This window comes from Periophthalmus magnuspinnatus, chromosome 15 (genome assembly GCF_009829125.3).
Source record: "Periophthalmus magnuspinnatus isolate fPerMag1 chromosome 15, fPerMag1.2.pri, whole genome shotgun sequence".
NCBI lineage: Eukaryota > Metazoa > Chordata > Actinopteri > Gobiiformes > Gobiidae > Periophthalmus > Periophthalmus magnuspinnatus.
This window is the reverse complement of record NC_047140.1, coordinates 8,691,728-8,835,906: the sequence shown is the minus strand read 5'-3', so window position 1 is coordinate 8,835,906 and position 144,179 is coordinate 8,691,728. Positions and strand designations below refer to the sequence as shown.

The following is a 144,179-nucleotide window of genomic DNA, read 5'->3' as shown; positions in this document are numbered from 1 at the left end:
ACAAGCTTACTTTGCCAAGTGGGAAAACCTGCATTGGCCAGGAATCAAACCGAGGTTACCTGCTTGGGTAGGAGCCAACCACTACACCACCAACATACTTAAGACTGCTACTTAAAGATCAAAAACAGTTAGCAAAAGTACTACTAAGTGCTTACACTCCATCAGTCTATGATCAATCAAACAAGAACAAGTCACATACGTCTGTTTGGCAGAGAGAACCTGAAACAGCCTGAACAGTTCAGTTGGTAGCCGTTCAGTCCCAAGTTTTGTTACATGTGCATAAAGGATATTTATCTTCATTTACTCCTCACTGTATTAGAGGAATGTAGGGAGAAAACTGTATGCAGCTATTGAACCCAGGACGATATCAGTTTAAGGCAAGTTTAACAGGTAAAAGATTGAATTGAATAATTATTATATAACAAAAAAAAAACATATGCCTACATTGGTTTCACTGGGGATTGAACCCAGGACCTTCTGCGTGTAAAGCAGACGTGATGACCACTACACTATGAAACCTTTGAGACTCACACTCTGTCCTACACGACTTCTGCCTTTTCCTTCAGCTTTCCCAGCAAACCTGATTTCCCATTGACACCCTCCAGCTGTTTCCGCAGGTAAGTAGAGTGGTTCCATGGTGTAATGGTTAGCACTCTGGACTTTGAATCCAGAAATCCGAGTTCAAGTCTCGGTGGAACCTTGGCAACCTTTTGCAGCTATGATTATAAACTTTGAAGGAGAACGTTGTAAACTCCACTGTGAACGTGCGGGACCAGTCTCAAAGTTCACCAACTTTTCCTAAAAGGCAGATTAATTTTTTAAGAATTTCAGAGCCTGGATAGCTCAGTCGGTAGAGCATCAGACTTTTAATCTGAGGGTCCAGGGTTCAAGTCCCTGTTCAGGTGGCTCTCCTGTTATGTGATCAGATGATCTGTATTCAGTCTTGAAACAGCTTGGACAAATTGGTTTTCAATGGATTTTGAAGCTGGCTCTTGAGGTATAGCTCCACATGTCCAGTGAACACTGCATGTGCTCACTTTACAGTTCAATTCAATAAAGTGCCAAAAATGGGCATACTAAATCATATGAGATTTATTCCCAGCCTTAGCCAAGGCAACCCGGCAAATAGTGCCCAAATGTTTTGCCTTGCTTCTAGCAAATGTCATACACTTGATTTGCATAATTTGAACTGTGTTCAAGACATTAACACAGTCACTTTTATTCCCAAAATAGCCTGAAGATCTGAAGGTCCCTGTATGTGGGGGACCAGAGCGTTTGTCTGCTTTAAGTTTTAGTTTTACTCAAGAGACCCACTTTGTCCCACTCAAGATTTAGAAGCAAGGAAGCAATTTGAGCAAAAATCATTAGAAACACCACCTCAAAAAATACTTGGAGTTGTGTTTTGTTTCATTCACACAGTCTGTCTACATCGCCAAAGCTCAAAATGCAAACACAGTCAAAAGGTTTTAAAATAGTCTGAAAAAGATATATAAATACTAAATAAATTTAAATAAAATAAGCATTCATGGTGACTAACTGAAAAACAGTTGGCTAATGCTAGCTAGCTTGTGGCTGTAATGTTGTTTGTTGTCTGTTCCACCTTGTGATGTCACGAAGTAGTAGTTTTCAAGTCAACAGCTACCTTTTACTTTTTTTTCATTAAAGATCGACAAATGTGGGCTGAAATGATCCAAATGATTCGAGTGAAGGTGTATGGAGTTCAAAAACACACTGGAGCACTTCCTGTATTACCACATGACATCACAAAGTGGAACAGAGTGTTTTCAGTTTGAGAGAAGAACTCAGCCTAAATCTGCAGGGTTTGTGTGTTAAACATGTGTGAATGAAACAAAACACAACTCCTGGTCTGTTTGTGATGAGGAAACATTATAACAGAGATCAGAAAATAGCATAATATGAGCCCTTTTTGCAAGTTAAACCCATTAAAAGCCGGAGTAATGCACAATTCTTTACTAGTGCTTTTTAGCGTAGTCCTGGTCACAACAAAAGAAAGAATGCAGAGGACTGGAGCTGGTCTGGTCCATGTGTTGCGTTGATTTGTCAGTACCTGTTGGCTGGGCTGCAGACACATACCTGCTCTGTGAGGCGTGTTGTGCAAACAGTGGTACAGAGGGATGCTCCGTCCCCACATACCTCCAACATACCTTCATACAATTATGTCACAGGCACCTACTGTACACAGGCTCGTACACGCACCTGCTCACATGCAAGCTCTGCTGTCAGCTGGAACGAATGGACCGGGAAGATCACTGTCACCCTCATATGAGTGGAAAGGTTTTTAAAAAGAAGATATACTGTTTTTGTCTTCTGTGTAGTTATAATCTATGACACCTGTGAGCACTGACTTATTTTTGGGAAATTTTAAAGGGCCCGTATTACGCTAGTTTCTGATCTGTGTTATAATTTCACAAACTGACCTGGAGTTGTGTTTTGTTTAATTCACACATGCATGACACAAAAATCTTGCTAATTTATTCTGTTCCACCTTGTGATGTCACGTGGTAATACAGGAAGTGCTCCACTGTGTTTTATAGCTCCACACACCTTCACTAGAATCATTTGGATCATTTAAACCAATCTTTACCAATCTTTACTGAACTAAAGGTAAAAGGAGCTGTTAATTTGAAAACTACCACTTCATGACATCACAAGGTGGAACAGAGCATTTTGAGATTTGGAGATGTAGATGGACAAATAATAAAGAGTTACTCAAACATGTGTGAATGAAACAAAACACAACTCCAGGTCTGTTTTTGAGGAGGTAACAACATTATAACACGACTTAAAGCTCACAAGAGTCAGCTTTGCATCATAGAGGACCTTTAAATAGCAATATTAATCTAAAATGACTTAAAGTGGAGCTAAACAAAAAATCAACTTTTTTGCTACTAAACTGTGTATATTGTGTTTGAATAGCATTATCTACTGTCCCTAGTCACGTTTTGGCAACTTTAGTGCAAATTAGGTACGTTTGGAGCTTATTTTGTGTGCTGCCTTCAGTGGCCTCTGCAATTTCAAGTATCTGGTGACATCACACAAGACTGCCCTGTTTACAGCCAGGTGTTTGAAGCGCATATACCTGTTAGACCAATCACACTATTCCTTATACTAGAAGACCCCGCCCCTCCTCCCCCGTCACTATTTTCTTTAGTCCTCTAGACCCCACCCTCCTCCTCATTCTCTCTTTTCGTCCTCCAGACTTCAGTTCACAGGTACTACCATGTTTAGCAGCTTTATTTGAAATATGGTTGTGGGCGGGATGTTGCAGAGCCCAGTAGGAGCCAATAGCCCCCTTTACAGAACAACACTGCAAACGTCATCACAACAAAGCCCCGTGTGCTGTGGGCCCCTCCTGTGCAGAGCTGTAGATCACGCTAACGAGTAGGAGATAGCTCTTTTCATTTGAATCCTACTAGTGTCACTGATTAAGAAAATAGAATTGGAGAACGCAGTAAACACAGAGCAGTGGGCGTGTCCCGGGGCCGTGAAAACAGGGGCATATTGGAGCAATGACAGGAAAATAAAATGTTTTACTGTCAATAAATAATGAGAAGGAAAAGCACATAGACATGGTAGCTGGTGTGTTTTTCTATTTTGCCAGATGCCCTCTTTGACGCAAGCAGGAACATCACTGGTACTGCAGGGAATATGGCAGAAATGGTGTTTAGTGGGGGGAATTCCCAGACTTGTGCGCTGCTGTAAAAGAGCACTTTGATCGTTTCACTGCTTTTCCAAATGAAAGGACTTAGTACCTACAAAAAGTTTCTTGAATACGTAATAGAGTTCACATGAATCTGTGCTTGTAACAGGACCATGAACTGTAGGACAAACTCGCTCGTTGTTGTCATTTGAGTTGAATACATGGCTTTAGGGCTTTAGGGGCTCCACTGATTCACGCATAAAAACATACAACTTTTATAATGAAGAAAAAATAATATATGTATTTATAAATTGACATGTCTACCCTGTTGGCACTGTGGTCCAAATAGAAAGTGATCACAGGCTTCCAGCTCCATCGACTCTGGCTCCAATTCACTTTACACTGAAAAACTGTCTTCCCTCTCTCTGTAACACACTCATCATTTTGGTCTTAAAATGTTCGTATTAACCCGCTCTACATGATCTGGTGTTTTTATTTGGCTATTTTGTCTGCAAATCAAGATATGAACATTAATAACAGACAAATCAGGTGCCTTCTTTCCCCGAGGCTGTTCCCGGTAGCTTTAGCAACAGGTTGATTGACAGTGTTGCTAAGCGTCTGCTCCCTGCTAAACCAGTGGTGCGGGCAAGAGGCTTTACCTTCAACAGCCTCACTCTAGATTGGCTCTTTGGTTGTACAAAGCCATATCTGCCATCTACTTAATTCTTTAATTGTTTCTTTATTTTATTCATAAAATATAAAAAGACATCAACAGTGCTGTAAAATTAAACAAAAAAGCAGCAGAACAAACAGTAAATTTATGTTATCTGCCCCCTTTTCCAGACAATACTTAAACACTGTCCACAATATATCAAATCACAATCACAATATTTCACTTACATTTAAATTCTTACCTGGCAACTTGGATGAAACAGACCGTCTGAAGGAATAGAGCAGACGCACATGTTTGTAAAAGAGAATACAGGTTTACAAATGACAACACCCTTGACTGAATAAATGCTGCACTGATTGGTTTTATGGTGTAGTGTGATGGTGTTATCCGTGGCTGGTGTTCCCGGTTCATTCTTGCCCTGGGTGGATGCCGATCGCCCACACACTTGTAATTTAGTGAACGTGATGAAACCAAAGTATTCACTATGAGTCACTGCAGTCAGCAGGTCACAGCCCATAGTTATGTGAGGAGCGCACCAAGGTCATGCCCTCTGACGGAGAGGTTTCCCAGTCTGTTACCCGCACCGCAGCAGCTTAAGGGGGTTGTATTCACCATATTACGTAATTTGAACATTTCCGATGGAGGGCGGGGGCTTGTATGAGTCCATGAGGGATTGACAGTCTTTCAGAAAAAAAAGTTAAACCATATATATATATTTTTATATATATTTTTATATACTGGATTTTTTTCTCGATGTATTTGGGCAATGTGTCCTGCCTCTGTACAGATATATTGTATAAGCAGCTTTTAAGGTCAAAATAAGTCTGCTGTGTACTGTCTCCTTTTAATTGTCGTTAGTATTACGGTGATACGGTAACTACACCCGCGTTGGCATCTGAAAGTTGAGAAAAAACGCTAATAAACTCATTGTCGTGAATAATTAGGATGCTTGGAATGTATAAGGTAAGTAAGGAATAACTTTGAACCTTGGCCTTTACGTCCACTTTTAAAACTACACTGGAATATTTCTTTCACCTATTTTTTCCTGTGGGAGATGGCACAGAAATTCCAGAAACATTCACCATAAACCAGGATAAATCAGCTGAAGTCAAGATCTAGCTAAGAACCCTGACCTGGCCTTCACTTCTGTTAAACTTTGAGCCCTTAACCACGTCTCTTGATGTCACGTGAACACAATTATCCGTGTTTAGACCTCCTGATACTCTGGCAAGTGTGTAGGTTCTGAAGGCGCTCGCTTGGATCTTCCTGGGCTTAGACAGGCTTTCATGTGCTGGAGAAGCAGACACCTCCACCCGCGTCTGCTGTTGCGACTTGTTGGTGTAATTGTCTGTAACGCACGCAGCTCCAGAAAACCCCTGGCTCTGCTTTACTGTGGCGAGGAGTGCTCTGGGAGGAGGTTAGCTTATGAACGTAATTGTTATAGATAATTTGTAGCTGATGTCATCAACATTCCCTGGGGGTGTGATGCTAACTGTAGGCACTGCTCTGTCTGAAGCTCTGTGACTCAAGTTAGACTTTAATCTAAGCTTTGTTTTAACACAGTCTGACCTGAAAGAGCTGACTTACTTGGAACTACAACAGGTGAGCAGATGTGTGCTGTTAAACAAGTCCCTCTCAAGTAACATTACAGTCACAAGCTAGCTAGCATTAGCCAACTGTTTTTCAGTTAGTCACCATGAACGCTTATTTTGCTTAAATCTATTTAGTATTTATATAGCTTTTTCAGACTATATTAAAACCTTTTGACTGTGTTTGCTAATGTGTGCATTATGTCACCATGGTAAATGCTGAACATTCCACCATAGATGTACACGTAGAACACCCCCAGCATGCTGTCACTGTACAGTATCAATAGACATCACATCACAACATATGACCCCCAAAACTGATTTGCAGACCTGGTTTATGGTTAAAGGATATGTTGCCCTGTATTTTGCTACAGCACAGATATATTACATAAGCAGCAGCCCTTGAGGTCAAAATAAGTCAGTTGTGTCTGCATCTGTGCCCTGTTGGCATGCTAGTTGTCGTTACCTTTACCGGGACTCTGCAAAACTCTGTTCTGGGGTCTGAAAGTTGTGCTTATAAACTCATCGCAGTGAATAATCAGGATGTTTGTAATACATAAGGTAAGGAATAAGTGCAGGTTTAACACAGATTTTAGTCATAATTTTCTCATTTGGGTTGTCAGTATCAGTGCTGGAATCCAGTTTGTTTAAACATATAAGGACTTTGATCACTCTGATCTGAATGGTCACTACTTAAACCCCAGCACCTGCAGCCAGTGCTAGTGCAGCCTCTGCAGCTCAGTGAGAGAATCCTGGAGCTTCTGAGCATCACATGAAACCTGTCCATAAACTATATGCATAGAATGAGACAAACACGCATGTGTCCTCCATCTACAGGTGCAGGCTTTGGTGGTTTATGCAATTTAAAGGGCCCATATTACACTATTTTCTGATTTCTGATTTAATGTTGTTTCCTCATCAAAAACAGACCTGGAGTTGTGTTTCATTCACACATGTTTAACACACAAATCCTGCAAATTTAGACTGAGTGCTTCTCTCAAACAGAAAACATTCTGTTCTACCTTGTGATGTCATGTGGTAATACAGGAAGTGCTCCACTGTGTTTTTAAACTCCATACACCTTCACTAGAATCATTTTTAATCACTTTTATGGCATCCAAATATTCTGGATCTGTTCATGTCAAAGAACTATTCTAAGAACTATTTTATATTTATTTATATGACAGAAGGCAGTGTGAGAACTCATTTTAACAACAAACCAATCACAGAGAGAAATTACTTGGGCTGAGAAATGGTTCAACTTGAGAATGGGAGTGAGTTTACCGTTTGAAATAATGCAGAATTTAAATAAAACTTTGCACTACAATAATAACCAACTTGTGGCGCTCAGGCCTAAATAAAAAACAATGCCAAATATGTTTTTTCTGCATAAATGTCATGATGCCTGTATTTTCTGTCTCCGTGTGCTCTCCCCCTCCCCTCACCTGTCTGAGCCTGGAACTGGGCGGAGTTCCTGGCTCCTCCCGCGCGCACCTGGAGCGCATCAGCGCAATTACCTCCACCTGCTGCGGAGCATAAGTGGAGCCAGGACCAGACACTCAGTGTGAGATCGTCTGCTTTTCTACATCCTGTTCGGTGCTGGTTCATCTGTGTATCATCATCCACATCCTGTCTCCTGCACTGCTCCAGCTCCCGCACTCCCAGCTCCGCTCCCGCCTGGCTTCCCAACCTGGTATGGCACTGTTTCACCTTGTCTCCTGCATACTACGCCCCTGGACCTCGCCCTGCACTCTGCTCCTTTCCCTGGCTCTGGTCTACTGGTCTTTGCCTCTGGTCCTCTCAACCCCACCGGTTACGACAATAAAGCTCTCACTCATGTGTCTTGCTCTGCTTCTGTGCTGATTCTTGTGGTTCAGCATTAATCAGTGTAAAAATCATATACAGCCTATGGTAAAAATGAGAGAAAAAGATTTGCTTCTTTGAGAGATCCGGTTCCAAAAGGGCCCACTCGTTCATGAGCGTCACATCACTAGTCTGCTGATAATATTACATTCCATAATGATCTTTATATTTAGTTGCAGAGTGAGTCCTGAGAGCGTCAGTGTGCAGGCGTTCCCATCAGCACCTTATCATGAGCGGCCTTTATTTGCGTCTGGGATTACAAGAGAACAAAGGTCACCGTAAGACTTTGGGAAAAGCCTCCTCACAGCCTGAGCCCAGCCCTGGTCCCGGCCTGTGTCGCACTGTTAGCTCCGCCCCCTGCCCCGCCCCCTGCGCCTCTTTTGTGGCGGCCCTCAGGAGGCCGTGTGCAGACCCGGGGTGCACCATAGCCGTCAGCACCCGCCCAGCGTGTAATTAGTGTAGGGGTCAAGGGTCACTGCGGGATTTAAGATGGAGATCCACTGGTCAGTCAACAAGAGTGGGGGCCCGTCTCCCCTTGAGGTGAGACGGAGACCCCGCTGCTGATAGATCCGTGCCCACACAGACGCAGTGGGGCTGGGGCTATATCTAACGCCGACTCAGGTACAAACACAACACAGCACAAACGTAAACATACATGCTGTCTGTCCACAGAGCAAGAAGACGACTGCAGTGAACTGAGGCGACATCTGCCATTCACCAAGCAGCTCCACAGCCCCTTATCCATCCACAGATCCCTCACAAAAATGTACTCTTGTGAGCTTTAAGCCATGTTAGAATGTTGTTTCCTCCTCAAAATCATACCCGGAGTCGTGTTTTGTTTCATTCACACATGTTTGAGTAACCCTGGATTATTAGCCTGTTTATATCTCCAAAGCTCAAAATGCTCCACCTTCTGATGTCATGTACAGTGGTCCCTGGTTTATCATGGGGGTTATGTTAAAAAAATAACCGCAATAGGCGAAATCCGCTAAATAGTCAGCTTTATTTTTTACAATTATTATGTATGTTTTGCAGCTGTAAAACCCCTCACCACACACTTTATACACTTTTCCCACACAGGCGTTAACATTTTCTCACATTTCTCTCTTGTTTAAATTCTCTCAAAGTTCAAACCTTTGTAGAATTAAAAAAATAAGTGCAGTATTATAGGTGCTTTTATCGATGCAGAATGTTTCATCGACATTGTGGGTTTTGTCGGGGAGAAACAAAAGAGCCACTCCATAAGAGAATGTACCAACTCAGTCACAAAAGCAACTCAGGACCCCAGTCTGCTGTACATCTCCATCTCAAAGGCACTAATCACTCCTTTGAAGATAGTGAGGTTCAGATCTTAAAACACAGTGGAGCACTTCCTGTATCACCACATGACATCACAAGATGGAACGGTGCTTTCAGTTTGAGAGAAGAACTCAGCCTAAATATGCAGAGTCTATGTGTTAAGCATGTGTGAATGAAACAAAACACAACTTCAAAACACAACTTCAGATCTGTTTGTGATGAGGAAACATTATAACATAGATCAGAAAATAGTGTAATGTGGACAACAATTGTGTCAGACAACAAAATAATTCAAAGCACTCTGTCTGTTTAGAAACACTTACAATTGCATTTCAGCTAACACGGCCTTCATCAGGTCAGCACAAACCCAGGTCAGAGGTGAGCACTCAGTTAAATAGGGCGAGGCCTCCATGGAACGACCACCAACATGAACACGCCAGAGCAGGACTTTATGTGCACCACCATTATATTTACACAGTTTGCAAGATTATAAAAATATTTATATACATAACATTATCCCTAATCACATAATCACAGCAAGAAGGTCTTGGGCTTTTTCTGTGTTCCTCGTTGTCTGAAACACTGGAGGAACCAATGTTTAATTCCGCATTTTCATACCTGTCTTCTTAAGTGTTGCTAACTGTTGTGCACTCTGTTCAGGTTGCTATTTTTGGTATGCGTTAGTGATATTGATCTTATTCTGCACCTCCAACCTTTGCCATAATTGCTACTAAGGCACGTTTTCTTTGTACTTTTGGGTAACTGGGAGTCTCATTCATTTCAATGGAGAATTTGGGAAAAGTTTCATGGCCAAAATCTGAGCTAAATCTGCTAAAATGTGTCAAATGTTCATGTGCACTGTGGTGTCCGAGTGCTGCTTCTGGCACATTACCCCAGCAGCACTGAACAATGGATCAAATGCAGAGGACGCACTGTTTATTCACTTTCTACACTTAATGGCGGCATCACACTGCTTTAGCCGCAGCTGCACTGTGGCGTTCTGAGGGAGACGTGGCTGTCTAAAGCATCTTCAGCCATCACCGATCACTCAGTCCTAACTCTTCACACTTCACCCACATTTGCTCTGTATAAATGTGGTGTGTTGGTGATGATCAGAGAGGCCAACGGCACAGATTGGCAGCCTGGCTTCAGTCAGTCTACACCAGGGCAGCTGTGGCATCAGAAACAGAGGGTTATCGAGTATCTACAATTGCGTTCCAAGACGTGGATAAGGCACATTTTCCTTGCGATGAGAGATTGTGTCCACGAGAACGAGACAAGACAAGAGTTTGGCATGAGATATAATAAATCAGTTGTGCCGTTCAGCTCACAAGTTTGACATCACAATTTTTGATTTATCTTTTTGTTTTCGTTCAGCCTCTGTGTTCATTGTGTGATGGAGAGCGTACTGGGAGAGGGGGTCTGTGGCTCTGGTATGTGCATAACTCCATTTTAATGTACAAGTTTAAGGCGGGATATTGGCGGCAGGATAACAATGAGATATGATTATTTTAGGCTTGTATAAAAGGGAATTATGGAAAACAATTTTATCAGTACCAGGTTAGATTAAACAGGTCTATTTTTTCTGATAAAGATGAACAGTTAGCCCACTTAAGAGCAAACATGTAAAATGTAGCTAACTCCACTTCAATAGCAAATCCTTATCTGCTTCCAAGTGCTGATTCTGCCAAGATTTTGACATAATCTAAAATAAATCAGTTGTGCCATTCAGGTCACAAGTTTGGCATCGCGATTTTTGATTTATCTTTTTGTTCTCGCTGTTGATTTGCTGGAACTATATTTTCTTTAGAGGTGTAACCCATTTTTTAAATTGTAATTTATATGTAAACGCATGGGGAGAAAAGTCTTCGGACATATTTTTTCTTTATCTCATAAGATCTTGTGACATGACATGTGATGAAATAAAAGTCAAGATGTAATGTAAAGTCAAACAGCCTCTACCTGATTTGTTTCCATGTGTTTGAGCAAAATGTGTCTTGCCCCAGTACAGATATATTATATAAGCAGCTCTTGAGGTCAAAATATGTCTGCTGTGTGCTGTCTGCATCTAATTAGAAAGCATTACATCGTCTGATAACCAGGAAGTGTGTTTTAGCATGCTAGTTATTGTATGTAGTGGTTGATATAAATAAAATTGTGAAAAAAGCGTGTAACATTGTCCATTCTCAACTCACTTGTGGGTCTGTATATAATCTGAGAGACTGTTTACCTGCTCATTTTCAAGTGTGGTTTCCTGTATTTTATCTATGCAAATGACAACATATCTCCCTCTTTACTGTTGCTGGGGATCAAATTGGTCAAAAATAGGGACACATGGGAAATTTCTTGTATAAAATTTGGATAAATTTGCTGAGACAGGGGACACAGGGCTCAAAATTTCAACTGTCATGGCAAAACTCCACTCTGTTCTCTGAAAGTTGTGAAAAGCACTTATAAACTCATCGCAGTAAATAATTAGAATGCTCTGAATACATAAGGTAAGTGAGGAATAACTTTGGAGCACTGCAAACTGTTTAAAATGAACTAGGTCAGGTTTTCACATTTTTAAGACTGTAAAAAACGGGTACAGCGTCTTTTATTATCCAACCTGCATGGAAATGAAAGCCCTCTCATTCATTCCATTTTAAACATTCATGATCTGTATTCTGTGATTCATCATTCGTCACTGGATTCTGCCGTAGCATATAAATCTGCTTCTTCCAATAACTTCACAATCTTCATTATATCATTTGGAAGTGTGACGCGTTTTCCAAATAAATCACCCAAATAAATCTTGTGTTGTGTCTGACAGACGCAGTAACACGAGCAATCATCAACACGTCCCATTGCTCTGTACTCCCTGGCGTTGGCAGAGCTTTATATTGCAAATTCACTTATTGCAAAATTCCATTCGTGCCCAGGCAGTCTACTATGAACTGTCTGGCCTGTGTGAAACAATACAGTGTTGGGTGTGACGTCGGTTAGCTTCTATTTTGATTGTGTGGTGGAGAGCGCACTAGGAGAAGGTGTCCGAGGCTCTGGTATGTGCTTAAGTCTGTTTTAATGTGTAAACTTTGGTGGCACGATAACAACAACAGAGAGTTTGACAAGATTATTTTAGGCTTTTTGTGTCAAACACCATTATGGAAAACACATTTATCATTATCAGATTAAATTAAACAGCTCTTCATTTCCTGACAAAGATGAACAGTTATCCTACTTGAAAGCAGTCATTACCAACCTAGGGATCATGGCCCAAATATGGGTCCCCAAAGACTCTCAGGAGGTCCCCAGGGGCTCTTAAAAACAGGTCCCATTTTATGAATATTACGCAACCTCAGAAGAACCTCCTCCTGTTAGGCCCCATCATGGAGCTCTGCGTTAGACCTTGTTCTGCACCTCAGATGAGGAGCATACACACCTGCTGCTAACCTGCTCATCTTTTTTTCATTTTCACACTGTCACTAGTTAGGTCGACATAAAAGAGCTTTTCATCTGAGAGCGGTGCACTTGGGTCAGTGTGAACCTCGTACTCTGGAGCAGGGCGAGCGTGGTGTAAAAGCATCGAACTTGGGCTGACCTACTTTCTTTACGTGGTCCATGGTGAAAATAAAAGTACTTGGGTTATAGGTTGTAATGTATAGGAGCTGCAGAGCTGTCCATTTACAACCTGGGAAAACTGGATCAAGTTAAATCAACGATACTTCTGTCTCTGTCTTGATCTGTCTGTGCCACCCCAGCACACACAGTCTTAGCCACAGGCCAAAGAAAAGACCACCCCAAAGCACCAGTGAACTGGACATGTTCATATTCATGGCTCTGTTGCTTGAAGCCTGTTGTCATGGAAATACTCTCTTGATCAGCTGATGCTCTCTGGCTCATGGTGTTTGGGGTGAATGAAGAGCGATGAAAATAACCTTAACCACCACTCCACATTCAGATTACAACATCTGATAGATAATGGTCCTAGAGGCCCTAGATACTGTTCACCTGCCCACGCGATCCAGACATGAGTTTGTGACATCTTAATGATTGGTGGCAGAGTGACTGCGGGTGGTTTGTACACGTGTGCACAGGCCACAGCCTCCTGCCCCCCGGAATTGCCCCCCAGTACTGCCCCCCAGAGCAGCCTGTCCTGCTCCATCAGCCTTTGGTGAAAAGTGTGGTGGCACTGCAAACCAGAGTCCATCATTAAGACTGTTTACATAACAGGACAACACCCATTATTATAAGAGCCACTTCCTGGGCCTGTGTCATTATGGAGACAGGCGTATTAAAGGGCAGAGCTATTTGGACATACAGAAGAATTTATAAATGAGTAAATGTCCTATATCATGCAAAAGCTGGTACATCATGACTTCCATCCTCTCAGATACTTCCTCCAGTTCTGGAGGGGGGTCCTGTGGTGTTCCCAGGCCCAAAGAGCTCCCTTCCTGTGGGACAAGCTTGGGGCACCTTCCCAGAAAGGTGTCCAGGAGCCATCCAGAAGGGAGTTATGTGGGTTTGACCGCTTGTATCCAGGTCATGTCCATTTTATAAGTTTCAGTTTCGTTTTTGGCGTCTTGAGTCTGCCCTCCCTTTGCTTTCCTAGCTAACTTCAGAGTGCTGTCACAACACAATCAGTCGCATCTCACTAATGAATCTACTGCACATCACATCAGGTTTGTCAAGTTATCGCCGTGTACAGTTTTGTATCATGTTTTTGTATTTTTATGGAGAATTGTCAATGTGGGAGCACAGGTGATGTAGGTTTGTGGGCGGAATTTTGTACAGAGTCTTACAGTTAACCGTAAGGAGGCTATGAACAGGACACGGGAGAAATCGCTAGATTATTCAAACATACATGGACAACATCTAAAACCTCTTCAGGCATGTTTGATGAGGGGACAATATAACATGGTAGAAAGCTAAAAAAAAAACAACTTTAAATAAAAAATAAACATTAGAGCAATATGTAAAGGAAGCTCATTCTTTGCACTATCATTCTTCTATTGTGTTTTCAAAAGAATTCCCAAAAATCCAATCTACAATGATGACGATGATCCATTCAACCGAGGCACTAAATCTGCGTAACACCACTCATTCTGCCTTTCCTCTGACCTGTTAGCCATGCTCCCGTGCATTTCCTGTTTACTCCGAGCCCACTTCCTGTTGTGGCATAAACACGTGTGGATACTGTCTTGTCTCTTCTCTCTGTCGCCGGCTCTGGACCCCTCCACGCTCCTATTGGCCGAGCTTCCGTAGGTCCATTCTTCTGAGGGGCACCACTAGCACTCGTCTGTTGGGCTCTCCGCTCCGGGCTCCGCATCCCTCTGTTTTTCTCTCCGGTGCTGGTTGGGCCGTTGCGGGGTGAGTGGCAGGTCAGCCCTATTAGCCTTTTTCACTGCTCGCGATCCGCTAAACAAAACATTTCATTCACAGAGTAGAGACGCATGCACACACTCGCACACAAGGCCGGCCGGCACGAATGACCACGCCAAGGCACCGACGCGTCTCACATCCGCTTTCATTAATTTAAGCATTTTTTTTAACTAAATCTTCTTTTTTTTGCTTTAAAACCCTGTACATAATGTTTTAATAGTATTGTCTACTGTTCCTAGTAAAGTAGCTCTCTAGTCAAAACGCTTAAATCTAAACCTGCACTTTCAAGTAGCTAGTGACATCACATATGACTACCCTGAATACATCCAGGTGTTTGAAGTGTGGATACCTTTTAGACCACTCACACTGTTCCCTCCTCCCCCCTCACTCTCTTCTTTAGTCCTCCAGTTATTGCCCAGTTTAGCTGCTCTATTTGAAATGTGGTTGTGGGCGGAGTTTAGGCGTTTAGTCCGACTTTAAAGTAGTGCTGTGTAACTTTTCTAACAGAGGCCACAATATGTCTCCACGGATGTGTTATTGCTTTGTCTAGAATAAGGCATAAATCATACTGTATCTATTGCCATGGAGACAAGCAGGTGATGCAGCAACGCAAAGCTACAGCTCAGATCTACGGAGAGGGTTACTTGTTTACAGTGGGAATAAGTAAATTTTTTCCCCATAAAAACATCTTCAATTTAATAAACGCTATATAGGTTTAATGAATGAAGATTTGACTGGAATTGAACCCGGTACCATTTTTACGAGAATGCTGGGCTTTTCTGTAGTTACAACAATCATTATTAGATATACAATGACATGTTTAAAAAGTGGGTATTTTGCTTCTTGGGGCCATTTACTTCATATTCTGATGTTACCCTTTTTTGATTATAAGGTGACGGTTTAAAAAAATGGTTGAAATGGAAACTCATCCATGAAAATAGTTACCTTGACTCTTCATCCTGTCAGAATGTGTATCACTGTCAGCCAATCACAGCTTATTGACGTTTACGACGATACAAGCTCCCGTTTGGCCCTTTGGACAAGTCGTTTTAGATAAATATTGCTATCTAAAATGTCCAAATTATAACATAATGATCCACAGGTGTCATAGATTATAAGTGTATTGCAGACACAAGCACAATATGTCGTCTTTAAGCTGTTCCTTCTAAGTGTGTGGTCCATTTATAATCACCGGACAGTGGCGCGACACGACCCTGGTGCTCTGAGCAAGAAGGGAAGAGGCACTGCTGATCGAATGGACGGTCAAATGAGCAAAATCATCACTAAATATAAGTAATTCTGTGGCTAAATAAGGTAAATAATGATACTCAGACCACTATGCACTGCTACGTTTTTAGCTAATAACTAAATATTTTATGTATCAAAAATGTGGAAGGAAGAGCTGCATGCTACATAACTCTTTGGCATGAGAGTGCACTGGCTGTGTAAATGTGGGCCACCCTGCTTCATTTCGTTTATGTGAATACAAGCGCTGTGCCAAGAGGTTTGGGGGAGCTAGAACTCATTTGAGCCGCGGGTAACGGTTGATCTCTCCTTTGATCTGGTGCCATTACTTTAAAAATGACGTATGATACATTTTTGTTTCTTTAATTGACTTTATGTAGCCTTCACGTGACATGGAGAAGATCCTTTGCACTGAAGTGGTAATTATGAGTGTTTTCTTCAAGTGCGTTTGTGGTCACAGCTAAATGAAATCTGTCAAAAACACACTTTATCTTGACAAATATGGACAAAAATATTTTTTTCATTTAAGCTGCTGTCAAAGGTTATTTTCACCATAGCAACTTGGGTATGAAAATCCAGGAGAAAATGCTCTCGGTGGACGTGCAGTATTTAGCATAACTCCAACAGCACATAAAGGCAGTGTAAAAATTTAGGCCATCTTGGCATTAGTATTTAATGTTTTCTAACTTAAAATAATGTCTGCATTCTGAAAACACACTTTAAAAACTACACTTCTGTTTCCAGTGGAGTATTTAGACATTTGAGTGCCCTCTGTTGTCAGTAGAACCTGTGCATTTGACCCAACTCTTCAGGTGAGTCTCGGTCTGCTTGTTTGGGTCATATCAGAGTTTACTTGTCTTTATTCATATCACACCTGAAATAAAGTCTGGACGTACCGGGAAGTCCAACTCTAGTCTGTTTCAATCGGAGTAAAACCTGTAAATGTCAGTACGTCGTTAGATTGAGGCGTTTTTGCCCAGAAAGCTGCTAAGTTACCTAGTTTACACTAAAGTTGCTTTAAATGACTAGGAACTGTAGATAATGCTATTAAAACACTATATACACAGTTTAGTAATGGAAATAAATACATGTGGTGTTTAATGTGCATTTTAATTACTCCAGTTACTACAGCTTTAGCAGATATTTAACAAAGAGTGAGACGACCACCTGCTGTCCCTGTCTGGGTTAGGTGACAGGAAGCCTCCAGGACTGATGGAGAAGATTACGATTAGGTTCGACTGCTCAGTTGGTAGAGTGTTCGTCCACTGATCTGAAGGTTAGCGGTTCGAATTCTGCTCTTGACATAATAAACATAGTAAACATCATTGGTTGAGCGGTCAGATTCACTGACTCACAGGTTGGAGGTGCAATTTCAGTTCCCAACAACGAATGCTGTCATTGTGGGCAAGACACTTAACCCACCTCACCCCCAGTGTCTGCCTACACTGGGTGGGAGGTTCACTGATGTAAAGTGCTTTGACTGCCTAGAAGGTGGAGAAGTGCTATATAAAAATATGACCATTTACCAGGTACCATTTAGGTCGTCTGTTATGATTTTTATAAACAACCAAAACATGCACGCAAGCCACTAAGGCCACTAGGAACAGCTTAAGTCTGCAGTGTCAGACTGCTGCAAGGATTGGGACAATGCTAAGGTCATAGACACAGAGAGCGGCAAGTACCATTGCTGAATCAGGGAGGCCATAGAGATACGGAAACGTGTTCTCCGGACTATAAATCGGGATGAGGGAGCGTACCAACTCTCTCACACCTGGGATACGGTTCTGAAGAAGTCAGACTGGAGATGGTGCAGTTGTGCTGTCATCCTAGCATCTGTATTTGCTTAAAACAGCCGACAGACACGTCACCATAACAGGCAGGAGAGTGCAGACAAAACTATCAAAGTATGAAACAAATAGAGGTCTGCACATATGAATCTAAAGTATAAGTATGATGGAGAATATGTTGTTATGTTTCTCTTCACCTTTTCCTACACCAGCTCCAGCCTCCCATGCGCACTGCTCTGGCCTTAACCAAACTCGTGCTTGCTAATGATTACCAGGGTTTGGCTGGAACTCGTCTCTTTTCACTAACTCCTACAATGCTATGAATGAATAAAGTAAGTGGGGAATAAGTTTGGACCACTGCAAACCTGTTTAAAATAGACTAGGTCTATTTTCATGTTATTAAGACAATGAAAATCGGGCACAATGGAGTGAGGTATAATATAATTATCCTGTAAAGTGATAGTGAAAGCAAAGCATGATTTGAATTAGATCCTAACTTCCCTGTGAAAACAACTACATACATACAACACCTACATAGTTTCCTTAATTGTTCCATACCAATGCATACAGCGTCACTAATTGTCTAATTGTCTACATCCATCGGTAAAACTCATTAAAGCCTGATGCATTGGGGCCTGACCTGGGCTGTTCTAGTGCACGTTAGCTAAAAGGCTAGATGACTGTTGTGGTGTTTTCTTGGAAAGACATTGATGAAGCTTTTGTGTATCCCAGAGAGCTTACATAACCCAACAACCCCAAAAGGACACGCAGAGTTCAGCTGAGCAGTGGTCTGATCAGGCCAGCTTCCATGCAGGCCAAGCCAAGCCAGGAACATCCACAGAGAAGCAGGTTTCCAGGGTTTGTTGTGGTTTACAGAGCCAACACAATGGACTGCGGCCAAACAGAGAAACACTGTCATTTCATCATAGGTGAGGAGAAGGACAGCAGACAAGAGAGAAGACCTAGTACCTCCTCCGTGAGGCACGGGTTTGCTGAAAAGATAAGTCAATTTTCCATGGACGCCCCAGCGGTCTAGAGCAGTTTTCAGGTCATTAGACATGTGTTGTTGCATGAACCCACATGCCAACGTTAGTGTAACAGTCTGCAAGTAACTGCTGTACATGCTGAACCCGACCTACAGAGGTCAGTGGTTTGATCCCAGCTAGGACCGGTACATACTGTTCTTCTTGCTCATGTATGAATGTGGCATGTCCCTCATGTGGACTGATCAATGTAGTTTCATAAATACCATCACCATATGCACATATGCAGACGCATAGGCAGTGCAGAAACAGTGTACATACATACTCTGAAAACATGTGTAAACATGAGGCTAGTCTTTTTGCACTGGTCTGGTATAACATGTGTATAACAGTATCTCGTTTATGTCCATAGATTAGATAAATGTGCCAGAGCCATGTTTGGGCACAGAAAGAGCATGTTGTTCTGATGTTGTTCTGATGTGAAGCCGAGCGAGAACAGGCTTGCAACTCTTTATGTGCTGTACATTAGCAGATGGGTTTTGGCTGGAGCCCATACCACAGCTCTCCGGGTGTGCAACTATAGTGATTTGAAGTTTGGGGAAACGCCAGGCCTGATTAGGCCATGTCCCGCTGCTGTCATTAGCACACAGTGGACACACTGGACTTAATGGGAGAGACACATTGCAGCTAATTGCCTCAATTTGGATGAAGCCCTGTGACAGCTCGCTGGTGAGGAAGGGCACACACAAGGTCAATTGTCCTGCGCCTGAATGCTAAACTCATCTCTGATGTGTTATGATTGAGCGAGTAGACACTAATGAACAAGGAGGGCTCATTATTTCAGGGTTCAGAGAGGACAGAAAGCACAAGGAGAATGCTTTTTGCTTCAGTGCGCCAGACTCTATGTGCAAAATCATATCACTTCAACTATGGCCATTCCAGTGTCAGCCCATGTCATTTGGAAAATGGTCTGTTGATAAAGCGATTCATGGAGCTTTCTGACGTAAAACCGTATGGAACTACCATTGTGAGAGAAGACGGATTTGGTTTTCCTCACAGTTAATGCAAACGCTAAGCAAATGTAACAATAATGTATACTGTGTAATTACTTTTAAAGTATTATTTTCATGGATAGTAAATTGATTAAAAGTTGTTTAGAACAGCAAAAAGAACCCCAAGGAATGAAAGAGAAACTTATAAACATTGTTCTGGTGTATGTGGGACTGAACCAGGGCCATACTGTCTGCAGCTCTGTTTATGACAGCACCATAGGACTGTTGGCTTTATGGGACCAGGAAACTTCCCTTCCTGGACAAAAGAAGTCTAAAGTGTTTTCTCCGTGGAGGTGGTACGAAGCAAAGCCGCCCACGTGAGATACTACCTCTCCAGGTTTACACTTCTTCCCATGACTTTTTTGAGCTACAACGGAAATATTTTTTTCTGACTTGCTACATGAATGTACTCAGATGAAATGTATCAGGTGAAACGGTCAGTGGAAAAATGACTGAAAGGACATTTCATGTTTTATAAAACATAGGAGGCTCCTTCTTCACTATACAGAGCAGTTAGCCATAAGGACAGTAAGGAAAGGAGCATAGGGAGTATAGGATATTACTGACCTCACAAGGCAGATCTCTACGCAAGTTAAGAATTACTTAATAATGTAAAACTTTATTTTGTAAAACATTTGTGCATAAACTTTAGAGACAGTAGCTTTAGAGACTCAATGTCGGGCCTTTGACTCTGTGGATTAGGTGATGCACTTTGAGAGGAGATGCCCTGTGGGTTTGGTGAAGGACTTTGACAGGAGGTGCTCTGTACATAGCTGCAGAGCTGCAGGCGTGTGAGGCGGGTTGGGAGCAGAGCTGCGTGTCTCTGTCCCAGACTCTGTGGAGACACTTGAACAAAGAGCGAGGAGAGCTCATGCAAACACTACACTAATGAAGAGTGTGAGACTGCAGCCCTCACAGTGTGAGCGGACACTCAAGCACAGACTTTATATTAGGCTCAATCATACTTTTACACAAATATACAAATATAGTATAATTTTTTCTTTTACTACAGAAGCTCATATGAAGTGAGTGGGTGAGGTCTCATGGTGGGTATACAATTTTTGAAACATGAAACAAAAGTCACTTCCTCTTTTAGCCAAATTATCACAGGTGCTGGACATGATATGTTTTAAAATTCAATCTGCCATATTATGTATTGTTAAGTGCAGAATGTTTTTTCTATCTAACATTTATTTATGTGTATTTACTGTTCATTATTTAAATCAATGCCTAGTATTACCCATGGCTTTACTGATAAATAAGAAGCAGTTGTAAATAAATGAAGGCCACAGTCCTCTGACATAAGTGGCCCAGAGTAGAGGTTTGGCCGTGGCCGAAACGTGCTCTCTCGTCCCCGTGCCCTGTGCCCTTTTCCACCCTGAACACCACTGGTGGCACACACAAGCGCTGAAGCTGCGAGCCAATAGCCTCTTCTCGTCTGCCCTGTCACCCTGCATCAGTGGGGTTAGAGGTCGTTGTGCCTCCCAATTAACGAGCTTCCCCTCTCCCCAAACTCCCACAATGTGCCGGGGCAGAGGAACGGCCCAGAGCACAGAGCCTGTGCGTATCCTTCCACCTGAGCTCTGGCTCTAGCTGTGGCTCTGCTTCTTATCCCAGTCTGTGTCCAGATGCCTGTTTGACCAGGTTAGGACCGGAGTTTAGTACATGTGTGTTGTGTTGTTGAACTTGTGTGTGCCGGCTCATTCCTGGTGCTAACTGTTCACCCTTGTAATCAGATCATGCCTGCTGAAGGGTCAGGAACAAAGCAATGCAAATAGTCATTAAATGTGCAGCGCTGGGACAGGCGGTGTTTGGGGCAGAGGTCTTTCATGGCCTCTAATCGCTCCTGACAGCCTCTTCCAACAGATTCTGTGACAAACTTCTTGATTCAACTGAAGGGGATTTTTGAACTTTACTTGCTCCTGCGGCCTTGGCTCCCGCTCTGTCAAACAATCCAAATCAATGACCCAATTGACCAGTGTCCCTTGCTGATAACCTCAATGAGCTCTATGTTGCTGCTCTTTGTGTCAGAGGGCTAAATGCAGATTCTACTGTATGGTAATTAAACCCTCGTTTGCTTCATGGCTGTGAACACAAACAGAACAGGGAGGAGGGGGCACATGCAGGTGCGGCCGAAGGGGCACTGCTGCTGAACTTTCCCACCACATGGCCCTGCGCCACCACACACTCATTAGCTCATTACAATAAGAAAAGCATTTTTTTGTTTTATTAAAAATCTCATTAATCTCCCACAAAAGGCACTTACTGACCTGATTGGTGCCCCTGTTATCTGAACATGCCTTTATAGAATGGAGCGTCTAATTGCGGCTGGGTGCCTAGGAGCTCTCCCTGTGGCTGAACCCCTCTGTTTGTGAGCTAAAGAGCTCTGGCCTCTGGCATCACTGACCTAATGGGAGCACTGCAGTGAGGAGCCCACAGGTGGGGCACGGCTCTGCTGGGCAGAGCATTCATGCAACACTTTTTTTAAAATAGCATTCTGTACACAGCTGACTGATACATAAACAGAAACCATCACCAGTGATGTGCCCAAGGAGCTGTGAGAGTTAGGAATTATAAATACCAATTTCCTTCTTTCTCAGTTTGAACATCAGGGACCCCAGCTTTAATATGTCAAAGGTACTTAAGTGAGGCCTTAGTTCTGGTGGTATAATGGCCACACTGGCTGGTCGAGGCTTGATCTCGGTAGATCTCAGAAGCTAAAAAAGGCCAGCTCTGATTAGTACTTGGATGAGAGACCACAAGGAATATCAGGTGAGGGCCAGTGGCAAAACTGCCATTGTGTCCAGAATGACGCACTGTAAAGCACTGGGGGTCTTGAAAGGTGCTGTATAAATGCAGTGCATTATTTGAGTGACTGTGTGATTGCATCACTATATGTGCTTCTATTTCCCCCTCTGCTCCTGTTTTTTGGCACATTCCTTAAGATTTTGGTCAAAAATGACCCTTGATACCTCTTCACAATCACTATATTTTTCTGTTTCCTGCTATTGTTTTCACATATGTCACCCTTATAGTGTTTGAATCATTAATTTAAATAGATTTAGATTTTCTATTAACCTCAACTCGATAGGGCTCCAAATGGATACTTTACCAAGCACCTCTGCAGTGTGTAGAGTTAACCACAAGATGGAGCCCGAGTGTCCCTTACTAACACTTGTACAGGACATGGCTGTCCTGTGTGACTGTGACAGGGCCACACGCCTCCTGCTGTGGGTCCCCAGGGCCCTTCATCCGCCACATCCACAGGAAGAGGGCCAGACCTCCAATGTACCTCCAACATGCCTCCAACACACATCCAACACATCCACATCATTTCCCGCTGTTTCACTGCTACGACTAACTGCAGAGCTTACACATGTTTACATTGTTAGCAAAGTGGGTTTAGCTCGTGCGTAGTATTAAATACAGTCAAAACAAGTGTAATGTCGCCAAAAACAATGTATTACCATGTTTTATAAGTTTCATTTTTATTTTTGATGCTCTGAGTCCCCCCTCTCTTTGTTCTCCGTGCCAAGTCACTCCCCCTTCAGAGCACTATCAACATAACGAGCGTGCATGCCACTGATCAACCACTGCACATCACATCAAGTTTGTCAAGTTGCTGTGTACAGTTTTGTATCATGTTTTTGTATATTTATAGAGAATAGTCGTGTGGGCGCACAGGTGAGGTAGGATTGTGGGCGGAGCATTGGACAGAATCTGTATGAGAGATCTTTAAACACAGCATGGAAGACTTTTAAAATCTTGGGTGATGGAGCAACAAAACATGATAAGCTAAAAAAGCTAAAAAAATATCGTCGCTTTAAATACATATTATTAGATTGAATAACTGACACACAAACACACAGTTCATTTGTCAAGATATTTATTTACACATTTAACTAGTGGCCATTATATGAAACAAAATCTTTACACTATTTACATTCACCTGTAAGGCATCATGAAAGAGCTGTACAATGACATCTAACACAAACAGAAGAGAAGCTATTGCCATGTACATTATAGAGGGTCCTACTGAGACCGGCCACAATCTGGAGTGCGCTAAGCATTGTGGGTAACGGGCCGGGGGTAGTAGAGAGCAGGTATTGCACTTGAGGAGTGATAGTGAGACATTCGGATGTATATTTAGCATCACTTATGTACAGAGGTGGGTAGTACAACTTTTTAATATACTTTTTGCAGTAGATTTCAGACATATTTTTACTCCAACTTGAGTATTGCACAGTGTAACAGTACTCGGCTGATGATTTCCTGCACTGCTCCTTCAGATATGATTTAGTTTGGCTCAGTTTTGTGTCTATCCTTTCAAAATACCAGATTTTGTGCATTAATGTTTCATCCTTCACATTACATTCACTTCAAATTATAAATCAACACATCAACACTTTTACTTGTGCGGTAGTTTACCAAATACTTTACTCTTTCTTGGACCACTACGTTGTACTTCTACTTGAGTAACACGGGTACAACTGTATAAAAACTACACCTTAATTAACCTTAATGTGTTTCTTTAGGCGAATATGTCATCTGCGTAATTCCATAGAAACAGAAAGTTAAAACCACACTTCGGAACATTCTCGGCACGTTTAATGCCATACTGTGGAAGATTATAGCCAAAGGAACAACATGGAGACGAGCAGTAGGCAACTAAATAAGAGTCAGGTCTGTGGAGATGCAAGCCCGGTCGTATTAAGGACGCAATAAACACAACTAAAATGAAAAGCCAAACCAAAGCACGTGCTTCTATTTTTGTCTAAAAAGTTACATAGTGTGGCTTTAATTCTTAGTTTATTAATGCTTAGTAACTACTTAATTAAGAGGTTGGAGTAGTAGTATAAAGTAGTTACTAAGCCTGAATCATTCTTAATAAAATATTCAGTCATTGTTCATGTTGTTTAACTGTAGTTACTATGAAGTGGTGCCGGTGATATTACTACTACTATTACTACTAATATTACTTTGTAGTACTGTTACTGTTACTGTTACTTAAGTACATTTGTGGCTCCTCTACCCACCTCTGCAGTTTAGAGAAGCAGAGAGCTGAAATAGTGCCATGACAGGAGGACTGGGTTAACACTGCAGGAGAGAGCTCAAACAACAGAATTCACATATTTTGTTAATACGTTACGCCATACGTTTGTCATGTGTTCAACGCTTCACAGGGACGGGACGAGATTATCAAATTATCACGAGACTGCGAGAACTCGGGGGAAACCGAACTCGCGAGATTTTATCCTCCGTGTTTACAGCTGGGTACGGGTAAGAAAGGGTTACGCTTCACTCAAACCCGGAAAAGTTACCTATGTCTGAGCAGCTGTAGCTAAATGACTCCTTCACATAGAGACTTGTAGTTCACATATTCAGACAGAGGATACTTTAAACTCTGGTTCAGTTTTTATTTCGTAGTGATGGGGCCAATACTGACGCAGATAAGCAGTGTTAAAGTTGGTCAAAAAACACGGCGTATGCTCTGTTTTCCACACTTAGACATAGAGATATTTAGGCCTTCTTCATCCATAACTTAGTTTAAAGTATGAAAGTCTGTCTGTGTGTGTATAGAGCAGCAGCGGAGGAGAGGGGGAGGAGCCAGAGCGACAGACAGAACAGAGTAGCAGATCCAGTTCAGTCTAATCTTTTAAATATTGCGTATATTGTAATAATCTGTAGTGTTGGGACTTCACAATACACAATATATATTCAAAATTAAACCAATTCAAAATCCCCTGATCAAAATTGTGAAGTGATTATTATTTCAAAAACCTCGTCTCGTTCTCGTGCACTCCATCTCGCATCTCGTCTCGTGAAACTTGGGTCTCGTCCCAGCCCTAATGCTTTACAGTGTGAGTACGACAATGTAAAAACCTTTGTAAATGCTTCAAATGTTATGGCACTTTTAAAAAGAGTAGTTTTTTTGGTATGAAATTTCACAAAAAAGTTTTAAAAATGAAAATAAAAAACTTCAAATTCTGCATAATATAAAAGTATAATTAAAAGATGGTACGAGTAGACCCTTTGAGGTTAGTTATTAAATAAAGTATTTGTCGCTTCAGTTCAAATTGTTATTAATATGTGCTCATCCTAACTGAGGTTCTAGTACGTTTAAAGGGCTCATAGTACTCCATTTTCTCATCTGTTATAATGTTGTTTCCTCATCACAAACAGATCAGGAGTTGTGTTTTGTTTCATTCACACATGTTTAACACACAAACCCTGCATATTTAGGCTGAGTTCTTTTCTCAAACTGAAAACATTCTGTTCCACCTTGTGATGTCATGTGGTGATACAGGAAATAATCCAGTGGGTTTTAGACTCCACACACCTTTACTAGAATCATTTAGATAATTTCATCCCTGAAATTGCCGATCTCTTCTGAACAAAAGGTAAAAGACAGCTATTAACTTGAAGACTACCATTTCATGACATCACGAGGTGGAACAGAGCTTTCTGAGTTTTGGACATGTAAACAGACAGGTGATAAAAAGTTACTCAAACATGTGTGAATGAAACAAAACACAACTCCAGGTTTGTTTTTGAGGAGATAACTTTATAACATGGCCTAAACCTCACAAGAGCCAATTTTGCGTAATATAGGATCTTTAAAAATAATAATTCAGTAATTTAATTTAAATTTTTATAATTATTTCCGTATCTGTATCAGCAGCACTTGTTTCGTTTGTGCGGATGTGGTTTGCCAGTGTTGCCATGTGCGGAGTAGTTTGCCCTTAACATGGAGTTTGGCACGTAGCAATAATTAAATAATAAAAGCCCAAAGGTTTTAGATTATTAGATTATTTTTGTAGAGCAAATGACTTGTTTTAAAGCTGCATTATGTAACTTTTCTCGTGGAGGACATGTCACCTGCTTGTTTCCATGGAGATGTTATTGCTTTACCTGGAATGTTCCACAGTATTCAGAGGTTACATTTACTTGAGTAACTTTTTTAAAATAAATTGTACTTTTCAGAGTACTCTTCTAGCAGCATACTTTTACTCCTACTTGAGTAATATTTAATTGAAGTAACAGTACTTTTACTTGAGTAAAAGCTGTGGACTTACTCACAGTTTGAAAAGTAACCACAAGTGACTTGAGCTTTATGTCGACAATATGAAATGATCTGAACATTTGTTTCTTGCAGCTCCTTCAGATGTGATTTAGTTTGGCTCATTTTTGTGGCTGTTTGAAAACAAAAGATTTTGCACATTATTTCATATTTTGTCCTTCATATTAAATTCACTCCAAATCATAAATCAGATATTATTTCCCGACACTTACTCTTACTTGAGTAGTACTTTTCTGAAATACTTTTTTACTCTTACTTCAGTCATTTTTTGGATAATTACTTTGTACTTCTACATGAGTAATAATATTGTGAAGTAACGTTAACCTCACTTGATTAAAATCTTTGGCTACTGTTCCTTCCTCTGACAGTACAGAGGGAGGCAGAACGAGCACGTGACACTATCAGGCCAAGTTAAGATCAGATCTGTGGAGAGGCGAGCCCACTCACAGTAATAATGCAGGTTTTTTGTACAAACAAAACCCACCTGTAATTAAATACGTGATGAAGATCGGTTTAAAGCCATACTGTGGAACATTCCAGGCAAAGCAATAACATTTCCATGGAGACAAGCCAGACAAACCCTCTACCAGAGAAATTACATAATGAAATTTTAAGTAGTGAACTTAAAATATACATTTTTAGGTTGCAATGAGATGTTGCAATAAATTTAAAGTTTAAAAGTTAGTGTTGATTAAATAGTTTTGTATTGATTTCCAATAGTTTGTCATTAAAGGCCCATATGAGGCTATTTTCTGATCTATGTTAATGTTTCCTCATCACAAACAGATCTGGAGTTGTGTTTTGTTTCATTCACACATGTTTAACACACACACCTTGCATATTTAGTCTGAGTTTTTTTCTCAAACAGAAAACACTCTGTTCCACCTTGTGATGTCATGTGGTGATACAGGAAGTGCTCCACTGTGTTTATAAACTCCATACACCTTCACTAGAATCATTTTGATAATTTGCAGTCCTGAATCTCCAGTTTGAAGCTACAGAGAGTTTTAACCTTATTAAAATGACATTGCCTCTTGATGTGTCAACAGATACTGTCGTTATTCAACTGAACAGCAATTTTTTTATTTTTTTTTTAAAGGCAACAACTTAAGGTGAATCAATTCAACTGAGACTAAAATTATCTGTTAGCCTTAAAACTACCACTGACATCACAAGGTGGAACAGAGCATTTTGAGCTTGGGAGATACAGACAGACTAATAATAAAGAGTTACTCAAACATGTGTGAATGAAACAAAACACAACTCCAGGTCTGTTTTTGATGAGGTAACAGCATTATAACATGACTTAAAGCTCATAAGAGTCAGTTTTGCGTAATATAGGACCTTATAGGACCTTTAACAGTTAAATAGATGCTGTTGAAAATATGACAGTTGCCGTGGTGAACAAAGTGTATGGAGTTTGCACTTTTTGGATAAGTAGTTCATGAATCAAAAATACAACCTAAAATCTAAATGTGAACTAAAAACAGTTGTAACAGATGAAAATGTGTTAAATTTCACCACAAATTAAACAGTTTTGCAGTTTAAAGAGGGAGTATTTTACATTTATGGGGTATTACCTGCTAACACATAATATATTTAGATCACCAAGTTACCTTTTATCGTTTTGAAATACTATAATCAGCTAAACCAACACATTGGCTTCTTTTCAGATTCTTTTTTGACGCTTTGAGTCCCTTCCCCCCTTCCTTTCCTCTTCATGCTAAGTCACTCCCCCTTCAGAGCACTATCACAACACAATCAGCGTTCATCCCACTAATGAAACTACTGCACATCACATCGGGTTTGTCAAGTTGCTGTGTACAGTTTTGTATCATGTTTTTGTGTATTTATGGAGAATTGTCGTGTGGGAGCATGGGTAACGTAGGCTTGTGGGCGGAGCCTTGCACAGAATCTTACAACTCACTGTGAGGAGGGTACGAATAAGGCCCAGGAGAGATCACCAAAATACTCAAACATGCGTGGATCACATCTAAAACGTCTTCAAGCATGTTTTTAACAAAGGAACAAAAAAGATATATATTTTGCATAATACCCCCTCTTTAAACATACTGGAATGAATCAATGTCAAATGATTTAGCAGCTGTATTACCATAAAACATTGTAGATAGCAGAAAGTAAAGTTGAAATTTGAGACCACTTCTTCACCAAAGGCAAAACAACACTGCCCTCTGGTGGTTGCATTGAAAGTTGTACGTTTTAAAAAGAGGTTAAAGTTTGATTAAATTGTTAATATTAATAACCATAATGCATTGCCTTATTATAGAAAAATCTACTATGTTTCTTTTTTTTAAATTCTAAAAGTAGTAAAAGTCATGCTCCTCTGTTTTCTGCCCATAAAGTGCTCTGGAAAATGGACTCCAAAATACTGACAGTTTGAAATTGTGTTCCTGTCAAAGGCTGGGTACCATTCAAAAGTGTTTATTTACAATACTACTGCCATTTTAAAGTATTGCTTATTTCATAGTAATTTTAAATATCTAGACTGAAGCGTCCAATATATTATACAAACTAATGTGTTTAAAGGTGCATTGTGTCACCTCCTTGTATCCATGGAGCTTTGTCTAGAATATTGCGCAGAATGACACAGTGAATAAATGAATAAATTTATAATCTCTCTGAAGTAGGTTACACCACCAGTCCAAGTTACTGGTCAAATCTGTGGAGAGGCAATCCCGCTCAAAGTTATCAGATATGTTTTTCTATGTATTTTTGAGCAATAAAAACAACTGTAATAATTAGTGTTAGGGTTAGAGGTCAGTAGTTACCAAACCCAAATTAGGATTGTTAAAAGTATTGAAAATCAGATACTTATCGATACTAAATAACATCTCAACTAGATAATATCAAAACTAGTTACTCATTTGAACAGGTATCAATACTGCCAAAAAAAACTGACATTTGACTTTTCCTGACAGGTTTTAGTGTGATTTTTGTCTCAGGATCTCATGGAAACAAAGAACATGCTATTATTGTGTGTATAAATATTACATTCTATTGCAAAAAAAAGTGTGTTTTTTATCTTCATCGTGGTATTATAATCAGTATCGAGTACGGAGTTAATTCCTTAGTATCGAAATAGAGCTCAGGATTTTAGTTTCGTGACAACACCAGCCATTATTGGCAAGTATTATGAAGTGTTACCAATTACGTAACATTTTTATTTAGTTTAATAAAATACCAATTAAAGAAACATATGTAGTATAATTTCTGAACTCGTCTCGTAAACCAGGTATTTCAAATTTGAATGGTACCCAGCCGTAGGTCAGATTCAGTTCTTATGTTTGCAAACTTGGACAGAAATAGTTGAGAAGTAGTTGGTCTTAAACACTAGTTCTACTGTAAGTCCAGCAGTGTGATTTTGAAATGTGTTTTTAAATGAGTCTTAAGTATTTTTGTTAAAAAAGTTTCCAAGCTGCAGTCACAGTTTTGTTGTACTTCATTATGGGATTAGTAATACTACTTTGTACAAAATGGTGTTCTATAGAAGTTCATGGGTTTTTGCTGCAGATTACATTCTCTGCTTTCGTTTCAATACATTTACATGCACTTGAGCGGCAGAGTTAGACGACTGGATGGGTTGGCGGTTCAAATCTTGCTCTTTCTCTCATATTGTTTTAGTGTCCTTGGGCAAGACACTACAAGGACTATAATGGAAGCATCAAATTTAGCAAAACTTTTCACGCTTCAGGTATCAAAAAAGTTAATGTATTTCTCTCAACACTATATTTTGAATTAAAATCTAAAACTTTAAATTTGTTTATGTTTATCAAAATCACAAATGCTGCACTATGCAACTTTTCTGTAACTTTTTTGCTTATCTTTATGGAAATGTTATTGCTCTGTCTTGAATGTTCCACAGTATGGCATTAAACGTGTGTCTTCAAGTGACACCAACACCACGCCAAGTTACAGGTCAGATCTGTGGAAAGGCGAAAACACTCACAAGAATCCATGTTTAAAAAATTGCAATAAAAAGCCGTAATTTAATAAATGCATGCTACATTTATTTTTAATGCCATACAGTGGGACATTCAAGGAAAAGCAATATGATGGGGCACCTTCCATCAGAAAAGTTGCATAATGTAGCTTTAAGACGTGTGATTCCTTGTGTTAGCTTAGGAATTCATAGTTCAGTCTTCACTCAAGGGTTAGTGCTCTTGGACATTGCTAAAACAAAAAACAAAAAACCAAAACCAAAAAACCAAAAAAACAATTTGATAATATGATGATTTTTCCCAACCCCTCTCAAGTGCATGTAAACACGTCACGATCAACACAACATGGAGTCCCACGCACAGTTCATTCACTTTGACACAGCGTGAGGGATCAGGCCAAACCTGTCTGCTCAAACCAGAACAAGAGGCCATTTTGACTTGGGTCTGCGGGGCTTTAGTGGAATGAGACGCCTCCTCTGGACTTTGGACAGCAGAGCATCACCCAGGAGACCCACTTTCAGTTCACCACTCAGGGGGGCGTCGGAGCTAGGCTAGCATACAGAGCTAGCATTAGCTTTAGCCAGCATTAGTGTTAGCCGCTGTTAGCTTCTCATCGCGGGGCTGCCGTTTCTGTCTGTTTCTTTACCTCCGTCTTTCATTAACGCGGAGAACACCTAAAGACAGGAAAACACAAGATTCAAACGTTCAAAAATTAAGAATGAAAAATAGTAAATATGCTAAATAATATTAAAAAAAGAATAAAAAGGCTTTACTAAATGTGAATACAATTTTATATTAATGGGTTTCAGGAAAATTATTCCTTCATGATTTAAAGACTTTTGTAAAAAACATTCCGACATTCAAAAGATATAATAATTTTAATTAAATTGAGTTATTGCTATAAGAACAGAGGACAGCTGCCAAATCCTTCAAACAGAGAAGGAATCCTTATGTCTGAAACCCAAAGAAATCAGCCACTCAGTAATCAGAGGGACTTGAACAACAGATGTCATCACAAGATGGAGTGAAAAGTGTCTTTCGGTGAACCTCTAATTGCATCGATTCTTTTTGGAGGATGCTCAAGTGTCCTGTCCCAACATGGTGGCCGTTCTATTAGAGCCACAGACTGTGTAACAGGAGAGGACAAAGTGTGACACAGTGTTCGGCTGTAACCAAATGAAGCTCACTGGGGCTAGCTGTTATAGCGGCTAATCTGCAACCAGGGACCAAATATGGAATTCTGAGTGCAAAATCAAAGAGCCAGTCAAGAGCGAGGTTGTTGAAGGTGCACACCCATTCCCGCCCGCAACAATGATTTGGCAGTTGGTCTATCAAACTTGTAGCTAACATTAGCTGGAGCGACTTTGGGGAAAGTAAGCACCGGACTGGTCTGTTATTAATGTTCTTATCTTGATTTAGGGACAAATTGTGAAATAAAAATCATGTAGAGCAGTTTAATACAAACATTTTAAGACCAAAATGACGAGCCTGACTGCAGCAGTTACAGAGAGAGGGGCCACGTTTTTTCATTAGAAGTCAATTGCAAGCTTGAAGGAACCATTTTGCACCTATTCGGAACATGGTGGCTAGCGTGTTAGCTATATCCATTTATATATACAGTCTATGGTTGTAACGTGCTCCATAGGCTTATAACACTGGTGCGGCTTTTTTCGAAATTTTTCTTCATAAACTGTCACTTAACTGAGGAAAAACTATGATGAATATTGACCACTGTTACCATCTCACCAAACCAAGTCAGAATAAGAAAAACATGAAAACCTGTTATATGCATTTTAAACTTCTTGCATCTTTTCCCAGTGTGGCGTTCTACAGCACAAATCCAAACACGGTCCCATACCTGTGTCCATCGGCGGTTGCGGCTGAGCATGTGCGTGTTGGCCATGGCGTGGAAGAGCGTGTGTGCCTGCAGGTCTTCGGGGAGCCTTGTGAGGAACTGTGCGATGTGGATGAAGTCCATCTGCAGCAGGATGTCCTGGTACAGACGCAGTATGCCCAGCCCCGTCCTGAACAGGCTCTCCTCCCCGTCCCGGCAGAACACGTCCCACACGCGACACGCCACGTCCAGAGGGAGGGACTTACTGTAGAGGGTGAAGATCCTACACAGACACAGGGTTATGAGGATAAATGAAAATACAACTAGGTCCTAAAGAGTAGAATTGTAGTCGTTAAATGTGCCAAAAAAAATCTAGCTAATTGGTAAATAGTCACATTTTTACATAGTGTTTTCTACCTTAAAGTCACTCAAGGCACTTTACAACAAGGAAGCACTCGCCCATTCACACACGCATTCATACACCAGTGTATGAAGTTCCAGGGCGAGGTGGATGAAGTGTCTTGCCCAAGGACACAACGACAGCATTCATCTGCGGGAGCTGGAATCGCACAACCAACCTTCCAATCAGTAGACAAACACTCCAACTGAGCTACTGTTGCCCTATTAATTTTAAATGGTTTGCAGTGGTCCAAGGTTCAAAGTTATTTCTCATTTACCTCTTGCATTCTGAGCATCCTAATTATTCACCACAATGAGTCTATGAGCACTTTTCACAAGTCCCAGAGACCAGAGTGGAGCTGTGGCGGTAACGCTAACAACACTTAGCATGCTAAGAATGCACTTCTTGATTATCAAACAATAAAGTGTATTTAAATTAGATGCAGACATTACGCAGTGGACCTCAAGAGCTGCTTATATAATATATCTGTTCTGGGGCAAGTCATATTTTGCTCAAATACATGGGTAAAATCAGATACAGGCCCTTTAATGGTGAAAATGTTCATGGGTTTCGGCTTCCTGTAATATGCAACATTTATAGGACCTTTTCTCAATCAACAGGTATCATAATTTGTTTTCAGTTGTTAGTTGCTATGCCAACAGTCCTAATTTTTTCATCATTCTGAAACTCATTTCTTCTCAAGCGCTCACAGCTTGAAATTGAGGTGGTGGGCAGGTCAGAATGCTAAGACAGAATTTGCTTATAAATTCTAAAAGTTTAACGTGGTTTATAGTTTTATTTATAAATAAAACCACTAAAACACCTAAAACAGCTGTGATATTATATTTTCTACATTCTGGCCAACAATCTATGGCCATTAACGATGGTCCAAAACTAAACGTACTAACAAAAACTAACTTTATAGTTAGAAGTCAAACTCATTTTTTTCTTTGTCCTGTTGCACTCAATTATAAAAAAATTATAATTACTGCTCAAATAGATTTCCCATTATAATTACATAATGAATACAAAGAGTTAATTAAATGCTTCTATACTGTAACATTTTCAAATCAATTATTTTCCCTTATGTTCACCAGAGAACAATGTATTTCATAATTCAGATCATTTTAGTTGAATAAGCTTTAATTAGATGGGCTGGGCTTTTTTTTTCCCTGGCTGAGAAGGCAAGCAATCCACTGTTGAGCTATAACTTTAGTTTAACTTCAATCCTACTTATGACGTACATCAGTATGTTTAAGTATCTTCATTGATCTGAATCTGTACAATCTCACTATTCAGATATATAATATATTAAGTCTCTTTTCCACTGGCACAGGTTCAAGTTTGTGGCGCTGTGAGACGTGGCTAAAGGTAGTGTAAACGCTACTTCCGGTTTACGGTCAGTTTTTCCTGCTTTTATTTGACTTCTCTGAGCCTCTACACTGTGTTTAACCTCTCTTAATGCATTAGGTTTGGCTCATGTAAGATGTATTATGACCTGGAACTAACAATGTTTTGAACTTTGCGCGAGTGGTGTGGACCGATAAACAGGAAACAGCTGCTGCAAACGTGCTAGCTTTGTTTTGTTACCAAGTTGCCATCACTGGAAATACAGCGGTTTGTCACAAGTCAGCGTTTAGCAAGAGATTATTATTTTATGCTTTGCTGTCTTGAGTCTGTGTTCTCTCTTGTCCAATCAACTCCTTTCCATAGTCACACCTAAGCTCAAGTGTTCTGTACCGCACTAGCCTCCTCCAGACGAAAAGGTCCGCCCCAAAATGAACCAATGGAAACGAGGCTTTAGTTTGTTCATAATCTTAAGTGTTGGTTTAAGTGTGCGTGCGAGCGTACCAGTCGATAAGATAGAGGTCAGGCGTCAGGTTGTTGCTCTGGAAGTGGTTAAAAAGACGAGGCAGGTTCTCCTCAAAGAACACCTCGAACGCGGCAAAGTACTTCAGCATCTGACAACACACAAACACACAAGTATTCAGTTGATATTTATATGTACGTATTCTTATTGTCATTATTGTTTGAAAATGTTGAAACTACATTATTGCATTACTTGAAAACTTCCTTTACTTATAAATGTCTTTATACTGTATGTTTGGAAGTACATTTTAGCACAAAACTGCAAAATTATGATCTGACTTTTGATGATAATAATAAAATCTCAACACCCTAAAAGAGTGAATTAAACCTCAAGTCCTTCCTCCTCATTTCTACTGGTCATGTCGGTATCTCTCAGCCAATTACAGCCTCCTATTTTTAACTTTTCAACCAATCACCTCTCAGGACTTTCATATGAACAAACTGGGTCTTCATACTTCCCCTAAGAAAGTGCCTCCTGGTTGAATGCACAGTGAGAGCAGTGGACTACAGCGGGTGTGGACTTACCAGCTCGTGGTCCACCCTGAAGAAGGCCATCTGACAGGGTTTGTTGAGCAGGTTGGCGAAGGTGATGAACGCGTCTGCCTCCTCCAGGTTGAGGATGAGAACTGCAGCGATGAAGGACATTCCCTGTACCTGAGAATAACACAGGTCTGTTAGTGATTTATTAGAAAATGAGATGTAATATTAATATGTCGGGGAAGTTTAATTTTGACATTACTAATTCTCACCCAAATTCAATGATATTTAAAGAAGACCTACTGTGCTTGTGTATAATCTATGACACTTGTGGATCATGATGTTATGATTTCCAAAGTTTGCACTGCAATATTCATCCAAAACGACTTAATAGAAGAAACAAGTCCGCTGACTTCTGCATGAGAAAACTGCGGTGCCCGACGGGAGCTGCCATGAATGTCATCACAACAAAGAGCCGAGCAACTGTCGGCCCCTCCAATGAACAGCTAGCGAGTAGCGAATTTAAAAATTTTTTTACCAAAATGACTACACGACAAGGCCGACTCCTACGCATATCATCGATTAAGAGAACTGAAGAACGAAGTAAGTACAGAGAAGTGGGCTTGTACCGGTGGAGGCGAACCGTGGGTTGATTGGCAATACGGCATCTTGAAAATAAGCAATTAAAGATTGTTCAGACATGCACAAATCACTCCAAAAGTAACTTCGGGAGGGTAAATGACAACGGGAAATAACTACAACATGGTTAACACGGTTGGTGCTGTTGTACAAAATGACGGCTGTGAGGTGTGGTTAACTGAGAGAGCTAGATGGACTCAATAAATGTTTCCAATCTTTTGGATAGCAAATAAACATACAGCCAAATGTATCGATGTCTCAGTCGTCCAGGTCTAAAAGCCAAAGGTAAAAGGCAGCTACTTTTGGCTTTTACTATTTGGTCAAATGTATTATTAACATTGCATTTGTACTGTTTCATACGTATTTGAAATAAAGTAAGACGGTTATGAGTTACCCAATAACTTAATGAAATACTTACAAGTGTATTGTTTTGTATCATGCTCTTATATATTTATGGATAATATAACGGCTCGTGCTGATAGCCATAAGGAGGGCTCGAATAGGAGAGATCACTAGATTACTCAAATGACATAAAACTACTTCAGGCATGTTTTTGATGAGGGAACAATATTATAATGCAGATTTTACATAATAATCCCACTTGAATATTTATTCTGATTTTTAACAAAAAAATCTCCACTCATTGATGAACTCCACATTAAAAAAACAATGCATTTTTTCCCCTGAATGGCTTTGAAACCAACTTTTTGTTCTGTACACTGTTTCGTTGCACTGAATGCTAACGGTCTTAAACTCACATAGCCAATGTCAGGTCTGTAGCAGGTGTAGGCCCCCAGCACACTGTGGAGGAGGTCATGGTAAGGGCCGCCCTGCAGGAAACAAGATGGAGAGGGATATTAACCAATGATTCCCAGACAGACAGCTGGTAATAAACACACTATGAACTTTTACAGTGAGGTGAACAGACGTGTCAATCAAATATCTGTTCAATACCTTTTGGAAAATGAAGAGAGAAGGAAAGGTTCTGGAGATGTCAAGTTTGATGAGGTCTAGGCTGGATTCCCTGTCTGCCAAAGATGCTCCCTCTGCTGGCGACAAACAAAAGGAGAACATCTTAAACAAAGACTTTACACTATTTTATGAATCTGAAGCCCCTTGTTCTGACACTCACCGCTCTCACTGTCATTTACGGAGCTGGTCTCGCTGTAGCTCCTCCACTTCTCCTTGGCTCTGGACAGGAATATCTCATACAGCTCTGCACAAACAAACAGGTATAAACATGCTTTATGTGTGTTTACTATGTATATGTATATTATGTCTATCTATTATTTAAATTAAAGATCCTATATTACACAAAAGTGACTCTTTTGAGCATTAAGTCATGTTATAATGCCGTTACCTCATCAAAAACATATCTGGAGTTGTGTTTTGTTTTATTCATACATGTTTGAGTAACACTTTATTATTAGTCTGTCTACATCTCCAAAGCTCAAAATGCTCTGTTCACCTGTTCACTTAATGACAACAGCTACCTTCTACCTTAAGTTCGGTAGAGATTTCCAATTTCAGGGCTGAAATCATCCAATGATTCAATTGAAGGTGTGTGGAGTTAAAAAACACAGTGGAGCACTTCCTGTATTACCACATGACATCACAAGGTGGAGCAGTGTTTTCAGTTTGAGAAAAGAACTCAGCCTAAATATGCAGTGTCTATGTGGTAAACGTGTGCATGAAACAAAACACAACTCCAGGTCTGTTTGTGATGAGGAAACATTATAACAGAGATCAGAAAATAGTGTAATACAGGCCCTTTAACAGTACAGCCGTTATCAGTAAGGTCAGGCTAAAGGCTCCTTTAGATTTGAACACATACATATAAATACGGGCACAGATAGTATGATCCTGGAAATGTGCTAAAATGTGTCAGCAAGTTTCTGTGTTAAGGTTCAAGTATCGTACACAAGTGAATGAAACATAAAATTGACCACAAAAGTGCAGAAATATCACTTTACAGCCTTGTTTGAAAGAGGAGAAGTGGAGCTCTTCCACTCCAGACGCCTCCCACGCAGTTAAGCCCATAAACCATCTCCGGACTCATTTTGTGGTCAAATTGTGTTCACAACAAACACATGGCTCTATTAGCGAAGCATTCACAGGGATAAAGACTTGAACTGTTTATTTTCCCATTGTTCATTCCTGTTGTGGACAGTATTTTCAAAATGCAGACATGATTTAGTTAGAAAATGTGAAATACTTATCCCAGGGTAATCAAAAAGCATGTTTAAAATAAAGTCACAAGAATGCACCATATGTGTTCTATAAATATACTGAGATATTAATTTTGTTAAAAGGGCCCATAATAGGCTATTTCTGGTCTACATTATTATGTTGTTTCCTCATTACAAACAGACCTGGAGTTTTGTTTTGTTTCATTCACTTAACACATGTTTTACACACAAACCCTGCATATTTAGGCTCGGTTTGGGTTCTTCTCTCAAATGAAAAACACTCTGTTCCACCTTGTGATGTCATGTAGCCAGCACTGGAATTGCCCATCTCGACTAAAAAAAGGTAGCTGTTAACTTGAAAACTATTGCCTCATGACATCACAAGGTGGAACAGAGCATTTTGAGCTTTGAAGATGTAGACAGACTATTAAGGATTTTTCAAACATATGTGAATGGAACAAAATACAACTCCATATATGTTTTCGAGGAGGTTACAACATTATAAAAGGGCTTAAAGCTTACAAGAGTCCATCTTGTGTAATATAGGACCTTTAAACAGTGTGCGTACCTGGAGTGATGTTGAGCTCATTCCCAATGGCCAGGCTCCACACTCTGCCCCTCACACTGGGAGGAAGGCCCTGCCACCAGAGCTCCCTCACACGCCTCGTTCCTTTCCTATAAACACAAATACATGCTTTTCACTACATGTATATTGATATAAACAACGCTGATATGTAGTGAGTAGTGTGTGTGTTCTATAAGCATACATAGAGTCCCAGTGCGGCAGGATCTCTGTGTTCCAGACCACCATGGCGTTGGAGATACTGTCCTCATGACGATGCCTCTCCTTCATCTGCAGCTTCTTCCTCTGGGCTTCTTTCAGCTCTGAAATAGTAAAACATTTTAATGATCATTCTTACTAAAGGTGCATCAGATGGCAAACCATAACGTGACAAACGATGGTCACATTGCACTGGAAAATGCTAAATAAATGTAAAAAATATACTGGATAATTTTCTTTTGAATGTGTATCTGCTCCAAATATTGTAACAGTCGTTCATAACAGCATGAGATAACAGTGTAGTATATTACCTCTCCTCTTGGCCCCTGCCACCATCTCCTCATACTCCTGCTTGTGTCTTTGGGTCTCCTCCATGGACTTTGCTGGCAGGTTTCTGAAACAATACATTCAGTTTAATATAGTTAAACTGAATATAGCTATAGTTTGTGCAGAAAAACAGCTAACCCCTCCAGGCCCATAGAGGTGTTAGTTTGCTCAAAAGGTCACTCCTCACGTGTCTGTTTTCAAGTGCACGTTGGAGTAGTGGTTCTGAAGGTCTTTACATGTACGCAATAAGAATGGGACAATAAAAGATAACAACAAAGATAATCGTCATTGAGCCAATTAGATAATGTTCTCTCCAAGATCACTGTTGTTTTCACTTATAACAAAGTACAATATTATAACAGCTGTTTAAATCTGGAACTTATTCATCATATAAATAATTATTCAAATCCATAACATTTTTAAACTGTCAGCAACTTTCATAATTCTCGTGATATAATTGTTAATCGCAATTATTTTGGCCTTGATAATCGTGACACCAAATTTTAATATCGTCCCATTCCTAGCACACGCTGTAAACATTAAAAGAATCCCCATGTTAGTTATGATGATGTGTCTTCATGGATCTTCAAGGGTGTGTACCCATTAACCCTGAACCATGACAGAAACAGCTGTCTGGAATAGTCACAGTTGTTTCCACGTCTCTGATTGCATAAAAATGCCAGATAGTTGCTTTCTTATGGTGCTCAACCAACTAATTGTCTTTTAAAATGTGCAGGCAATATCACAGAGTCATGGTTTTCACACATAACTGTTTTATATATATAACACAGCTTTTTTCTGCTACAGTGAAAATAAAAGCAAAAATTCAATTCTGTTTTTGAGTGAGGTGTTTCGCTGCTCATCCAAGCTGCTTCTTCAGTTCTGGTCAGATTGCAGGTGGACACTGCCTTATATCTGAAGGGAGGAGCTAACTACACTGAAACTAACACATCTGCTTGTTTACAGTTTCTGTTTGTTAGCTAGGTCTATTCAACTAGTGTAAATGTGGATTGTGCCCAACTCACATTTTGCATACTTATTTAGGACCCAAATAAGTGTTAAACATGAGATAACTGATGTTTAAGCTCCCATTTCTGTTCAAGGATGGATTGTCTTTCCTAGCAAAAATGTCCTCTTAAACCCCCCTCTAAAACCATTTATTTTCTTTGGGTAAGATCTGTACCTCACTATCTTCAAAGGAGTCATTAGTGGTTTTGACCTGAAGATGTACGGCAGATTGTGGTCCTGAGCTGCTCTTGTGACGGTGTTGGTACATTCTCTCATGGAGTGGTTGTTTAGTTTTGCCAATATAACACACACTGCAGTTTTCACCACACTGAATGAAGTAAACCACATTGCTTTGTTTGTGTCTCGGGGTGTGAAAGTGTTTGTTAGAGAGTGTCACTCACGAGGGCCGGTCCTCCAGGATGAGCGCCGTGGTGGACAGAGGCTCAAACTCTAGGTTCTTCCTCCGAGTAGAAGAAGAAGAGGAGCTCTGGGAGGACGGGGTTCCACTAGGCTCCGTCTGCTGCTCCTCCTGATGGACACACATGTCATTATTTTAAGTAGAGCTGCAAGATGAAATGAAATTCTAATTTGAAAGTTACAATTAGCAAATCTTGAGCACTGCACTTAGGTAGGTAGCAATTTCCTATAAAAAAAAATATCCTGTCTTGCCATGTATGAAATGTTCTATCAAATTTTAGTTTATACCTCTACTAACAGGCTCTGAAATGCATGTGATTCTTGTATTCATAAAATCTGGCGACAGTAGCTAAGTTGAATGTTTGTCCACTGATCCAAAGGCTGGCGGTTTGAATCCCACTCTCGAAATAAGCCCCACTGGAAAAACGGTTAGATCCACTGACCCACAGGTTGGCGGTGCAATTACAGCTCCCACACATGAATGCTGTTGTGTCCATGATGAGACACTTAACCCACCTTGACCCCATTGTCTGCGTACACTGGTGTATGAAATATGAACTGACAAACTAATATAAGAATCACATTTCAGAACATGTTTGAACAGATCTAACGTAGAATTAAAACAGAATTCTGTTTGAAATCATGGTACTTCAAAAATTGCAGGCTTTGCGATCCTGATTTCATTGTGAAATAAGTCTGTGTAATCCTTCTGAAATAACTGCAAATTCCATGAGAATGTTTGAATTTGGGCCATTAAAACCACATAAGTCTCATCAGTTGCAGTTTTTCTTACCCAGCTCCATCCCTCACACCAGCCTCTCCTCTGGGATTAAAGCAGCCATTGTACTCTCCACACTGCTTTGTCCATCCCTAACCCCCGCGTGCTGAACGGCGCCTGTGTGCTCACATTCAACAGTGCACTGATGGAGTGCACAGCTGTGAAGCCACCACAACAGGCCTTTTATCACTGCCACTCCCGCTCCTCACCAGCAGGGGGAGGTGTTAGCACTCTGAATGGCCATCTGTGTGAAATCATATGATGTGCACAGCCTTCCAGCTACCGCTTATTATGAAAGCTGACAGTTCACATGACCGGAGCAGATGCTAACACGTGCTAAATACTATCTTGGGGAAGAAAGACGCTAATAGAAAAAAAATAAAGAAAACATTAGCTCTGAATACGACTCGGTCTGGGTGATAAATGGTCACGTTTTTATATAGCGGTTTTCCACCTTCAAGGCACTCAAAAGTTTACATCAAGGAATCACTCACCCATTCACACAAGCATTCACACATGCATTCATACATCAGTGTACGGACACTGGGGGTGAGGTGGGTTAAGTGTCTTGCCCAAGGACACAAGAACAGCATTAATCTGTGGGAGCTGGAACCGCACTGCCAACCTGTGGGCCATTGGATCTGACTGCTCTACCAAATATGTTTATGTCAAGAGCGGAGTTTGACCAGCCTCCCAACTGAGCTCCTATCGCCCAACAACAAAACAAAACAAATTATTTAATTTTTTTCTGTCAATATTTCCCGAACAGACAGATTTTTAACATTGACATTTAACACTGAACACTGAGTCAAACTTCCTCCTCCAAAGTGTAAACTTAGACTCAATTAAAAAGATATATTATTTTAAGATGTACACTGGCTCACCAGTGGATGAATGAGGATTACACAACCACTTTTTAATTTAAGGCTCACACTGTGTAACATCTAGGTCAAAAAATAAACAAACTAAATAAATACTTTTAAAAATGTTATTATTACATTAAAATAATTGGCAAGACACATATCCTCATGTTGTCCAGGCTTGCCTCTTCGCAGACATGACTCGCAACTTTACCTGGTAGAGGGCCTGCTTGTTCATTGGCTGGTCAAGGTAATTACCGGTACTATGTCGACATATTGTTCAATAAATGATAGGCAAACATTATATAATTTGGATATGTTTCTGTTAAAGGGTTCCAAAATATTTACTAAGGACGTATCAGATATTAACAGTTTCCACAAGATGAAATGAGACACAAGATTGGGTCCATGAGAACAAGACAAGACTTGGTTATTTTTTGGTCTATATGGTGAGATTTAAGCCGTAAAAGGTTAAATTAATAACTTGTAGGACTCATTACTGGTGCAAACTAACAACTAAAGTGTTTCATTCTGCTGTTTATTTGTTGCATATCATATTTTTTAACAATATTGTAGATTTATAATAGTTTTGTGGTTTAAATCTGCACTTGGATTTCTCCATCAGTGGCATGAATTAGTTTCCATATTATCATTTATGGTCTATATTGACTTATTAGCAATATATCAAACTACAAAATATGTTATCGTGACAGGCCATACTTTTGTTGTCATTGTATAAAGTTTTTTGGAACTATTGCTCGTCAAGAAATGTAAATCACCAGCACTTTTTTGTCCAATCCAAATGTATTTTTCTCATGGTGAAAACTCTTGTGGCAAATTTGCCTCGCAAGATCTTGTGGTACGAGATCTTATCCCATCCCTAATCAATATCGCATAATTCTGAGGTTAGGGTGTTGAGTGATTGTGGCGTTTTAACTGCTGGTTGTAACCAAGTCAAACGCTTCCTCTACACGTCTCTAGTACTCTGTCTCCATTTGTTTATAGACCGACATTATGAAGGCTCTCACTGTCTCTTGGTAACTCGGGACAACAAGCAAAAAAAAAATCACAGGTCATGGAAGGACACACAAAACATCTGTTAAATAAATATTACCTGAAGTTACCATTTATGCCACCTATACTGACTGAAATATCTGCTAAGGTGTACAAGTGAGATAACATTACCCAAAACCATGGCAGATCAGAATCAAAATTTGGCGTGTTGTGTGTATGATATATTCTTGTGTGTGTGTATACATGTGTTCACTATGAGTGTTTTTTTTCTTCCTTATTATCATCATTATGACTTCTACTCTCCCCCTTTATAAGTAACGTCAAACCATCCCATTTCCTTCACTTTTGTGTATCTGCTTAATGTTCCTTTTTTGCTTATAAATATATAAATTATATAGAAATACATAAATTATTTCAAAACATTATTTCTATACTGTCAAAATTAGCCTGTAAGATCTGATTTATTATTTTAATAATAACGTTTTGTGACAAAACCCTACTTCTTTGCACACATGTTTAAGGCTCGGTAACATTTTTTTTCAATGCCAGTACTTTAATGATACCTTTTTTCGATACTGGTTAGTTAACAGTTTGTTTTTTTTCGTTTTTGAAGGTGTAAATTTATGGCCAATACTATTAAGAAATTATTTTTAAACCTTGAATTACGTTTTACCTGTTAATTCATATTGGGAAACATAGTACTGCTAGTCTATATGACACCCAGTTATAAATGAAAACAAATGCATAAATGAGCTTGAGTCACAGCTGATCCTTGTGGACTTCTCTACAGAGCACATGTTTTTGTTTACTCTTTAACTACGCGGTTACCTGATCAGAGGCGGAGGATTATGGTGAACTTTACACGGACTCGCTTGGATACATCGTTCCACAGACGCGCCCCACACTAGATATTTACTACACCACATTTTACCACCAGAGCCGAGGAGGATTTTGGCAGAATTTGGTTCATATTATCTGTCAGCTTTACACAGGCACTGCAGACTGTGACTGGATGTGTACTTATTATTATGCACTATTATTACTGGAGACAATGTATTTTTGGATGGATTTGTTGCAACTTTGCACGCCGTTTCTTCAGCCCTTCTGGTAAGTTGACACACTGCGCTCTGTTTCAACATAGTCCTACATGTGTCCAAACGTGGGAGCTGTTTGTTTCATTCGTTAGTGCAGGGTGCAGTCATTACATGTGAGCACCTGCGCTGTTGATAAATCAGTGCTGTGTATTTACTGGCTCATTAACGGTGGCGTTTAAAGCCAAAGAAACGAAAGTTGGCGCCAAACGAACTGTGTTTTTTCGTTCTCAGCACCTTTTTGAACGATTCCTACTTGGAACCGAGTTTTGGTGCCCAGCCCTACACATGTTACTCTGTACTGAAGTCAATTCTATTTTCGTTTATAACATTTTCGCAATTGAATAGAGTAATAATTGAAATTAATTTTAAACTTGATTAATTGCATTGCACAGTATAAAAATAGATAATTGTTAAAAATCCTTTAGCTTTCAATTCAAATACAACTCCTGATGCTGTAGCTGCCCCATTAATCTGCACACAATTGTACATTTCCCCTCTCTCTCTTTCTCTCATTTTAATTACCGTTTGTGTCATCTTTTCCTCTTTCCCTCCTCCCTTTGACATGTCAGCAGTTCTGCAGCCAGCGCCACATCTGTCTTCTCCCTCCCTCTCTGATGTGTCATGTCACTACTGCTCCGGTCATGTGATGAGGCTAACGCTAACCTCCACAGCTGTCACACACTTGGATGTTAGCGTTAGCTTGTGTCTGATCCCCCCGTAAGGGTCAGAGGCAGAAGCAGCGTCGGGGCTAACCAGGGACACACTTAGAAGCACTTAGACCACGGAAGGCTGGCTAATGGACAGATGGTGCTGGAAGGAGGGTTTGAGCTGTCAAAGCTAAACCACTGGCATATTTTCTGAATGAACCCAGTGTCACAATACTAAAATATCAAACTATATCAGTACTAAGGAATAGACTTGATAGGATGTGATTTTCAACATTAAATGGTGGTACTTTCTTTTATATTCGGGTTTATATCTGGGTAATCCTTCAGTCGTCCAGGTAGGTTTCATAGTGGTCCATGGGCGTATACAAGTCTATGTGTCTTATACTTGTTCCAATACAGCTCAAGATCATTCTAAATATATTCAGGTAAGGTTTATTTCTGTCCTGTGACTTTTTTGTATCGACACCTGCTCTAATTAATATCTAGTTTCGATACTAGTTTCAGTATCGATTAGTATCTGATTTTCTTACTATACAGTACTTTTGACAGCTATTATAGTTACAATAACACATTTTTCCAGTGAGGGTGTCTAGGTCTACAACTAATGCTTTTGTAGTAATTTTTTTAGCAGTTTCTTAAAAAAGTAGAACTTAACACTAAAACGACTTTTGTATATGATATTTTAATAGCATCCTAGTCATTTTTGGGCAACTTTAGTGTAAACTAGGTAAATTAGCTGCTTTCTGGTCAAAAACACCTAAGTCAAAGTGTGTGCTTCCTGTGGCCTGTGCAATTTCAAGTAGTTGGTGACATCACACATAACTGTAATCAGGAACACACATCATGACAAACACCTGGTTGCGGGGGCAGAATGTGACATGTGGATACCTGTTAGACCAGTCACACTGTTCCTTATGCCTCTAGACCATGCCCCCACTCTCCCCTTTAGTCCTCCAGTTTATCGGCTCTATTTGAAATCTGGTTGTGGGCGGAGTTTAGGTGTTTACTTCCATTTTAAATACATGATGAAACAAATACAGGTAAATATGGAGACTAAAGTGCTCTAAATACAGAATATTTCGAAATTTTATGTTTTATTGGTGAAGTTTTTTAACAGTTTCTTCTTTTGACAGCTTGATTTAATAATGCCACTATCATTATTACAAAAAGATGTTTCCATATGCATTTTAGAGTCTGTATAGTCCAGATAACGATTCCAATTATCAAAACAGCAAACACATTTTAGATAAGTGAAAGCTTGTGAACCCACACAGTTGTGACATGATATACTGCTCAACATAAACGTGAAACATTTCCATGCAGGGAGCTAATAATCTCCATGGCAACGTCAGCACACTGGAGAGGAAGAACGTTATCTTGAAGTGCGTATGACAGGCTAGATTACATTTTCAGAATTTTACTTCCTGGTTAAACACAGGCAGCAGACATGACAAGTAATTTCATAACTGTTACCCAGCAACCACCAAACTATAAACAAGGGCCATAGCTGGTCTAATTTACACCATAGTTTTATTTGAACTCGAAGAATAAAAATATATGATAACACTTTTATTTTGTTAAGTAAATGTTAGGAAATTATTTCTTTGTGTGTAAATGACCCTGCATTTTGGTATTGTGTGTATTGATGGCTTAAAAAAATACAGATTCCTTTTATAACACACTGGAATTGTGTTGTGTTTTATTTCTTCACAAACTCTCACTTTGACTGATGTAAAACTAAGATAAATATTTACTACAGGCATTACCTAACAAATGTTTCACTCCCAATGACACAGCAACCGTTTGGGCCAGCTATCTGGAGTTTGGTGAGGGAATACTCACCACTCCATGTGCTATGTTGGGGTTGCATCTGGAATTAATTTCAACACTGTAGTGCAGAATGTCACACAGACACAAGGTTATTGAGCCGAGGGTGTCATTTGCTCCTCAGACTATAAACATCGTCATATGGAATCCTATTTTTTAATATCCACATGATGAAAAGCAAAATTAACTTGCCTTAAAAGTTTCATCAATTACTTCAGACTAAAAATGTCATTAGTTTAATAGAGAACCTATTGTGGTTTTAAGTCATAAATTGCTCTACTCTTAAGGCAGTGACTGTATTCAAAACCCATGGATTACTATAATGTCTATTGAATATTACAGTTGGAATCAGAAGTTTACATACACTATATAAAAAGACACGTATGCTTTTTTCCCCTCACTGACTAAACTTCTCCTGTTTTAGGTCAATTAGGATTACCAAAATTATTTCCATTTGTTAAATGCCGTAATAATGAGAGAAGGATTTTTTTTGATAATTATTATAATTAATTATTATAATTGTATTCATTATTCTGAAAACCCAGACGATGATGTCATGTCTTTGGAAGCTTATTTGAGTTAATTAGAGACACACCTGTGGATGTATCTGTAGGCACAACCTGAAACACAGTGCTTCTTTGTGTAACATCATGAGAAAGTCAAAAGAAATCAGCCAAGATATCAGGAAGAGAATTGTGGACTTGCACAAGTCTGGTTTATCCCTCAGGCTCAGATGCCTGAAGGTGCCACATTCATCTGTTCAAACAATTATACGCAAGTATAAACACCATGCCATCACACCACTCAGGAAGGAGAATGGTTTTGTGTCCCAGAGATGAATGTGCTTTGGTCTGAAATGTGCATATCAACCCAAGAACAAAAGCTTCAGCCAGCATTTTCACAATGCTGGCTGAAGCTGGTAAGAGTGTATCATTATCCACAGAGAAATGAGTATTGTATCAACATGGGCTGAAAGGACACTCTGCCAGGAAGAAGCCATTACTCCAAAAAAAAAAAAAAAAAAAAAAAAAAAGTCAGATTACAGTTTGTAAATGCACACAGGGACAAAGACCTTAATTTTTGGAGACATGTCCTGTGGTCTGATGTAACTAAAATTGAACTGTTTGGCCATAATGAGCATTGTTACGCTTGGAGAAAAAGGGAGAAGTTTGCAAGCCTGAGAACACCATCCCAACTGTGAAATACGGGGCTGGCAGCATCATGGTGTGGGGTTGTTTTGCTGCAGAAGGGACTAGTGCACTTCACAAAATAGATGGGACTATGAGGAAAGAACATTATGTGGAAATACTGAAGCAACATCTCGAGACATCAGCCAAGAAAGTAAAGCTTTGGCGCAAATGGGTCTTCCAAATGGACAATGACCTGAAGTATATGCCGAACTGGTTACAAAGTGGCTTAAGGATAACAAAGTCAATGTTTTGGAGTGGCCATCACAAAGCCCTGATCTTAATCTTATTGAAAATGTGTGGGTAGACCTGAAAAAGGATGTGCGAGCAAGGCAGCCTACAAACTTGACAATGGTACCAAATACTAATGAAATGTACATAAACTTCTAACACTCAAGAAAGTCAACAAAAAGAGTTTTTAAATATCCTTCTCTCATGATTTTGGCTTTTGGCAAACAAATAATTCTGGTAATCCTAATTGACTAAAACAGGAAAAGTTTAGTCTGATTTCATGTCAGACAATGAGAAAAAATCATGTGTGTGTTGTTATGTAGTGTATGTAAACTTTTGGTTTCAACTATACGTTATCATTATCACAAAAACTAGACCTGTCATAACAAATTTTGAAGCACCATTTATAGCTTCAGAGAAATACTGCGATAAACGACAATACGGAAACTACTTTTTGTTACTAATACAGCAAGATAGTCCCAGTAAACCATTTTAAAATAGACAGTTTCATTAAAAGACATTAGTTGCAACAAATAAACAGCAGAATGTACCAATAATTAGCCATAAAAGGGACTTATTCACCCCTCTACAGCTCAAATCTTATCTTGCTACAACAAAAATACTCCATATCTCCCAATTTTTGCAAAGAAAAAAGTACCCAGGATGAATACTAAAGGTCCAAAATATATTGTTCCAGCTTTCATATATTGAACGATAAGTCGATACAGTGACAGCTGCTTGATAGATAGTATGCATCTGAATTTATTTTGTTTTTTTGCCTATTAAGTCCTTGAGTAACAGTAGCCTATTCAAAGGAGCTGTATGTAGCCTGTGCTCTCTTACAGTTTCAAACATTACTACAATCACATCTGAACCTGCATTTCCAGAGCCTTAACCTTCAGGCAGAGACACATACAAGTTTTTTCACATCCTCAGTTTATGGACAGGCCTCATGTGAAAGCTCAGAACCTCCAGAATTCACTCACTGAGTTGCAAAGGCTGCACTAGCACTGAGTCATGATTGGCTGAAGGAGCTGGGGTTTAGGTAGTGACCATTCAGATCAGAGACTCATGTGAGGCTCATTCTGCTTTGTTATAATTTAGAGTTTTGGTTCTCAAGACAATTATCCAATCAAAACCTTGACCATCATGTCCGATGTTTTTGTAGTTAAGAATATATCAGTATTACAATTATTAGCAGTAAAAGCTACGTTTGATTAACTCGTATTTGAGAACAGTTGCTTGTTTATGAAAAGTAAAAGCGTATATATGGTTCCAAACAGCTGAAATAAATCAGGCTTATCTGCTGTCTGCATTACTCCTGAGAAACATCCAGAAGATTTACAGGCAGACCAAAGTACAAAACAAGTAGCATTAGCCTTTCCATGTATTTATTAGCAATGTTAGCGAAATGTATTCAAGTTAGCCTGTTCAATAGATCTTTATAGTGCGTACAGTTGCTAGGTAACATGTAAGCATTCTAATTTGTGAACCTTTCAACGCTCCCTCCTCCCTTTGAGTAGATCTTGAATTTTAAGCGTATTGGATAAATCGTTGGATGATGTAAACATTTTAATAGAAAAAAGGAGCAGCTGCTGTGCATCTGTCCACACACATGAGCCGGTTTATTATTCCATGTGGAGCTGTTGGCTGGTGCTCCAACGGTTTCTCTGTTTGCAAAAGAAACAGAGGCTAAAGCTGTTTGTGATATTAGAATGTTTGGGCTAAAGTATCTAATATGTGCATAGGATGAAAACACAAGTCGGACAGACACACTTGAGTAGAACCCAAGCCTGCATAAATGTCTTTTGTGTGCTATAAATGGACCTTTTTTGTGTGTTTTTTTCCTGGGGTAAATTTAAATATTGTCCATTTTTATCAGTCCTTCTTGTCAGTGCTTCTCATAACAATAACACATTTTGCAATACAATATAATAAATATAGAGATGAATGATAATATTGAAACAACTTCATGCTATTGACTCTATCCTGAATGCAACATAATCCCAGTAAACCTCAAATGTCTAAATGAACCAAACTGTAAATAGTATAATCAAATGTTTTAGTATCGACAACGATGCCAACAGCTTAAATGTTACAAACTACAAAAAATAAGAAAAGGCTCCCCACAAATTAAGCTAAGGTAAATATTTAGTGTAATAAACAACAAGGCATAATTATATTGAAAAGGCTAAACAACGTGGCAGCCAAAGTACTCAAGATTTCCCCAACATGTTACAATTTGTGCCTCCTTCAAAACAAGGACAGGACAACTTCTACAACTGCACAATTGTAGGGAAAAAAGCTACATTCAGATTTTCAGACAAGTTTTGTCTGTAGAATGTTCAGATTCATAGTGCACTCTGAACAACAACCTTTGGATCAGTGGACAAACATTCACTACCAACTGAGCTACTGGCTGCCATTAACATTTGAGAGACAGCTGAAATATGAATTGAGGTTTTAAAACTGAAGGATAAGCATTTTTTTTTTACCTCCCACAAACACAATTTTGTTGTTTGTTGTTGATAATATAACCTAAAAACTGCAGTCTTTGCATATTGATAATCGCACATTCAAAAAGCAATTTCAATTCAGTTGCAGTTTATTGTGCTGCCCCATTGTGTTTCCTACACCAAGGCACTTTGCACAGCTCACTGTGAATAATGTGACGTTTATGAGGAAAAAAGATTTCATTTCTTTCAAATATTGTGATACTGACCTGAGGAGAGACGTCGTCTGCATGTTTGGTGGGATCAGTTTCTTTCACTGGTGTCTTGCCGAACAGTCTCCAGCCTGTTGCATTGTGGGACGCCGCCTTGGGCTCTTTGGGCTTCCTAGAAAACAGGCTCCTGAAAAAAATAAAAAATAAATAATGAATAATGCACAATACATAAACCCATGCTAGTACAAAAGTGTGATCGTCTTATATACAGAAAGAAACCTCGCTGGAATTGCATTTAGCTGTCTTATGTCCTTATGTTCAACTGACATGTAAATCAAGTCTGAATCAGCCCATGTAATCATCCACATAGATACAATGGTGGTGTTGATAAGATCACTACAGGAAGTGAGGTCCACACAGGAAGCCACACAACTGTACACAAACAAATTCTCCACTATCAGGAGCACAGGACACGACACTGAAGAAGGACTTTTGGATCTAATTGTGATTTTTCTGATAGATATTACACTTCAGATTGGACTTATCTAACTAATAAAATTTCAAACTCAATTTCGCTACTAAAGAATAGATTCGATACTCAATACCAATTTCAATAGCTTTCTTTAGATAATAGAATGTGATTTTCCACATTAAATGGCTGTACTTTCTTTTATATTCCCATGTGTGCTTATATCTGTGTAATGCCTCAGTTGTTCAAGTAGGTTTCATAGTGGTTAGACCAACTAGCCCCATACATTCAACACCTCAAGTCAGTATTAAAATTTTGTATTATTAACGAATACACAATTATGTAGGAGCTAGCTGCAGTGTGTGTGTGAAATTTAATCCTTCAAGATGGTAATGTTGGTGGTGGTGGAGAAGAGGGGATATTTTATTAAAGCACGTATAAACATGGGAGTCGTGTTAGAGTGACAGTTGAGATTGGGTCTCCTAGAGATGGCCACATATGGTCTTAATTTCTATTGATTCAAAATTTTATGAAGGATTAAAAAAATATTGGCATTTAAACAAAAAAAAAAAAAAAAGATGGTAGATTCTAATATTGGTCCCTAGTTTGGGCATCATTATGTTATAATTTAGACATTTGAAATCACAATATTCATCTAAAATGACTTAATAAAAGAAACAGGTCAGCTGACTTCCACATTAGAAAACTGAGGTGCCCAATAGGAGCTGATGCCGCTGTAAACATCACAACAAAGAGCCGTGCAGCTGTTGACTCCTATGGATGACCGCACATCACACTGGTGAATAGCTTTTTTTTTCATTTGTACCAAAGTCTGTGTAATCCCTCAGTCGTCCAGGTCTGATCTATAGCAAAAGACAAAATATAAATCTGTCTGAGAACTGAAGAAGCAGCTTGGATGAGCAGCGAAACGTCTTCACTCCTACAAAAATTTGTCCAGTTGACAGATTTAAATTTCGTCTTTTGCCATTTGTAACAAAATAACTATGTGACGCTGCCGAATCCTACACATATCACCAATTAAGGAAATAAAATTGTAGAACAAAGTAAGTATAGAGCAGTGGGCATGTACCAAGAGATGAAAACGGGTTGATCGGCAATATGTTGTCTTGAAAATAAGCAATCAAAGATTGCTCAAACATGCATGAATCACTCCAAATACAATTTTGTTTTAGTAACTGGTGAGGGGAAGTAACTATAACATGGTTAAAAGCTCTGAAAAGTCAATTTTGCAGAATAGTTCTTCTTTAAAACCACATTCAAAGGAGTGTGACAAAGTAGCTAGATCAACACTTTTACAAACGTTTGGTGGGAGAAAGTTGGCTGTGAGCTTGAGAGAAGTGAAAGAAGTGAGAGCTGTGTGAGTTGTGAAAGGGAAGTGTAGCCCTGAAGACACACGCTAAGCTAACCGTGGCTACAGCAGACACCAAAGCAAATATTATCCCTGCTGTCTCCGGAGGGTTTCTTCACAGCACCAACAACAAACCGTGTGGGAAAGGCCTTTCAAGCTCCGTAGAGACGTGCGGGATGTTTTCAGCACGAGGTTTACTCCACAAAAATGCCAGTGCTGACAGCTTTCCAAAAGGCAGAGGAAACCCAAAGCAAGACTGGAGGTTGGAATCTGTGACTAAATATGTCAGCTGCGGTTACATAGCTTTATGTTATGTCTACATACACTGGTACTAGGAAAAAGAAGAAAATATAGAAGATAAACGATAGTATTGAAACTAATTGTGACACTGATACAGTAACACTAAAGTTGAATTATCCTTCAAAAATGATTCTATATGTATGATACTGTTATAAAACTGCAATAAATAGAATAATGAGACATTTAAGGAGTTTATATTTACAATAAGTCATATTAGTTATTTATTCAAACATCTACAGCTCAAAAAAACAATACCACAATAAAATAACGTACTACAATAAATATAAATATCCCCAAAAAGGATTGTTCCATCTGACATATACAGTCAAAATAGTCCTCCTCCTGCTTGTTTCCATGGAAATGTTTTCTTTGACTTTGAACATTGAGAAAATTCTGAAGTATGGTTTTAACTTACTATTTCTATGGATTCCTGCCACCTCTGAAAAGTTACATATTGCTGCTTTAAAAAGAGCCACACATCTCATAGAGCATTAGAAATGACAGAATTTCAATTAAAACTTGATTACTTGAACAGCCCAACTATAAGCCATGCTGTTTTCAGTCCAACTCAAGCTGTGTTTTGTTTCAGTCACACGTTTGAGGAACTGTTCCTATAGGCTCCTTCACCAGAAGTCAAGGCTTCCTCCCCCTGATCATGAAGAGGCCCTTAGTGACACTACTCTGTGTTTAATAATCCATGCACCTTCACAAGGCCTTGTTCAGATCATTTCAGCTCTCAAACTGCCTTCACTACAGAGGCTGGCTGCAAGCAGCCATTGTTTTTAGCATGATTCAAAGTACTCTCCAGTGCAGTAGCCTTGGGCCCTCAGCCGGCCTTCAGTACAGTGTTCAGTGCCAGAGTAATGACCAGTAATGAAATACTTCTGCTGAAGGCAATTGTCCACTGCACAACTGTGGCCATCAAAACTAAAACAAAAATGATAATATAGGACAATACGCTGTGATCATGATGAGATTAGTAAGTGGATTTAGAAACAGGTTGGACAAATGTAAAACAATGAGGAATCCAAATCAATCGTGGAAAATTTGGGAAATCCATCAATGTCAGTTCCTTAGAATCCAGAGAAACCCATGGCTGATCAGCTCTGCCGATATTTTTGAGCTGATATATAAGGCCAATTATGATTATTTTAATGAAATAATGTAAAGGTGTTAATGTAAATAAGACCTACTGTGCTGCTCTATAGTTATAATTTATGACACCTGTGGCTCATTATGTTATAATTTTCACATTTAAATTACAATATTGATCTAAAATGACTTAAGTCCACTGACTTCCATATTAGAAAACTGCGGTGCCCAGTGCGAACAGATGTTGCTGTGAACGTCATCCCAAACAACAGTCATGTAGCCATCGGCCCCTCTGGTGGATAGCTGCACCTCACACTAGTCAGAAGCAGATTTTTTTTTTTCATTTGTACCAAAATGATGGCGACACTGCCAAATCCCGCATGTATTACTAATCAAAATGAAGTACATCACAGTGGGCGTGTACCGGTAAAAACGGGGGTTGATGTGCAATACAGCATCTTGAAAATAAGTGATTAAAGATTGCTCATACATGCACAAATTACTCCAAAAACATTGTCAAAGGGTAAATGAGAAGGGAAAACAACTACAGCATTTTTAAAGGTTCTGAAATGATGATTTTGCAAAATAGGTCTGATTTAACAGAGCTGTGTAGTCACGTTAACAGTTGTCTTTTCGCATTAAAGTCTTCAAATAAAGGTTTGTGTGTAGGTGGCTGGTTGACCAAAATAAACAGTACTTTCTTTAATATTCCCATGTGGCCTTATGTCTGTGTGATCCCTCAGTCGTCCAGGTATGTTCCATAGTGGTCCACACTAGTGTATGTGTCTTATACTTGTTCTGATACAGCTTAAGATCATTTTAAAGCTATTCAGGGAAGTTTAATTTCTGCCTTGTGGATTTTTAGTCTCAATAACTTTTTTTAGTCTCAATACCTTTTTTTAGTCTCAATACCTGCTGAAATGACTATCTAGTTTGGATATTCATTTTAATATACTATGCTTTTATTTGTACAGGGACAGTGCACTACATTAACAAGACAAAAGTCATAGGAGAGATATTGGTTCTAGGTTAGGGTTAGGGTAAAACTAATACAAAGCTTTATCTCTTTCTACTTTTTTAATTTCTACTTTTCTTTTGTCCCTATATATAAGTCTTATAGTTAGGGATAGTGCATTTTTAGGAGGCACATTCCTGGCTCTCCCTGTGTCTGATGCTCTGTTCAGTCTGTCTATGTGGCAGCCCTCCAGCTTGGGTTGTGTCTGTGTCTCTGTGTATGTGTGTGCGTGTGTGTGTGTATGTGTGTGTGTGTGGGGGGGGGTGTGCGTGTCTGTGTGTGTGTGAGAGAGAGAGAGACAGTGAGAGAGAGAGAGACAGTGAGAAAGGGGAGGTTCTCTTCTCTCTCTGCTGTGCGTTCCTCCAGCTCTGTCTGGGACTCCTCTGAGACGCGCTGACGTGCACACCAGCTGCTCGGGCCCAAACCAAAACAGGACACAAACTTAGTGGTTAGTAGAGATTTTAAAAAGTGCTCAAATGTGATGGGTGTCTGATAAACACTGTTATTGTAGAATACTGTTCCTAAGTCAACTAAAAAAAAAAAAAAAAAACACTGGCATAGCTTTGCTATTGTTATTCAACTAGAAAACAATGAACTGGAGACTAGGGTTGAACCATTTGAATAATATCTAAATGTGATTTTTCTGACAAGCATAGCAATTAGAGTCGTTTTAAGTGCGATTAACAAAAAGAGTGAAATATGAACTGAAAAACAAATACAACAATCACATTTCAGAATGAGTTTCTACAGATCTAAACTAGCCCCCCGTTTGCACCTATTCAGTTCTTTGACTGGGACAAGAGTGTTCTGACAGGTTTTGGGGCCAAAACAGTTTGAATTTGGTCGTTTAGTGAACTTGGAGTTTTCCACATGTGATGTACTGGAATGTCTGCTCCTGTCTGCCCCTGTCTGCCCCTGTCTGCCCCTGTCTGCCCCTGTCTGCCCCTGTCTGCCCCTGTCTGCCCCTGTCTGCCCCTGTCTGCTCCTGTCTGCTCCTGTCTGCTCCTGTCTGCTCCTGTCTGCTCCTGTCTGCTCCTCTGGTTCTGCTCCTGTCTGCTCCTCTGGTTCTGCTCCTGTCTGCTCCTCTGGTTCTGCTCCTCTGGTTCTGCTCCTGTCTGCTCCTGTCTGCTCCTGTCTGCTCCTCTGGTTCTGCTCCTGTCTGCTCCTGTCTGCTCCTGTCTGCTCCTGTCTGCTCCTCTGGTTCTGCTCCTGTTAACACCAAAATCAGCCTCAACACAAAATTAAAAGTGCTGTTTTACTGAATAATTAGCCATGTGTCCTATTCATTTGGGCTGAGAGCCGACTGGCTGTGCAACACTGGGCTTCCAGCTTTGTTTTGTAATCAGAATAAAAGACATTTCTTATCCAGTGCAGTTGAACGCCTCTGCTTGTGTTATCAGAGTGCGCTGTTTACATGGAGCTATTCTCTGAGTACATAAGGAGACTCCAGTTGTGTTTATTAGATTAGACTAGTGTTGTCACAATACTAATATTTCAAACTACATTCCCATACTAAGGAACAGATTTTATACCCATACTAGGGATGCACTGATACCAGGTACTCATACACGTCAATGTGCTGCCAATACCAAGACCCAATACCTCTATAACTCACCTCTCAGCTGAGCAGTGAGGAGCTGAGCATAAAGAAGTACAGTCACTGTTCTGCACATTAATCTCATCTTTAATCTTATGTGACTGTCACATGAACCATGGAATTTAGGACTTTTAAAAGGTTTTTATAGTTCAGAGGATATACGTGCAGTGCTTTTATTTACAGCAGGCTAACGTGGTAGTGATGCTGGCGATTCTTTGCTTGTGCATGCATTGAGAGTTATTGTACTTGACAAAAAAAAATCTAGAGACTGAATAGAGCAGGTTCAGAGCTTGATTCTGACACCACCATGATACTTAAATACTATTTAGCCAAAATGTGATTTTCAACATTAAATGGTAGTCCTTTCTATTTTATATTAGCATGTGGTCTTATATCTGTGTAATCCCTCAGTCCATGGATGTATACTAGTCTATGTGTCTTATACTCAAGATCATTCTAAAAGTATTCAGGAAATGTTCATTTCTGTTCTGTGAAAGGGACTTTTTTAGTATTGATACCTGCTCAATTGAGTATCTAGTTTCACTACTAGTTTTTGTATCAATTAGTATCTGATTTTTGATACTTTTGACAAGCTTATCCTCTACTTGTGTTATCAGAGAGTGCTGTTTACATGCAGTTATTCTCTGTGTACATAAAGAGTCTCCAGTTGTGTTTATGTGTATAGGGAAATTTCAACCACATGCTTACATCTTTAAAATTTTGGAAAGCCAGAAGTATGTTTTTTCCTAGCATGCATTCAAACAGAATTACTGCAGGGGAGATAAGGTAATCATCAAAACAAAACTCTTACAAACAATAAACCCTAAATTAAAAAAAGATGAAGGATAGCAAAGGCACTCCTAGCAAAGCACGAGTGTCGAAAGCCAGTGGAGCAGTCATTTTACTTGGCAGAGGGAATCGCTGACTAAGATCTACATTTCACAGGTCAACTCTGCTATGGGCGCTCCCTATAGAACTGACAATACAGCACTTATAGCGTGCGGCTTGTTGCAGGTATTTACTGAAGGAAAGAAGAAATCCCTACCAGCCGAGACTGTGCTGAGAGGGCTTATATGGGTCACACTGCCACCAGCTCTAAGGCGCAAACTGGGTCATTTAAAGGTCCTATATTACACAAAATGGAGTCGTGTGAGCTTTAAGCCATGTTACAATGTCTTTACCTCAACAAACATGCAGCTTTTGTGTTAAACATGTGTGAATGAAACAGAACACAACTCCAGGTCTGTTTGTGATGAGGAAACAACATTAAAAGAAAGATCAGAAAATAGCCCAATATAGGCCTTTAAACATGAAGAGAAATGCTGAGTTTGGGAAAATCCTGTTTTTTCAGGAACAGAAAGTGGCATTGCACGTTAATCATGGTGCAGAGCAGGAACAGAAAGCACAGGGGTTTTCGGCCTGACCCAAGAAACCCGAGAGCCAAAAAAGAACCCTCGAATAGAAACAACTAGTTAAAGGGCTCATATTAGGCTATTTTCTGATGGATGTTATAATGTGGTTTCAGATCTGGAGTTGTGTTTTGTTTCATTCACACATGTTTAACACACAAACCCTGCATATTTAGGCTGAGTTCTTCTCTAAAACTGAAAACACCTTGCCATGTCATACAGGAAGTGCTCCACTATGTTATGTTTGCAAACTCCATATTTACACCATCACTAGAATCATTTGGATAATTTCAGCGCTGGAATTGCCAATCTCTACTGAGCAAAAGGTAAAAGGTAGTTATTAACTTGAAAACTACCACTTCATGACATCACAAGGTAGAACGGAGCATTTTGAGCTTTGGAGGTGTAGACAAATTAATAATAATAGATCAAACATGTGAACGAAACAAAACAAAACTCTAGGTATGTTTATGAGGAGGCTTAAAGCTCACAAGATCCATTTTATGTAATATAGGAACTTGTAACATTGTGTCTCAAATGTGATGTGCATGTTTAACAGCTTTAAACCATAGCCAGCTTCTATTTAAGTAATTGGTATACATTGCAGACATGGAGCCAACCTGCATTATTGATCAGCTCCATGTCCTCAGGTCACACTAGTGGAGGTAAGTCTGGGGCCAGAACAGTTGGACACACAGCAGCTTTCTGTCATTTCATATTGTGGCAGTAGTCAATATTCTTGTTGTAAATTCTGTTGCATTTCATCCAAAAAAAAAAATCCTCAAAAGTTGAATCTCATTTGTCATTTTTAGTGACAAGGTCCATGCTTCATCCAACGCAATACGCCACAAAAATAGCCGTTGGACAATAACATTTTGGCTAACTCCTCTTTCAACTGAATGTGAAGATGTATATTTGATCACATTTAATCCATTACTTCTTAACCTTGGCACTCATCTTTTACATATACAACAGGTTGGTTTTAGCTTCTGTAATGAAAAAATGCTACACAATGATTCCATTTAAACCCTACAGTTCACACGTGTTTTCTCTGATGACGTCTTGATTGGCTGTTTGTGAGACACGCACACACACATTAGCACATTCCTCTCATGTTAAAAGGCTCTTAAAGCTTCTTTACGGTCTCTCACCCGACCTGCAGCTGGGTTACAAATCACCTTAAGAAAACACAGCAACAGCTAAATATTGTCATTTCTCTTTTGTCTTTAATCTGACAAATGATGAAGATGAAAGATCAAGCCACAGCGCAGGATATAAAGTGAGAAAGAGTGTTTGAGTGGAATAAATCTCACATTCTTTTATATGAGACAGGAACTCCCCCGGCTTGTAAAGTCTGCCTGTGTTCAGAGAGCAGAAAAAGTAGTTTCTCTGCAGTCTGATGATTTGAACAGACAAGAGTGAAATATGGAGTGGAATAGCAACTGAGCATCGTGTTGAATATCTAAATTTTAAGACTGCAGTACATCCAGAACGCTGCTGCTCAGGTTCTGACTAGACCTGTAACTTGCAGTTCTTAATTTTGTATAACTTAAATCTGGTTTTTGTGTCAGTGACATAAATTAGTTTCAGTATTATTGTTTATCACCTATATTTTCCAGCAATATATCGAACTTTAAAATGTGTTATCGTGACAGGCCTGGTCCTGAGTAGAACCAGGAAGTACTTCACTCATGTGTCCTGTGCTCAGGTCTCTGGCTCCTGTGGCTCAGAGAATAGACTTTAAAGCAGCTCTGCTTAGGTACAAGTCTCTCCATGGACCAGCACCAAAGTACATCTCTCACATGTTAGAGCCACATGAACCATCTCCCACTCTGAGGACTTCAGGGACCGACCTCCTGCTGTAGTCCTGATGTAGTCTCTGGTTCAGTCCTCACTCAGTTGACGCTCAGTCCTCGCTTAGTCCTCGTTCAGTCTTGGCCTCCTGCTGGTGCCCAGAGTCAGGATGAAACATGGGGAATCAGCGTTTGAGTTTTATGCAGCTAAAACCTGGGACAATCTTCCTGAAGATGCGAGACAGGCCTCTACTTTGACAATGTTTAAATCCAGGCTCAAAACAGTTCTGTTTAGCTGTGCATATGACTGAAAGGATTTTACTCAGCCTCTTCTCTTTCAGTGTTAATTTTAAGATGATTTTGTATGTTTTGATTTATTTGTATTGTCATTTTAATGTCTTTCTTATTCTGTAAAGCACTTTGAATTACACTGTGTACCAATTGTGCTATACAAATAAACTTGCCTTGCCTTTCACAATCTTCAACTGTGAATCTTTTCCTGTTTGAATGCAGCAGACCGTCTGACTGTTTGTCTACAGTTTGTCAATACTTCAGTCAATAGAGAGAGCTGACAAAGAAGCCAATTACCCAAATGGATTTTATGATCCATCATGATTATAAATGTCACGATAACACATTTAGAAGCAACCCTTTGATTTAAAATGTTAAACCTCACTTCATAGTAATCATTTTAGTTCTGTGATTATTATGAGCAGAAACATCACAATTATTTGATTTTTTTTTTTTTACCACACTATTGCTATTGCTCTGAGACGAGACCAAGAAAAAAAAGAGTATGCTACTTTTTAGATTGGGTTTAAATCACTTATATTTGCCTCTTAACTTCTCATGATCATGTATTAAACATAGACTGTATATATAAATGGATATAACTAATGCGCTAGCCGCTGATCATGGGTGCGCTTCTGACTGAATCGACTCTGGCTCCAATTCAATTGACACTGAAAAAACGTTGACCCTCTCTCTGTAACTGCTGCACTGAGCCTTGTCTTAACATATTTACCTGGTCTACATGATCATAGTATTTTTATTTCGCTATAGTGTCTGTAAATCAAGACATGAACATTAATACCAGAGAAAGCAGGCACCTTCTTTCCGTGAGCTTGCTCCCGCTAGCATTAGCAACAGATTTGACTGACAGCGTTGTTAAGCACCCGCTCCCTGCTAAACTAGCGGAGCAGGTGAGAAGGGGCGTTACCTTCAACAGCATCGCTCCGCATTGGCTCTTTTGTTGCTATGATACTTGTGATTAAAAATGTGGAACTTGGCTCCAAATTCGCCCCTATGACTGCTCTAGCCTCGATGAGCTTCATGTGACTGGAGTCGAACGCTGTGGGTGACGTCACACTCACTTAGTCCACTTCTTTATAAAGTCTATGGTACGTTGTATGTTTATTGGTTTGTCAGAGGGGTTCTACCCACATAAAATATAACGATATGCATTATATAGATTTATAATTAGCAAGAATTGTACTGTTATATTGAACAATTTAATATGAATTAATATTTAAATTCAATGATTTTACTGTTTAATTACATATTAAGGCTTCATTATTTGCAGCAATGATTTCTGAAGTTCTGACCTAATACAGTTATCTGTGGTGTGCTTCTGAATAAAAGCTGTAGCAGCCAAAACCAGAACAGTCCCTGGAGCAAACCTTTCATCATCTCACTGTTTTATATGCTCCATGCACACCAATGTATCCTTCAAACTAATGATGCGAACAGATTTATTTAAATTAGTAGATTTGCATTGCATTTGGTTTACTTACAAAGTGCCACTAAGTAGGAATATATAGAATATCTAGAAAACAATCTAACTTACTCTTGAGCTCTGACAGTTTCTACGTCTGTCTCTGTCGTGTTTAGCAGCCTATGAATGGAGCCGACTACGGCATAGCAGACCGGATCACTGGGAATGGCGGCCTGGATTAGGCAGGAAAAGTATGAGAGAATATGAACCAGTAGTGTATTCCTGTCTCTGTCAATATAAAGGCAGGGAACATGCCTTTAAACTTTTTTTTAATCTTGTCCTTCCTGCACCCCAAAGTAGCAAACCTTTATTGTAACTTAAGTTGAACCTGTATCTTGAAGGTTTTTATTACCCAGTAGTAGAAATCGATTGATATGAGTTTTTTCATGGCTGATGCCGATAAGATTGTTTAGAATCCAGAGCAACCGATGGCCAATAAGCTCTGCAGACATTTTTGGGCCGATATATAGGGCAGATTTAGATTATTTTCCCCACATAATGTAATTAAAATTTACTAAAAACTCCCCAAGCTTTTTTTTTTTTTTTACTACAAACCTGTAAGAGAGCTGTATAGTTATGTTTTGTGTAGTTACCTCTTCATAGTATAGTGTTAAAATAAACCTTTGTGAGTACTCTTTGGGCAGCAGGTTGGCCAAAACAAAATATCGGCCTGTACTGGAGATTTAAGGCCGATAGCAGATGTGCTAAAAAGGGCAAATATTGGTCTGATATATCAGCCAACAGATATATCGGTTTATCTCCATCCAGTAGGTTTTACACTATATAATTTTTAGTTAAAAGATTTTCATGAGTAGAAACATCAGGGTTATTCATAATTGGTGACACATAAATGAACAAGTGCCTAGGCCTGTCATGATAATCACTATACCGACTTGTCGTTATGTATATGAAATGTGGAACAATACATTTTGGGGCTCAATATTTATAATTGCTTTGCAAAAATGGGGAGATTTGAACTGTAAAAGGATGAATAAGTGGCTTCTATAGCTTTATTCTGCTTTTTATTTGTTGCAGCTCAGGCCTTTAATGATACTGCCTATTTAAAAACAGATTTACAAGGATTATTTTGCTTTATTGTGTCAGTGGCATAAAATAGTTTCAATATTATCGTTTTCGTATTTTGTTACATGCCTCAATGTCTGTTTTGTTTCTAAAATTCTCACAATATTTTTTTAGCTCTCATGATTAGATTGTGACCTGCTTACGGATTAACTGAATCACCTTGACAATCTTATTTTCGAGTGACACTTTTGTTCTGAGACTCATTCTAACCCAAGAGTAACCTGAATAACATCCACCTTGTGTTATGTCCAATGATAAGAATCTGGTAGAAGGCGGGTTTTACGAGCTCAAATGTGTGTCTCAAATTCCTCCATAAGCCCATGATAAAGCCTACAGCTGCACCAAGAGCTGGTTCAGGCTTGGGTCAAGGCTCAGCGTAAGCACTTCAACCACACTAGAGTTGTCATGACACTAAAATTTCAAACTCAATTTCAATACAATGGAATAGACTCAGTGCTCAATACTGATTTTGATACCATCATGATAATAAAAACACTCTTTTAGACAAAAGAATGTGATTTTCAGCATTAAATGGTTGTACTTTCTTGTATATTCCCATGTGTCCTTTTATCTGTGTAATCCCTCAGTCGTCCAGTAGGTTCATAATGGTCCATGGTGTACACTAGTCTATGTGTCTTATACTTGTTCTGATACAGCTCAAGATCATTCTAAAGCTATTCGGTAAAGGTTCATTTCTGTCCTGTGAATGTGACTTTTTTAGTATCAATAACTGTTCAAATGATTGTCCAAATTTGGATACTAGTTTTAGTATCAATTAGTATCTTGTTTCCGATACTTTGACGACCATAGTATCAATTCTGAAAATAAATGTTTGTATTGTGTGACTGATAATAATCGAGCCCGTGTACCACAACAACTCCACCCACATCTACTCTGTCCAGCAACAACCAACAGCTGAGGGCCAATACACCTGTAGGATTCAGAGAAAAACCAGCACATGCAACAATAACAACTTTCTTACCGGTGTCAACTGATAACATGCAGAAGTTTAAACCACTGCACTACCAAAATGTGTTTTTATGTTAAATTCTTTGTCCTGTGCGTATCTTATAAACAAGCATACATATTGAGTGGTGAACTTAAAGTGTAACTGATCTCTATGTATAATTTGATGTCAAATTTCAGATGGAGGACAATGGTCACATTTCTCTATAAGGGGTCGTACAAAACTGAATCTTTTAAAGGTCCAATATTACAATATATTTGTATCCATGTTAACACAATTATACCTGGAGATGTGTTTGTTTCGTTCACACATGTTTAACACACAAACCCTGCATGTTTAGGCTGAGTTCTTCTCTCAAACAGAAAACACTCAGTCCCTTGTGATGTCATGTGGTAATACAGCTGCTGGGAAGTAATCCATAACTCCATATACCTTCACTAGAATCATTTGGACCATTTTGTGTAATATAGAATGTGCAATTCAGACATTCCCCCGTCTTACCTGGTGAAGAAATCCGCAATGCCGAACCTCTTTGGCATGAGCTTGGGGTCGTGTCCATCGCTCTGCCCGATCAGATCTGGCAGTTTGTCGGGCGCGCTCTGCCTGCGTCCGGCCTCCAGAGCGCTCCTGAAGTCCTCACTGCCGTAGCCCTCCTCTCCATAGTAAAACCCCGCCTCTTCCTCGTCTGGGGAGAGGGGCGTGGCGTCGCAGCTCAGAGACACTGTCAGGTTTAGGTTAGTTCTTAAAGTCTGCGGTCTCACGGGTAAACTGAGCTCACTGATATCCTCGTCTTCTTCAGATAACGCGCTGTCATGGTTCACATCTGGCTCAGGAATTGGGCAAGAAAGTATGGCACTTGTTATTGAACTGTTATAGCAATCAGAATTCAATGCATCCTCAGTCATTGTAGCGAAGTCCCTGCTTTGATTCAAATCGGTATCAATGCTATCCGACATTTGTAAAATGTGCAAACCGCCATTGGCTAATTTCACGTCATCACAGGATTTCCAAGCAGACAGTGTGCATTCGCCCGCAACAGGTGAGCACTGGTTTCCGACATCACCATTTGGCAATTCGTGAAACGCATCTGGGAATGGCGTATCCACATGCGGGTCCCAGATCTCCCCAATAATATCATCCAAATCGAGGTTGGATGTCTTAGCCGAGCATAAAGCGTCCAAGCCTAACCTGATCTCTTCTTCTACTTCCACCTCTCCTCCTCCTCTCCCTTCATCCCTCTCTTCAACCTCCTCTTGACCGGGTGACTCAAGAAATCCATTGAGGCTGCTGTGGTCAGGGCAGATCCCAGAAATGACACAGCTGTCTGTTAGCTGGATAGCGAGACACTTGTCCAGATCCAACATGACGTCGTTTCTAAAGAGGGGGAGAAGCACACAGTGTGGAATGTAAATTACAGATTAAGCCAATTACGCCAATTTTCAGTGATTCTGAGTATTTAGGTACAGAATGACTAAATACAAGATGGCCACAAGAAACAAAGGCTAGAGGCTATATTTGATCCTTGCATATTGTCTTGTCTGCAAATCGAATAATAGAAAGAGGTGAACAATCTTGAGAACCATTTAACCGCAATTTTATGGAAAAAAATGCAGTTGTGTTTGAGCTCTAGGGCTGTAGTCAACTAAAGACATGTCCTGCCGATCAATTAGTCAAGCAAAAAGGGCAAATGTTTTCACTATTACTTTCACTGTTACTATGTAGCTGACCCAAACTGCTCTCACAAGACTACACCTGAACAAAAGTTCATGCAAAAGCAGCTATTTATGCAGAAAAAATAATTTATATAAAGACAGATTACACTTGTGAATCATGAGTCAGCCTTTATAGATATAAATGCCAAAAAATACTATATCTAGATAATACTATATCTGAACTCACTCACTTGTCCTTTCTGCTGTTGTCCCATAAAATTTTGGTCAACTAAGACACCATCAACCAATTTATCAACTAAACGACTAAAGGATTACAGTCCTATTGAATTCACAATATTTTTTTTTTCAATTCAATTCAAATCACATTTAAGTTGAGGTATTACATATTTAAACAGATTCAGCCATCATTATGATTTATTATGGCTTATTTGAGAAGGTCCACTCCATTATTTGCACTGCTTAATTCTACCCATTTTAAAAGCACAGTGTGTAACTGTCTGAAGGTGGCACGTTACCATGGAAATAGAAAACCATACTTTGAACACTGTTAATGGAAATAGACAAGTTTATTATGGTGGAAGTTTATAGCCAAAGGAACAACATTTCCATGGAATCAAGCAGAAGGGGGTCCTCCTCCAGGCCAAATAGGAGTCAGGTTTGTGGAGATGCAAGCCTGCTCATAAAAAGGATGCATGTTTTTCTGACTTTTTCAGACACAACCAAAATTTATATATTTATATATATATATATATATATATATATATATATATATATATATATATATATATATATATATATATATATATATATATATCAAACAAAAATGCTTTTATTTGAGTTTATGCTTTGGCTAAAAAGTTACGTATCGTGGCTTTAAGCAAAAGCGTCGTTACAATAGAAATAGCAGGATTCACTTGAGCCTTGTAATTTTGTAAGGAGGCTATGGTGTGATATATTTGACAAATAGGTGAAGAACAGAATTTTGTTTGTTATTTTTAACTATACAGTTTCACTTCTACTTTCCACTGTGTGCTATATTCAGCAGGTTATTTCTGTGTCTGCTCACTAGTTACTAAAACTCAAGATTCAGACATATTTGTTATTTGAAATAGATAATCTATTCCTGTCTCGCTTTCCTTGTATTTCCCATACCTTTGTTCCCAGCCCGACCCGCCCTGGAGCAGTGCGGGCGCAGTGTTTACATCCGCCCGGTCCCCAGCGGTCACACAAAGCTGACCCTTCCCAGGTTCCTGACCCCCGTCGCTGCTGCAGCTGCTGACACCGGCTCGGTACGTCTTCAAAGCCTTCCCACCGTCCCCGCCGCTTATCGCCTCCTCATTCTCGTTCAAATCCACGCTAACCGGTCCTCCTCCGACCCCCGTTTCCATGTCCACGCTTCAATCCGCCGAACGAGCCTCGACCGCGGGCCTCGAATCCGGCTGCGACTCGTTCTTCGGCCGAGCTCCGGAGGTTTTGTTGTTTTGGGGCGAAGGGGCTACCATTTTAGCACGGGCTCCTCTTGGCGTTAGCTGACACTCTTCGGGGATAGCATGTTTATTTATTCGTGCCGTTAAAATGCTGCTCTCCCGCCTTGCAAGGTGTGAGAGGTTTCCGCACCGATCAAACGCAGTTAAATCCCGGTGGCCGTTTAGCTCGGAGCAGCCGCGGCGTCCCGGTTGCCACAGTCCAGCGCCATCTTGAAAAAAAAAAAAAAAACTAACAATGACGTCACCGCGCCCCCCTCGTGCGCGCTCTCGTGCTGTTGTTGTGGTCCGCTGACGAGAGCACAGTGCCGCCATACGGTAATACTGCATTAATACAACTCTGGTTTGTGCCCCTAGAGACCTCATTATGCTAAATGCAAATACTAATCTGAATAATAAGTATGATATTATTAAATGAAACTACGAGTTCGGTAGAGTAGGGTGGTTTTCAATGAGGTTCGTGTTATATGGGGGAAAAATTAAAAATGTATGAAATGATAAATCATCTCTTAAACCTCTGGCATAGCTTTTGTACCATTAGAGTATGAAACGTGCATCACATTAGGACATCCATGATTAAAATGTATTTATTTTTATTTTTTTTAGCTTGCTATTTTTTATTTTTATTTTTTTTTTTTGGTAAAATGTTTAGAAAAATGTAATTATTTTAGCCAAAGCCAAAGTTAAATCTGTCAACAAGGAGGACAAGTGAAGACGTTTTGCTGCTCATCCAAGCTGCTTCTTCAGTTCTGCAGCTTTGTCTTCATTTTCCAGTGTTGGTACATTCTCTTATGGAGTGGCTTGGGGAAACTGAGCAGCTAATTTTCTGACCAGTCTATTCTGCCTATTTTCTATTTTAGTTTGGCCAAGTGTGCTGGCCTTTTAATAAAAAACAGGATGTTGTCCCAAATGGTGATGTGCAGTAGTGCAGGCAGTATTACAGGAAGGTCTCCACTGAATGACATATGTTAATTACCCTGTAATAGGTTCAAGAAGACATTCCCTGTAAGTATACAAAAACTTAGTCTAAAAAGTGAAAGGTATTCATAAATAAGGTGTGATTAAGCAATTAAAGAGTACAATAATGAACTATTTACAAGAAAATGTACATGCTAACTTATGTTGCATTACTAGCATGCATTTGGGTTAACATTAGCATATTGGATGTTTGTGTATTTTTTGTAAGATCGCTAACATACCCTGTATTATGTATTTGATTACAATTTCACACCTACCATATAAGTCTTAACCCAACCTGGCGTCAGTGACTTGTGTGGAGGTGTTTAACTTCTGGATAGTAGAAATAAGGTTCTATGAGACCAGTACACCTAATAAATGTTTTATTTTCAGCGATTTGCCCGCCTCGCAATTGTGTGAGAGGCCTACTCTATTTGTACAATTTTGAGGAAAATGGCAAAAAGCAGTAAACAATAATGTATAGACAATTAAGTGGGAGAGAAAGTGAGTTTAGTGAGTTCTAATTTTGAGTGAAGACTCAAAATTAAAAGCCTACAGCAGGGATCGGCAACCTTTAACACCAAAAGAACCATTTGGACCCAGTTTCCTCCGAAAAAAACACGAGGAGCCACAAATACATTTTGACATCTAAAATGGAGGTAACACTGTATATATCTCTATTTATTTATTTTTGTTTTGTTTTAGCTTTAAGCTCTCTTTAAACAACAATAGTGTGTTAATAGTGTGTTAATAAAATCCATGAAGAGCTACAGAGATTTCTGCTCCTGAATTTTTACCAACAGCATCTGCAAATCAGGGCTTTTTTTTTTATTTTATTTTTTATCTAAAACACTTTAAACTGGGCCAAAAAGACACAAAATCCATGTGCAATAAAAAGTTATCAATTACATTTTAAATAAAATGTTGTGTCAGGAGCACCACAACAAAAATCGATTTACATTGCCCCTGTGGGAGCCTATGTTTATGGCGGTGGTTCTTAACCTGGGTTCAATCGAACCCTAGGGGTTGAGTCAGTCTAAGGGGTTCGGCAGAGGTCAGGACACATACACGACTCATATGATTCGCAGGCTGCGAGCATCTTAAGACGCTGCTCCCAATTCGACAAATGCACCCTTTGATGTGCCTATCGAAGTACCCACCCGACTTAAATGAGCCGTTCAAACAGCATAAAAACATAAAACAACATAAAAACGAAGAAAAGGAGCAGACTTAGCTGTGAAAATGACATGAGAGTGGCCAAGGTAAAGCCATGCATTTCTGACCTGGTCTCTCAAAGGCAACAACAGATGTCACACTGATTTGCAGTAAATATTCATGATTATTGTAGCCTGATGGAAATTAGGTGATGGGTGTGTGTTAAAATGTTAAAAATAATAAATAGCATAAATACAATAAGTTAATTATTGGATTATATAAGGTAAAAAATTTAGATAATTTCAGTGTGGTAGTATTAAAAAAGGTCAAGTCTTTGTAAAAAGGTATGTATGTAATTTCTTGTGAGTTCACGCATTGTATTGGTTTTATTCTTTGAACACAGTGATGTTAATGCACGGTTCATTTTGTGCACCAGAAAAACATACATATGTCCACATGTGGCCCCCGCAAAAAGTGAAACCAGAATAGCACAGAACTGCTATTCGTGTTCCACATCAACTCAGTTACATTAGCCAGATCCTACGACGTGACCTGCAGCTCCTACAATCACAAGTGGATGTGGCAGGCTGATTTACATCCCCACAGTAATGAGGAAAATCAGGGAGCCGGAAATCGCAAAGAACAAGACGATGTAGAACACCCACTTGTCGTACCAGAGCCATAACCTGTGGGCTGTACGCAAGATTTTAGCCTTCAGCCAAGCCCAAGGTGATCTCCATCTGAATGGTGTTAAAATGGTAGAGAAAATTTGAGTTTAGTGAGTTCTAATTTTGAGTGAAGTCCCTGAGAGAAAATTTTGAAGGATGACTCAGTAGCGCCACCTCAAAAATTAATTTGTATTGCCCCTATGAGGGGCCGGCCCAGAAAAATGTCATTGAAGACAAATGAAACTTGGCATCAAAAATAAGTCATGTCAGGAAATGCAAAAAAAATTGATATTATGCCCCCACCCTAAAGCCTACAGCAGGGATCGGCAACCTTTAGCACCCAAAGAGCCATTTGGACCCGGTTTCCTCAGCAAAAAACACTGGGAGCCACAAATACATTTTGATATCTAAAATGGAGGTAACACTATATATGTCTATATTTATTTGTTTTAACTTTACGCTTTCTTTAAACAACAATAGTGTGTTTCTTATAAAATTCATGAAGCGCTACAGAGACTTCTGCTCCTGAACTTTTACCAACAGCATCTGCAAATCAGGGCTGTATCTTTACGCAAGACTGTAAGCTGTCGTCTGTGAGGCATGACTGCTGTTTTTTTTGTGTGTGTGTGTTTTACATGAGAGTGTGATGCTTATGTTGAGTAACGAAAAGTAATAAAATATATTTTGATTTTATATTTCAAGATCACAATAATCTTCCAATTTAAACTAACATTTAAAAAAGAACTAACACAAAAAATATATACTTCGATTAAATACTTATAATTTATTTTCCCAAGCTATGCGGAGCCGCATATAAGAATGAAAGAGCCGCGGGTCGCCGACCGCCGCCCTACAGGAATTCAGCCATATTGGATCAAACCAGAAATTGACAAAATCACTCGTCATAATCTTTTGATATCTACTTTAACAGTTTTTATCTAAAACACTTTAAACTTGGCCAAATGACACAAAATCCATGTGCAATAAAAGGTTATGAATTACATTTTAAATAAAATGTGTCAGGAGCACCACATATAAAATCGAGTTACATTGCCCCTGTGGGAGCCTATGTCTATGGGGACCACATCCTATCCCTAATATGAATTTTGAATCAAAATATGCAGATGGACAAAATGTAGCCCTCGTACATTAATGAAGTTGTCCAAGGTTTTTATCTGACAGACTTCTACCTAAGGACATATCTAGGATCAAAAGTTATTAAAACAATTGACATAAGTCTCAGGGTGTGGTCATGATAAGCTCTTAACGAAGCAGCCATTTTGAAAACATAAGAATTCTTGTAACTTTTGCAAACATCATTGGTTTATCACTGCTTGCAGCTTCAATATTATTATTCTTTCCGCCAAGTAAACTGTTCCTGAGAGAAAGAAGAAATGCTCAAAAGCTCAGCAAAAAATTAGAGATCAATTTTAAATTTATTTTACATTATTCAATTCAATTCAATTCATTTAAATTTATAACGCCCAAAATCACAAGATTTTGGGCGTTACAAAAATAAATGTAACTTCCAAAATCACAGTTGTCTCGAAGGGCGTTCATGTTTTGGTTGATGGGGGAAACCGGAGTACCCGGAGGAAACCCATCCAGACACGGGGAGAAACATGAAAAACTCCACACAGAAAGGCCTGGGCGACCCGGGGATCGAACCAAACCCTCTTGCTGTGAGGCATGAGTGTTGCCACTCAGCCACCGTGCTGCCTACACACAAAAACAAAACAACAGGAAAATCAGACAAAACAAATGTCGCCAAGAATCTACGGTGCAGGATGTATGTACCTGTATATTAAGTATATACAGGTACATACATCCTACATGTGGCGGCCACATGTGGCCCCCGCAACAAGTGAAACCTGAATAGCACAGAACTGCTATTCGTGTTCCACATAAACTCAGTTACATTAGCCAGCTCCTACGACGTGACCTGCAGCTCCTACAATCACAAGTGGATGTGGCAGGCTGATTTACATCCCCACAGTAATGAGGAAAATCAGGGAGCCGGAAATCGCAAAGAACAAAACGATGTAGAACACCCACTTGTCGTACCAGAGCCATAACCTGTGGGCTGTACGCAAGATTTTAGCCTTCAGCCAAGCCCAAGGTGATCTCCATCTGAATGGTGGTAGGCCGTCATCATCAAAGTAGTCCTCTGCAGTGGGCATGTAGAAATGCCTTGGAGGATCCTCGTCTGATGTTTGGGGCTCAGGAACGCCAAATGATGAGGAGGATGACGAGGATGAGGATGATGAAGATGGAGATGCCTTCCAGTAAGGTTCATAAAAATAACCTGGAGCTTCATCACCTCTGTGAACTGTGTCCTCTGCAGGTTCATGAGAGGAGGGAGGAAGTTCACTTTTCTTTTTAGATTTCTTAGATTTTTTAAAGAATTTCCATATTGAACTAAATCTACTTCTGCTGGAATTACTCTCAGCAAGTGGAGATTTTCTGTCAAGTCTGTCGTTGTCCATACTGTCCTCTGTGAAGTACTCAATAAGAACTATTCTAACAAGTTTTGTGAATATTGCGTTTCAGCTCAAGTATTTCTGTTATTTCTAGCTTTTTGCTGTGGTATATATCTTATGCCTCTGTGGGCAGCACCCCTTACAATCTTTTTGATCAATTGTCTATATGACATCACAAAGAAAATGGTAACCATGGTAACAGTGTGTGTTGTCATGGAGTAGTTAAGTGATCTGATGATGTCACTTCCTGGTCCAGCTGGCTGATTTCTAGCATTATAGCTTTGTTTACTTTTAAAAATTTTTTGCTACAATTCTGCCTGCCTTGGACCCGGAAGTGACAATGCATTTTCAATGGGAAACATCACAAACTATGAATAAACAGGGCTAGTTTGGCGACTCCACCACACGAGAGTAACACCAGAGCCTTGTTTGGAAAACATCACTGCATGCAGCGCTGTTTTACTTAGATAATGAATGTTAGCGGATAGCCAAAATGATCATAAGTGCTAACGACCACGTAATAAACATTTCTTCATAACAGTTTGACAATAAAATGTTACTTCTATTTCATCAAGCACCACAAATCCTACAATTAGTGAATTTTTGAAAAATGGAGCTGGACGTTTGATATTGACTGTTATTACTCGATGCCAAATCTAACAAACATATAAGCAACATGCACTGGTCTGCGTTGCTAACAAATGTTTTACTTTCAGTGATTCGGCCGCCTCACACTCGTGCGAGAGGCCTACTCTATTTGTACAATTTTGAGGAAAATGGCAAAAAGCAGAGAACAATAATGTATAGACAATTAAGTGGTAGAGAAAATTTGAGTTTAGTGAGTTCTAATTTTGAGTGAAGTCCCTGAGAGAAAATTTTGAAGGATGACTCAGTAGCGCCACCTCAAAAATGTATTTGCATTGCCCCTATGAGGGGCCGGCCCAGAAAAATGTCATTGAAGACAAATGAAACTTAGCATAAAAAATAAGTCATGTCAGGACATGTTATACATTACATTTTAAATAAAATGTTGACCAAGGTCATGGTGATTTTTAAAAAAAATACATTTTTAAATTTTTTCTTAAAATATTCATGAAAGCCAATCTATTTCACCTGCACTTGTGAAAGAATTTAGATAGAGGCTCTTCATGAAGGGGAATATATCTATATTTATATTTATTTATTTATTTTGCAAACATCATTGGTTTATCACTGCTTGCAGCTTCAAGCAGTAATTTGCAGCTTCAATATTATTATTCTTTCCGACATGTAATTTGTTCCTGAGAGAAAGAAAAAATGCTAAAAAACTCAGCACAAAATTAGAGATCGATTTAAATTTATTTTACATAATGTCGCCAAGAATCTACGGTGCAAGATGTATGTACCTGTATATTAAGTATATTATGACCCCGCCCTAAACCACACAGGGCGTCGGCCATATTGGGTCAAACTTGAGACGTCCAAAATCTATACCCCGTACTTTAACAAATTTGTCCTAGGGTTGCCATCCGACAGACTCCAAACTGAGACAGCATCATCAGGACATATCTGGGGTCAAAAATTGTTAAAAAAAATTACTGTCTCAGTGTGTAGTCATGTGACCGCCACGTGTAACCGTCACATGTGACCCCCACATGTGACCACCACGTGTGACCCCTACGTGTGACCCCCACGTGTGAACGCCACGTATGACCCCCACGTGTGACCGCAACATGCGACGGTTACACGTGGCGGTCACTGCGAACTGCTATTCGTGTTCCACATCAACTCAGTTACATTAGCCAGATCCTACGACGTGACCTGCAGCTCCTACAATCACAAGTGGATGTGGCAGGCTGATTTACATCCCCACAGTAATGAGGAAAATCAGGGAGCCGGAAATCGCAAAGAACAAGACGATGTAGAACACCCACTTGTCGTACCAGAGCCATAACCTGTGGGCTGTACGCAAGATTTTAGCCTTCAGCCAAGCCCAAGGTGATCTCCATCTGAATGGTGTTAAAATGGTAGAGAAAATTTGAGTTTAGTGAGTTCTAATTTTGAGTGAAGTCCCTGAGAGAAAATTTTGAAGGATGACTCAGTAGCGCCACCTCAAAAATTAATTTGTATTGCCCCTATGAGGGGCCGGCCCAGAAAAATGTCATTGAAGACAAATGAAACTTGGCATCAAAAATAAGTCATGTCAGGAAATGCAAAAAAATTTGATATTATGCCCCCACCCTAAAGCCTACAGCAGGGATCGGCAACCTTTAGCACCCAAAGAGCCATTTGGACCCGGTTTCCTCAGCAAAAAACACTGGGAGCCACAAATACATTTTGATATCTAAAATGGAGGTAACACTATATATGTCTATATTTATTTGTTTTAACTTTACGCTTTCTTTAAACAACAATAGTGTGTTTCTTATAAAATTCATGAAGCGCTACAGAGACTTCTGCTCCTGAACTTTTACCAACAGCATCTGCAAATCAGGGCTGTATCTTTACGCAAGACTGTAAGCTGTCGTCTGTGAGGCATGACTGCTGTTTTTTTTGTGTGTGTGTGTTTTACATGAGAGTGTGATGCTTATGTTGAGTAACGAAAAGTAATAAAATATATTTTGATTTTATATTTCAAGATCACAATAATCTTCCAATTTAAACTAACATTTAAAAAAGAACTAACACAAAAAATATATACTTCGATTAAATACTTATAATTTATTTTCCCAAGCTATGCGGAGCCGCATATAAGAATGAAAGAGCCGCGGGTCGCCGACCGCCGCCCTACAGGAATTCAGCCATATTGGATCAAACCAGAAATTGACAAAATCACTCGTCATAATCTTTTGATATCTACTTTAACAGTTTTTATCTAAAACACTTTAAACTTGGCCAAATGACACAAAATCCATGTGCAATAAAAGGTTATGAATTACATTTTAAATAAAATGTGTCAGGAGCACCACATATAAAATCGAGTTACATTGCCCCTGTGGGAGCCTATGTCTATGGGGACCACATCCTATCCCTAATATGAATTTTGAATCAAAATATGCAGATGGACAAAATGTAGCCCTCGTACATTAATGAAGTTGTCCAAGGTTTTTATCTGACAGACTTCTACCTAAGGACATATCTAGGATCAAAAGTTATTAAAACAATTGACATAAGTCTCAGGGTGTGGTCATGATAAGCTCTTAACGAAGCAGCCATTTTGAAAACATAAGAATTCTTGTAACTTTTGCAAACATCATTGGTTTATCACTGCTTGCAGCTTCAATATTATTATTCTTTCCGCCAAGTAAACTGTTCCTGAGAGAAAGAAGAAATGCTCAAAAGCTCAGCAAAAAATTAGAGATCAATTTTAAATTTATTTTACATTATTCAATTCAATTCAATTCATTTAAATTTATAACGCCCAAAATCACAAGATTTTGGGCGTTACAAAAATAAATGTAACTTCCAAAATCACAGTTGTCTCGAAGGGCGTTCATGTTTTGGTTGATGGGGGAAACCGGAGTACCCGGAGGAAACCCATCCAGACACGGGGAGAAACATGAAAAACTCCACACAGAAAGGCCTGGGCGACCCGGGGATCGAACCAAACCCTCTTGCTGTGAGGCATGAGTGTTGCCACTCAGCCACCGTGCTGCCTACACACAAAAACAAAACAACAGGAAAATCAGACAAAACAAATGTCGCCAAGAATCTACGGTGCAGGATGTATGTACCTGTATATTAAGTATATACAGGTACATACATCCTACATGTGGCGGCCACATGTGGCCCCCGCAACAAGTGAAATCTGAATAGCACAGAACTGCTATTCGTGTTCCACATAAACTCAGTTACATTAGCCAGCTCCTACGACGTGACCTGCAGCTCCTACAATCACAAGTGGATGTGGCAGGCTGATTTACATCCCCACAGTAATGAGGAAAATCAGGGTGCCGGAAATCGCAAAGAACAAGACGATGTAGAACACCCACTTGTCGTACCAGAGCCATAACCTGTGGCCTGTACGCAAGATTTTAGCCTTCAGCCAAGCCCAAGGTGATCTCGTAGCTCGGCCATGAACACGGTTCCTGTGTACGGACTATGTGGTCTACTTCTACTAATGACCAGTTTGTATGTTTTCGGAATTAATTATTGGACTTGGATCTTGCACTGATGAGAATGTTACTCGACCCCGGGAAGGAGACACGTTACGTTCAATTGGACTTTTTGTATTAGCCCTGGTTTTCAGTCTATGTGATTTAATTATACTTTTGTTATTTTCCTTAACTAAAATTGTACGTATTTATTTGTTATTTTTAAAAACATACCACATGCTAGGTGTACCAAACGTTAGCAAACATGCCTGTATTTAGCCTGCCGCAGGCAGTGTGTACCAAACACACCATTTTTAAGCATGCGACATGGTAGGTGTACTAAACATCTTTAAGATTAACTGTACCAAACGTGAGCAAACAACATGCCACTTTTTAGTCTGCCACAGGGAGTGTGTACCAAACACACTAAACGTACACCTAAGCGTGTACCACATGCTAGGTGTACCAAACACTTCCAAACAAAGCAAATGCAGGCACCATTTTTAAGTTTACCACACGCTAGGAGTACTAAAGACCTTTAAGATTAACTGCACCAAATGTGGGCGAACAAGATGCCACTTGAAAATTTTTAATCCAGAACATATACAAATATTACTCTAAATTTGTCCCACAACCGATTAACCTTTACTCACCGACTTTAACTTCTCCAACTCACATAAATTTGTGAAGAAAAAAAATTAAGGAACGATGCCAACGGTCACCAAATTGTTGAGGAAATCAGCCTTTTTTCTCTCATTAGTTTCTGCTAAAACAAAGAATAACCTTGACCCAGAGATGAAATTCAAATTAAAAAAAAATCTACTTAATCAGTCAAGAGAAATACTCGTACACAAAGTCTATGCAACGGACATTCTCCGGCAGAGACTTAATGTTTACGCCTATACGATGAGTTTCAGACATGTACTATTGTGGCTGAGAAAGAACCCTTATAAGAGAATTAAAATTTAACTGAACGATCCCCACTTTAAAATCACCAACGACACCTAGTGTTAAAGAATCTAGGGCTCCATTTTAAGTGCAGGTAACAGGTGAACAGTGAATAAAAAACAAAACAAAAGATTATAGTGGAGGAGTTTTACAACACAAGGGTTAAAAATCACCATACACATATAAATTCAATTTAAAGACCAGAATGTTCACAGGTACAAGCTAACATCCATAAACCAGGGGGGTCAAGGTGGCTCGTACAGGTCCCAGCTCGCTCCGGGCGACACCGCCATGCTGACCCTGGGGGGAGGGCACAAAACAACTGTCAGTCAGAGTGCAAATGGTGCTTTACATAAGCCCACCCCAGGCGTGGCCAACTCACCACGTTGGATGGCAGTTAAAACATCCAATAGTAGTAACACATGCCGTAGTAGAGTTCGCCTTTACTCTGGTCCCTCACCTCCTCCAGCCACCATGTTGTGTTTCTTCAGGTCTACACTCCTGGCTCCTCCATGCGAACCCGCCGTGCTGCTCCTAGGAGGGGGACAGAACTGTCTGTGGGGAGTACGGTTGGCACTTGGCACCCAAAAACATGGCTGACTCACCGTGCTGTAGTGTGCGCCCGTAACAACAGCCAGTCCTCCTCGCGTCCCTGACGGCCGCCGCGCTACCTTGCTCTGGGTCTGTGCTTCTACCCCAATTGTCCACTCCGGAATACAGCGATGCCGTCTCACCGGGTCCCAGCCTGTGTCTATGACTCGCACCCTGTGCACGGGCTGCCCTCGTCCGAGCTTCTGTCCTGTGTCTTCTTTGTCTGAGGAGTCTGACCCAAATGAAGACGACGATGAACAGGATGAAGTTGCTTCTCAATAAGGTTGATAAAAATAACTGGGCGCTTCATTACCTCTGTGAACTGTGTCCTCTGCAGGTTCACTTATCGTTTTAGATTTCCCACGTTTTTTAAAAATTTACAAATTGAACTAAATCTGACTTGGGCCTCTCTTCCATCCTCTCTTGTTTTTTGTGCCTTGTCTGCCTCTCTGGTCCATTTATCAGGCCCTCGTTAAGCTCCGCACCTACTATCAATTGTACAGGTGCATAGCACCAATGTCCTTCCTCCTGTGTTTGGCAAAGGGTGGGGCCATGCCCAAAACAACGAAACAGTTCAAAATCAAAACATGCAAACAACCAAAGGACAGCTACAAATCAGGAAAAAAATAACTTGCAAATTACACAAGACAAATACCAAACATGTAAAATAATTAAATAGGCCACATTCCCACACTATACTGGGAGGACACCATGGTTTAGACTTAGCGCCTCTTCATTGGTGCACAGGCTGACTTACATCCCCACAGTGATGAGGAAAATCATGGTACCGGAAATTCCAAAGAACAAGACGACGTAGAACACCCACTTGTCGTACCAGAGCCATAACCTGTGGGCTGTACGCAAGATTTTAGCCTTCAGCCAAGCCCAAGGTGATCTCCATCTGAATGGTGGTAGGCCGTCATCATCAAAGTAGTCCTCTGCAGTGGGCATGTAGAAATGCCTTGGAGGATCCTCGTCTGATGTTTGGGGCTCAGAAATGCCAGAAGATGCAAGGAAGGATGACGAGGATGTGCTTGTCAATAAGGTTCATAAAAATAACTGGGTGCTTCATTACCTCTGTGCATTGTGTCCTCTGCAGGTTTATGACAGGAGGAGGAAGGAGGTTCACTTTTCTTTTTAGATTTCCCACGTTTTTTAAAGAAATTCCAAAATGAATGAAATCTACTACTACTGCTGGCATTTCTCTCAACAAGTGGAGTTGTTCTGTCAACTCTGTCGTGTTGAGAAGAACTATCTGCCTTCTTAAAGCCATAAAGACTTAACTTTCCATTCCACATGTCCATACTGTCCTCTGTGGAGTACTCACACTCAATAGGAACTATACTAACAAGTTTGACTTTTGTGAATGTTGAGCTTCAGCTCAAGTATTTTCAGTTATTTCTGGTTTTCAATTAGTTCAGGATCTTTAATGTATCTATCTTATGCTTTTGTGGGCAGCACTCTTGATAGACTTTCACATTCGTGATGTGATTATGACATCACAAAGAATATGGTTACCATGATTCACCATCAAGCACCACAAATCCTGCAAGCATTAGTGATTTAAAAAAATGGAGCTGGACGTTTGATATTGACTGTTATTACTCGTTGCTAAGTGTAACAAACATATAAGCAACATGCACTGGTCTGCGCTGCAAACAAATGTTTTATTTCACTGTCCTATTACAATGAATGGGATGGAATGTTATCATCAGTAGGGCAGGGCAAATTTATTTGTATAGCACAATTCATACACAGAGTAATTCAGTTATTAAGTGCTTTACAAATTTAGAAAGACATAAATCACAATACAAACAAATTAAATTAAAAAAAATTATAAAATTAACATTAAAAGAGAAGTGTGCTGGCTAAAACTCTTTCAGTCATATGCACAACTAAACAGAACCACCTTGAGCCTGGATTTAAATATTGTCAAAGTAGAGGCCTGTCTCACATCTTCAGGAAGACTGTTCCAGGTTTTAGCTGCATAAAACTGAAACCCTGACTCTCCATGTTTAGTCCTGACTCTGGGCACCAGCAGGAGGTCGGTCCCTGAAGTCCTCAGAGTGTGAGATGGTTCATATGGCACTAACATGTCAGAGATGTATGTTGTTGAAAAATTACAATTCTAGATGGAAAGTAATCCATTTATGAAGCTCGGTGAGTTTTGAAATACAGAAAAAAGGTTTGTTTGTTACAGCAGATACAGACAGGACAGGGCCTAGGCCACAGACTGGCAGCTTTTCAGCGTCTCCCCCAGTCTCTCTTCTTGAGCATCTGAGCTCTGACTATTTATGCCAGAATGACAACGCTACATACATTTCAAAGCAGAGTGACTTTTGTTTCACACCCATAAGATAATTAACTTTTCCTGTGGGATGGAAACAGAGCCTTCACACATGTTAATGTTTAGTCTGGGTCTGACACACTGATGTGATCTCACTCATGTGATCAAATGCATTTAAATACATAACATGAATATACTTAAATTTCCATCACATGTTCTTTGGTGCTGGTCCATGGAGAGACTCGTTCACATCCAGAGCTGCTTTAAAGTCTATTCTCTGAGCCACAGGAGCCAGAGACCTGAGCACAGGACACATGAGTGAAGTACTTCCTGGTTCTAGTCAGGACCCGAGCAGCAGTGTTCTGGATGTACTGCAGCTGTGTTAACGCTCGTTTAGGGAGGTCAGTGAGCAGGACGTTACATAATAATCTATTATCCATTGTGGGAGATTTCTTTTCATTTAACGAATGAGATAAAACAAAAATTGTGTTAGCGCTGCATTAAGCATGTAGCTGATGTGTGATTTGCACTTTCACAGTATTTAATTGACTGATCACTGATTTCAGAGCCCTGTGATAAACTCCTTTATTTTTACCTCATCAGTGAGGCACAAACATGGCCTGCCCAGCCTGCTGCTTAGGGTCCCGAGGCCACCAAAGGGCCCCCAACTTTTTTAGTGAAAATAATATAATATGTACAGTTTAATTGGAAACAGGGCTCGTGTGTTTACAGGAGCATAAACATTCCTCTCAAATGATTACATTTGTTTTGTTTTATTTCTATAGTAGCAAAATATCTGCTGCTGCTACCTACATTTGTTTTTGAGCTGGGCATTTGGTGTGAGCATCTATGTGTTTACCCCGGTGCAAGGACCCCTTCTCCTGAGCTGCGCTGAGGCAGCTGGAACATTTGTCTGTGTAATCCATGGATCTATTGTGTAATCCCCCAGTCATACATTTGAATGACTGTTTTACAAATTAGGTTGAAAATTTGTGATCTTAAGTTTACCTAAAGTCTTGGGCAATGCATCAAGAACACAAGAAGATGATTGTTTTGGGAAAGATGATGAGAGGATGCGAAATAGCATGCTAAAGAGGTCTTACTCTGATGGACACGACCTGCCAGGATAAAACGTGAAACAGGGCGTTTATACAATACGTAAAGGAGATATATTTGAGCCACATGAACACAGCAGTGATTTGGCTGCTAATTATGTATGTACAGTTATGTTGTGTTACTCAACTTCAGACTGTGGTCATAATATAGTGAACTGAGCTTCAGACTAAAAATGGATCATATTCACTTCTTTCTACTGGATGACACATTTTAACATGTCCAGACGCTGGCAGACAAACCAGATTTCCACCCCTTTAGAATGCATTATAATGTTACAGGGACATCTCATCCAGTGTCGCCAACTACTTGATGGCCAAACCCCCTGTCAAAGCCTGATCTGATCTCAGAAGATGGTCCTGGTTAGTACTTGGACAGGAGACTGCTGGGAATAGCAGGCGCCACAGGGGGGCGTCAGTGGCAAAAACTGTTGTGTTTTTAGGCAAGACACTTCACCCACATTGCCTGGTATGAATGTGGTGTGTGTGTGCAAGTGTTGGTGGGGGCTGGAGCGGCCAATGATGATGATTGGCGGCCTCGCTTCCGTCAGTCTGCTCCACCGCTGAGTATGGAGTGAATGAATAATGTCCTATTGGTCACTGATGTATATTTCTTTTTGCTTCTTGTGTTTTTTTCCTCATAAACATGAACAGATAATTTTGTGCTTTTTTGTAGTTTTCCCCTCCCACAGGCACTGTGTAATGTTTATTAAGAAACACAATCTTAAAACAGCACACAGCAGCTAAACATGTACTGACAGTGACCAAAATCACTCTGCATGTTTGTATGTGAACACATACATGTGCATGTGTGTGCACGTGTGTGTACATGTGTTCATGTAAATAAGACTGTAGAATGAGAATAAAATAACCTTTTGAATGGCCTTTACATGGGGCAGTCACAGAGGGTGTAGGTGGTGTAAATATGTTTTTTTTTTTTAAGTGCACCACACTCTGAGTCCTTATAAACTCACTACTATAAATCTGTGACGAGCGCTCTGAAGAACTTGATTAGAAAATGATAAACTGCTGAGAAAAGACTCAACGGAGTCAAACTGGAGGTCAGTGAAAGGTCAGGGTCTAATACAGGATATAAATGCTGACTTGTTTCAGTATTGGCAGAAATCATGGGGGACGAGGGGATGTGACCTCCCCCTTGTCTGACAGTGTCTCTGTCTTATCCTCCCACTGACTCCCATGTTACTTTCAAACATGTAAATAGTACAACAGGCCTACATATGACCCAAGATTTTTACTTCAATAAAATAGAATATCTTTAAATAGCTGACGGTCTAACAGAGTTGCCTCCCTTTGTTTCCTCTTCTTCACTTTGTATGAATTATGTCTAAATAAGCTCAAATTGATTCATATATTTTATGTTAAAATAATAGTGGTTTCTCGTTGTACTAAAGTGCAATAAACGATGCATTTGATTTGACTATGTTTGGTCACTTTAACTGTGTTGGACTCTTTAAGTGAGTAGGCCTAAATGTACCTACGCTATGTACTACTCCAGGTCTTAGATACAAATGTACAGCACAAAATGCTGGGCTCTGGTCAATAATTGCAACAACTACCCTTGTATTTAGAGAAAAATAAAAAAATAATCAATTTCTGAAATCAAATCTTTAGTTTCATTCTAAATTTAAATATATGTTGTTTTTTCAAATGTCAGTAGAACATTTGAGAAAAAACAGAAAAACAATTGTTTCACTGTTTTGGGCTTCACAGGGACAAGCCCTCCTCAGCACCGAGGTTCGAGTCCTGGGTGGGGTGAGACACTTATGTGGAGTTGAGGTCTCACTATGACCGAAGAATGAAATCAGTAGCTTTTTGTTGGTTTTTGAGGGGAGGATCGTCCTGTGCTGTGCTATCCCAGAAATCATTTACATCATTAATAAACACAATATCTTTGGCTTGTTTTGAGAAAATTACTTCAAAAATATTTTTGGACTGTTTTCAATCCATTCATCCTTGGACCATAACATTTAAGGCTTCAATTGTGCACTATAATTTTGGTTAATCTATAACTTAAAATTTACTTTACTCAGTGTAGTAAATGTTACCACCCGTCTATGGCCCTGTAGTTTTTATAGAGTTTATTTTGACTATTTTAAATACTTAACAATGAACTGGATAGTTTTTAGGAGGCATTAATGAAATGTTGATTGATACAGGCTACTGTATTCACAAAGTTTTTGTATGTGGAAGAGTTGCATTTACCCAGTTGCCTATACTTCAGTAACTTTTTTAAGAAATTATACTTTTCAGAGTACTGTTCTACCAGCATGCTTTTACTCCTGCTTGAGTAATATAGCACAGTGTTACAGTGCTCTTACTTGAGTAAAAGTTTTGGTTCCTCTTCCCATGATGAGTAAGTCTACGAATGAGTTGAGCTTTATGTGGACAATATGACATGATTTGAACGTTTGTGTTTCTTGAACCGCTCCTTCAGATATGATTTAGTTTGTCTCATACAGCAACTTAAGTTCAAAGTTAAAGTTAAGTTACTTTTGTGTAGTAGTTTTCCCAAAAATGTTTTTATTCTTACAAGTAATTTCTTGGACCCCTATTTTGTACTGCTACTAGACTAATATTATTTTGAAGTAATGTTATCTTTACTTGAGTACAATTTTTGGTTTTCTACCACAAAAAAGTACAAAATATTGCTAAAATTCTCCTTTAACACAGACAAATAATTAGACAATGTACAATTCTATTCACAACATACATTTTACACGTGACAGTACAGTCAAAATGAGAATAAAACTTTAAATTACTCTTAAACACTGGAAATATTACGTGTTCATGTCTTAGAAGGCACAAGAGGCAGCTTTAGTACAGACCGGGCTTCAGTCCCATTGGTCTAGAAGGATAAGGTGCAAAGTGGAGTTTTCAGTCTTAGATTCAAAACAGCACTATGTGGTGTCCATTTTAGGAAATTAGGAAATGTAATTGTGGATGGTATTTAAAGTACATAATGCAGTACTGTATATCAGACAAAGAAGCATTCAGTTATTAAAAAAAAAAAAAAAAAAAGAGTAGACTGCACAATAGCACACTAGGTAGCGCACTGTCTCAAATACATCAGTGTTTTAATATTTATTATGCCTCAAAATGAGCATTAGCATTGAGACACTAACATGTCTCTTTCTAAACACAGAAGTGCCTCGGGTGAAGTATTCATTTTATTTGTGTAGTGTTTAACATGTTGTCAGGTACATCCACCTGCAGCTCCCCATCCACTGTTTGACCTTTAAATATTTATTAATTTGATCGTGACTCAGCAAAAACCTCATAGAGGTAAAACTGTACAGGAAGCAGTGACGCTAACAGTGAGGTTTCCGGGTGCTATTGTGCACAGAGCCAATTAAAACACTACAACAAATACAGCTTTCTACAAACAGTGAAATCAAGTCATAATTTAAAGTGCATTGGACAGATGCATATATAGATTTTTTTATTATGACTTGGTTTGGTGTGATAGTCCCTGTGGTAAATATTTATCCCTTTACAGCACCTAAGTGGTAGTTTAGAAATTTAGAAAACAAAAAGTTGTAAAATACAGCTGTGAGGTCTAAAACAGAATCCTTCTACATCAGCTGTCACCAACTCATCCAAAATACAGAGACAGTTTGCTCACATTTTTCTGACAGTATGAACCTACCTTTAACAAAATAAAGGTGTTGTCATTTTTTTAGTTTAATCATTACTACTGTGTCATTTAGACACGCTCTGTTCCTTGTCAACATTATGGTTGCTAGGTAACATACCTCTACATATGTGATATGTGCTCCCCGTGTCCAACTAAGAAGTAAAATGATAAACTTCACTAAAATGACACTTGGGGAAAAAAAAAAAAAAAAAAAAAACTAGGCAAGATTTCAGTAAAATCTTAAATATAAAGATGTTAACTCTGTTTTAAAGAGATGAGTATTCTAACCTAAAGTCACATGCACTTTAACCAAGCCTCAAGAAGAATGTAATGTGTCAACTTAAAGGTGCATTGTGTAACCTTTCTGATGGAGGGTCCAAGCCTCCAATGTCATGTTAGTGGCACGCCTAGAATATCCCGCTGTATGGCATTAAACCTATCCATCTTCATGGATAGTTAAAAGTCATATCTTTGGAAAGGCATCTTGCTCGCAAGAATTAATATTTTTCGAGGCATTTTTGTAAAATAAAAATAGCTGGAATGAAAATAAAGCTAGCTACACATACATTTAATGCCACACTGTGGAGCATCTAGGCAGATAAATACCATCTTCATAGAGACAAGTATCAAAAGAATAAAAACAACATAAAATGGTCACTGTAAGATGCAAAATGGCACATCCATCACTGATAAACTAAGATCGACCTAACATGGCCACTGTACTCATCATAATATGTAAGGAATGTGGAAACTCGTATTGGTTTGGGTAAATTTTTCACAATTTTGCCACAGTTCTTCTTCCCATTATAAGGGAAATGTATCAAAAAGAGGTATTTCAAACTGGTTTTCTCGTGAACTATGATGGACCAGAATGCCATGGTTGTACGGTCCATCCGTAGTCGTCCACAGATGCTGTCGTCCTTTGAAAGCCCCATGGAATGTTCAGTTGTGCTTCAGACGTTTCTCCTGATGATGTTCACAATGTGTCTTCATACAAAAGAGGCTTAAAAAAACAGAAACAAAGGGATTTCATTGTTACACAGTGGCTGTGGCTACATGCATCTGATTATTATCACCCCTGAAGGGAAAGAAGACAAAACTGAAGTGTGCTAGTTTTAGTGTGGCATGTAAGGATGCACAGGTTTGGCATGAGCTGAGCAGAAACATCCAAATGTCTTCATCTTTGTTCATTTTTAAAACGAAATAAAATCTAGAGCTTCTAAAACAACAAATCAAACCCCATAGAGCTGATGGCTTTTGAATGATCTCAACTCTTTAATTTTGTTTATAATATCTGATGTTTACATTTACTTAGATCTAAAATCACATGAGAAAAAAAAATGCATTTTGTTTTCTTGGTTTCTTTTTTTCTTGGTTTCTTTCTTTAAAAAAAAAATAAAAATCATTAAATAGGTAGGTAACAGTAACAGCTTATAAGGACTGCTCCAGGGGTGTCCCATTTATAAAATGGATTTTAGTAACTCTACTTAGTGTTTTATTTTATACTTGGTCATTTTGTAATAAACTAAACTAAACTAAAAAATAAAGTATCAGATTTTTTAACCTTAAAAATTATTAAAATGACATGTAAACAGAAAAATCATTAGATTTCTAATTCATGTCACATCAAAGTGTACAGTTTGCACATCCTTTAAGTCATTTAAAGTCTAAAAATCAGACATTTATCCAAGCTTTGGTGAGCACAGACATTGTTACAAACTTGTATACACCTGTATACAACACTTGTTCCCATCACCCTATTTTTAATACATATTTTGAAGATTTGCACAAGTAACAGGAGGTGGAAAAGCTCAAAGCCATTGTTGAGGTAGCAAAGATTAAACACTTGTATAGGAAATTTTAAAAGTTAAAAGTAATTGATCAAAATAAACCAGCATCAACATTTTAATCAACAATATGGTCTGATGTGCACTGTCTGATCCAAGCCATACGAGGCACGCTTCATGTAAAAAGTATAAGGCAGTAGTTGCGTAAAACACACTGCAGGTGACAGTATTGGACTTTCGAAATTACTTCTGCTTAACAGGAAGTGACACGTGTTGTTGTGTAATAACAACAATACTTTACAGTTGTTATGACATCAGTATGTTTCTGCTCTGGAAGTTCAGGGGATTAACGTACTTCTTGTAACATGGCAAGTTAAACTGTTTTATCAACTTTAACTGGCATAGAATTAAAACTGAAAAGAAAAGAGTTTTAGAAAGAATACAACTGATAGGTTCACAACCTATATTAGAGTTCAAAAGAGAAGAGAAGACAAGAGAGATTATTTTGTCTCAATATTCAACATCATTCTATTCAAAATGTCAAATTATGTCAGAGCTTCAGGGGGATCACCAGGGACCAGTGTTTCACTGGAGTATAAAAGGCCTACTTCCACCATAACTATAATTGATTTTTAAATAAAAGCCTTACAAGGATTAAAACGCTGTCCTGTGTTATAAAAAAAAATTGAAAACTAATATAATATAAAAATAAGTGTTATAAATGAAAAACATGTAATCTTTGAATATAACAGTTACTCTAAAAATGCATCACCTGACACGTGCCCGGTGTTTCTGATGATTCAATTTGATAATGATTTGTGTTGACAGCACAAGAAAAATCTGATTACCAATTATCAGATCAGAACTAGAATAATCTGTGTTAGATCTAATCAGACTTTTAGTAAGGATGAGTTATCAGTGATCAGAGGGTTTCCGGTATCGGTATTGGGCCGATATTTAGCCCGGTGACTGTCCTTATATGACTGTTATATACACTGCCTGGATGAAAAAAAAGGTGCCACCTGGATTTAACTAAGCAAATATGTTGGGGTTACTGCAGTTGGTCAGGTTTGGTTCAGCACAGTCTGTGCTTAAAGAATGAGGTCAGCTGACACCTGAATATACTGAATGACCAGGTTATACCATCAACTGATTTTTCCTTCCCTGATGGCATGGGCATATTCCAAGATCACACTGCCAGGATTCATCGGGCTCAAACTGTGAGAGTGGTTCAGGAGCATGAGACGTCATTTTCACACATGGATTGTCCACCACAGAGTCCAGACCTTAACCCCATTGAGAATCTTTTGGATGTGCTGGAGAAGCTTTGTGCAGAGGTCAGACTCTAACATCATCAGTGCAACATCTTGGTGAAAATTAATGCAACACTGGATGGACATTGCAGAAGCTTATCGAAACAATGCCACAGCGAATGCGTGCCATGATCAAAGCTAAAGGTGGTCCAACCAAATATTACAGTGCGTGACCTTTTTTTTGGCCAGGCAGTGTATGATTTTACAGTGATGCAACAAATGATATTATATCTCAGATATATACAGAACTGAAGAAGCCACTTGGATGGGCTGCGAAACGTCTTTGTGAAGAGAGAAACCTATGGAAGCCCGTTTCCGCCATGAAAAAAAAAATAAAAGCCCCACAGAAAGTCGAAATTACGAGTTTAAAACTCGTAATTATGAGTTTAAAACTCGTAATTATGAGTTTAAAACTCGTAATTATGAGTTTAAAACTCGTAATTATGAGTTTAAAACTCGTAATTACGAGTTTAAAACTCGTAATTAGGACTTTTAAAACTACTAATTATGAGTTTAAAACTCGTAATTAGAACTTTTAAAGTCTTAATTGAGCTTGTAGCACACTGCAACTGAGTGTACAGAGCAGAGGAGACAGGAGGAGGACTGTTATGTTTATCACCTACATACTTTTAAAAAATGAATAAATTAAGCTCCAGTAAAGTTTCTGGCGTCTTGAACAAATCAGTGGGCCCTGAGTGCTGTTCTGACCACTCATGAGCTGTGCTCTGTGTCTGTGAGCGCTCGTTTTCCTGGTCTGAGCAGAATGCCAGCTGGTCACAACCCCGCTGGTTTATTGAGGAAATTATTAAAATACCAAATTCATTTAATCAAAATTGATAAGGTTCACTTTTTGTAAATGTTACATTCCCAAAATTACGAGTTATAAACTCATAATTCATACTTTTAAAAGTCCTAATTACGAGTTTTAAACTCATAATTAGTAGTTTTAAAAGTCCTAATTACGAGTTTTAAACTCGTAATTACGAGTTTTAAACTCATAATTACGAGTTTTAAACTCATAATTACGAGTTTTAAACTCATAATTACGAGTTTTAAACTCGTAATTTCGACTTTCTGTGGGGCTTTTATTTTTTTTTTTCATGGCGGAAACGGGCTTCCATAGAAACCTTTGTCGAGTTGGCAGAATAAAAATTTCTTTTGCTATCCTAAATAAATACTTTTATTATTTTTACCAAAGCAAAAAATGTACGTGCGAACTCTAATTTAACCTTGCTACGAGTTTTAAAAGCTAAAAATACTGGCAAATATCCATTATTGGCTACAAGAGCAAGACACTCTGCGCGACTCTGGTCTTTACCTTGCTCTCCAGTACTCTGTGTGGTGCGGGTCTCTCCAGCTCCTCCAGGGTCTCGGCTGCAGGCTGGTTCAGAGTCTCCGGCAGCAGTAGGCCCAGGCAGCCAGCAGTGAGTCCACTCAGGCAGAACACAGTGAAGGGCATGGACTGGTGCAGGGCGCGCTGCAACACACACAAACACCACCATTAGACCAGGGACTTATTCACTATATTGTAACACTAGATACAAACAACTCAAAACTAAATATTTACCACATGGCACAAAATACTGTGTGGCCTTACTGTGAGCAGACTTGCATCTCCACAAACCTGACTCGTAAGCAGGGGGAGGGCCTCCTCCAAGCTAAATGTTTCCATGGAAATTTTGTTCCTTTGGAAATGATATTCCACTCTATGGCATTAAATATAGCTATCTTCATGGAGAATGTTCCTAAGTATGGGTTCAACTTTCTATTTCCATGAAATCATGCAGTTAATTTTCCACCTCCAGACAGTTACATACTAAATACACATTGAAAAGTATGTATTCTTAATGTGAGCAGGATCACCGCTCCACAGATCATACCAGTTTACTTTGGACCTGCTCATGCCCAAGAAGAGAGAGAAGTTTAAGTTTTAGGAAAAGCAATTACATCAAGCAGGCAAGCAGGTGGCAGACACTCAAAAAAAAAAGAAAAAAAAAAAAAGTTAAAAGTACACTAAAAAGTGTACTTGTAACTTTAACCACTGAGGGATTACACAGATATAAGGCCACATGGGAATAGAAAAGAAAGTATCATTTAATGTTGAAAATCACATTCTATTGTCTAAACAGTGTTTTTTTATCATTATTCTGGTATCAAAATCGGTATTGAGTATCGGGTCTATTTCTTAGTATTGAAATCAAGTTTGAAATTTTAGTATCATGACAACACTAATTACCCTTTACATGTGACCTACTTGTATCCAAGGAAATAGATACAGTTAAGTTTACAAAAAAGAAACAGGTTTTAAACCCTGTGCAAAGCAAGCAGGGTTTAAATCCTGTTTAAACCTGCTTGCTTTCCACAGAAAATCACATGAAGAAAGACAAATAGGGTTAAACGAATAAAAAAAAAGTCTATGGAAAAAAACAGAGGAAGAGCCAATGGTGAAGATAAGAGATGCAGGCTTGCAGTTTTGAATAGGGTATGTAAGCTCTAGTGACGTCTAAGAACTAGCCAGTGGTGAAACGTAACATAGTACAAATAGTAAAGCACTGTACTTAAGTACAGTAGTAAGTAAAAATCAACTAGTAATCAATTAGTACATTTTACAGTGGATACTTTTTACATTTACAACTACATTTTTTAAATGGACTAAAAAGTAAAGAGTACTTTTCATATCATTTTTACCATGTTCCTAGTAATATCCTGACTAAAGTTCAAGCTTCTGCTTTGTGCAACCAAAAATAAATACACAAAATCCATAAGAAAATTAACAAATGGATTCTTATTTCAACTGTTGCCAAAAATATGTATCATTTTTTGATCAATATTATATTATAGTATTTTAACAAATGATCATGTGCATCCTTGGTATAGGAAAAATGACTGATTTTGTAGCTTCTTTTTTTTGCTATTTATGGCTTCTGTTGATACTCACTTTATGTTCCCATATTTTACAAATAGATTCGAGAAATCGCACATGACACGTTTGCTTCATTACTAAACTTCCTACTTCGCAGGAACGATAAAAAAAAAAAAAAAAAACCATACCGCTACTTCACCACTAGATGTCTTTGTCTCCTCTGCTTTTTAGTCTTGCTTCCATTGAGGTTAATGTGTTTGTAACTTCATTAAAAGCTTTCAAATCTGTCAAACTGGGCCACAGCTGGGCCAAAGTAAACAAGCATTTAAAGGTGCACAGTGTAGAGATGTGATTGCCTGAAATGTTTCACAGAATGACAGTAAAATGATTTGTCTTATATGTTACCAATTACAGATGTCAGAATCACAAGACTTTTATTGCCATCGTCAGTGAACACAGCTCACAGACTAGGAACTTACTGCAGTGATACAGTGCAACATGAAAACACACTGAATAAATACAAATACAAATAAGGGCATGCACGAAGTAAAAAAATATATGCTTAAAGATAAAATAAAATACTTATAGGTAGAAAATATATACAAAAGCAGCATCAGAACAACAGTGCAAACATGAGTTATAAGTGACCGGTGAATGTGAAGACCTAGTTCAGTAGAATGCCATACTGCGGAACATTCCAGGTAAAGAAATGACATCTCCAAGGAGACAAGGAGAAGCAGAAGTTATTTATAGTGCACCATTAGAAAGAATAATGAATCAAAACTACAATGGCTGCTGGAACCAATGTGATGTTAAAATCCAATAAAAAAAATTAATACACTGAACAAAAAAATGAAAAAACCAAACAAAAAAAACATCTAAATAAAAGTTGCTGAATTTATCATGTAGGAATTTAAAATGAAAATACAAACAAACAAACAAATAAAATTAGTTGATTAGCAAAGCGTTAATTGGACTAGTGCTTTAGCTAACTGCATTAAGGCTAATTTGTGCCAAAGAGATCTTTATGGACTCAGCACATGCTAACAATCTGGACAGATCCACTATCCAGGTTTTAAAGTGCGTAAGACGGGCTTTTATCATTCTCCAATTTTTACTTAATTTGGTGGGATAATACTGGTTATAAATATAAATTATAATTTTACACTAATCAAGAACCAGTTTGCAAAGAAAAGTTGAAAATTATATTATAAGTTAGAGGAAGTAAAAAGGTCTAAATCATACTGATGACAACATATTTTTACTTGTACTTTAAACATGATTTCAACAAAAGGTGGTTTGTTATATTTTTTAGATGTCAAATAGTAAAACACATCATCTTTAACTTTGTCTTTTATTATGGATCAGACGTGGACGACTGAGGGATTACAGAGACCGTTGTCAAATAATGTCTGTGTACAATAGAGGAGTTTTGGCTCAGTGTACTACATGGTTGCTGGGTAACAGTTATGGAATTCCCTAGTGTGATGTCATGTTTTCTAACCAGGAAGTAAAATTTTAAACCTAAAAAATGTCTAAACTGCATGGGGGAAAAAGGCATGGATTTGTTTAGGTTTTTTTCAAAATCTTAAATATATCACAACTGTGTTTTAGTAAAATTAGCAGTCCTTAGCAATGTCATAGGGACTTTAATAATACTGTAAAAGTTTTTAAAAATTCCCCCAAAAAAACCCCAAAATTTCTTGAATTCCTCTATGATTATAGACTGTCTTGCTGTATAATTACTTTGTGGGTCACGTTAGCCTACAGGTTAGCATTACTGTTGCCAAGTCTAAGCAGCTCAGGTGGGAGCAGGCTGCAGCACAGCTGAGCACAGATTTGGAGCAGGTTAAAACTAATGGATTGTCTTAAAGCACTTAGCTTAATTAACACTCTGTTGGCCCCACTCTACTTTAAATAAGGAGAGCGTAGGTGTAGGCTAGTCTGGATCTCTGCTCTGCCCATTCACTCTGGTAAATGTATTACAATATATCAAAAAAGGTCAAATTTCTTCCTCCAGAGTCTGAACTCCGGACCACATGCTGTTACAGACACAATATTGGCTGTAGACCTGATTGACAGATAAAAAACATTACGTTTTGACTGTAAAATCAATAAAACTGCACAGCCCTAATTTCATGTATTTGAATAATATTAGAGACAGACGATATATAGGTTGGCAAATATATCGAGCCGATATTTGGACTATTGGCCTTAAATCTCCAGCAGGGGCCGATATTTTGTTTTGGTCAATCTGCTACCTAAAAAAAATACACACAAAACTTTATACACTCTTTAATATGTAGAGGTAACTGCACACATGACTACACTGCTCTCTTAAAGGTGTGCGGTAAAAAGGGGCTTGGAGAGAGTTTGTAGTATATTTAATGTACATAATTTGAGGAAAATAATCAAAACCAGCCCAAAATATCGGCTCAAAAATATTTGCAGAGCTCATCAACCATCTGTTGCTCTAAACTCGATCTGTACAATCTGTATCAGCATCAGCCATGAAAACAAACAACATATCGGTCCATCTCTAAATAATATTACCACGATACTAAAATTTAACACTCGATTTTGATACTAAGGAATAGACTTGATACTCAATTCCAATTTCAATACTACAATGATAATAGTAAGGCTCTTTTTAGACAATGGAATGTGATTTTTTTCACATAAAATAATAATTACCATGTGGTTTTATACTAGTTTTGATAAGGCTAAAATTAAGCTGGTTGTCCTACTTAAGTAATATTTTTTTTATATGCTTCATGTATCACTACTGTTATGTATATGTATGTCCCAAGTATTGCTGGACCATAGACTGTAGATGTAAATGGACATAGCTAACCTGCTGGTTGCCACGTTCCAAATAGGAAGTGATCATGGGCGCACTTCCAGCTCCATCGACTCTGGTTCCAAATCACTTTACATTGAAAAAAGCCACCTCTCTCACTGTAACTCCCATTGTCAGACTCGTCGTTTTGGTCTTAAAATGTCCGTATTAACCCGCTCTACATTATCCTGGTGTTTTTATTTCGCCAATTTGTTCATGAATCAAGATATGAGCACTGATAACAGACAAATCAGGTGCCTTCTTTCCCTAAGGTAGCTCCCACAAGAATTAGTGTGATGGATATTTAAGTATATTCATGTTGTGTCTTTAAAAACATTTGATCTGTGTCAGTCTGCCAGACCAGACATTAACATGTGTGAAGGCTCTGTCTCCATCCCACTTCATCACTTCAGCATTTTCTAGCTCATGGTTATGGTAAATGCCTTACCTTAGACTACTGTTTCTCAAACTGTGGAACATGTACCAATTGTGATACATGAGCTTAAAGAGGTGGGTATTTTACTTCTATGGGGCATTAACTGCTAACACATGACATATTTAGTTTACCATGTTATCTTTTAATGCTATTTTCCCGAAAACAACATAACATGTTTAATAAGTCTCTCCTCCCTTTGACCTCCGAGTCAAGTCACTATAGCGTGCATCCCACTAATGAATCTACTGCACTTTGCAGCAGGTTCATCAAGTTGTTGTGTACAGTTTTGTATCATGTTTTTGCATATTTAAGGACAACTGTTGTCTGGGAGCATGGGTGACGTAGGCTTGTGGGTGTAGCATTGCACAGAATCTTACAGCTAACCATAAGGAGGGTTCAAATAGGGCTCAGGAGAAATTGCTAAATTACTCAAACATGCATGGATGATATATAAAACCTGTTCAGACATGTTGTTTTTATGAGGGAACAAGGTAGAAAGTAAAAAAAAAATAAAAAATTATAAACAGTTCTCCAGTTTGTGCGTTTGTCTAATGAACAGTTCATTTTATCCACTTTTTTGTCGTCTTTTGAATATTTTCTTGTTTAGAACCAAGAACTAGGTCTGGTGATACCCGGAAAGCCAAACGTTTCCTTTTGTGGTACACGGTGAGTCGTGTGGGGGGGTTTTCAAAGTGAGATTTTAAGTTCAGCACACGTGTCTATTTCTGAGTATGGTAATGTAGATGTTAACAGACTCAAGTATACTTCCCCTTTTTAAAGAAAAAAACTGCCTGACACAAGCCAAGCCAAGCTCTCCTTTGCCCCAGGTTGCACTCACCATAGAGGGAACAAACGGGGCAAGGATCCCTCCAAATCTACATGACATAGAACACACTCCCAAACCGGCATTTCTGAAACACAACAGGCACAGACATTAGAAAAGAGTTTATGCAGGTATCAGCAAGTCGCATGTCATGCTCTGGAATGACACTTTAATAGCTTAATACAATAACTTCAATACAGTAACCATGCTTATTATCATCTACAACATTTTGATTTAAAAACAACCCATGAGATAGCAGAAATCTGTTTTGTAAATTTGAAAATAAAACTGGAATCAACAGAGAATTTAAATTATATGCAAAGTATGTGGAAATCATAACTTGTATAACTGAATGTATTTTGATCTGTTTTGCTGAAAGTTGTAAAATTGTTTATATAAGAACCGTAAGGAAATAATTATCAGGACAAACAACATTATCCAATCAAAGACTTAGTTTGATGTATGAGGACCAAGTGGAAACAACCGACTTCTACCTTCATCGGCTGTACCCAGGTAGATTGAAAAAGCAGCTCTTATGGTCAAAATGAGACTACTGTGCGCTGTATGTATCCAAGTCATTTTTACTGTCCGCAAACCAGGAAGTAAGGCTGGTGCGCTGTTAGCATGCTAGTTATTAGCATTGGTACCGCGATGGACAGACTACACTTTGGCCTCTGAAAGTTGTGAAAAGTGCTTATAAATTCTTTATTATGAATAATTAGGATGCTTGGAATGAATAAGAAAAGAGAGGAATAACTTTCGAACACTGCAAGCAGTTTATACCATTTTCAAGATGGTAAAACCAGGTACTATGCCTTTAAATACACTGCCTGGGCAAAAAAAGTCGCATCTAGATTTAAAGGTTGAATAGGGTAGTTTCAGCTGAAACTAGAGACAATAGCTGTTTACAGTTTCAATGTAGTTAGCCCATCCATTCAGACAGATATAAGGCAGTGTCAAACAGTAATCTTACCAGAACTGAAGAAGCGGCTTGTATGATTAGCGAAACATCTTCACTTTTGCTCAAGCATAGCATAAGACGAGGTTCAGATTTAAACTTCGTCTTTTGCTATGCTTGAGGAATCTTTAAATGACAATATGGTGTCTTGAAAATAAGTGATTAGATGAATATTGGCATCATATTGACATTTAAAATGTGCAAATTATAACATAATAATCCACGGGAGTCGTAGCTCATAACTACATAGCAGGCTCAAACACAATATGTCTTCTTTAATGCTAAACTTTTGGCATCATAATTGGTTTACCTGATCACTGTTGGGTAGAGCTCTGCGGTGTAGACATAGGTGATATTGAACGCAGCGCTGACCATGAGTTTGCCCAGCAGCGCCAAAGAGGTAACATTCAAAAGCATCTCTAAAAACAAAATGTGTAGTTAGTATAAATATATCACCCTCTATATATAACAGGTTCAAAAGGAGAAGAGAGAAAAGGCCAAGGGTTTGAAGTGCTGTCGACAAAGCAAAGGGTGGCTACTTAGAAGTTAAAACAAAATATAAAAATATTATTTTACTGTTTTTCTTTACAATATAATTCCATATATCTTGCTTCATATATCAGATGTCTTTTGTATGTATATAAATGTATAAAGCAGTAAACATTGAATGAGATCATGTCCTCAAAGTTTTGACTTGTAGTGCAGCTGCTTTTAAAATGCTGTATGTTACGCTTTCAGTTTTACCACTGAGGTGTTTTGTTTCATTCACACATGTTTAACACACACACTCTGCATATTTAGGCTGAGTTATTCTCTCAAATGGGAAACACTATATTCCACCTTGTGATGTCATGTGATAATACAGGAAGTGCTCCACTCTGTTTTTAAACTCCATACACCTTCACTAGTGTTATTTGGATAATTTCAGTCCTGGAATTGCCAATCTCTACTGAACAAAAGATAAAAGAAGCTGTTTACTTGAAAACTAACACTTCATGAGGAGGAAACATTATAACATGTCTTAAAGCTCACAAGAATCATTTTTGTGTAATGCTTTTTTGTGCTCATGCAAGTTGAATTTGTTGAACTCTCCAGCCCTGTCCTACTCCCAACATTCTTGACATGTTTTTAGTTTAAATAATCTTCGGAATGGGCAAGGACTGAAGTTTGATCAGAGATGGTGGGCTACACAATGCCTCTGTTGAAATGAACTAGGGTCACAGTTTTACTCAAACCATTGCCATTGTTTCAAATGTTTCAAAGCTGCAGTTAAAATCATTAAAGGGCCATATTATACTTTTTTCAGATCTATGTTATAATGTTGTTTCCCCATCACAAATATTTGTCAGAGCACATAAGCTAGCAGAACTCACTTATTTAGTAACAGCTAAAAAAAGTTAACAGTTTTGGGTTTCCTGTGACTACTTACTAGAGCGCTTTCAGTTTTACCACTGAGTTGTGTTATGTTTAATTTGAGAGAAAGACCCAGTGTAAATATGCAGGGTTTCTGTATTAAACAGGGGCAAACTGAAAACACTCTATTCCACCTTGTGATGTCATGGGGTAATACAGGAAGTCCTCCAATGTTTTTTAAACTCCATACACCTTCACTAAAATCATTTTGATCATTTCAGCCCTGGAATTGTCAATCTCTACTGAACAAAAGGTAAAAGGTAGTTGTTAGCTTAAAAACTACCACTTTATGACATCACAAGGTGGAACAGAGCATTTTGAGCTTTGGAGATGTAAACAGACTAATAATAAAGGATTTCTCAAACATGTGTGAATGAAACAAAACACAACTCCAGGTATGTTTTTGAGGAAGTAAAAGCATTATAGCATGGCTTCACAAGAATCCATTTTGTATATAGGATCTTCAGCTAAATTCTATATGTATGTACGCTTAATCTCATAAACATGTTATCCTGGATATTTAGCATGTCTTCCTCAGCTGCTCAAAACACTCAGTCGCACCACAGTGTGATCCGTTTGAGAGAAGAACCCAACCTAAATATGCAGGGATTGTGAGTTAAACATGTACCGTACAACTCCAGGTATGTTTTTGATGAGGAAACAACAGTATCACATAAATAAATTTAAAAAACATAATATGGGCATTTTAATGTATATTTATGTCTGTCTAACCTGTGTTTTGAGGGATGAACATTGTGAGGAGACAGGCCGAACCAGCCAGACCCAGGAAGCCGGCCATGCTCTTCCTCCGCCCGGCCCTGCAATGGAACAAACACAGTGACTCCTCCAGCTTGAGATCTGCCCAAGTATCGGGTTACAAGAGGGACTAACGTAGTGGCACACAATGGCTGTAATCAAAAGAAATCGCCTAATTCTTGTCATAGTTGAGTGACCAGTACAATTGAGGCTACACCTAGTAAGATGTTGGCAAACAAAATCAACAATAAGGACAGGAATTAAGATGTTGACTAAAACCCGACTTTCTGAATATTTAGGTCATATTTGAAGTAATGATAGCACTACATTTTCCTCAAGGTTATTTTAGCAAAAGAATACAATTTCTACATTAACAAAACCAACCTTAGCTAACTATCTTCTCTGCCAATAGAATATATTGTTCTTGCCCAAATCAAAGTAAACTTCAGAAGGTGTCAGAAAATGTCTATCAAATGACCCTGGGTTTTAAGTAAAGTCTAAAAACCTCAACATTAATATTCAAAGTTGATGTAGTTTTAAAGAGGGGATGTTTTACTTCTGTGGGGTATTAACTATTGACACATATGAACATATTTAGAGCACCTTGTTACTTTTTGTTTTGAAAATGCTATTTGTAGAAAACAACGCATTAACAGTTTCACTTTTGCCGCTCCGAGTCCTGTATGTGTATAAAACAACCTGACTCCTCCTACCTGTTTCCATGGAAATGTTGCTCCTTTGGCTATAATCTTCCACAGTATGGTATAAAATTTGCCTATCTCCATGGAGAAAGTTCCAAAGTATGGTTTTAACCTTCTATTTCCACAGAATCATGCAGGTGATGTGCCACCTTCAGAAAGTGACGCTTTCCCTTTAACTGTGTGTATGTTTCTCACCAGTGTTTGTTGATGAAGTAGATGCAGAGCGGGTAGGCGGGCAGCTCGACCAGGCCATACATAGCTACATTAACAAAGCGATTTCCTGAAGTCTCTCCTGCTCCCAGCGTCAGACCATAGTACACCAGGCTGCAGGCATACCTAAAATTACACAGAAAACACATACATTATTTACTTTACTTTACACATTGTTTCATTTAAAAAATATTTATATAACTATATTCATCAAGTTTGTGCAGCCAGTCACTAACAAGTAATGATAAGGTTCAACAACCAATCAGCAGTTTGGTTGTTTCTTTCAAAAACAGGGACTCTCACATGCTCGGTTTAAACTGAGTATGGCACTTGTCAATGTTAACAGTAAAGTGATGGTGTCAGCCATTTCCACACACCCACATGTAGGCCTGTCACCATAACACATTTTGAAGAACAATTACTGAAGTAAATATAGACAATAAATGATAATATTGAAACTAATTAATACCACTGAAACAAAAACCCAAGAGCAGATTTAAACCACAAAAGCTACTCTAAATGTGCAATATTGTTAAAAGGTCGGGGGGGGGGGGATGTGCAGAGGTCATCATGACATACATAACAAGGGGAAGACTTGTTATCTATGTCTTTGAGAGTGACGGGATACACCTGGAAAAGTACAAACTAAAACTGGGTCCAGAGAATTATAGTAGTAAAAACTGTGTGTAAACTTGCATATAGAGGACACATAGAATATACAGTTCCTTTAATTATGAGCCTTATGTCACACAAACCTTGCCTGGCCAGACAGTCCCTTCTACTTTCTGGTCAAATCTTGAAAGGTCTGGGTTCAGACAATAGAGGGAGTGTGGGTCTGGCTGGACAGACAAACACAAACACAAACCAATGTATCCACAGCGTAAGTAAAATTAGTAAAGTACGATACTTAAGTACACATTTTAGGTATCTGTACTTTACTCAAGTAAAGTGGATATTTTTTAATTTACTATATTTGAGAGCAGATATCTATACTTTGTACTCTACTGCATTTTTGAACAGGACTGAAAAGTACATATTATGTTCAAATTTTGATCAACCAAAAAAAATTGCTAGGAAAAAAACAACTATCACTTCAATTATTTCTGCTGAACAAACTTCACATATAGTGAATTTGATACAGATTTGTGCTGAAGCTTTTACAAGACTCAAAATCTTCATTAAATATTTTTTTTTTTTTACATTTTAAATTGGTATTTTATTTAATTATTTTTTTTCCCCGGTGTGTTGTTTGTTAAGTACTTTTACTTTACAAAATTGAGTACTTCTTCCACCACTGGTCATTTCTATCAGTGACAAGACCCAAAAACCCACTGCATTACAACAGAAATCTGCTTTTCAACTATATTCATTAGTTGTCCCACATCTGTGTTAAACATTATTGGCCTATAGAATGTTGTGACATCATCTGAAACACAGCAGAGTTTTCTGCGCAGCATTTTAATTTAAACTATATACTCAACATTCAAATTTCACATCTTCATAACAGCATTAACGATATTATCTGTTTAAATAATCTGCCCACATCTAATCTCAAGGGAGGTTTGTTATAAAAGTGTAAAACCACTGCAGTGCACATCTTTTAAGACTCGGTCAGTCTATGTAGTGATGTAGGTTTTTCTTTAAGAATTGTAACACTAAAATTTGACTTCCTTCCTGACAACCAGTGTGCAAAATGCAAGAGAACTCAGCAACGCCCTCAAACCACAAGAGCACTCAACCAAGTATGAGACCAAACTTTACCAGTACCACATAAGCACACTCATCTCCTGAAAACTGTGACTAAACCCGTAACTTAACCACGTGTACTAGATCAGGACAACACCACAGGCTACATTAATGGAGGAAGATGTATATAAAAAATGAAAATATTGCAATTATCGTTTTATTATTATGCACATAAAGGATATAGTCAAGGTGTTGTACATGATTTTTACTGTCTTTACATTACTACTTTGCAGTGGTCCAAAGATATTCCTCGCTTACCTTATGTATTCCTAGCATCCTAATTATTCAACATGATGAGTTGTGCAACATTCACAACTTTCAGAAAGAGTTTTACCATCAAGATAATGATAACAAAAACTAGCATGCTAACATCGCACTTTCTTATTTTTGGACAATAAGATACTGTATAATTAGATGCAGACAGGATACAGCAGACTTATTTGGACCTCAAGAGCTGCTTATAAATCATATCTGTACTGGGGTAGGACTATAGACTGTATATATGAATGGACATGGTTAACGTGCTAGCCGCTGCTTTCCAAACAGGAAGTGAACATGTGCGCACTTCCAGCTCCATTGACTCTGGCTCCAATTCACTTTACACTGAGAAACTGTCGCCCCTCTCTCTGTAACTACTGCTGTCAGACTCATCTTTATTAATAACAGACAAATCAGGTGCATTCTTTCTCCGAGGTCACTCCCGCTAGCGAGTGTATGTGTGTGGGAAGGGAAGGGGCGTTACCTTTAGCAACCTCGCTCCAGATGGGAGTATGATATCTTTGGATGCTACAACACTCATGGTTGTGATTCCAAATTTGAAACTTGGCTCTAAATTCGCCCCTATAACTGCTAGACTTAATGAGCTTCATCTGACTGGAGCCGAATTCTGCGGGTGATGTCACACTCACTTAGTCCACTTCTTTATACAGTCTACGGGCAATAAAAAAACAGTTGTAAAAAGCTGATTAAAAATATAATGGTCAGAAACTTGTAACCGTATAATCATATAAAGGGATATTTCTGCCTTTTTTTGGTTTATTTTACTGTCCATGTTTTATCATGTTATACTTCAACCTCTCCATTAGGCCTAAACTGGGTTCAAAGCAAACATGTGTGAACACAGCCCTGGTCCGCACCGTGCCAAGAGGCTGCAGACTGATGCCCTAAGCCTTTTAGTAGGGCTTCCGGAGCGGAGTGGATCAGCTCAAAATACTCCTCTGCTCTAACCTTTCATTGATCTGATTACTAAAGACATCCACCCACCCCAGCTTACACAGTGCAGCAAATCTTTCTCTCTTTCTCACTTCAATGCAAAGTATGGCCAAGTGTGGGATTTGATCAGGCAGTTTGTAGTTTGCAGGCTACAAAGGTGCCCTTTTCACCCGCACCGCTGGTTTAGAAGGGAGCTTAGCAACGATGTCAATCAAAGTGACCTCTGGGAAAGAAGACGCCTTTCTGTTATTAATGTTCATATCTTCAATTACGGACACAATAGAAAAACACCGAGATCATGTAGAGCGGGTTAATACAAACATTTTAAGCCCAAAATGATGAGCCTGACAGCAGCAGTTACAGAGAGAGGGGACACAGTTTCCCAGTGTAAAGTGAACTGGAGTCAATGCTCACTTCCTATTTGGAACGCGGCGGCTAGCAGCTTAGCTATGTCCATTTATATGTAGTCTATGCCTTTAAATGACAACATGCAGAATTTATAAATATTCAGTCGCACTTAATATTTTTGTATGTGTTTTAGTGTCTATCCCATGTGTGTCTGGTATGTCTGAAAAACAGCACTCCTCTGTATTTTAGAGCAGTGAACAGGCAAAGATAGAAACATATAGTACAGTGTAGTGTACTGACGTCACTGTGGTACAGAAGGCTCCAATGAACAATACATCAGGGAACCTAAGCAACCACAACACAAGAGACAAGACCAGCACAGAAGGGGTGTTACAGTTTCACTCTAAAACTCCTCTCTTTGGGACCGGCCTCCTGCTGGTGCCCAGAGTCAGGACTAAACATGGGGAATCAGTGTTTCAGTTTTATGCAGCTAAAACCTGGAACACTTGATATGTGAGACAGGCCTCTACTTTGACAATGTTTAAAACTAGGCACAAAACGGTTCTGTTTAGCTGTACATGACTGAAACGTTTTTATTTTGCACTATTCTCTTTTAATGTTCATTTTATGATTTATGTTTTGATTTCTCTGTATTGTGCTATACAAATAAACTTGCCTTGCCATAGAGCTGAAGCAATGACTCACAGTATATCACCAAAAAAGCAGATTGTAAAAGATCAAATTACAAGTGGATACATCACCCCACCCTAAAATACATATGTGGTGATGTAATACAGACCACATTTTTTGCATACTTCCTTTCAAAAACCAAAACCACTTTGAATGGACCACGAGTCCGAAATAAAGATGAATTTAATTGAATTGAAAACCGTTGTCAACTTCATATAATGTCCCCCACAGGCACAATAGCGTGTGGCGTGATTGTGGGTGTGGTGGTTTAACACACACAGTTATACAGCATTATTCATCAGAGTAGGGGAAAAATAAGTAGGATATCATGTACAAGATATAACACTACAGTTTTACTAACAAAGCTTAATATGAATAATCATAACTAGTCGTTTAAAAAATAATAATGTATTCGATGCCAAAAGATCTTTTAGAAACAATGACAGCAGCAATAAAAAATCAGCTGTTTCTGATTTTCATATTGGTAAATAGTCACATATGTATCATATTTATGTAGCACTTTTCTACCTTCAAGTCACTCAAAGCACTTAACATCAAGGAACCACTCACCCATTCACACAACAGTGTATGCAGATACTGGAGGGAGGGGGGTTAAGTGTCTTGCCCAAGAACACAACAACAACAATCATCTTTAAGAGCGGGATTTGAACCATCAACCAAATCAGTGGACAAACACTCTACCAACTGAGCAACTGTCGCCCCAGAGATATCCCAGTGTCCAATGCCCCTTTACGAGTTATTGTAAACGTCATCATAACATCCCATGGATAGCTTTACAACACATGAGTGAGCAGCTGATTTTTTTCCGTTTATGACAAAATGTCTATGCAACGCTGCCATATCCAACATTCTCCTAAGTACACAGCGGTGGGTGTGTACCAAATATGCAAACATGCATGAATCACTCCAAAAACAACTCAGAGAGGGTAAAGGAGAGGGAAACATTGATAACTAGGCCTGTCATGATAATACATTTTGAGTTGCAATACATATTGAAGAAAATATAGGTGATAATATTAAACTAATTTATGCCACTGACACACTAATCCTAAAGCAAAATTATCCCCAAAAACCTAGTCTACATGCACAATATTGTTTAAAAAAATCATGAGCTGCAATAAAACAACAGCAGAATAAAACACTTTAGGACTTAGTTTACATCTCAAATGAGTCATAGAAGTTATTAATACAACTTTTAACGCCTTAAATCTTATCATTTATCCAAAAAATAACCAAAAACTCCCCAGTAGTGCAAACAAAAAAAATATTGCTCCAGGTTTCATATGTTGAACGATACGTTGATAAAGTGATTATGGTGACAGGCCTATTTATAAAGCTCTGAAAAGTAAATTTTGCAGAATAGGTCTTGAATAATTTTGCTGTCGTTGTTGCACTGCTCTCAAGAGATGTAACTCACCAACACTTAACCTGTTCTTTATCTGAGCTAAATGTAAACACAGGGGGGGAAAAGGCTCAAGGGATTATATCTTGTGAGAACTTGGCACAAAATATTGTCCCATGCTTAGCAACAGTGCATGGTTTAGAGCAGGGATGTCAAACACATTTTCACCGAGGACCACATCAGCAAAATGCCCACCATCGAGGGCCAGATGTAACTGTGAGGCAGTGTAAATGTCACTAAATGTAACCAAATGTCATGTAAAATAAATGTAACTACTTTTCAACTTGTTAAATAACTCTTTCTGTATTTATTACTTATTCAAGTTGCAAATATTACATGTGAGTTTATCAGGGGATACACAGTTACACAGACATTTTTAAAAGTGTGAATCGGGGCACTCCTGCTCACAGACCTTCAGCACTGCTTCAAAAACACCCTTTTAATTATGGTACAATTTGTTGTTTTTCTTGAACATTTGCATACTTGGCTCTGTGTTTGGAGTCAAAATTCTGACGTAGATTGTTCTCTTTCACAACCGACACCGCCTCATAACACAAAAAACATACAGGTTTTTCTCCTAAAGCACAAATGTGTATTCACCTTCACCTTTCTTGAAACTGCCTTAAATTCCTACAATTTTCCTCTTCTTGAATATTTTGGGATCATTATTTGCAAACATTTCTAATTTCCATTTGTTGGGAAAATCTAATTAGTTTATGTTTAATGTACACATTAAAGCAGCATAGATTTATTTTAAAATGACAGTCATGCCTTTTAATTTACCTTCTCGAGGGCCACATAAAATGACGTGGCATTTGGCCCCCGGGCCTGGAGTTTGACACACATGGTTTAGAGGGATAGTACCTGTGCCTGTTCTAATAGTTTTACATCTGTTAAGTTTCAGTTTGTGGAAAAAGGTTGAGGAGAAATCTACAAAAATACAAAAGGAATACAGGAAGTGTCAATATCTTTCTATCAGATTAAGAAAAATAAATGCCCACATCTCTATTATGTTTAGTCTAACTATAACTATTGTGTAATGTAGACAATTTTGGCCTGGGTGAATATTATGGTTAGGAAACAACAGTTTTGGAAATACCTCCGTGTATTTCATATCTGCTGTCCATGTCTAACCAGAAAGTAAGATTATAAACTTGACCAATATTAACAAGGCAAGGTGTTTTTGTTAAGTGTTAAAGTCGGACTAAACACTTAAACTCCACCCACAACCACATTTGAAAGAGAGCTGTTAAACTGGGCAGAACCCGCAGAACTAAAGAAGAGTGAGGGGGGACGAGCTGCGGGGTCTGGGGGTATGAGGAATGTATGAGTATGTTAAAAGGGAGGAAGTGTTAAACTCAACAAACAGATAAACACAGTTGTTAAATCAGGCTTTCATCATCTTTGCCTTTTATTAAAAATTAAAAATCCAGGTTTACCATTATCATTTATTATTAGCTTGTCTGTATCTCCAAAGCTCAAAATACTCTGTTCCTCCTTATGATGTCATGAAATGGTAGTTTTCAAGTTACCGGCTCCTTTGACCTTTAGTTCAATAGAGATCGGCAATTCCAGGACTAAAATCATCCAAATGTATGGAGTTTAGTTTCATCACAAGGTAGAAGAGCTTTTTTTAGTTTGAGAGAAGAACTCAGCCTAAATATGCAGGGTTGTGTGAATGAAAACACAACTCCAGGTATGTTTGTGATTAGGAAATATTATAATATAGATCAGAAAATAGTGTAATATGGGCCCAGTAAGTCAAACCCAGTAGTACTCACCAGACATACATGAGCACCAGGGTCCTGAGACGTAGCACTGGATGAAGGAGTAGCTGCAGCACCCCCACAGACGGCCTTCCGCTGGGGCCCGCTCTGGCAGCTCCCACCCGCTGCAGCACCAGGTGGTTGGCAGGGTTACCGTTCCTCACAGCCATGTAGCGCAACACCTGCAGCCACAAGAAGCAACACAAAATCTGAGCAGATGCACTCAGATTTGAAATTGTGGTCTTTTTATTATTTGAAAATCTGTCCCTTTTCTCCGCAAATATACATTTTTGCAGAGAATTTAAAAGGTATACTATGTTACTTTTTCTGGTGGGAGGGCTGACTCAAAGGAGATGTCATTGTCTGGAAAGCATTAAACGTGCCTGTATTACATTTATTCAATTAGAAGTGTTTTTATTGTTCTAAAATACCTTAAAAGACAAGTATTTATACTGTGAGGGGAAGGTCACCTCTCCGCAGATCTGACCAGTAACATGGCCAGGTGGCATGACATTATTGACTCTAGGGTGGTAGCGAAGTCTAATGTCAAACTATTCCATGAAAAGCAATCTCCATGAAGGCAAGCGGGTAGTACTGTCACAATACTAAAATTTCAAACTTGATTTCTATACTCAATATTGATTAAAATACCACAATGACAGTAAAATATTCCCATGTGGCCTCATATCTGTGTAATCCCTCAGTTGTCCAGGTAGTGGTCCAGGGGCGTATACTCGTTTCTGTCTCAATGCTAACGTTAATGCTAATTTTGAGGCATAATACATATTAAAACAACTGCACAAACTGAAGTATTGTACATATAAAAATGGGTAATCTTTATTTTAATTTATTTGAATGGGAATAGGGTGTTTATTCTATGTTTTCCAGTTTTAATAAAAATGACCGTTAGCTTTGAGACACAGTGTGCTAGCTAGCGTGCTACAGTGCACAGAGCCTATTGAAAAATAATTTTGCACTGCCCTAAGTTAAATTACATTTGAATGGTTATATTTGGTGAATGTAGGGAACTGCATAAGATCCAAATAGCACCATAACTACATAAATCCAGGCAGTCCAGGCTTACATCTCTATGCCAACTAATCTGAAAGTAAAACCGAATGTTGTCAGGACACTGCCTGGTATGACTTTGAACTTTTGACATGGTAATATGAAATAGAGCTCATTTCCTGCAATGAAAACAAGTTTCACCTCCATAGAACAGGTTCAGGCTGTTTTTAGTGATACAAAAACAAAATTCAGCTTTTTCAACACTAAGGAAAAGGCTTGAGACTCAAAAGTTTTAACTTTTATGGCTGTGATACCACAACCATAAAAGTTAAAACTTTAACACAAAATAAATAGGTTTCTTCATTACAATTATTATATTGTTACTTGTGCAAATGAGTATCTAGTTTCAATACTAGTATTGATGTGTCTGCATTTCTTTAGCAACCATAACCCATATCAACAACAGTCACACCAAGAGAGGAAGTTGGAAAATCTTTTGTTTTAGTCCAGCCCAGTTAAAACGTCCCATTCAAAGTTTTTTTTTTCCTTTCCCTTTACTACCTTCAACATTTATATACAAACAGAATACATCAAATATATGAAGCAAGATGTATGGGATTATGTAGTAAATAAAAAAAAAAGTAAAAAAAAAAAACTCTTCTGAAATGGTTTTCACTTCACAGTTGTGACTTGTCAGGATCAAGAAATGCCTAAAGTGCAAACCAGGGTTCAAAGCCAAACGTGGCCATGGAGTTATTATTAATTTGTTTTTTAACTACATGCTATGTGTAAGCAAGTAGCAGCAGTAAAACATTTACCTCTTCGGCCTCCTCTCTGCGGCCTTGGGAATATAGCCAGCGGGGAGACTCAGGCAGGGTACTGGTGGATAAACAGAAAAAATATCAGATTATTTAAAGGACTCATATTACACTATTTCAAAACCATACATGGAGTTGTGCTTTGTTTCATTCACAAACAAACCCTGTGTATTTAAGCTGAGTTCTTCTCTCAGACAGAAAAAAGAAAAAGATGTTCCACCTTGTGATGTCATGTGGTGATACAGGAAGTGGTCCACTGTTTTTAAATTCCATATACCATCACTAGAATCATTTGGAACATTTAAGCCCTGGAATAGCCAAGATTTACTGAAATAAAAGGTAAAATGTAGCCGTTAACTTGAAGACTCCTGCTTCATGACATCACAAGGTGGAACAGAGCATTCTGAGCTTTGGAGATGTAGACAGACTAATAATGCAGGATTACTCAAACATGTGTGAATGAAACAAAACACAACTGCAGGTCTGTTTTTGAGGAGGTAACAACATTATAACATGGCTTAAAGTTCACAAGTGTCAATTTTGCGTAATATTTAACTTTAAAATTGCATTTATTTATATTTCCTGCCTGTGCATTTACTATTACACAACACATTTGGATACTTTTATTATATCCATTTAGTACAAAACAGTTGGTTACTTCACTTGGCCATTTTCTTCCTCTTGTGTTAACAGTTTCCCCGCTCACTATCTCACATGTTTTTGTGTGGGTCCCACCCAGCAGCTGGCTGTGTGCTCTCAATGAGTCTCATAAGGTCAGCACACTCACACAGAAAGGAGGAAGAAGAGCACACCCATAGAGTTAGCCGCCATAGCTAGACTCCTCCATGGGCGAATGAGGTAACCCAGGGCTCCGAACAGAGAGATTCCCACCGCAAACGTCATACTGGCTAAAGTTCCTGTACAACAAAATAAAAATATGATTGGTAATTAGAAAGAGACATGTGTAACTATATATGAAACTAGGGCAATGGGCTGGTGGTAGTGTATTATTGTGTAGTACTGTCTCTATTCATTCCAATATATAACAGAACTAAATGTGCATAACTGACTACAGCACTTAAAGGGACACTATGTAACTTTTCTAATTGGAGGATCCACCATGCTTGTCTCCATGGAGATGTTATATATTGTTTTCTTGGAATGTTCCACAGTACGGTGAACCTATCTACCTTGCATTTATTCATTTTTTTTTAATTGTTGAGTTCAAAAAGTCACTTGCTTAAAAAAGTCACTTACTTGTTTCCATGGAGATAGATATTTATCAGAATTAATTTTAACGTTGTAGCTGTAAGAGGCTTAAAGCAGACAACAAAAAACACCATGTGATGCTTCTGAGAAAGGCTACAGGAAATAGTCAGTATGAGTCATTTTACCCATCATATTCAAAACATTACAGAAGCTGTCCCCGTTTTATAACGGTCAGGAGCCTGTTCACAGTGATCTTATGAGTTAACCCCAATTAACTACCCAAGGTTCCAGCTGTCAGTTTCAGAGTAGTTAGCTCTTCCTTTCAAATAAGACAGTGATTTACCAGAACCCTGTCACACCTGAATAAGCCTCATGGATACGTGTCAGAAGTATTCACTCTTAAATGTTTTTATCCAGTTGACAGAATTAGATTTTCTTTTGCGTTCAACAAAAAAGCTATGATTCATCACAGGATCAGTATTGTTCTATAACCCAACCCTCTATCAAATGTAACGATCAAAGCAGTAGTACCAGTCATGGCCCAGTAGGACTTTCCCACATATTCCTGTGTGAGGACGAAGCACACGAGGCCGATGCCCCCATTCATGAGTCCGACCAGGAGACGAGAGGCCGCAAACACTTCATAGTTTGGAGCTAAAGCAGTGACATAACCGAACAGCACCTCAAAAAACAGGCCTGCAACAGAGAGGGACACATATATACTCACCATATTTACTATTCTTATATGGCTTAACAGACCATTCCAGTGTTTGTAAACAGGACACAAGGATCCTAAAGGCAGGTACTCTTCCATATGTTAGCTCCAATGCATTTTCAACGAGAAAGTTAGCGTTAGCCTCTGAACATCACAAACTATGAAAAACCAAGAGTGTTTTGGCAACTGACAGCCTCTCAAGCTCATGTGAGTAACCAGAGTCTCGGTAGAAAACGTGTCGAAGTACATGCTAATGACCATGTAATAAACATTTTGTAAATCTAACATTATGCTGGACCAATATGCAACGAAAATAAAGTGGGCCATGACAGTTTGACAGTTGGCGCTGTGGAGAAATGTAGTCGGCTAGTTTCAATCAGAGGAACAGTCTGTGCTACGATTTCTGGCATAATATCTATGAGGTTTTTGCAAAGTTGACCTAAAATCAATAAAGAGAAAGTGAACAGGGAGCTGCAGGTGGATGTCACTGACAACATTTAAACACTTTACAAATGAAGAGAAAACTTCACTGGAGAACACTTCTGCTTTTTAGAAACATCTTTGTATGTCAATGATAATGCTAATGCTAACTTCTATCAGAACGTTAAATGTAACATAACAACAATATTTAATTTGTTGTATGGATTAGCAAATTATTTTAGGTGTAAATTATTTTATTTTTCATTTAAGCACCACAAATCCTGCAAACATTAGTGACCTTTATGAACTCGAACTGGAAGTTAAATAATAACTGCTGCAAATGTAAATAAACAAATAAATATAAACAACATTACACTGTCTTTAAACGTCATATGTAATGTTTATATTTTGCCATCCTATCAAACATTTATGGGATAGAAAGTTAAAATCAGAACCAGGCTGTGTAGGGGACTATTGTTAATACTTCCTGGATTTCATTGTTTACCATTAAAATACTTCAGCAGGAATTCAAACTTTTTCCTTGTGAAGGTTACACAAGGATCGGCATGTTGTGAAAGGTCAGAACCATTTTTATATTTCCTTAAGTTTGAAAAAAATTGTTTTACTATCCATCTATATCTCTCTCTCATAATTATATATATAGACTCAACTATACTAAAAATGAATTTCATGTTTTTTATTTTAAAGCTTTTCGAAAGGAACATATTATGCAAAAGTGACTTTTATGAGCTTTTAACCATTGCAACATTTATTAATGGTGTTCCTTCATTATTAGCTCACTCAGTTGTATTTTGAGTGAATCATGCATGCTTGAGTAATCCCGTATTGTCCTGCATCTGAGGCTTAAGTGCACAGAAAATTCCTGTATTCACTTACCCCCCATCCCTGCCCAAAGCTTCAGAACATGTTTGAATTCATTTTAGTAAACTATTATGATTTACAATGAACACAATGTAAATGGTCTATACAAGTGGTTAATTATCACTGAATACCAGAAAAACAGCATAATATGTTTTGTTTAAGATAATATTGTGACATCTATAAACATGCTTCAATCCATCTGTAATGTAGACATCACCATTTATAACAATGGTCTTTTCCTAAAGTTAAATCAAAAGCTTACCAATGAAGTACCCAAATTAATGAATGAAGAGATTGGGTTGTTCATTTACCTGTCAAATACACTGGCCTTCTGCCCACTTTATCAGAGAGTGGTCCAAAGATTACATTACCAAGCAAGAGCCCAAAAAAGAACAGCGATCCGGCAAGGCTCACTTTATACGCCTGCTGCTTGATCAAAAACCACTGGAAAACACAAAGGAATTTATATGAACACAACCAGTCAAAAGTTTGGACACCCGCTTATATTTAAAAGGCCTGTTAGGAAAAATAACTGTGCTTAGCTATTCTGCATAATCACTGCCATAGTTTATTATTGTATTGCTATAGTTCATTATTGTACCAGCGCTCATGAGAAGACGAGGACTTGATTACAGCTGTGTGACGCAACTATATGTTCAGGACATGTACAACATATTCTACATCTATCTACAAATCAAATAACTAGTCAGGGCAATTACTTATTGATAGGCATGTACTGACTCATGACTTGTCACCCTGGTTAAACCAACAAAATATGTGTCAGCAATCAGAGCAAGAGACAACAAGGATGCTCATCACAGCCTGGTAAGACTGTGCAACGTGCCAAGAGGCCTGGCTGCCTGTGCACCAACAAAGAGGCGCCAAGTCTAAACCATGGTTGCCTCCCACTGTATGTGTATAAAAACTCATTGTATAGGTGTAAACATTTAGTCTCTGCCTGGGAATGTCAGTTGCACAGAGTCCGTGTACAAGTATGGCTCTTTACCGGCTGATTGAGTAAAACACTTTTCTGAACTTTATTTCTGTTTCAAGGTTATCCTTTGTCTTAGCAGAAACTAACGAACGCAAGAGGAAAAGGCTAAATTCCTCAACAGGACCTATACTTGTTTTTTGTTTCAGTAAAATGTGTCTTGCTCCAGTACAGATATTTTGATTAAGAAGCTCCTGAAGTCAAAATAAGTTCGCTGTGTGCTGCCTGCATCCAATTGCAAAGCATTTTATTGTCTTTGAGTTAGCAGTTAACATGCTAGTTGTTGTTAGCTTTACAGTGATATAAACGGCGCTCTAGTCTATAAGAGTTGTGAAAAGTGATTATAAACTCACTGCAGTGAATAATAAGGTTTCGCTGAAGTAAGCTAAGTGAGGAACTAAGCAAGCACAATAAATACACGATTTATATTTTAGATTGTTCTAAATAGCTACCATTGGCTTTTCATTTCAGGAGACTTCATCATGAAGCTCACAGTTGTGGCTACTTTGAGAAATCCAAAATATAAAAACATATTTACAGTATTTTTTTCTTTACTGCATAATCCTGTAAAACTTCCAAACTTTTGACCGGCAATGTCTGTAAATGTACTTTTATTTGCAATTGTAGTGGTAGAATGTAACAAAGTAAAAGTAGTAAAGTACAATTTTTAGCTATCTGTACTTCAGTACATTTGAGAACAGGATTTTTTTTGTATTATTGTTTGATACCTGCAGAAAAGGCCAAGGGTTTATTTATATAACTTCAGAAATTGAGCAAACAAAAATATTAAAATAAAAACCCTAAACCCTATCAATTCAATTGTACATTTTTAAACATTTTTTTTATATTTTTACTTTAGTATAGTACAGCACAGTGCAAAACTGAATAGTTCTTCCACCACTGTGCAATTTTGACTTCATATGTAAAACAGTGAAGATATCCAAATAAGCAAACAGGAATCGGAACCTCAGTCACTATACTGTCTACGTCCTCGGTGAAGACGATTTGTGGGCTGTGCTCCTCAGGGCTGGGGGTGGCGCTGTCCAGTTGTCTGAGCTGGTACGGAGGAGTAGTGCCCACCAGAACAATGAGCATAGATTGGCAGGCCATATACACCTAGAATAGAACACGTTTCATCAATAAATTAATGAAGAAAAACAAGAGAAAAGGCAGACAGGGGTACCAGTCACCTGTTTTTAACAAAACATGGACGGGAACAAGAAAAAAATGCTCAGTTGTACAGAGTTGGCTGATTTACATTTATTTATATGCTACTTGTTATGAAATAGAAATAATGTTGTAATTACATATTTAAATATTTTTTATAAGTTTTTTATATTAAAATAAAACATTGGAAAAAAGCCTGCTTCCCATTGGCCTGCAAGTCCAGTATGATATCGGTCCATATTTATTATACAGATGGATATCAAGCATTGGAGAATAGAGGTGGGATGAGATGTGATCAGACAGAAGATTGGTCCAGAATGAAACGAGTTTTTGACAGAAACTGTCCATGATATCCATTTTATGTAATGTTTTTGCAGTAATTGTAGCTCTGAACTTTGAAAGTGAATCGTTTTTGTACAAGGAAAATATAAACACATGAGGAAAAAAATCTCGCGAGATAATTACCCTCACGTGTGCACAACAATTTTATCTTGTCCATCCCATTGGAGAGAGTACTGTGGATCTGCTCTCATGCTATTTGAGGTTTTATCACATTTTATTAAGAAAGGGGTATAAGTATATATTTAGGACAGTTATAAACCAGAGTGTTAATGTGCAAAACAGCATCTGATTCTGCACGCACAAACTTCAACAGTTTATTTCACTGGAGAACTTACTGCATTAGAGCTGATGTAAACTAATAACAGTGTATATTACATCGCTCAGAGTAAATCTAACATATGGTTTCGTTACCCTCACGTGAAAACTCATTTAACTAATTATATTATCGCAACTGTGTATTTAAATAAGGTCACATCTTGTGTTTAACAATGTTTTTAAGCCACACGTTGCAAAGTCAAGAGAGCCACGTAGCATTAGCGCCCAGACTGAAAGTTAGCTCAGAGTTAGCTTTGTGCACACACAGGAGCAGATGTCGGGCCAGGGTGCCACTCACCTGGGTTAAAACGAGGACAACTACAGCTTGCTTCTGGTACGGGCCGAACTCACCGACAACCTGCAAGGCCTCCTCTAGATCCATCCCAGGCCGGGCATGAGGCAGTGGGCAGGGGCCAGGGCAGCCGAGGCGCTCCGGGATAGCATCACCGCCGCCAAAGAGCAGCAGTGACAAGAGAGCAACTGCGTACTTCCGCAATCGTCTCACGTTCAGCAAGTTAAAACAGGCCGTTTTTGGTAATTTAAAAGAATACGGAATCAAAAAAGGGAATTACTGAATTATTATATTTGGCAAATTATGATTCATAAAAGTCACTTCTCATCTACATCTCCTAATTCAACAAATTTAATCATTCCACCCCTAGCAATGTATTTGTTCTTGTTTTTTTTTGTATTCTGTCATTAAAAAAGTTAGCATTGTGACAAATTAGCCTAAATAAGAGTAAACAACAACAGCAACAGTCGTAAGTGAGCAATGGTTAGATAAAAAGTTCTACTAATCAAAAATGGACTGATCACTTACAAAATGTAACCCCCCCCCCCCACACACACACACACACATATATATATATATATATATGTGTGTGTGTGTGTGGGGGGGGGGGGGGTGTATGATGTAACTGTGTTTACTTGCTGTATTTATGTATACAGCAAGTAAACACTTGAATACAGCAAGTAAAAGGTCATAATGAATCAAATATTTATTGCTCAGCCTGATTTTAGAGTAAAAACTAAATCTGAGGGGCTACATAACCACAATATATAATATTAGCACATACCGAGTTAGCAAAGCAAACAATAAAGAAATAACACAAAACATAGTTATTGCATTGGGACAGTTAAAGTAACTTTGGACTGTACAGAGGCTACACTATTTTTTTTCTATCTCACACTTATTCAATTACAGTTTATCCCCAACACAAATCTGACCTGTAACTTGCTTGGTCTACTCCCCTGCTTGTTTCCATGGAGAGGTTTAACCTACTGTGGAACATTACTGTAAAAGCAATTACATCTTAGTTTTACTACGTAGTTACTGTATTTAAACAACATAAGCCTAATAACACAAATGACAAAAAGAGACAACTCCAACCTGTTAAAACTCCATACATTTTTTATTCCCAGGCACTTAAAAACTTAGGCCAAACTTAGAATAAATACTTTGTTTTTTTTATTGGCCATTTTCTGTTGGGGAAAAAATCCAAACAAGCATGGACTTAACATAAAAACATATCAGAAGAGCTATGAAAAAGAATTTCATCTCAGTATTGGATACAACAGGCAAGAGCAGATCTGTTTCATCCTTTTAAAGCCTAAGACATGACCACAAGTCAATTCACGATGTAGGGCTATTTCATTAGCCACTGGAATAAATACATCCATTGTGTCACCTACACAGTCTATGGTCACCTCATAATTTACTTTTAAACCAATGTGGTTTTAACATAGTACTTCATAGACACACCTATTCAATCTTGGGCTTCTTTCTGGCACTAAAACACAAAAACTAGTATGTGTCATGTTTCTCAAACATCCATCATATACTGTAAGGATGTAATCACCTTTTTTATACATTCACTGATCTCTCTTCCACAGGATGTCTCAAAAGGTGCAAGTAGTGTAGGGCAGCACGTGTTGCACAAATACTAATGCACACAGCATACAAATACGCAATGGATTGAGTACTGGCAAACATTAAAAGGTGGCTGATCCGTCACGTTTCTTTTGAACTATTCATCACAGTGCATACATATGTTAAGTGCTTTAGTCATTTTTAAAAATCTACTGTCAAAATAGGCTAATGGCTTGTTTTTATACTGCCATATTAGCAGTAGCAATTGTTCAAATATTTCCTTTGCATGTTGACATTATTTTGACAGTGGGGTAAAAATCGGCGAAACTGTATCTGCGTTTACAGAACTCCACGGTCCATTGGCAATGTCATTTTGTTCCCATTGCATCCTTCGAAGAGTTCTCCTCAAATACAGCTGTAACAGTCTCAAGTTTTCTGGAACAATCTCCGCACTCCATCCTGGCATCATGGCTTTGTTGGTGAATTCAGACCATGTTCTTCTGGGGAGACGGCACCGTTCCCTGTAGTGCGACCTCCAGAGTTAAAAAAACGGCTCTTGATGGCATCACATTTAAGACATACAACAACTACAATTATCACGATCACGATCAGGATCAGGGCAGTCACTACTCCTGCCATCAGAGTGGTTGTGTTGTTTGAATAGAAGGGGTTATCCACGGAGTCACTGCTCTTCTCTCCCAAAGGGTTTTTCATTTTGCAGGATAACTTCTGTATCATCTGCGTCGTCTCGTTATTCTTCCATGTGATTTTACGCTCTACAAACATGACCCAGGGCTCGTTTTCGTTTGGGCCTATATCCCAAAAGTACTCGACGGGTGCGGCTTTGGACACCTCTCCTCCGCAGTCCAATGTCCGCTCTTCGTCTGTCACACCGGGCTTCACCCAGACCGTGGGCTTCGGTACTTCCTGGATCAGCGCGACCTCATATTCGACGTCCAGCAGCCTGTCGTTAATTTCCACTTTATACGTCCCGCCATCGTTCTCGGTCGTGGAACTGATAACCAGAACTCCGGTATTTGTGTCCAAGTGCGTACGGCCTTTGAAAGTGGAATAGTAGTCCACTTCACTGTCTTTGGACCATTCTGCGACCAGGTTTTCGTTGTGTTTCCAGAGGACCTGCGTTATTTTGTCTGTACCGGGAGGCCGCAGCTCGATATCGTTGCCAACTTTGAAGTACTCCTTTCCACCTTGGGCCAAAGCAAAGTGGAGTCCAAAACAACTGACAATGAGTCCAGTGATCAAAGCACGGTCCATTTCCCCGGAAAAAAGTCCACAACCGCTAAATAAAAAGGCTAGAAGCAGCGCTTCATCGTTCAGCTAGACGTGAGCCGTGAGTCGTCTATCACCGCCCTTCCGTCCAGCAGCGGCTCTTCTTTTTTTTTTCTTTTTTACGGCGAAAGGGAGCATTACCGCCACCTGGTGTTCCGGAGTATGAGAAAGCAGTACGATCAAAAACAGTGCTCTCAAAAACAATACTAAAAATGAAATAAATGGTAGAAAATCTATCTAATAAACACCCATGTGCTTTAAAATAATAAGTTCCCTTCACTTGATCTTTACTATAACTAAGCCAGGATGTTCCTCAAAGTGAGTCCCCTGACCCCTCCCTCAGCCTCTCCTTCACTGCTACAAATGACTAAACATTTTGAGTTATTTTTACATCTGTTATTTTAAAGTAGTAGGCGTGATTTTAAAGTAGTAGGCGTGACGTAAACACAATAATTATCAATAGTTGTCTCCGTATGGCGTAGTGACACATAAACAGTCTGATTCTGCATAAAATATAGACCAAGGCTGTGTTTTCAGGGTGAAAAATATGTATTTTTAAAATTCTGATAAAAAAAAAAAAAAAACTCCTGACAACGACAATATTTTTGCATTATTAGGAGCGCACACACCATTAAAGGTCCATTTAAACACTCTGATCAATTAATTTTCTGAGCCCGTTTTTTTTTACAAAATTTCATCAGTTTTGCTTTTGCTCCGCTTTCAAGATGGCGCCGTCCATGTTTATCTTTTATTTTTTTAACTAAACGAAACCGAAAGTCACTCAGCACTACTGCGCACGCGTAAAGCTCTTATACGCCCTCTGGTGTCGAAATGATGCAACTGACTCAAGGCAAAACTATTCTGCGCCATTAAACTCTAGATTTACTACAATAGCATTGAGTTGAACGGTGTTAATTAAATGCGCATTATGTAACATTTCTGGTTACGATGTTATAAACTCTTAATTCAGTAATATCTGATTCATGTTATTTCCCCATCACAAAGATACTTGGGATTTTTGTTTTGTTTGCTTCACACATGTTTAACACACAAACCCTTCTCTCAAACAGAAAATACTCTGCTCCACTTTGTGATGTTATGCAGTAATATACAAAATGCTGTATTACTGCCTTGCTTTATTTAATTTTTTTTTTTACTCTGTACACCTTCCAATCTTTACAAAACAAAAAGTTAAAAAGTAGCAGTTAACTTGAAAACTACCCCTTCATGACATCACAAGGTTAAACAGAGGACTTTGAGCCTTGGATGTAATGACATTTTTGAGTAATCCTTTTATTACTATACATGTGTGAATGAAACAAAACTACTCCAGCTGTGTTTTTGAGGATGTAACAGCATTGGAACATGGCTTAAGGCTCTCAAGAGTCAATTTTGCAACAGGGGACTCTTACGGTGTGTTTATCCATGGTGATAAATACTGTGGAACATTCTGGTCAAAACGATAATCTTTCCATGAAGTCATGATGATGATGATGATGGCAGATACTCCACCAGAAAGTTATAGTGCACCTTTACACAGATACTTAGAAACAAGTCAACTAAACTCTGGAACTATCTTTCATGTTTTGTTCAGCCATGCATTTTCACCCAAACACAAGTGATACTAAACTTTAAAGTACAAAACTTTTAATTTGTGTGTGACAAACAGTTACAGTTTTAAAATAGATGCCAGCTTGTCGGCATTTCAACATTTATACAAATATTTAAAAGACACAAAACTAAACAAAAAAAAAAAAACACACATAAGCATTAGTTCTGACAGCGCAGTGGTAGTCTGGACTTTTGTGGTGTGATAGAAGACACGCTCTCTGCTCCTTTGGGCCGGGCTGGGACCTTGGACTCTTTTCGACTGCCTTTCTTTTTCTGAAACAAAGTTAAAAAAAAAAAGTGCTATTACTAAACATTAAACATTTTAAAGTGGACATATTATGCAAAATGGACTTTCATTTAACCATGTTACAAGCTGTATTTTGATCAGAAAGCCTGTAGTCGACTAAAGGCATTAGCCGATCAATTAGTCGACTAAAAGGGGGGTGGAAATGGCTCTCAAAACTATTACAAATCTCTGTATCTGACCCACACTGCACTCACAAGACTACAGCTGCAGGGGGAGTTCATGCAAAAAGTATTTATGCAGAAAAAAGTACTTAGAAACAATGTACAATATTTACATGTAAAAAGGCAGATTAAACTCTTTATTTAATACCAAAAATACCAAAACCTCAACTAACTCACTCACTTCTCCTTTCCAGATAAATCCTCATGATCTAAATAAAATGATTAGTCAACTAATACAAATTTTGGTCATCCAAGATTCTAAGATGCCATCAACCGATTCATCAGATTAAAAAAAGCCTTAATGGCCCACAGCTCTAGTGCCCATAACAATTATATGAAAAATTAAGACTGTCATACACTTTGGTTAAAAAAAAAGATGCATAAATGATGGGAAAAATGAAGCATAGCTTCAAAACATGGCTCAAGCTTAAGAGGATGTGCCAAATGAAACCTCAAAATTAACTGTAACAAGGAAGTCATGTAACCTAAGTCTGAGGATTGTCTGACATTTAAAAATGCCACAAGTGACTGACGTAAAATGTTTCAATTATAACGATGAGAAACTTAAGGTTTCCTACCAGTATGTGTAAACTTGTTTAAAAGGAAACATATGTAGCCTGCACTCTTAAAGGAACCACAATCACAACTGAACCCGTGTCACCAGATCTTTTTAACCTGCAGACAGAGGACATTTACATGACACCATGCCTCATCTGAAAGTTCAGAACCTCCAGAATTCACTCACTGAGCTGCAGGGGCTGCACTAGCACTGAGTCATGATTGTCTGCAGATACTGGAGTTTAGATAGAGACCATTCAGTTGGTTCAAACCTAAAATGACTCCCTCTGATCTGGATTTCACCATTGAAACTGGCAATCCAAATGAGAGTAATGTCAGGCTCATTATAAAAGACAAATAGGACATGGCGATTCTTTTTGTAATTAAGAATAAGTCAGCATTACAATTGCTATCAGTAAAAGCTATACATGATTTGGACATATTTACCTCATATCTGGGAACAGTTATGAGGTGAAAATGTTCAAACCTTTATCTTTATGTCACATAAAGAAAGTTAGGTCAGGTTTATGAAATCCAGTCCTTTTAATGCATAAAGAACATAAAGTTTTAGATGCCAGTAGACGACAGCCTCATCGCAGCACAAAGTAATGGCTGTAACAATGGCTTCATGGTGCATACCTTAAAGAAGGGAACCCGTTTGCTCTCATTGAAGACAAGGTTCTCATCGATGAAGGACGGCTCAGTGGCCAGGCTTTCATTACACGTACTGGGCTCATCCTCCAGAGAGTCCTGAAAATTAAATGTAATTTTGTATTGGTGATCCTTATTTTTATTTAAATATTTATACAAGTAGTGGTGAGCAGGAGAGTTGACAGAAGGGGACAAAGGGGTCTGTTGTCCCAGGCTCCACGGACTTAGGGACCTAGTATTGGAATTCTTACTATTTATATTAGACGGACAATTTACACCCAAGAAAAGCATTCATTCAACAAAGTAAAGATGTTGTCATTTTTATTTGTCTACGCACAACTATTGCAATTTAGTCAATGACCGAGACTGGACTTAACAAAACTTGATTACATTATGGTTGCTAGGTAACAGTTACGGAATTACCTCTGTCACAGCTGCTGCCAGTGTCCAACCAGGAAGTAAAATTATCAACTTCATCAAAATTTAAAAAGATAATGATCTTAACCATGTTTCATTGAAATTAGCAGTCTAGTCTGTCATATGCACTTTTATTTTTCTATCTAATGTGGACATCTTTGTTGCAGCGTATACACCATGATGTGAAGTAGTGCTTTTACCTGGTCAACCTGGCTCTGAGCATCTTCCTCATCTTCTTCCTCCTCTTCCTCCTCCAGAGCAGTCTTAAGTGACTCCTGCTCCTTCCTGAGGCTCTCCAGCAACTCAGAGCGGCTCCGGCCCTTTACCAGGTGTCGAGGGTACACAAAATCCCGCCGTTGAGGGGTGGCACCTGGGGGACACAGGCCAGACGTGTGGAGACTTGGGGAGAGAAGGAAAGAGCTGCAATTCTAAGAAAAATGCTCGATACTGATGTTGATACCATTGGTATAATGGAACGCTTTTTAGACAGTAATGCAATTTTGAACCCTCAATTATTAGCAGTATATTCAAGATTATGTGGTCTTATACCAGTTATTCTGATCAAAGTACATCAAAGTATAAAACTGGAATGGACCAATTTTGTCCAATTGGTGCAATTTTAATTCAGCTTTCAAAAAGGTTGAATTTTGTGGCAATCTTTGTCCATTTGACAGATAACAGAATTCATTGTATTACCATTATATTTATGCAGCTGTCTGAAAAATTACTTTTTAAATCTTTACTTTCAGCTCACTCCACTCACTCTGATCACATTGGGAGCAGAACACTACTGTGCATGGCTGATGGGCCAGATGTAAATAGCCATTAAAGGCTAAACTAATGACGCTAAGCTCTGCCCATTCGCTCAAATCAGCAGTCATCTTCAAACCCCAAGGCTTGCTTGGCACCTGCCTGCAACATTGTGATCACTAGAAATATATGAGAACATTTTTTATTCATACGTTAAAGACACTGTACCCGATTTCACTTTCCTAAAATATCCTAGCATCCTAAATATGTGTGGTTTAGTTCATAAGCACATTTTACAACTTTTGCTGTCAAGCTACTGCCAACAACTAGCATGCCAATAGTGTACTTTTTGGTTCTGGATACAGACAGCACACTGCTATTTTGGATATTTATTACAAGAAGAAAAATGATGAAGTAACAAGATAAACCAGTGTTTGGGCAGAATTCAAAGTCTCACCAGTGGGGACATCCTGCTGCAGCTCTTCCTGTAGGAAGGCCCTGACCAGCTGCTCACTGCTCTCCGCATGCTTGTGAAGTTCAGCCTGCTGCAGCCCCACGGCCTCACAGTCCTGGGACGTCTGCCTCTGGAGGGCCTGGAGGGAGCTGTTCACCTGCTGTGTGTGAGCCGAGAGCTGCTCCGCTGAGGTGCCATGCAGGTCTGAGCACAAGGCCTCCAGACTCTAGCAGAAGAAAGATGAATGATTACATGCTGAGGAATCAGGAAAGGGATTATTTTAATTAGATGTTATACTAATGTGAGGTCATACTTCCAGAAAGGGGGCAGGGGACAGTTTTCCCATTTGATTATGTAGTTTTATCAAGATATCCAAAAGCTAAATTCACAACTGTTGAACTTGATTATTCCTATTAGTGACTAGACCTAAACACAAGTAGTGTGGATCAATATAGTGAAAGGAGATATTAAAACATGGGTGTTGTAGACTTTTTACAGATTTTAAATTTCATTCACTTTTGTGCAATACTTGAACCTCAGTCATATTTTTGATTATCCTATTGCAGTAATAGTACAGTTTGACTGACGTTAACATTTTACAATCAAAAGACTGGATAAAATTTAATTTTACACTAAAAATAGTTGCCTCATAGTTGATTTAAAAAAACAAACAAAAACCTGTCCCTTTACCTGCTGTAGACCAAGGACCTCTGTGGAAACACTGCCCAGAAGAGTGAGTCGTTCCTGGGCTTTAGTCTCAGCATGTTCCTTTGTTTTGAAGGTCCACTGGAGGTCTCTCTCCACCAGACCTGCACAAGAAACATGGACAATAAGGTCAAGGTATGCGCTCAATGCTGCAGAAGGCACCTCGTCAGGATTGCTCGAAGGAAACCCATCCAGACACAGGAAGAACATGCAAACTCCACACAGAAAGGTCCGGCGACACAGGAACCCAACCCAGAACCTTCCTGCTGGGAGGCATAAGTGCTAGCCACTTAGCCACTGTTTGACTCTGGCAAAGAAAGACGAGATGCACTTTTTATGTCATACTTTTTACTTATTATTTTTACTTGTTATAAAAAAAATTATTATTATTTCATGGTAGGTCATGCAAGTTCAAAATACAGTTTGTAAACATTTCGCTGTAGATTAGGAAAAGTCAGACCAGTTCACGCATTGCTGTATTATTCTTACCAGAGACGGAGGTGTGAACGTGGGCACAGCTGGCCATCATCTCCTCCAGCGTGTGGTGCTTCTCGTCTGCGTTGTTTCGGAGCGAGGAGGCCAAAGAGGAAGAGGTGGAGGAGAGGAGCTCCGCCTGCGAGTTTACCTGCTGCTCTGCTGACTGGCAACCACTGCAGATGAGACATGTTATGGCATCATCATGGAGTTTGTAATTTTAATTAAAGTATAAGTAGTATCTATTCAAGTATTGCAACATTCATTTAAATTGAGTAAACTGGGCTGGAATTTAATCTTTTAGTGAGATTCTTTTTGTAAAAAATCACTTGAGGAAAAAAAGAAAGGGCTTCCAACTTACACAGCCTCCATGCCTAGAATCTATATAAAGCCCAAACTACAGGGATCACATTAACTTTTTTGCAAAGCACATGGACCAGTATAGCTGCAAATGATATCCACACTTTTAAGAGTACAGCAGTCCCTCTCTGTAACGCGGTTCACCTTTTATGGCCTCGCTGTTTTGCAGATTTTTTTAGTGCAACTTTGCATGCTTTTTTACAGCTTATGAACATGCATTGTGTTCTGCGTCCTGATTGGCTAAGGGACTGTAGACCATTGTCAATCAGCCTCCTCCGTGCCGTGTCTCCTGTACAGTACAGAATGTGTTCAGCCAAATTTATATACCGGTAAATGTTTGATCAACACTACAGCGGAGCGGCACCAGGACAAAAAGGCATGGTCAGAGGAACTGCAAAATACACGTGACTTACTATTAATTAAACAAGAGAAACGTGAGAAAATGTTAATGCCTTTCTGAAAAAAGTGTATAAAGTGTGTGGTGAGGGGTTTTACAGCCTTAAAACATATCTAATAATTAAATTAATTAAATTATAAAAAGTTGACGACTTCATAGATTTCGCCTATGGCGGGTTATTTTTAGAACACAACCCCCGCGATATACGAGGGACCACTGTATCTGTTACAAGTCTTACAGTTCAGTAGGGGTCAGTATTCAGTATGGGCTAAACAACTGACAAAAGATGAAACTTTACTTAAACACACACTGGGAAACAAGACTGGGGACATCTGATGAAAATCTCATCTATTGCACTGATTTTTAGACTCCATTTATGTTGACATTCTATATATACTTTGATTATGTAGAACAGTGAACTGTATAGACCAGATCTGGATATTCTTAACATTAAAACTGTCACAAATGGTAAGTCTGATTGAGTGATTGTGCTGTACTTCTGTCCATTTATTAAAAAGGTCCTATATTATGCAAAATTGACACTTGTGAAGATGAGGTGAGTTTTAATCCAGTTAGAATCTTACAAGCATACCTGGAATTGAACATGTGAGCAGGTGGAACAGAGCATTTTGAGCTTTGTGTTTTGTTTTATTCAGATGTCATGTGGTAATATAGGAAGTGCTCCATTGTGTTTGTAAACTCCATACACCTTTACTGAAATTATCCAAATGATTCTAGTTAAGAGTGACAGTGCCATGGCTGAACAGAAGGTAAATGGCAGCTGTTAATGTGAAACCTACTGCTTCATGACATCGCACATGTTCAGAGCTCAAAATACTCTGTTCCACCTTGTGAATGAAACAAAACAACGGCAAGTATGTTTTTGATGTGGAAACAACATTGTAACAGATCAGAAAATAGTGCAATATAGGCAACACCATATTGCCGCTGCAGTATATAGACTGGGGGCGCACTGACCTGCTGATGTTGTCCTGTAGGCTCTGCAGAGGTCTGTGCAGATCTCTGGAGGCAGAGCACAGCTGGCTCAGGTCCTGCTCAGTCTCGAGGCTCAGCAGGTTCAGCTGGTCTTGCAGGCACTGGATGGTCTGCCTCATACTCTGCAGAAGCACACAAAACACAGCATTTTAAAAGAGACTAAAAATACTGTCAGAATATAGTCTTTTTAATGCATAAAAGTACCATAAAATCATGTATTTGGTCAATTTGTTTAGGTTACCCAGACCAACATTTTGAATAAGTACTAAACGTTTGCCTGGGAAATGAAAAACAACTGGAAGTCAGTTGAGATTTATTTTTAGATCAAGAATGACCACAACCTTTTAGACAAAAGCCTTAGAGGTCCCTTGCATTTCAGCAAAATATGTCTTGCCCCAGTACAGATGTTTTGTATAAGCAGTTCCTGAGGTCAAAATAAATGTGTTGTCTGCATCTATTATTATGAATTTTATTGTTCAATAATCAGGAAGTGCGCAGTTAGCATGCTAAATGGCAAATATTATTATTATTATCATCATCATCATCATCATCGTCAACAACAACTTTGGATCATTACAAACCAGTTAAAAAAGGAACTACTTGATTTTTGAAGAAAATGTAAAAAAAATTAAGTATTGGTGTTAATGAGCCCCATACCGTCTGGTGCCTCGCCTGAGCTTGTGTGATCTGCTGCTCCAGTTTATGGTGGTCTGCCTGCAGACTGCTCAGACCCTGAATCGTGCTTTCCCTCAGCTTTGACAGGTCCCCAACCAGAGCGCTGAAGAACACACCCATCTCCTTCATGGCTTCTACCTGTAATGTAACGAATAACAACTGTATAAAACACAAAATTTTGGCAACACTTTTGTATTAAATAAAAGTTTAAACTGCCTTCAAAACACCTTTCTTGTGTGTAAATTGTCAATGCATTTTGTATTTCACCTTGTTGAAGATAAAGGCAGAGGTGCTCGGTTTTAGAATTTACCACTACTCCCTGTATTTTTATACTTTCTTTACACAAACTGATGCCACTTAAATAATGTAAAACTATGATAAATAGTTACCACAGGTACTAACCTACCAAACCAAGTCATAATTAGAAAAACATGTAAACCTGTCATGCACTTTAAAGAGGAGGCATTATACTTCTAAATATTATGTGTTAGCATAATTTACTTTCACTACATGGCATTGGATATATACTAGCAATTGTCTACAATTTCAATAACTTTAAAAATGATTGTTGTGGGACCATTGCTCTAACCAAACATCTGTAGAGACTATAAACTGGAGAATTTATGCCAGCTCAGACCAAGTTCTGTCATGTCCTTAGGCACACACCACTTTCATACTAGGTAAAGTGGGTGGAGGATTTTGTGTAGATTGGCAGCCTCACTTCTGTCAATCTGCCCCAGGGCAGCTGTGGCTACAACAGTAGCTTACCACCACCAAGTGTGGAGTGAATGAACACATGAAGAAAAGAGCCACAAGAGTATTTGTAGTGAGACCTTGTCAGCCAGTTCCCTTTGCGCCTCCACAGTGCTCCTCAGGGCGCCTCCCAGCTCTTTCACAGCACACAGACTCAACAGAGTGCGGGTCACCAGGGCCTCCTCCATGTCCTGCTGATGCTCCTCCTGCACACACACCACTTCAGTCAGTATGTATACAAATACACACTCTGTAAATTCAACTGATTGTTTTCTTTTGACAGTACAAATTGTCCCTGAATCTATTCTGCAGTTGGCTGTGTGCACAGTAGCACCATAGCCAGCTCACTGTCTCAAAGCTAATACTAACTTTTATTAAAAAGCATAAAATAAACACAATAAAATAAAAAATATATTTACAGCATAAAAATATATTTACAGCATATTTACTGCTTTTTTGTTTTTAGATGGTGTCCTTTAAAGAAGTATTCAAATTTGTTTACAATTGTCACAATTCACTGTAACTTGTAAATATTTACTTTAGTGCAAATTAGCAAAACTCAGAAAAACAACTGCGTAGGAAGTAGTGATACTAGCAGTGAGGTTGCTGGGTTCTGTTGTGCTGAGCCAGTTTTTTCTTTACACTGATACATTTCAATGCATATTTGAGAATTTTTCCCACAAAACAGAATTTATGGTTGCAACAGAAACAAACATGATTTTATATTGGTTTTATAGTTGGTATCTAAAGATTTAGCAAAGTAATATAATAACTTGGTGTCATTATGGGTGACTTATCTTCTAAAACGGTTTAATTATGACACCACAGTCTCACCAGCAGCTGTAGGAGGCCGTCCCTGTCGCGTGTGCTCAGACTCTGGTTCTCCTTCACTCTGTCTCTGCAGCGGCTCACTCCCTCAGACACCACAGAACTCACTCCACTCACAAACTTCTCCACTGTGGACAGAGAGCTGTGGAGAGCTGCCTCGTTCATCTGCACCACACCATCTAAGGATGCAGAGCAAAGGTCACACACTGGGTCAGGACTCACTGGGGCTACGATGACCCAGTGCTAGGGCTGAACGATTTGGGAAAGATATCCAACATCAATTGTTCTGAGAAGTATTGCAATTGGATTTGAGATTAGTTTTGAGATTGATGCTTTAATAAGGATTCGGTTTAAAGTTCATATTTTAAATGTGTCCAGAAGAATTAACAAATGACTAGATCTGTACAAACATGTTCTAAACTGACAATACAAGAATCACATTTCAGATTACAAGGTTAGCATTTTTTTATGCAGAATAAGACTGTAATTTCCTCCTCAAATAACTAAACTGCAGTCCTTGTCAATTGCGTTTTCGATTAAGTTTAGGTTAACCACTGAGCCAGTGGGTAGGGCTGCAAGATTAGAGCCGTCTCCTCCAGTTCAAACCCATCACCTGCCAGTGCATATAGTGATTAGGCAGGATGGCCCAGATTCTAACCAGGCTATTGTGAGAGTGTTGGAAGAGTCCATGCTTTGTAGGCTCTGCTACTATATCAGTTGCCCAGGAAAATAGTAATGTGCAAAGAACCAGATGAGTAGAGGGCTGGAGTAGAGAAGGGCAAAGCGAGGCTGGTGGAAACTGGAATTTTGACTAAAAAAAAAATACTTCTACACCTGACATGACTATCTAGGCAATAAAATTATACCAAATTTGGGTTCTTTAAGAATGCATTAAATCTCAGAATACAGACCAACCCATTAATAACCCAGTCTCTTTTGTAAAATTCACTAAATAAGAGAACAGCACATACCGATGGTCTGGGAGTAACTGCTGAGCATGTCTTGGTGCTTGGAGCCCTGCAGCTGTATACTCTGCTGGATCTGGCTAAAGGCACCCTCCATCCTCTGGGCAAAGCTCTGCTGGATCTGCTGGTTGTGCTGCTCCACCTGGGAACAACAAGCACACGAGTGATCACAATACTCATGTGCACTAAGGACTGTGTCCTGATCAAGACCTACTGATACTGACTGCAAATTATCAGACGTCCTCCACCCAGGATCCATTAGCATAACCTGCCCTCTAATGTGATGGGCTAGTTTCAGTGTTATGATAGTGATGCACTGAAACTGCAAATCTGTCTTCAGGAACCATGCATGGCACTTCAATAGAAAAAAAATGCAAATATATAATGGGAGTGATGTTTGCATCAGTCGTTCCCAAAGTGGGGAACTTAAAATGCTAACAGTGGTTCAGCATCTGTTCAGTGTTTGAAAAAACATTATATTGGCAGGGTGGGTGCCCAAATTATGTCATCAAAACAAATGTTTTTACCAAATGCATTCCACTGCCAAATTAAAATTAAAACATAATTCTAGTCCATATTTTGGCCACTACTGCTTTTATTCAGAGGCACACCATAAATAACTATTGGGCCAGAACTCCAGAATTCATCATTGCAAATTAAGGCCTCAATATGAAACCAAACTAAGATCATTTACTTAAAATGCAAACTTTCAAAAATGTTTAGAAGCCATTTAATTGTTAAACAATGTTAAATCCATGGAAACTAAATGCAAAAGAAAAATGACAGTTTTAAATCTGTTTTAGAGACCTATATTTTTCTCCTTCACAAATTGTACTGCTTTGGCCAAACGTCCGCCAAACAAGTAAACTTCAGGGAAACACTGCTGTTTGTGTATTTGTGGATCTTTACCTTCTTCTTCCTGTCCAGCTTGTCATGGAGTCCCGACACATCACTGGTGCTGACGTCAACAGTGTTCAGCAACTGAGCCAATACAAAACCAAGTCAGACTATACCAGTGGTACGACATTTTTAGGAGGAGTTAAAAAAAAAAAAAAAAAAAAGTGAGAACCAGCCATCAAAAAAGGGAAGGAACCGAAAAATCCTCCATGCCCTCAGAATGTTAAAAGATAATGACAAGAAAGATTAAAAAGGTCATATGAATTGAAACTGATCATTTTGCTCTTGTCATGTGAAAGTAGGCACAAAGAACAAACTAGTGTAAATACAACAGGATTTTACATCTTTACATTCACCTGGCAGAACAAATATTACAAAACACTGGTTTATGTGGATTTAAATAGCACAAATATTTGTTCATATTTTTCATGCTGTGTACCATCTGTATCTTTGACAAATCTACTCTGTATAGCCTCTAATAATAAGGGTTCAAGATGTTCTTAGTATCCATTCATAAAAGAACAAAGAAAACTGATATAAATTAGGGTTGCAGCTAATTATTACATATTTGATATTTTGATTTAATAATGCCACACTCTGTCTGGTATAAAAGGTCTTTAGAGTCTATTTTATGCAATGAAATGCAATTTTTTTTAAGTGAGTGTTTTATATTCAACTAGTCACGATTACATTAATCATTGCAGCCCTTTCATAAACAGTGAGTACCTCTCCGGCGGTATTGTAGAGGGACTCATGTGCCACAGTGAGCTCCGAACACACAAACTCCTCCTGGGACAGCTTCTCTTTGGTCTGCTCCAGGTCTCTGCTCGTCTCCTTCAGTCTGGCATACAGTTATATAAATCAGACCCGCACAACTGTTTTGGGGCTGTAGTATAAAGTGGGCTTCTGTACCTCTGTTGCTTCTCTTCCAAGTCTACAGTGCACTGCTCCAGTCTGCTCTTACTGTCCACAAACAGCTCGGTGATCTGCACAGAAGAAGAGAATGGTTTATTTTAAAGGGCTCATATTATGCTATTGTCTGATCTACGTTATCATGTTATTTCCTCATCACAAACAAACATGTGAATTAAACAAAGCACAACTCCAGGTCTAACACAGAAACCCTGCATATTCAGGCCAATTTTTTTCTCAAACAGAAAACACTGTTCCACCTTGTGATGTCATGTGGTAATACAGGAAGTGCTCCACTGTGTTTTTAAACTATACACCTTCACTAGAATCATTTGGATGATTACATCCCATGAACTGCCATTCTGTACTGAAGTAAAGGTAAAAAGTTGTCTGTTAACTTGAAAACTACTGCTTCATCAGGAACAGGGCATTTTGATCTCCACTGATCATTAGTACAGACATTAAGGTTGCCAAAAATCTGAATAGCAAAAATCTAATACTAATCGATAATAAAACCAATATAAAAAAAAGATACTCCAGTATGTATACATCACATTTACAGGAAAAATGTGTGCTTTCCCGAGCAGTTTTAGTGTCATTTTGAGGTTTATCAGGACAATCAAAAAACCTCATGGTAGCAAATAAAATACTGTTATTTTGTGTTGCAATTTTTTTGTAACAGAATGTAATTTTCATGTTTTATCTTCATTATGGCGTTATAATCAGTATCGAGTGAATTTCTTTTATCGTAACGTAATTTTAGTATCGTAACAACACCAACAGGAATGTAACCCACCTTCTTGATCTCGTCCTCCATGGCAGCGATCTTGTCCGTGTACTCTGTGATCTGCTCCTCATGAGAGTTGATCTGGCCCACCATGCTCCTGGACACGGATATTATTCTCAACATCTGACCTCATAAAAACAGCTTTAAAACACAGGTGAAGTCATGTGACCTACTCGTAGTTCTCGGCAGACAGGTAAACTCCGTTCTTGTCCCGAGTGGCTGCCAGGTCTCTCTTCAGCCTCTCAATCTCCTCTGTGTACTCCTATAGAGATGTAAACATGGCAACAAAAATGATGAAACTAGTATAAATAGAACAGGATTTTACACATTTACATTCAACCAGCAGAACAAATATTACAAAACACTGATTTAGGTAGATTTAAAAAGCATTTGTTCATATTTTGAATGCAGTATACTGTATTCTGACGAACCATTAGTTGCCCCTCTGCTCTTTATGAATAGATACGCCTATAAAAGATGTTTAAAATAAAATGAAAAGGTGGGCAGAGTAGCTAAAAATTGTACTCAAGAGTCATGTTACTTCAAAATAATATTACTCAAATAGAAGTATAAAGTAGTGGACATTACTCAATTAAAAGTAAAAAAGTACTTGACTAAAACTAAACTAAATCATATCTGAAGGAGCAGCGAAAGAACCACAAATGTTCCAATCATTTCATATTGTCAACATAAAGCTCAAGTCACTTGGAGACTTACTCAGTGGGTGAGTAACCAAAATTTTAACTCTAGAGTACTGTTACACTGTATAATATATTAGTCAATCAGGAGTAAAAAAAAAAAAAAATGCTGCTAGAAAAGTACTCTAAAAATGTCTTTAAAGTTACTCAAGTAAATGTAACAGTACTACCCTAGTCTGCTCTTTAGTAGAACTTGTCATACTAGCTTTTAAAAAAGGGACACTATGAAACTTTTCATTATCCATTATTCTCCAATGCTGTGGACCAGAAATCTAAAAAGCAGTAAGAATACCATTAAACAATAACTTTAGTAAATAGCTATAATAGAATAAATGTAAGATAGATTGGTGTAATGCCATGCTGTGGAACATTACAAGCACAATTAATAACTTCTCTGTGGATACAAGCAGGTGACATCACCCTCCACCATGAAAGTACACCTTAAATTTTATAAAATACTTGATGCTATGAATGTGATTTTCTTTAATAGACATGTGACAGATGGAGCAGATATTGCTGTACCTTGATGAGAGTTCTCTTGGTGAGTTTCTGGTTGACCTCAGGTTTGTTCATGATGTTCTTGGCTCTGCTGGCGTACTCCAGTGTGCTCAGAGTTTCCTATACAAAACAGTAACATTCATTAGTCATTTTGCCAATACCACGATGCAGATTGTTTTTAGGAGCACACACCTCCATGTTGCTTGAGGAGGGAGAGACAGTGGCTATGATGGAAGTCTTTGTTCGTCCTCCCAGAGAATCTTGCAGTATCCTGGTCAGCTTCGACTCTCTGGTGTTCAAAAAACAAAAACAAAAAACACTTGAACTGTTTACCTTTTAAAAATTCATGAAACTTAAAACAATAAAAAAGCCTGTTGGAAAGCCTGTTGCAGAGCTGCTCAATTATGGAAATACAGAAATAGGTGTTTTAAAAGTATTTTAGTCTAAACATAGAAAGGTACCATGAACAGCTTTCAAGGAAACATGTACATGCACATTAAACACACCTAAAAAGTTAATAATCTCAATTCCACTATTTTTGTAATCAAGTAGAGCAATAATCATTATTGCAATTTAAAATGATAAACCAGTGACCCAGGGCTGTGCAATTAATTGTATTTAAAGAGGTTCTACATTACACAGAATGGATTAATGTGAGCATTAGGCTACGTTATAATGTTGTTACTTCATCAAAAATATACCTGGAGTTGTGTTTTGTTTCATTCACAGATATTCAGGTAACTCTTTATTATTAGTCTGTCTGCATCTCCAAAGCTCAGTGTGTTCTGTTCCACCTTGTGATGTCATGCAGTGGTAATTTAAATTGACAGATCCTTTTTTCTTTAGTTCAGCAGAGATTGGAGTTTAAAAACACAGTAGATTACGGCATTATCACATGACATCACAAGGTGGAACTCAGTGTTTTCCATTTGAGAGAAGAACTTAAAGTTGTTTTGTTTCATTCACATGTTACAAGAGAAAAAACATGCAGGATTTGGTATGTTTTTGACGAGGAAAAAACATTATAATAGATCAGAAAATAGCGTAAGATGGGCCCTTTAATGTACTCTTTATTAACCAAAAGTTGAAATGTATTGTAAAAGTATTATAAGAACCACATGACTACAGGTGACACTATGGCAGTCCCTGTACCTGTATGGGATGTGTGGCCTCTTCTCCACCAGAGCAGTGATGACCCTGCCCAGAGTGAGCAGAGACTGGTTTATGTTCCCCGCCTCACGAGCGCGTTTGTCTACCGCTCCAGAACGCCCGATGTTCTCACTGCCTGCAAGATCCACCTACGAAACAATTATAAACATACAAGCGTTGACGATATGACCAAACAGTGCAATCCTTAATTTGCTTTAATTTTCATAATGATAATGTATTAAGCTACTGGAAAGTCTGATTTCATAAAACTGGTTAATGTGAACTAAAACAGCCTGATCAACCTTCATATAAGTAATTCAAAAAACACTTAATATTATAGATTTACTTCTAACTCTTTTACTACTTTACTAATTACAAATTTTCACTTCTAAATTGGCCACGATAAGGTTTTTTTTTATCTCTGATTATATTGATGCTCAGTGCACAGCAACACACTAGCTAGCTTTCTGCGTCTCAAACACTTAAGCCAACTTTTACTAAGAGCGTAACATATGAAGTGAACAATGTATTAAAATGTATTAAAGATTCCTAGATTGTTTTTAAATGTGTAATATTTCAGTTTGAGGTGTTTCATATTCATTATGCCTCAAAATTAGCATTAGCATTAAGGCAGACATGTCTCTTTCTAAACACAGAACTGTTTTCTGGTGAAGTATTCATTTTATTTGTGTAATGTTTATCATGTTGTCAGTGACATCCACCCACAGCTCCCTGTCCACTGTTTGACCTTTACATTTTTATTCATTTCAGTGTGACTCTGATACTTCACATACAACTGGGCAGGAAGTAGTGATGCCAACAATGAGGTTGCCGGGTGCTGTTGAGCACAGAGCCTATATGACCTGAATGACACTAAATGCCAATATAAAAACATGACAGATTGGGTATTTTTCAACTTTTTCAAAATTCATTCAAATGATTTAGTCATAAAAATGACTTTTCCAACATTTGTCAGGTCAAAAATGACTGACCAGATTGAGCTTGCCGATCTTCACCAATTCCTCTCCATCCAGTGTGATCTCCTTCATGTGGATGGTGACGGAAAACACTGAATGGGAACGACTTAAGAAAAACAGCAAAAAGACAATAATTTAATACAACTGTAAGCTATACTCCAAATGAGAAATCACCAAACACAGGAAGCACAGGACATGGCCATTGTACACAGCTGTTACCTGGAGTATGCGTTCATGAGTGTGGAGGCAGTCTTCCTCTTGGCTGCTCCTCTCTCCAGAATCTGATAAACCTCGTCTTTATTGTGCACTGTGATCTCCTCCAGGCCCTTGACCACCACACCGCGCTGTAGTTACAAAAGAAACAAGGCTGCTACATTAGATTACTGTGCTAGTCCACTGATCTGAAGGTTGGTGGTTTGAATCCCGCTCCCAATGTAAACATCATTGGTTGCACAGGCAGATCCAGTGATCCACAGGTTGGTCTGCGTGTGTGTGTGTGTGTATGGGTGAGTGGTTCTTTGATGTAAAGCGCTATATAAAAATTTGACTAACTGACCATTTGACCATACATTTTGTTTAGCATTCCATTTGTAGTTGGGTCTTCCAGCATGGTCCCACCTAATCTTTACAGCAGCCTATTTTCATACTAAAAATGAAAAAGATGCACTATGCAAATTTTCTGACAATTGGTCAGCAACTTATTTACATTATTGCTTTGAGATTAATGTTATACTGTGAAACACTGCAGGCATTCACCTTGCCATCAATTTGTTTTTTTGCATTACAATAAGTTTGAAATGAATTAAAACGGCCTGCATCTGATTTTTCCATGCATTTGAGCAAAATGTGTCTTTCCTCAGTACAGATATATCATAAGCAGCTCTTGTGGTCTAAATGAGTCCACTGGGTACTGTCTCCATCCAATTATAAAGTATTTTATTGTCCAAGAATCAGGAGGAGCACATTAGCATGCTAGTCATTCTTAGAGGCAAGAGCGCAGTTTTGCTGAGTGTTGTGAAAAGCACTTCTAAACTCATTGAAGTGAATAAATAGGATGCTCAGAATGCGTAAGGTAAGTGAAATTGTTAAAAACGTTACAAAAAAAAAAAAAAAAACAAAAAAAAAAAAAAAACAACAACACAGAACTACCATGATTCATTTTAAAGACAGTAAAAATCAGGTACAGGTCCTTTAATTCCAACTAAATAATTTACATTTCTTGCACTTATGGATGAACTACAGTGTTGCAACAGTGGATCTACGTGTTAATTAATGGATATAGGACTTGTCCAATCATTTCTACTACATCCCAACACAGACCTTGTTGCGTGGGTCATCAAACAGCTGCAGCCTCTCGTTGACGTCGTCCCCGGGGCTGAGCAGATCAAACAGCTCTTCGTTGTAGATCTCCAGCAGAGAAACTTTGACTGAAAACTCTGTGCCGTTCTCCGACAGCTTCTCAAAGATCTGGTGCAGCGTTCTGGGGATGATACCGGCCAGAGGGTCCTGAGGAAAGAAGAAAGGGGGGAAAAAATTGCATCTAACTTGGCAATACTTATATGGGCGACAGTGGCTCTGTGGTTAGAGCTTTTGGTCCCCCCCAACCCGAAGGTTTTTACATTACTGTCTGCTACTAAAATGCTCACTTTTCTTTTTTAGTTCATAGAATTGTGGTCATAGAAATACTAAAATTTGTACCAAAAACTAGTCGTTAATAATCATACATGAATAAACCTTCAAATGAGGTATTATTATAGGGTTGTCAAGTTTTGAAAATCGGATACTAATTGATACTTAAACTAGTATTGATATATATATAAAAAAAAAAAAGTCTCATTCACTGGACAAAAATGAACCTCTCCTGAATATCTTTAGAATGATCTTGAGCTGTATCAGAACAAGTATAAGACACTTAGACTAGTATACACCCCTGGAACCACTATGGAACCTACCTGGATGAATGAGGGATTACACAGATATAAGGCCAGATGATAATATAAAAGAAAGTACTACAATGCAATGTTGAAAATCACATTATGTTGCCTAAATAAAGTGTTTTTATTACTATTGTGCTATAACAATTGGTATTGAGTCTGTTCCTTAGTATCGAAATAGAGTTTGAAAATAATTTCTCAATGGACTACTAGTGTGTTTGATTTTTTTCAGGGCACAATATAATCGTGTTGTCGCTATATTATTTCAAAGATGCAAGTAAAGATATAATCAAGTCCATCAAGTGGCTCATTGATGCATATTGAATAAAACTTTACTGGCACATTTTGTAAGAAAGGATCTAGAAATTTTTTTTAAAAAAAAATCACATTATAGACCTTCTTACCTCTTCCCAGGTAAACTGTCCATCAGGGCTCCGTTCTCCCTCCATAGTAAAAGTCTTCCCTGTACCAGTCTGACCATATCTGGACACACAGCCAAATTAATTTAAGTAATAGACTTTCAAAAGAGAAAGAATCAGTGTAAAAGCAACTTACGCAAACACAGTGCAGTTATATCCCATAATAACCTCGTCCAGGATGGGACAGACCACACTGCGGTAAACGTCGATCTGCTTGGCGGCTGGGGGGAACACCTAAAGGAGAAATATCAAATAATAAGACAAGGGTGGCAGATGCATAGCCATTCTGTTTGACGTGCTAAGCTATAGGGGTACACAGTATTAAACTAAAGTAATATCAGCAAAGACAGTATTCATTTAGCATTGTTTCTGCAAAAACTTACCTGGAGCTGTTTCGTTTTATTCACACATGTTTAACACACAAACCCTGCATATTTAGGCTGAGCTCTTCTCTCAAACAGAAAACCCTTTTCCACCTTGTGATGTCATCTGGTAGTACAGGATGTGCTCCACTGTTTTTAAACTCTACACCTTCACTACAATCATTTTGATGATTTCAGACCTGGAATTGCACATCTTTACTGAGCGATAGGTAGCCGTTAACTTTAAAACTTCCGCTTCATGACATCACAAGGTGGAACAAAGCATTTTGAGCTTTGGAGATGTAGACAGACTAATAATAAAAGGTTATTCAAACACGTGTGAATGAAACAAAACACAACTCAAGGTACGTTTTTGAGGAGGTAACAACATTATAACATGTCTTAAGGCTCACAATGGTTAATTTTGTGTAATATAGGCTCTTTAAAGATCCCAAAATAAAACTTGTGACATGGATGTTTAACACGCTGATGATTTTCTTTACGTAGTTTATGTTTAGCCTAGGTTTTTGGTATAGTCTTATAGTTTTCATTATGGCAAGAAAATTATGCAATGCTGTCAATGCAAAACATTTTTAAGTAGGCTGTATTCACAGATGTCGATGGGGGAAGTAACAGAAGTGGTAGCCATTTGCAGTCGCCATAAAACAGGGGTGCCAAAACTTTTTTCACCGAGGGCCATATCTTGAAAAATATTCTTCAACACAAAGGGCCAGTGGTCAATACAGGGGATAATTCAGATGGTTGTATTTAATATAATTTTGACTTCACTTTAAATAAGGCTTGAAATATTAATATCAGGTCTGTATGACAATGCTGTGATGTTATTTAGGTTATATTGGTAGGATTACTCAAATTTTCCGTAAAAAACCCCCAAAACAAACTACTATTACTACTACCGCAAATACTTCTAATGCTATTATTTCTGCTACTGCTGCTACTAGAGCAAAAGCAGCTGCTGGGACTTTTTAGACACTTGGGATTAAAATATTGTTTCATTTTGATTTTAAATGTAAAATGATGCACTCACGTTTACTTGATTATGATCAATTGGGCCAGTTCAACTGATGGCCTGAGGGCCAATAAAAACTGGTCTGGAGGCTGCATTTGGCCCCCGGGCCATAGTTTGGACACCCCTGTCATAAACCAATCAAGCTGCATGTGGAAGGAGGTGAAATATCTTGCTCAAGTACACAACAGTAGTATAAACTACCACCAAAGCAACAATCACTCCAATAATGAAAAATGATGGGTTTTATAATAGCTGAAGAAGGTTACCATGTCAAAGGTGTAGGTCTTCCTGGACGCCTTGTCATTGGGGCCTCCTGTCCTCACCACCACCTCCCGTCTGCTCTGGTCACAGTCAATCACACTGTGCGAGCACTTGCGCTCCACTGTGTTAAATGGCCTGGGAACAATTTGCACATTAGATTTCATACACCAGGCTGAGAACATTGTAGCTCAGTTGGAGCTAGGTCTGTCACCAAAACACATTTTGAAGAACAAATTTTTATTAAAGAAAATATGGACAATAAACGATAATATTCAATCAAATTCATGCCACTGACAATTGGACTGGAAAAATTGTTCCATCAAACACATACTGAACAATGAAATCGATATAGTATTTATGGTTACAGTTGTCAGAATTCTTAAGAAATTTTTACAATTTTGTGACAAGGCACTTGTACTACACATTCACTGGAAAAAAGCACTTGCTCAGAGCTACAACCATTTTTATTTTATTATAATATACAATTTAAAAAGTATAATAGGTACTTTTTTGTTTTTTAAAGGGCTCATATTATGCCATTTTCTGATCTTGTATAATGTTGTTTACATATCAAACACACCTGGAGTTGTGTTTTGTTTCATTCACACATGTTTAACACACAACCCATGCATATTTAGGCTGAGTTTTTCTCTCTATTAGAAAACTCTGTTCCACGTTAACCTGAAAACTACCGCTTCGTGATATCACATAGTGGAACAGAGCATTTTGAGCTTTGGAGATGTAGACAGACTAATAAATGGTTACTCAAACATGTGTGAATGAAACAAAACACAACTCTAGGTACGTTTTCAAAGAGGTCACAACATTATAACATGGCTTAAAGCTCAGAGTCAGTTTCTTTTAAAGCTACCAATGTTTAATTGACAAATAGTGACTAGTCAACTACATTTTGGTCATCGCAATCATAATCTGAGCTATACAGATACAAAAAGGCCTTTTATACGTCAATGGCATTATTAAATCAAAATATCACAAAAGAATAACCAATTTCTGATACTCTACATGAATACATCTTGTTTGTAAATATTCTCTAGATTAGAAACACTCAGTCACCTAATTTCAACCTGTATTTGGGGGGTAATGCAAGTTAAAATTCAAAGTGTACACTAGAAATCACTCGCCTTGCTTGCAGACTGACTACTAAAATATTTCCATCCATCCATCCATTTTCTTCCGCTTATCCGGAGCCGGGTCGCGGGGGCAGCAGTCTAAGCAGGGACTCCCAGACTTCCCTCACCCCGGACACGTCCTCCAGCTCCTCCGGTGGGACCCCAAGGCGTTCCCAGGCCAGCCGAGAGACATAGTCCCTCCAGCGTGTCCTGGGTCTTCCCCGGGGCCTCCTCCCGGTGGGACATGCCCAAAACACCTCCCTAGGGAGGCGTCCAGGAGGCATCCTGAGCAGATGCCCGAGCCACCTCAACTGGTTCCTCTCAACGTGTAGGAGCAGCGGCTCTACTCCGAGCTCCTCCCGTGTGACCGAGCTCCTCACCCTATCCCTAAGGGTGCGCCCGGCCACTCTGCGGAGGAAACCCATTTCAGCCGCTTGTATCCGCGATCTTGTCCTTTCGGTCATTACCCAGAGCTCATGACCATAGGTGAGGGTAGGAGCGTAGATTGACCGGTAAATAGAGAGCTTCGCCTCCCGGCTCAGCTCCTTCTTTACCACAACGGACCGATACAGCGACCGCATCACTGCAGACGCTGCACCGATCCGCCTGTCAATCTCCCGCTCCATCCTTCCCTCACTCGTGAACAAGACCCCGAGATACTTGAACTCCTCCACTTGGGGCAGAGACTCACCACCCACCCGGAGAGAGCAAACCACCTTTTTCCGGTCGAGAACCATGGCCTCGGATTTGGAGGAGCTGATTCTCATCCCAGCCGCTTCACACTCGGCTGCAAACCGCCCCAGTGCCTGCTGCAGGTCCTGGCTCGAAGAAGCCATCAGGACAACATCATCCGCAAAATATTCAATCACTAAAATATTTGTTGCAGCTTAATTTTGAAAATGATGTGGGGTTTTTTGCAAGTTCCCCTTTACCTACTCAAAATGACTGCTACATTCAACAAAGTAGCTGAGTAGTTTCTCTGATGGTAGAGCAAATCATTGTAGTGAGATGTAGTCAGGTGTTATGTTAAGCATGCTACATCAAAATAGTACCATTGAAACATTCATTTATTTTATTCAATCTAGCACCTAAATGATGACATATTACATAACCTTGAACAAGATCAAAAGAAGAATAACTATTTCCAATCATGCAACTTATATGTTATAACATTGAGAAAAAGGATGCTGATGGAAGAAATGCAAAGGTAGGGTAGTACAGACCACAATGACAGATGAATACAATCAAAAGGTTGCCAGATCCTAAAGGCAATTTTTTACATTTCAGCACACAGATTACAATCCCTTGCAACAAATAAGAGTAGGAACCCAAATATCTGACTCCCTCAGTGGGATAAAGCGCAACCATCATTGAATTCAGTCCATATTTTAGTAACAATTTTAGTTCGTACCTGCATCTGACCACCACTTGAATATTCCTGCCTTTTTCATCTCGTTTCACCCCGGTCCCGTTGTTTGAAGCCATCGCTGCAGAGACAGGTTTATCTCTGCAAAAAGATCCTAAAAGTACGACAACATACAAGGAATTAGCATATCAAAGCTTGCTTCTCATCTAGCTAATGTTAGAAGTTTTCCTTGACTGCTTATAAATATGAACATATAAGGTACAAGTAGCGATTAGCATTTAAACACTGCATATTTGTTTTACACTACATAAATAAAGAGAAAGCCAAGCGAACCAACGCGGGATCTAGCAAAACAAGCAATACGTAACGTTATTTACCAGATAATGTAATCTCCCGTTGTTTTATTAGAAGTAAAATAAATCCCAGTAATTCCGATGGGTGTCTTCCGTAAGCAAAAAGTATCCGATCTCAGCCAAACCCCGTGGCGCACTAACCTCGCTGAGTAAAAATGTCCAAATATTCAAACTGTACTTTTAAATTTGGTGCGCCCAATGGCATACGAGTAACGGAAAAAACAAAGGTCGCCATTGGCCAAGTTTAGTCACGTGACAATCCGAGCGCGCAGCATCTCGGGAAATATTGACTAGCTTAGCCGCTAACAGCTAGCTAAAACATAACAAAATGAACATGAATACTCAACAAATTTTTGTCGTAAGCTTCAAGCAGATAATTATATATATTTTCTTAATTTCGTTTACTGTTTTTTGTTGTGAAAATGTATTAAGTTGCACAAAAACGAACATAAGCAGGGACCAGAGGTAGCATTTGTATTGTTGAATTACCACTAGATGGCGACATTCCTCCGCTGTTATGGATCTATAATGATTTCTGGCTTTACAGTTTAATTTAGTTTAACTACGGCAATATTTGATTGAAATTGTATTAACATTATATTTACAACTTTTACAACTATATACAAGTAAATTAAAATATTTTAGTTGTTGTGAAGGTAGGTATAAATCAATTTAGCATTTTTAGCATATCATAAACCTTGCAAGATCTGGCTACAACTTTCTCTTCGTAGCCTCTTGGTAATATTGTGTTATTATGTGCAATTCTGAAGCTCCCTCAAGCATGTCATTTGTTATATGCCAAATGACCAAAATGTCTTTCTACGTCTTAGTTTTGGGGTCTTCCTAAAATGGATTGGTCAGTGTACGAGAGACTAAAGCTTTATGTTGACAATATGAAATGATTTGAACATTTATGTTTCTTGCAGCAATCCTTCAGATGTGGTTTATTTTTATAAGTCAAATATTACACCCAGTTACTTTCACTTGAGTAGTGACAATGTACTTTTTAGTAATATTATCTTGAAGTACTTAAATATATTCAATTTTGGTTGCCTCCATCTCTGTCATTGGCTTTACATTGATAATGCTTTGTACCATTATTATAGGGCAGGCAAACTACAGGCAGTCCACTCCAGCTCCTCCTACAGGGCTCCTCCAGAAGTGTGATGTCCAGAGGGTTTTGACGTCTGCAATGATGTTGCACAGCCTCCCGAGCAGAGCCAAGCAGAGATAGCAGAGGAGCAGATGTTCCTGCCATGATGGAGGGGCCTCAACACAGCAATCTGCTCACCGACAAGACGTAAACACTCAAGCTGCTAATTAATGTACAAAAATTGGTTCACAGGATAAAAATAGTCTATGGTAATTCAGCATAGCACTGGTTACACAACATTAAATTGGAATATTTAGCAGAAATTAAAGTTAGTTTTGGTTTGTAATCTTATTCTGTCATTCCCATAAAATGAGTGGAACGGATTGGCAGAAGCGTTAACAAAAGGTGACAAGACTGCTGTTGCTCAGGTTTTGTCTCGGGTTGCTTGGTTGAAATAGAAAATTCTGGGAAAACGGTCCAATAGGTTTAAATGTTTTTGATATCCAGCTCTAAGTTAAACTTAAAATGCATAGGACAGGTGACTACTCATTTTACTGAAACATACTTATCATAATTGTATTTCAGATTTTAAATGATTTTAGTGAAGTTTAAAATTTTACTTCCTGGTTGGATACAGACATAGGGAATATGGGGACTCCCGAAAAGCTCGGAATTTCGTCTTTTAAACTGTGTTTTCCTAGAAGACAAGACAAAACAAATTTAGGCCTCAAATGGTGTCAAAAGCACATCCAGCTTTTCTTTTACTTTCTGTTGATGCATCAGGGTGGCACCATTTTCCCCCAAACACAGTTATGCCAAATAACAACCAATTTAAGTCAGTGGTTAGGTTCACAACTTATGATCTTTGACATATTTTTTCATATATTTTTTTATTAACCGCGCTCACAGACGAAATGCAGAGAATTTAGAGAGTCCCCACGGGCATATGTCGAGGAGATTCCATAAATCCTGTTACCTAGCAACTATAATGTTAACAAGGGCCAAAACAAAATTATGCAATAGTTATAATTAGATTAATAAAAAATAAAGGACAGAAACTCTATCTTGTTAAGTGAAGGTTTAAAGGGTAACAGTAGTTCAGTTGGTGAGTGTTTGTTCATTGATCTAAAGGTTGGCGGTTCAAATATCACTCTTGACATAAAAACAATAAAAACATCATTGGTAGAGCAGTTGTCGTGTCCTTGGGCAAGAAACTTAACTGACCTCACCCCCAGTGTCTGCGTACATTGATATGTGAATGTGTGTGTGAATGGGTGAATGGTTCCTTGATGTAAAGTGCTTTTAGTTCCTTGAAAGTCTAACAGTGCTATATAAAAATGTGACCATTTACTATTTAGCATAAATTATCTGTGTTCCTTCTGCATAAATTATGCTGTGTTGTCAAATGTCGACAGGTTTCTGTTTCTGAAACTTTATAAACCGCTAAGTGATCGAAGCAATTTGCTGAATCTTGTGTTTTAAATTAGATTTTGGGCTTAAAAACATCTGTTAGCATCTGTGACAGCTTTAAACTCTTAATATTTGAATTTTTCTAAAAGTATATGTTAAAATTAATGGAAACTGAAGCAGATGGTCACTATTGAGCTCCACAGCAGTGTTTGCCCAAAGTACAGAGATATGACAGCCCAACCCCCTCACTTAGAGATAAAAGTGAGCCACCTCTACCAGGGAACTCTACTTTGACAGAACAGAAACATGTGACCTTTCTGTCTACAGAGGAACTTAGTAAGTCTGGAAAATTAAATGAAAATCAAGATTGGGCTTAAAATAGCACAAGAAGGCAAGTTTTGTGCAAGAACAGCATGAATTTAAATGTAAAATTCAAAGTCAAATTCACCAAAAAGTCCGAAAGCATCAAAAGCAACCAAATCAGTAGTTATTAGGACTCAGGATTGTTACTTAATCCTGGCATTTGGAGTATTACACATAATTTATGCTCTCTAAGGACAAAAAATATCACAAATGAAAGACATCAGCTCCTTTTGCACTCGCCTTTCAAACTTTTGAGACTGTTCAATTTCAATAATAGGTTGAGTTCACAACATTCTACAGTGTATAGTTAAATATTGTAATGATCTGATATTTTGTGTTTAGCTCAGAGCTGACATATTTTGTTGTTCTTGTATCTATGTGTTGTTGATGTAACTGTT

The 144,179-nt window shown here is 38.8% G+C and overlaps 4 protein-coding genes and 3 non-coding genes across 8 annotated transcripts; 2 read left to right on the top strand and 5 right to left on the bottom strand.

The window, feature by feature from the left end:
- Window positions 1–446: 446 nt before the first annotated feature.
- On the bottom strand, window positions 447–519 carry trnav-uac (transfer RNA valine (anticodon UAC)). Its single transcript has one exon. It is a non-coding gene; the product is annotated as a tRNA-Val (tRNA).
- Window positions 520–628: 109 nt separating this feature from the next.
- trnaq-uug (transfer RNA glutamine (anticodon UUG)) lies at window positions 629–700 on the top strand. The gene has a single exon. It is a non-coding gene; the product is annotated as a tRNA-Gln (tRNA).
- Window positions 701–832: 132 nt separating this feature from the next.
- trnak-uuu (transfer RNA lysine (anticodon UUU)) lies at window positions 833–905 on the top strand. The gene has a single exon. It is a non-coding gene; the product is annotated as a tRNA-Lys (tRNA).
- Window positions 906–29,547: 28,642 nt separating this feature from the next.
- Window positions 29,548–67,054, bottom strand: tbc1d12a (TBC1 domain family, member 12a). Of its 2 annotated transcripts, none has more exons than XM_033980052.2 (14): window positions 66,512–67,048; window positions 64,188–65,060; window positions 50,876–51,005; window positions 40,479–40,606; window positions 39,054–39,136; window positions 38,729–38,846; window positions 38,530–38,636; window positions 36,905–36,988; window positions 36,727–36,818; window positions 36,531–36,602; window positions 35,182–35,310; window positions 34,639–34,748; window positions 32,412–32,670; window positions 29,548–31,227 (listed from the first exon to the last, which is right to left on the bottom strand). In XM_033980052.2, the coding sequence occupies exons 1-14, from the start codon at window positions 66,745–66,747 to the stop codon at window positions 31,156–31,158; spliced, it is 2,493 nt and encodes an 830-aa protein (XP_033835943.1). In that variant the 5' UTR covers window positions 66,748–67,048; the 3' UTR covers window positions 29,548–31,155. The 2 variants fall into 2 exon arrangements, with proteins under 2 accessions (XP_033835943.1, XP_033835942.1); XM_033980051.2 differs by having other exon boundaries at window positions 30,581–31,227; window positions 36,727–36,821; window positions 66,512–67,054.
- Window positions 67,055–83,782: 16,728 nt separating this feature from the next.
- Window positions 83,783–114,406, bottom strand: slc22a15 (solute carrier family 22 member 15). Its single transcript, XM_033979653.2, has 13 exons — window positions 114,219–114,406; window positions 113,063–113,212; window positions 111,417–111,549; window positions 109,620–109,784; window positions 108,667–108,796; window positions 107,880–107,940; window positions 106,069–106,235; window positions 98,854–98,994; window positions 97,934–98,019; window positions 96,099–96,207; window positions 94,846–94,918; window positions 89,188–89,346; window positions 83,783–85,772 (listed from the first exon to the last, which is right to left on the bottom strand). The coding sequence occupies exons 1-13, from the start codon at window positions 114,300–114,302 to the stop codon at window positions 85,746–85,748; spliced, it is 1,485 nt and encodes a 494-aa protein (XP_033835544.1). The 5' UTR covers window positions 114,303–114,406; the 3' UTR covers window positions 83,783–85,745.
- Window positions 114,407–114,907: 501 nt separating this feature from the next.
- Window positions 114,908–117,423, bottom strand: LOC117382634 (uncharacterized). Its single transcript, XM_033979842.2, has one exon. It carries the CDS (start codon window positions 117,063–117,065, stop codon window positions 116,256–116,258), a length of 810 nt encoding a protein of 269 aa, XP_033835733.1. The 5' UTR covers window positions 117,066–117,423; the 3' UTR covers window positions 114,908–116,255.
- Window positions 117,424–118,710: 1,287 nt separating this feature from the next.
- kif11 (kinesin family member 11) lies at window positions 118,711–141,084 on the bottom strand. The gene is made up of 27 exons (XM_033979943.2): window positions 140,940–141,084; window positions 140,608–140,716; window positions 138,072–138,201; window positions 136,550–136,647; window positions 136,399–136,477; window positions 135,381–135,566; window positions 134,280–134,404; window positions 134,076–134,166; window positions 133,087–133,232; window positions 132,127–132,223; window positions 131,959–132,054; window positions 130,912–131,000; window positions 130,748–130,835; window positions 129,952–130,025; window positions 129,766–129,880; window positions 129,052–129,123; window positions 128,149–128,284; window positions 127,184–127,356; window positions 126,430–126,555; window positions 125,579–125,734; window positions 124,904–125,043; window positions 123,184–123,344; window positions 122,680–122,798; window positions 121,993–122,215; window positions 120,986–121,155; window positions 120,357–120,467; window positions 118,711–118,964 (listed from the first exon to the last, which is right to left on the bottom strand). The coding sequence occupies exons 2-27, from the start codon at window positions 140,679–140,681 to the stop codon at window positions 118,851–118,853; spliced, it is 3,189 nt and encodes a 1,062-aa protein (XP_033835834.1). The 5' UTR covers window positions 140,682–140,716; window positions 140,940–141,084; the 3' UTR covers window positions 118,711–118,850.
- Window positions 141,085–144,179: the final 3,095 nt, after the last annotated feature.

Coding starts and splice junctions, on each gene's coding strand:
- tbc1d12a (XM_033980051.2), bottom strand. CDS start 66,747: ATGGAAACGGGGGTCGGAGGAGGACCGGTTAGCGTGGATTTGAACGAG. Junction 39,137..40,478: donor ATCCTGGAGGACCGGCCCTC/GTGAGTGACACT, acceptor GTATTGTTTCAG/AAACCTGCCAGCAAAGTCCA. Junction 32,671..34,638: donor GACCTCTATCTTATCGACTG/GTACGCTCGCAC, acceptor GTGTCTGTGTAG/GATCTTCACCCTCTACAGTA.
- slc22a15 (XM_033979653.2), bottom strand. CDS start 114,302: ATGGATCTAGAGGAGGCCTTGCAGGTTGTCGGTGAGTTCGGCCCGTAC. Junction 113,213..114,218: donor TTGTCCTCGTTTTAACCCAG/GTGAGTGGCACC, acceptor GTTCTATTCTAG/GTGTATATGGCCTGCCAATC. Junction 107,941..108,666: donor CTCTTCTTCCTCCTTTCTGT/GTGAGTGTGCTG, acceptor TTTATCCACCAG/TACCCTGCCTGAGTCTCCCC.
- LOC117382634 (XM_033979842.2), bottom strand. CDS start 117,065: ATGGACCGTGCTTTGATCACTGGACTCATTGTCAGTTGTTTTGGACTC.
- kif11 (XM_033979943.2), bottom strand. CDS start 140,681: ATGGCTTCAAACAACGGGACCGGGGTGAAACGAGATGAAAAAGGCAGG. Junction 134,405..135,380: donor TTGATGACCCACGCAACAAG/GTCTGTGTTGGG, acceptor TTGTAACTACAG/CGCGGTGTGGTGGTCAAGGG. Junction 122,799..123,183: donor CGTTCACACCTCCGTCTCTG/GTAAGAATAATA, acceptor TTTCTTGTGCAG/GTCTGGTGGAGAGAGACCTC.